General features: G+C 34.2%; 1 protein-coding gene across 6 annotated transcripts; it reads right to left on the reverse strand.

Annotated features, from left to right (window-relative positions):
- Window positions 1-6034: 6034 nt before the first annotated feature.
- Window positions 6035-110620, reverse strand: UBE2E3 (ubiquitin conjugating enzyme E2 E3). Of its 6 annotated transcripts, XM_051986106.1 has the most exons (7): window positions 109818-109902; window positions 109296-109327; window positions 107810-108028; window positions 105816-105866; window positions 10616-10748; window positions 7921-8068; window positions 6035-6676 (listed from the first exon to the last, which is right to left on the reverse strand). In XM_051986106.1, the coding sequence occupies exons 3-7, from the start codon at window positions 108001-108003 to the stop codon at window positions 6579-6581; spliced, it is 624 nt and encodes a 207-aa protein (XP_051842066.1). In that variant the 5' UTR covers window positions 108004-108028; window positions 109296-109327; window positions 109818-109902; the 3' UTR covers window positions 6035-6578. The 6 variants fall into 6 exon arrangements, with proteins under 6 accessions (XP_051842066.1, XP_051842069.1, XP_051842068.1 ...); XM_051986109.1 differs by lacking the exons at window positions 109296-109327; window positions 109818-109902 and adding an exon at window positions 110598-110620; XM_051986108.1 differs by lacking the exons at window positions 109296-109327; window positions 109818-109902 and adding an exon at window positions 110316-110421.
- Window positions 110621-144179: the final 33559 nt, after the last annotated feature.

Here is a 144179-nt window from a genome sequence, read left to right on the forward strand (position 1 = left end):
CTGATTTGACTTAAAATTTTGCAAGTTTTATTAATAAACTTAATATATTGTTATCACATATGCATACACACACACACACACACACACACACACACACACACACACACACATACACACAAAATACTTGCGGAGTTCTAAGTGCCAAATTACGAGTCTAAAGTTCTGCATTACAATCCTAGCTCTTCTTCATAAATAATACCTCTGAGACTTAATTTATTTCTGCTGACCTCAGTTTCCTCAAATGTCAAATGAGAATAAGAGGGTATTGGTAATTCTAGTCCATTCTGGGTCTTTTCCAGCTCTTGTAGTGCCAATATGTGAATGTCATTTCTAAGACACTTACATATAATTTCTAAGGTGAGACAAAACACTGAAATACCAAAATCCTGCAAAAGATTGTACTAAATTGCCCACTTGCCACTGAGTTATTTTGGTTTGAACAGAAGGCTCTCAATTTTAGCACTGCCAAATGTTCCCAGGCACAGAAGCAATACACCATCTGTCCTGAAGTGGGAAGTATATCAATTCACAAAATACTTGGTGATCCTAAACAAGTATCTTAAACAACCCCAATTCTCTGTTGTTTGAAAATCTAACATGGTCATTTACAAAATTAAATGGATCACAACTTTGAAAAACTAGAAACATTCATGACTGGAAAGCCTTGACTTATATTCTTGTCTCATTAGTCACTACCACTACTTCTCTGAGAAAATATTCACTAGTGATGGATTGGTCAGATGTCCTCAAAAATCCTACAGAAATAAGAGCTCTTGTAGGAACCAATAACAGATACCCAAATACAATGTTGTCAGGAAAGATCTTAAGTGAATTTTTTGTCACTGGGAGTATTCAAGCAGAAAGGACTGTATGATCACTCATAAGAGCATTGTAGAAGGAATTCATCATGAAATAAATGTCTTCTAAGCCCCTTTCCAACTCTGAACTGCTTTGAAAAGAGTATTGAATTGTTAGCTCATTCATTTATTTGCCAAATACTTCATCACCATGTGCAAGGTGAGCATGTAGAAGGAATTCATCATGAAATAAATGTTTTCTAAGCCCCTTTCCAACTCTGAACTGCTCTGAAAAGAGTATTGAATTGTTATTTCATTCATTTATTTGCCAAACACTTCATCACTATGTGCAAGGTATGATGCTCTAGGACTGTAGGGAAATAAAAAATGAGTAAGAAATAGCCTGTTCTCAAGAAGTTTATAATCTACCAAAGCAGATAAAACTACACATAAATGACTAATACAATATAGAAAATGACCAGAATTGTAGCTGTTTGTTAATAAAAGTTATAAGGAAAGTCCTTCAGGGAAAATTGAGATATACCTTAGTAGAATTTGAAATACCACAAATTAAACAATTGAGGTGACTCAGGTGATTGCATTAGTTTTCACAGCTAAGTTTAAGACCACTTTTACCACTAGAAGAATTAGGAAGGTAGCCATCTATATTTCTCTAAACATTCATTTACGAACATCAAAGCAATTCAAACAATATAGTTATTGATTTTTGTTTCTAGCTGTTACAAAAAATAAAATCAAGGTTCTGTATCTAGGACTAATAACTGAATTATGAGGCCAATTTAATTGTACTGATTTATTATATAATGTAAATCAAATTAGAACATATGTATATTGCCTTTCAGTGCTTGACTGCAATCGTTTTTAATAGTCCTAGAAATGCAGTAAATTTGCCAAAATTACACCAATGATAGTTGCAATCAACGTAGTTTGAAATATGTAACTTAATTTAAAAAAATTAAGATTCATCCTCCTTAATTTCAGAGTCTAACACTGCACTACACTAGTATTTTAATTAAACTAGTAGCCTTCATATCAGGAATACAACCCTGTGGTAGCCTAGAAGACTTTTGCTGTCAAACTAAAGTGTAACACAATCATACCTATAATAATCCCTATATTACCATTAGTTTTCCAGAGTATGCCCATTAAGGAAATGATGGAAGCTCTAATAAGCATAGGTAATAAAACAAGAGAATTGTGTATAATATGGCTGCATGATTCCCTTCTTTTCTATTAAGAATGGCTATGCCTGTTTGTAACTTTAAAGATTCCAACATGTTTTTGCTTGCAAAATCACATCAGGAGGCTCTTCCAGGACTGCCAATACAAAACTAGTAAATCAGTCACTCATTCCAAAATGATTTTGAAAGAAATACTAGCTACTCAGCATTTGCATCCTATTAGTTGTTGGGAGGGAAAGGGTAAACTTGGAACAATGAAGGAGGCCATATAAGTGGGTAAAGGATTTACATAATAAAAGGGAGATAAACTGCTTTAAAAATCTGCAGGATTCATTCCAGATTCCTCTCACCCATGACAATAATGTCATGAATTTATTTTTTACTTTGAGAAAACGAATTAACAAAATATCCAGTAATTTGTTTAGACATTAAGTAAATGGATTTGTTTACATAATCAATGCAACTATAAAAGCACTGTTAATTGAAAAATGATAATGCATGGTATAATTATCAAAGAATTATCATGTAATTTATTTTTTAATTTGCATTGGTGTAAAAAAAAATCAATTCATGATGTTCCAGGTCATGTCATTAAAATTCTGTCCAGGGACACAACATAAGTATAGATTAAGTAAGTCTGTATCACATGCCAGCAGCATAATAATTTAGTCAGAAATCTGTTAACAGTAGGACTCATAGTCAAAATTTGTTGTTACGGGTAGTTATTTTACATTATGATAAACAAGTCAAACATTGACAAAATTAAAATATTAACTCAAGGCCCTATAAATACTTTTAATAACAGAAAATAAATAAAACTTTAAAGTTTCTTATTATAAAGGATAACATATTTACATCTTATTGTAAATGTTAAACTAACATTTAACACACTGATGTATTCGGTAAATATCAGTGATGATATAACACCAGAATATCCTGAAAATTCTATGAAAGAAAATGGTGTTTTTGTTATTGAATATCTTAGTCCACAATACAAAATCTGTGGATGGATATTTAGCAGTTGGATAAACAAATCAGTGTCATTTTTCAAATATTTATAACAATCTTTACTCACACCAACATTAATTACCATATAAATTCCATTAAAAGGCACAAAGTTAAAAAAGATAAAAAATTATGGAAATTTATAGCTACATGAGAAATCCACTGAGCTCTCAAATAATTTGCCAAATTAAAAAAACATTTTTTAAAACCTGATACCTGATAATCATGATGTATTTTTATGTAGTTTTCTGATTTTCATTGGAGAAAAGTAAAGCTTCTTCATAGTCACAAGAAATAAGTGAGCTTATAATTTTTTTTAAAGTTTCTTTTTGAGACATTAAAATAGAACATTAAAACAAAATGGATTTATTAAAAGAAAAGCTAATATATTATAAATAAAGTTTACAGAGAAAAGAGACATATTAGGAAGAAAATTTCAAAGAGCATGTTGGATAAAAATTAGTTGATGATGCTATAAAAACGAATATATAGTACTAATTATACCTTTTGCTTAATCCAACCTTAAGTGATGCTTATTAACTGAACAACTTTATGCAGAGCTATTTGATGTCTGATACCTCTTTCAAAATTTTACTAAAATGGAAATCTTATAAGCATGTAATATAGTAATAACATGATTTCACTCACGTTTTGCTTTCCTTATTAACTAAGGAAATCACAGAATGTTAAGAATTAGAAGCAGCTTACAGACTGACCATTCAATATTCATTTTACAGAGGAAGAAACTGAGGAAGAAAGTGATTAAATTATTTGCCTAAAGTTAGTAGTGGTTTAACCAGGATTAGAATCTAAATCTTTCCTGCTACGCCAAGCCACCATTTTAAGGGGACACTGTAGACATGAGTGCAGATTCTTCTGTGGTATCGTAGGAACTCATCATGCTATGAGGGATTCTTGACAACTTATAAAAACATCTTTCAAATCTGTGTTTTTAGTTAGTGTGGGTAAAATTTACATGATGATAAAACATGATCCAGTTTATCTCTGCCTATATCTGCTAAACGCTGATTTGGGGGAGGGGGAAGAGGGGGGAGGTTGCAGCATATCCAAGGAAGAATCTGAAATTTTAAAAAACTGAAGTAGTTAATCGATTAAGTACCTATGTGCTATTTGTAATCTTATTTTGAAATCATTCCTTTCTCACTGAGGGGGACTAAATCCATTATGCTTAATGAGGCTTTAAGAAAAAAATATCAAAAATCTTTCTAACCTCAAACTTACCTTTATGTCCCATTTTAGCTTGGAAAGTTGCATATGCCAAAAGCATACATCAAATCATGCAATTTTCTATTTCCATACTTCCTGGGAAGTAGGCACATGGATGCCAGTAGTACAGTAGAAAGCAGGAATAGTTAAACATCTAATACAGTTTGGGGAGTGGGGAAAAAACCAAGTTTTTTTGCTCAAAGTGGCAAGACCTCAAAAGTATATATTTACCCTGAAAACTACCTACACTTAAGGATTTTCAGAACTAACTTTTAGTATACAAGTACAACACAAATGTATTTCTTTTTTAACCCATTTCCTTTAGTAGAGGGTTTCCATGAAAGTTAGCACAAAAGTATAATTTTATCTTTACACATATTCCTCTCTCAGACTTTTCTATTTTAACAATTATTTTACAAGTACAATCAGAGGCACTCTTAGTGCCAGTGCACACAACTAAGAAGCAATTGTTTTCTGACCTTGCATCAATTTTCCCATTTAGAGTTACATAATATGAACTTTATTTATATCAGAGATTTCTAATCTGGAGGTTGTATTTAGAAATTAGAAGAGACCTTTATAAAATTATTCTGGGATTCCAACTATATTATCATATAATAATACCTCAAAAGTTATCCCAGTAACAAAAAAAGAACTTTCTTAATTCTAATTTTCAATCATGAAACTTGGATGAAAAATAAAAGATCCCTGTTTACTAATAAACATAACCACAGGATGGGTAGGACTGTGCCATTTAAGTACTGATGTGGATTTATTTTTTTAAAAGCAGTACTATTATATGCTTCTCCACACTAAGTCTTCAAATCCATTCCATCTTAATGACTAGTCATTTTGGGGGGCTTAATTTTGTCATAGGATGTATTTCTTCTGAAATTAATATTAATAATGTGAATAAATGCACTGCACGAAAATTGGAGTTCAGCAGCAGAATTGAAATTAAAAGGAAGAAAAAGACCCATTCACAACAAACTATATTATTTACCTGAATTGACCAAGCCTGGACAGACATCAACCCAGAAGCAAAAAAATCCAAAAGGCAACAAGTTATAGTGTAAAGAGCTCTGGGTTAGGACTTAGAATAAATAAGAAATACTGAATTCTAGTGCTGGCTCTGCTACTAACTACTTGTTACAACCTAAGGAAGTCACTTAGAACTTTTAGAACCTCAGTTTCCTCATCTATAAAATGGTTGGACTTGATCATAGGTTTCTGCCACATAGTGATTTCATTGAGAAGCCTACATCATCCCAAGTGAGCCCTGAATAAGATTAAGATATAATTGGAAAATTTTAACTAAATTGAATAAAAATACAATAAAATCATCAAAAATGTTAATTTGTGGTTTTCTAAGTCAATCTGCAGCCCATAGGGGTCCATATGTACAACTGAGTGGTCTGCTTTTCTATTTTGAGCTTGATACCACTGGATGAAATGATCCCTAATATCCCTTCCAGCTCTGAAATAACGTAATTTATATTACAAGTAACCTGAGTTATCTAAAATGTTTCATTTTTTTTATCCTTGCATTAGGGCTTTTTATATGGTTCAGGAGTGTCCAAAGAATCTCCAATAATTATAATTTAAGGTCATTATAACTCAGGGGAGCAAGTTTATATTTTCAATTAGGTTTGCTAAAAATTAAATATTTAGGGTTCTGTAATTAGCACTTAATAGTGTGCCCAGCATTTTTATCTTATCCATAAATATACCAGATATATCTACTGTTGATATATAAATCCCTTCAAACATTAACTTAGAACAGTACGACAAGGAAACTACACCTCCGGGAACATGTTTATTGTGTTCGAGATGATACATTAGGTGCTCGCTCTCTGAGCTACAAAGGGTAAAAGGAAATCCTTTCATTACAAACTGACAAAGGTAAAAGGTAAAACATTTTCCACAACAGCATGTACCACATAATTGGAAATAGATCTGGGTTTAATACAAATGACATAATTTCTAGTCATCTACAAACTACTTTAATAACTTCATACAGATTATGAATTAGGCTAAAATGCACTATAATATTTGGTAGACTTCAGGAACAGTATCCTTAGTACATCACAAAATACATTTTGATATCCCAAAGAAGCAAGACTTGCAAGTAGGCATTTTAAACATAACTAATCTACAGCTACAAAGTTCTACTCGTGATAGCATTTACCTTTTTGGGCAGTCTCCCAGTCTTCAAAGGATAAAAGCAGAGAGTAGAATCAGTATAACATATACACAGAAGTCCGTATTGTAAAGGCTATAAAGATTTGCTGCACAGTGTAAAGAGGCCTCCTGCTTCTTCACACTGTGCCAAAAAAAAAAACGCCATTTATGTTGCATATCTCTTGGTCCACTGTCTGGCTATCCTGTCATGTTCTGCTCTGTTGGTCAAATACTGAGTGGCTATGCTTCCAACCAGAGGATCAGCTGTAAAAAGGGAAGAAAAAAAGATTAGAAAATTTATCATCAGGTCTTTAGTGACCAGTATATCATTTTCTCACAGAAAAGGTTATATTTTGCTACAGCTACTTGACAGAATGGCAAGACTTTTTTTCCCCCTAAGACTTACATGTAAAAAAAATAGTTGAAATTGCCATAACATTGGCTGATTACTCCCCATAATCCATCCTACCCTCTGCAAGAAAGGGGAAAAAACCAACCAACCAAACCAAACCAAAACAACAACAAAACAAAACAAAATAAAAACAAACAAAAACCCTCATTAAAGGTTTCAGGGAGGAGGTATCATCAACATGTCTTTTTTTGTTTCTTAAAAGACTAATGCTCTGATATATATTATTAATAATTATGAGGACAGTAAACATTATTTTGTTATTGGACTTCATATTCACCTTCTAAAATAAATGATTATCAGGCATTTCTATCCTCTGAGATGACATTTATTTTTTGCAATTTTGTTTCAAGGGCCCTACATGGAACATAAGGTTATGTCCTACAATTCATTAGGTTACCAATTTCAATCAGCTTTGACAATTATGATGCAACAAATTAAATGGCAATTAGCTCAGCTGAAACAAATGGCAATTAGCTCAGCTGAAACAAAAACAGAGATAACTATGTTTAAAAAATAACAACCAGGTGTGACAGTCAAGTACATTTATGTATGGATAAACTTTCAATCTTAACAGTGTTATCCAGAAACTCTTGATATAATGTGGTCTGTATTGGAATAACCAAATCATAGATTTTAGAGCATCAAAGGGCCTTACCTTAGAAATTGTTTAGTCCAATTACCTTGCTAGCAGCAATTATTTGTATGTGCTGATGCAGAATAATGTACAATTGACTACTTCTATCAAGAAAGAAATAAGAAACTTCTCCATTCATCTATAAATTGTTAACTTAAAAGACATGAGGCTAGGAGAAAAGAGACACTATTTTAGCCCTCTCAAAAGACAGGAGAATGACAGGCAAGAAGACCAAGAGAAAGGGGAAAGAAGAACATTCCAGGATATCAATGGAATTGATTTTTTTAAAAATGCTGGCAAACTAATAAATGAAATAAAGATGAAATTTATACTAATGTCTTCTCATTATTTCTTCTGTTCACCAGCAGCTACTTACTTTTCATTCCACATTTAAGATGACTAGGGAAAGACACAGTTTGGTTGTTTGACAGTATTACTTTATGGTTGTTAGGATTCACTTACCAGGATTGCAATCTGTCAAGAGGGAACAAATAGACAGCAAAACCTTTGAAATAGTCAGAGCAGGGCTCCAGTTGTCTTTAAGGATATCCAGACAGATGACTCCCTGACTGTTGATGTTGCAGTGATAAATTCTGGTACGGAAAGTAACCTAAAGGTAGTTAACAGTGAAAATGGAATTAAAATTCATCCTTTATAACGGAAATCTCAAACGTAGCTTGTTAGCAATAATAAAGAAAAGCAGTATCACAAAGATTTCACAGAGATGTCTACAAACAGGAGAAAATTCACCTGGAGATTCCCTTCTTGATATGAAGCAATTGGTCTACATTGTACTAGAAACACAGTTTATTGAGTAAATTTAGTCATAATCTAAGTTGCCCCTTGTAGGGAACATTGAAATAAATAACAGAGAAAGAGGCAGAGAATTGAAACAATTTTTGTAAAGAAATACTTGTTTAATGTGTCTATCCCTAACTTCCTCTTAAACTTCCTCATTTTATATGAAGATCATAATGAAGAGTACTAGAAAGGCAAAAAAATTTCCTTAATTAACAGAACCTGTCTTACCTAAGAAATCTATTGTTAGGTTAAGTCTTTCAGTAGTAAAAAAACACCATCAACTACGTCAATTCTTCCCACAATGAAGAAACTACCATGGTGGGGTTAGGAGGAATGACTCCAGAAATGGCCACTTCTGCCTACTCCTCCACTTCCACTTCTACTTCCCCATCTACATTCTCTCAGATGGCTCCCTCCCATATTAGACTGGAGAGACAGTGAAGAGTAAAGGCAGCTGCAAAAATGGGACAAAGGCAGTCTCTATAAGATGAAGTGGTATCCTTTAAAAATAAAGATGAGGAAAGTGAGCGGGAGGTTGCAGAGAATATGGATTGCCCATGTGCAGAATATGAAAAGTCAACTACACATAATGACATAAAAGGAAATAATCATTAATCTTGGTTTAAATAAGGCATTGATATATCTGATAATTTATCAATCATTCTAGTAACCAATATTCATTTAATAACTATTGACGAATGTTCTCCAGACATCCAAATGACTCAATGGTTAGAATGTTGAACGTGGAGTTAGGGAAAACCTCAGATATAGATCACTATTTATCTTAATCCACCAGAGAAGGAAATAATAGTAAACCAGTCTAATACTTTTAGCAAGAAAAACCAATGGAAAATATGCTCTATGGAATCATAAAGAGCTGGACATAACTGAATTACTAAACAACAAAAGTGTTTCTGAATGATATTCACATTATTTTTGAGGAAATTTCAATACCTTGCTTGAACCGAAATACGTATGGGAAATTCAGCAATGGAGAAAAATGATGTTATCAAATATACAATACAGGAGGAACAGGAGAGTAGCAAGAATTACATTAAGCTTTCATCTGTCAGATCAAACTGTTAGAAACACTCATTTAAAATAATGAGGAATTTTACCAAGAGGATTACAGTGACTTAGTAAAAGTTTGAGGGGGAAAAAAATGACTGTTCTCTAAACAACCAAAAAAAGAGAGCCCTTAATAAAAAGTAATAATTAGTGCTGATAAGTGTAGTAAAACCAATATAAAATGCACAAAGGAAAGGACTAAAGAATTTAGAATTGGAAAGGTCCTCAGAGATTATCTTGTCCAATTTCCTCATTTCACAGATAGGGAAAATGAAGCCCAGTTACTAGCTTGTTACTAGCTACTAGCTACTAGCTTGTCAAAAATTATATTGGGTAATATCAGTCAGCATTCTTTCTGCTATCTCACACTGCTACCCTTATAGTCCCTTGATGTGGTACTTTAATTTTTTTTTTGGGGGGGGAGGGTGAAATATAAAGCATTTTTCAAATTCTGAATGCAAGAGTCATTCCTTTCAACAAGGTATTTTTCTTTCTCACTTGTAGGATTTTGTTTAGCAAGAAACTGTTTATTGATCTTTTAACATCAATAACTCAGTTTCTACTTGAAGAAACTGAACATGTAGAAATAAATGTCAATAATCCAGTATGCTCATAGGCTTATTTTCTTAAGGCCTGGCCTTTTTTATACAGTATAGTACATTTATATTGTACTAGTTTTGAAGGCTAATAGGCAGAAGAATGAAAGCAGTTACCATTTTGGGCTTTCAGTCAATTAGAGATTTTATCCTTGGTAAGACTAGGCTTATTCTCTAAGGTTCAATCTACTCTACTCCTGATTTTATAGACAACAAGGAAGCATAGTAGCTTTTTCCATGAAAATATTTTGCTTAAATAAGATGGAAAACATGCTTATTACTCCACAAACATATTTGTTCTGACTTTTCTCATATGTGCTCTTTCTATTAGATTATAAAAATTTTGAAGGCAGGTACCATGTCTCATTTATCTTTGTATCTTTCTTAGCATCAGGCAGAATGACTTGATCCTAGTTTGCTAGATGGATGAATAATGAATGAAGAATGTAGTTCTGAGGAATAAATATATGATTTGAGTGGTTTGCCAACCCCTTTGTTTCTGTAAATCATGTCTGCTTCTTTCCTTCAATCCATTTTTAAGCTCAATACATGTTAGCTGCCTGACTTCCTCAATTTCTATATTGCTCCCTTAAAATATCATTATATAAAACTCAAAATAATCAAATTATTCCATCTATGCTATTTTGAAATAATTTTAAAGAGAAGTGGGCAAATACTAAAAAGAGGCTTACCTTTGGTGGTTTAAATGGATAATCTGATGAAAATGTGATATCCAGAAAAAACACACCACCTTCATATACAGAACCTGGTGGTCCAAGTATAGTTGATCTCCATTCATAAATGTTATCACCTTTAGGCCCAGCACTATCAAGAGAGGAAAAAAAAAATGTACATCAGTAAACAGTATTTTAAAAGTACTCACACATTTTGGGTAAATTGGCATTTTGGAGGGTTAAAAAAGCCTAGATTACTTTAAAGGAAATAAATTTGTTATCCTCTGATGCCTGTTTTTCTCAACAAATATATTTCTGTTCACAATGAATGTAACTCAGTACACACAAAATCCAATCATATTTTTATATTGTTCACGATGCTTTATAGATGAATACAGATTGCTAAAGAATGCTGGAGTTAATATAACTGATACTATTGACTGATATATCACCCACGTTTTCCTAGGGATCTTTAAATCACTCATTATTTTGACTTTCTGAGCATAGCTGCATATATGTGCATTCAGGACTTTATCTTTGTAATCACAGATAACTTAAAAGCTGAAGAGATTTTAGAGACAAACTTGTCCAACTTTTTCTTCTCTTTCAGAAACAGGAAAACTGAGGTCGAGAAAGGTAAAGCAATTTATCTAAGTTTTAAATATATATGTTTGTATGTATGCATGTATACATGTATAGTGCTAAACACACAAACACATACACACATGATTTTAAAATAAGTGATATAAATAGTGATAGGATAAAGTCATATTAATAACTACTGTCCCAAAGGCAAAATATCTGAAAAAACTAGATCAATGTTAAAAATCACTTGGATAGGTCTTGACTGATTTTTAATAAAAAATGTAAAATGTAAATTATATGTAGTAGATTTATGGGGGAAAGGTGATGCTAATATTAAAATGAAATGAGCAAAGAAGGGTGCTGAATACTTTATGCTCATGAATGAGTAACTGAATATAGGCCAGCTGGAATTGTAAATATTTAAGAAAAAAAGTTTTGTTTTTTTAATTTCAATGTTTACAATAACTACTACCAACTGCAAATTCTTAGCCAACTAGCACCATTAAATGTTAGGTAGTAATTCTGCATAAGTTAAGCTTTCCAGATAACTGAAACTTACCCATTTAAGGTTCAAGATTTTTTTTTTTAAATCAAATCAAAAAAACATACACTTCTATGACTTATTAAAAAGAGTAGTATGAACACAAATTACTTTTTTTTTCCCCTTTGAAAGTCTTCATAATGAACCCTAATGAATTTTTAAGCATTAAATTTATTGGAAGCAGCATTGATGAAATGGAAAGACTAATTTTTCTCATCAGAAGGCCTGGGTTTAAATCACAAGTCACTTAGTAGCTACAATTACAACATTCTGTGGCTCTATATAATTGCTTGCTATAGTTGGTATTGCTAACTTGATTGATTTTATAAAACTGTATGGTTAAGGACCCAATTGTTGCTTCACCTTTCTTACAAAGTATTGCCTACAAGCTTTATCATTTTTGTTCACGTTTGAGTTCACAGTTGTGTTTGAATCATGAAAGTTGCCAGAAGGAAAGTGGCTTGTTACAGAGTACAGCAAGCTGTTGACAAGCCTAAGTTCTGCCAGGACTACTTTAATGAACGAATACCCCACATACGGATACACATACACACACACCCCTACAATTTTTAAAAAATAATTTGCTCTCTTGGGCAATTAAACAAGTTTTCTTCAAGCTTGACTGAAATATTAATTTACTTGTTATACATTCTTCAATGACAATGAAAAAACAAACTATATTAATTCAGAACATACAATAATATACATATATTATTTTTTAAAACTTCAAGGATCTCTAGTACATCTCTCTTTTCTCTATGTAAAGTGTTATGCCTAGGATCTAACCTGTAATAAATAAGACTGGGATTTGAACTCGGATATGAATGAAATCCAGCAGAGCCTCCTATATACCACAATAGTGGAATGAACCCACTTTGCTTACACAAATATCAACAGAGGCTAATGGCAACAGCAGGAAAAAAATCAATGAGAAAAATTCATTAATTAGCATCCTCATATTTTCATTATCTGAAATCAAGTTATTTTGTGAATAGAATCACTATTCTTTTATTTCTTTCCTACTCTCTGCCAAATGTGTTATGCATCAGTCTTGAAAGATTTTTTGTTATTTAGTTCTTAAACTCCTCTTAAATTGCTCTTAAATTTCATTCATATTTTCTACACTGATGTAACTAATAATAAATAAATAAACCATATGAGATAGGTAAATAAAGTTCAAAAACAATGACAAATTTGAACTTGGGAATTTTCAGTGAACAGCTGCTCCTACTGTTAAACAGTGACATTATTTGAAACCCTAACAATAGCACAATGACTAGTATCTTAGTGTAATCCATTTTCTCATTGCTTGAAAACTGATTGGGTATAATTACTCTTTGCCAAGGACCATAAACACTATTCACTTCTAACAGAGGCAACCATGGCAAAGAAATTTTAAACATTAAATTTATTGGAAGCAGTAGTGATGAAATGGAAAAGACTAGTTTTTCTAATCAGAAAGTCTGGGTTTAAAACACAAGTCACTTACTAGCTATGGTTATAATATGGGTTGGTTTGATGACCAAATGAGATTAGAGCTACAAAATATTCTGTACACCACCAAGCTACGTAAAAACTAGTTATTATTATTATTATTATTAATTTTTTCTACCTTCAAGACACTTCATTTTCCTACCTTTAGACTTTCTATCTTAACAATTTTTTGGTCTGATGTTGAGCCAAAAACAATTTATCATTGGCAATTTTATTTTATTCCCCATGAAAAATAAACTGATTTTTAAAAATGTGTAAATACACCTAATATGCTATGCATGGTCTTCTGAACTGATGTAGCCACTGAGCAAAGCATTTTGGAACTCTGCTCAGTTCACTAAACTTCATAACCATTTACCCAGGATTCCACTACTAACCACATACTCCAAAATTACCAATGAGATAGACATAAAACATATCAGTTCCTTTGTACCAGCAAAACAACTGGACACACAGGGGAATGCCCATATATTAGGAAATAGCTAAACATTATATTATATGAATGTTATAAAATATTATTATGCTATAAAAATGATGGAATAGATGATTTTGATGAAATGGACCTCACTATAATCTAAATGAACTGATAACAATCAACGCAAGTACAATCAAGAGAACCACTGGTATATAGTAACAACATTAAAAAACTCCCAAACTCTGAAAAGCCTTGAAAACTCTGATCAGTACAGATACCAGAGGATCAAAGATATCCTGAAAAAAGGTAATAGGACTCAATGAAGAATGAAAAGTGCATTTTTGGACACAATCAATGAAAAAAATCTTCTTTTGTTTGACTTGTTTTTGTTTAGCTGGGGATGAGGAAAAGGAAAAAAAAAAGAAAATGAAAATTCTTGTTAATTAAAATTTAAAAGAGTTGGATTGAATTTTAGCAGAAGAATGAATAAGAAAATCTTTAAATCAATAAATTCTCTCATATAATTCTTATTGATAAACGTCAGTGAATATTACCATCTTCCTACTATATACAGGTAAATTTTGCAAACAAAAAGACATTACCATACTTAATTTCATTCCACAAGGACAGTAAAAGCTTAGTAACAGGAATAAACATCTTACATTGACATAAATTCTTAGGTCTTACATACCTTAGTTAGAATTTAATTTTAAACAGAATTAATTTTAAAGATCAGCAATCATTGAAATAAAGAACACTTTCTCTTTCTAATATCCCAGTATGATCCCTATTCAATCTGGATTATTCATTTTTCTCCTCCTACTTATTGAAGATCAGTTATCCTCCCAAAACACCTAATTAAGTATTTTCTATATCCTTTCTTTTTCTGAAATCAAATTTTCAAATATTCCAAACTCTAGTCCCTTGTTACAGCCCCTTCTTCTAATTCATAAAGAATATATTATAGACAAGTAAATGTTTCTAAAATAAAGAAAAATCAGAGTTTTTGAAATAACCAGTCAATTTACAACTAAAAATTAAGTATATCACAAAAGTATATTTATAAGTCAAGTTCCTGCCCCCAACAGCAACAGTCTGCCCCCAAATCATGAATATGACGAAAGAACTATAAACATTTACTCAACTATGAATGGAAAGAAGGAAAGTAGGAATGGAGAAACAAAGAAAGAATGAGCTAAGAACATGAAAACTGGCCAAGACAGAATGGGATGGAGATTCTTTTGAACTTCTAGAGGAGTTAGAGGTGCTGCCCTAATATTTAAGGAAATGAAACTGTGGTATGGTTTGGAAATTAGAAAAACTGGGTTCTATATTTCCTTCTTTACTATTAACTTGAGCAAGTCCTTTCTTTTAGGGGCTTCAGATTTTGATTTAAATAAAAAAAAATGATAGACTGGACTTCCAATTACAACTCTTTAGAAATTTCTTTAAAATGGCTTGCCATCCAGCTGAATTAAAGTCAAGTGGAGTTGGCAGAGGGGAGGAAAAGAGGAAGAAAGAGAGGAGAGCAGTTGAGAGACAAAGAGGGACAAAGAAAGAAGACAGAAAAATACTCCCAGAGATGATACTAATAAAAAGAAGGAAGGAAGGAAGGAAGGAAGGAAGGAAGGAAGGAAGGAAGGAAGGAAGGAAGGAAGGAAGGAAGGAAGGAAGGAAGGAAGGAAGGAAGGAAGGAGAAAGGAAGGAGGGAGAAAGGAAGGAGGAGAAAGGAAGGAGGGAGAAAGGAAGGAAGGAAGGAAGAAAAGGAAGGAAGGAGAAAGGAAGGAAGGAAGGAAGAAGGAAGGAAGGAAGGAAGAAAGGAAGGAAGGAGGAAGGAAGGAAGGAAGGAAGGAAGGAAAGAAGGAAGGAAGGAAGGAAGGAAGGAAGGAAGCAGAAAGTCCTAAGGAACGTATATAAATTAGACATTTTTATGTCGGGGAAAGTTACAACAATCGTCATCTTTTTGTGCTTAATGAATCCTCCCTATTCTTTAAAGAAGCTTCCAACTCTTGTTCCCTTCACTAAGACTAGGTTTTTTCCATGTCTAATAATAAATAGAATCCTAGGCGGTATACTGAGTATAAACGGAAGGAAAGAAAAAAGGAGGGAGGGAGGGAAGGAGGGAAAGAAGAAAAACGGAGAGGGGAGGGGAAGGGAGAGAGACACAGAAACAGAGAGAGACAAAGAATATATGGAATACATTAGTACACATTTAAAACTAGAAGGGATTTGAAAAGTCATTCTGGCCACTTGGGATACAGAGAGTTGAAGTGCTTGCCCCAAATCCCAGAAACAGTAAGTAGTAGAAATGGGAATTAGACTAGGGTACACTGGTACCATGTTTGGCCCTCTTTCCTCTATACTACCATACACTTGTCCCCTTGTTGTCCTTTCTACTACTATTTCCAAACTCTCTTTCCACGACCACTTTTGAAGAAATGGTTCCTTAAATTTACAACAAGCAATACTAAGAAGTCCAGATTATTTGTTGCTTTGTACTTGGCTAGAATTTCTCTGCTATTTCCATACTCCCTACCTGGAAGGTTAGAAAAGGTGAGAAACTATCTTACCCCCCCCCCAAATATATACATATATGATTTTGCCTTTGCCAAAACTACAAAGAAACCCTTCAGTGACCCAGAAGACAAGAGCACTAATTAAAATAAATATAGTGAGTAGATAGTCTCTATTAAAAATGATTTTTATTCACATTAATAATACATTTTCAGCAGTGACAATGACAGAGTAGCAAAAAATAAAAAAATTAATTTTTTAAAAATATTAAAAAAATATTATTTTTTACAATTGAAATTTACCTGTAAACAAGCCACTGGAGAAGATAACCAAAAAGAGATAACCAAAAATTATTTTACAACTCATAATGCTTAACTGGGTAAAAATTAAACATAGGTCCACAATGCACAATGTCTTCTCTCTTATCATCCTGGGTTACTGACACCTCCTCAAGGAAGAGAATTGTTGAGAGGGAGAAAGGAGTGTGAAAGGAACCGTTTGTAAGTGAAAAAAAAAAAAAAAATGGATGCTTGAGCTTGAGATAGATATATCTTATTCTGATTCAGTTTAAGATCTCTGCATTTCAAACCATTAACTTTTTGACAAGTTTATCAGTATGGGCACTCTTTAGGGAATTGAAATAAATGTCATATTCATTTTTTTCACATAACTAAACAAGCTACAAAAACAGAATTAGTCTCATGTTTAAAAAATTCAAGCAAATTAAAAAATGTCGTAATTTAGGCACCTAAAAACTTCCCACAAAAACAGCTAAAATAAGCAACTTTGGTCAGCACTGATAGAACATTATCAAGACCAACTATATGAAATAGTAAAAATTCTGCTGTATTTGATTTCTCTAAAAATTGCTACTTATATATCTCTTACTAGTAATTAAAATTCACTTTATCATAAAGGTAACACGACTACAATTTTTAATGTAAATGCTTTAAAATTTTAAAAGTTAAGAAAACCTACTCCAATAAGAATGATTTTTTTTAAATTGGTTATTGCAACATCATCAACACTGTGTCTCAGATTCTCTAGAAATAGTTACCATGTAATTTCTTTTTAAGCCTAGCAAGGAGATTATGCTACTTCCTGGGCGCCAGTTAAACAGTTAGGAAATTATTACTATGGCAAGAAACTGGAAACTGAATAGATGCCCATAAATTGGAGAATGGCTCAATAAATTACGGTTATGAGAATGGCTCAATAAATTATGGTTATGGAATATTATTGTTCTGTAAGAAACAACCAGCAGGATGATTTCAGAGAGGTCTAGAGAGACTTACATGAACTGAAGCTGTGAGAAGTGAGCAGAACCAGGAGATCATTATACACACCAACAAGACTATACAATATCAATTCTGATGGACATGGCTCTCTTCAACAATGAGATGATTCAAACCAGTTCCACTTACTCAGTGAGAAAGAGAACCAGCTACACCCATAGAGGACCATGAGAACTAAGTGTGGACCACAACATAGCATGCTCACTCTTTCTGTTATTGTTTGCTTGAATTGTTTTCTTACTCAGTTTTTTTTTTTTCCAACTTGATCCAATTTTTCTTGTGTAACAAAATAACCATAAATATGTATATTGGATTTAACATATATTTTAACATATTTAACATGTATTGGACTACCTGCCGTGTAGGGGAGGGGGTGGGAGGAAAGAAAGGATAATTTGGAACAGAAGGTTTTGCAAGGGAAAAATTGAAAAATTACCCATGCATATGTTTTGTAAATAAAAAGCTTTAATTAAAAAAAAAAAAAAAGAGTAACTACTAGTATCTCTTTTTGATTAGCAATGGACAAAATGTCTGAATATTCCCACAAAGAGAGCAAAGGTGTTTTTTATTTATTTATTTTTTTTTTTGGTGGGGGGAGTTGTTTTGTTTTGTTTTTAATATGAAAACTTCATTTACAACAAACTTATTTTTCAAAAAACATTTTACTTCCTCAACTCAAAAGAAAATTTTAAAGTTTCATATCAAAACTTTTTTTTTTTTCCCTGAGGCAACTGGGGTTAAGTGACTTGCCCAAAATCTGTTAAGGAAGGTATAAGTGTCTGAGGCTACATTTAAAAGGTCTTCCTGACTTCAAGGATGGTGCGCTAACCATTGCACCACTTAGCTGCCTCAAAACATATTTTTCTATTAATCTGAAAAGGGATTATCCATGAAAGACCAAAGATCAAGAAATATAAAGAAGCAAAGCAGTATTATTAACTGTGATTTCATTGGTGAAGATAATCCCCAAGATGGAAACCACACCAATGCCCATCCTATTAACAATTTACCAGCAAATTAACTGAGGTTAAGTGATATATTAGGTTCACAATCAAATGATGCCATTCTGCCCTTTTGCAATTTGTTTTTAATATTGCACAAACTATATTGCTAACAAAATACTAACAGATTCCCTGGGGGAAAAAAAATCTTGTTTGATGTCATTCAGAAGTCCTATCACTTGTTGTACAAAATCTTCTAATTTTTATATAAAATGCTTAGTGGTCTTCTGTGATTTAATAGTTATTTTACAGATCATTGTTTCAAGAGACATGTAGACTGACTAATTCATATAGTTAAATGTCTATTTAAATTTTTTCCCTATCTAAATATGCATTATTTTTAATGCATCCTCGATCCAGGAATCGGTCTTTAAAATAATTACTATATAACTTGTGTTTTGTCTATCTTAAGGCATGTTATGACATTTGCTGAAATGTAGCTACGACTACTGTACAAATTCATAAGAAAGTAACACAGTTAGAGAGCAAATGCTTAATTGCAAACTGCAGTTTTGTAAATACAGGTGGAAAATATTTGTAATAACATTATCTGACATGATAAACAGGATCAAGTTCAAAAATACTCACAATTCTTTTGAGTTTTAACATTCAAAGCTGTAGGCACAATTCAATCAGACTGTTTTTAAGACTGAAGTTGCAGTGTCTTGTTACTTATGGGTACATCCATATACAGTACTAAAACTAAAATACTTAACTACAACTTAAATACAGTCTTTACAAAAATCTGTCTCAACAAATAAAGATTTATCTTTCATAAGAGTAATGGAGGTACTCCCTTAACTTAGCTTTTACTCACAGATGTTTATCCTGGTCTGCAATTCTCTTCCCTAGTACAGCAGGGGATGCTTGCTGGATTGGCAAGGTGGGAAGGATGCATTCAGAAATGCAGGTGGTGAAAACCAAAAGATACTAATAAAAATTGACTCAAATATTTAAAGGGAGAAAAAAAGGGCACAAGTGGTAGTGCTGAATGGGATAAACATAGGGAAGACCTCTCATGGGAATGTGGCCTTGAACTATGACTTGAGATTTTGCAAAAAAAAAAAAACAAGTTGAGCTACAGCTAAAAAGGTGCAGGTATTCGATTGTCTTTGATGAACACTTCTGTTTCTCCCCCACCTCTTAATTAGCATTTCAGTACTTTTAAAGGTGAAGATGAAGGTTTAGGGAATTCAGGTAACAGAATTCTCTCATGCAAGAACATCTGCTTGTACAGCAGTTCTCTAGGGAAATTTGAATTAAGAGTTTATTATTTATTCTTTTGTTTCTGGATTACCCCAAACAATGAAAGAAAAGGTGGAAGAGAGGGGAAGGGCTTTTGCATTTAGGATCTATTTAACCTTGTATTTTGCAGTTTGTGCTTTGTACTCCTCTACTGACACCTTGTCTGTTGGAAGTTGCCCTTTCTTTAGAGATTGTAATAAATCTTTTTTTTGCCCCCCCCTTTTTAAAAACCTCGAGTGTCTTTGATTTTAATTTGTGTAGGAGTCACTGTCCCACATAGGGCTTTTTGTTGTTGTTGCTGTTAAGAATTAGTAACATTATAACTCAACTATGTAATGAATAAATATGCCATACCAGCTAAATGAGCTTTGAAGAGATAATAGATTTATAGCTGGAAGGAACCTCTGAAGATAAGCAGAACAATCCTCTTATTTTAATATACTAGAAGTTAAATCATATTTCATAACAGTATTTCTATATGGAAAATGTGCTGAGTGTTAATTTGCCAACTTAAAAAACAAACAAACAAACAAAAAACTTCGGAATACAAACTATTTGTTTGCATTAAAAATCTATAAATCCTTTGGAATTTTTTTCAATTCATTCTATATATTAAAGTACAATTTATGCAAAAACTGCAATTTATGCAAAAACTAATGCAATGTTGATTGTGTTTTTTACAACTAAATTTTTGCCATTTTAGGAAGTTCACTTAACTCTCTTCTAGATAGGTTCTTTGAGGTTCTAGAACCCCTGGATATTGCTTTTCAGGCTTCAAGACTATAACCTCTGGTACAATCAATATTAGAGTAGAATGCAAAGGCATACTAGAAATATGTACATTCTCTTTAGGGAGCTCCTCATAGAACAGAGAAACTAACATTTGAATCCTAACAAGAAATTAAAATTATTATTATAAATCAGGAGAATGAGGAAAGAGAATTATATACATCCTAAACTATTATTTAATGGCCAAAAGGATTTTCTCACTTAACTGTTATTAACAGTCCTACAAGAAAATAAGCAAGGGAGCACATACACATCCACTACAAAGTGAGCTCCTTGCGGGGAGGGAGAAGAGAGAGAGGCTGCCTTTGAATTCCCAGCACCAACTACATAATAAAGGCTTTTAAAAATGCTTGCAGATAGACTCAGAAGCCATAGCTAGCCTGTGAGGAAAAAAAAAGATTTAAGACCAGATTTCAAGTCTAGCTATGTGACCAATCACTTAACCTTCTCTCAATTTCCAGGCACCTCCCTAGCCACAGTAAACCAAAAAGCAAACTGAAGAGTAAATCTGCACTGGGAAGAGATTTCAACAAAATCTCCAACACAGACCAAAAGAAAAACCAAATTGTTTTAAGATATCATTCACCAAAGAAGGAATAATATGCATTTCCCTAGGTTTAAGGTAGTCTTTCAAAATAAGAAATAATTGAGACAATAAATCAATTAACTGGTGGACCTACCCCCAGTATTAATTGCTACTATATATCTTCCATACTATACACATCACAGGCTCCTCAAATGATTTTTCCTATAATTTGAAAACTAAGAAGTAGAAGGTAGAAAAACTTATTAGGACTCAATAAAAAAATTCTGGTTATATCCAGCATGGACATCCAACTTTTTAGGAAAAATGAATGAATGAAAAAGTATTTATCAAGAAGTTAGTTTGTGTCAGAAGAACTATAATACCTTGATTTATATACATGGAACGTTTCTGGAAAGTGTATAAAATGAATTTTTCAATGTGATTCATTTTAAATGCCTTAATAGGATTGAAAAAAATAAAGAATTCTTTTGCAAAATGTACAAATAACTAATAATGCTATATATATTCAGATATTCATATCCTGGACTTTTTCCCCCCTAGGGGAAAAGAGAAGGGGTAGGTATACTTCTAGCAAATTCCCTCAACACATGCACACCATTTCTTTAAATAGATTTTCAAAAAGCAAATACCTACAGTGAAAACTTGACTGTTTGACATTTAATTTGGTTTCTAATTCCTTAAGTGAAAAAGGGATGAAGGAAAAAGGGATTCCCCTTTTCCCCTCTTTCCTATCCCTTCTATAAGAAGTCTCTTGCTGGATCGCAATTTAACATTTTATTCCACTATGACATTATCAGACCCTATAAGATAAATATTAAAGATGCTTATTTTACAGATGGAAAATATTATAGTCAGCAAATAAAGATATTATTAAGCACCTATTATGTGCTGAGCAATAGGTTAAGTGATACACATACAAAAAAGGCAAAAAGTGAAATTCCCATTTTCACACAATTAGTAGTAAAGGCCCCCCCCCCCAAAAAAGGAATCTAAACTCAAATATTCCTGACTCTGAGTTAAACACTAGGCTCCCAAAGTGTTTATTGGATTTAATTAATTAATTGGGAAATTCTGTGGCACATGATAGAAAAGAAAATTCTCTTGCTGCTGACAGGTCAAGAATTAATGAGTGTTTTTAGGAACTCTAGAATAGGACCAGGACATTTACTTTGGTTAATCTTGTTTCCCTGCTATTCTTCCATCATGGTTAAGTTACATTTTTGTTTAAAATTCAAAAGATACTCAATACATGGATTTAAAATTCTTTTTTGACAGAGTCACTAAATTGGTTAACCAGGGAATTGTCATAAAAATATTTAAACACACTCCAGCCAAGATGGCAGAGAGGAGGAGCACAGCTGTATAAGCCCTGCGTTTTTCTCTCACTATCCATTTCATTACAAGCCTCTGAATTGATGCTTGACTGAAAAAAAACCCACAAATAGTTACCAAGAGAAGCCATCCTTGAGATTCGCCAAGAAAGGTCTGTTTTTGCGCAAGGGCTGGGACAGTTTTGGATCGGGCGCAGGGTGCGGGGCAGGCAGCTGAGAGCATGGCAAGCAGCTCACAGCTGAGCAGACTGGAGAGGGGCCAGGGTGTGATCGCAGCCATCTCTGCGGGGAGAGCTTTGCTACAGGACTGGATACTTTGCCCTGGCAGCAAGCCAGCAGCCCAGCAGAGAAGCTAAAAACACCAGGGGTGAAGAATACAACCCCAAACAGCTGGAGTCTCTCAGGACCTGGCTGCCCCCCCTTTTTCCCCCCCCCCACAGTGACTCAGCACGCTCTGGGATCTCAGAGCGCAGGCGCATACAGTCCTGCTAGTGCCTCACTGCTGCCCCCCCCCTCCCGCAGTCTGCAGAGGAAGCTCGGTAACACCACCCAGCCCCTCCCCCCAAAAAGGAGACTCCAATTAGGGATGATTTCTTTTTTTTCTTTTTGCTAGTTTGTCTTTAATTCTTTGACATAATGAGCAAAAAACTGAAGAGGACTTTAACCCTTGATAGCTTCTATAAAGATAGAGAGCAGACTCCAAATCCTGAGGAGACTAAAAACAGACTTTCTCCAGGTGAATCCCCAAAGGAGGAGATCATCTGTTCCTCAGCACAGATGAACCACATAGAAGTAATTTAAAAGTCTCTCACAAGGGAGCTAGAAGAAAAATGGGAAAAGGAGAGGGAGGCTTGGCAAGAGAGTCTGGAGAAGTCATCCCACTCATTTAAAGAGAGAGTGGATAAAGAAATAAAATCCTTGAAATATAGGATTAGTGAACTGGAAACAGAAAACAGCTCTCTAAAAAACAAAATTGGCGAAATGGAAAAAAATTCCACATACCAAAAGAACTCAATGGGACAATTAGAAAAAGATTTTAAAAGAGTGAGTGAAGAAAACACTTCATTAAAAATCAGAATTGAACAACTGGAATTGAATGACTCGAGGAGACAAGAAGAATCAGTCAAGCAAATCCAAAAAAATCAAACAATGGAAAAGAATGTGAAATACCTTCTGGGGAAGACAACAGACCTGGAAAACAGATCCAGGAGAGACAATCTGAGAATCATTGGACTTCCAGAAAAACATGATGAAAAAAAGAGCCTGGACACTATTTTCCAGGAAATTATCAAAGAGAACTGCCCAGAAGTCATAGGAACAGAGGAAAAAATAAACATTGAAAGGATTCATCGATCACCCACTGAAAGGGATCCTAAAATCAAAACACCAAGAAATATAGTGGCCAAATGCCAGAATCCTCAGACGAAGGAAAAAATACTGCAAGCGGCTAGAAAAACCCAATTCAAGTATCAAGGAGCCACAATAAGGATCACCCAGAATCTGGCAGCATCCACATTAAAGAATCGAAGGGCCTGGAATATGATATTTCAAAAGGCTAAGGAACTTGGTATGCAACCAAAAATAACTTACCCAGCGAGAATGAGCATCTTTTTCCAAGGAAGAAGATGGACATTCAATGAAGTAAGCGAATTTCACCTATTTTTGATGAAAAAGCCAGAACTTAACAAAAAATTTGATCTACAAATATAGAACTCAAGAGAAATCTAAAAAGGTAAAGATTAATCTTGGGAACTATATTTTGACTATATAGATGTATAAAGAATACATGTATATCTTGTTCTAGAAAGTAGATGTGGAAAGGACATTGTACCAGAAAAAGGGTAAAGTGGGGGTACTACATCTCATGAAGAGGCAAAGGAAACCTATTATATCTGAGAGAAAGAATGGAGGGGGATGAATATAGTGGGTATCTTACTGCCTTCAGAATTGGCTTTAAGAGAAAAATTTCAGACATATTCAATTTATGGTGAAACTTCTCCCACCTCATTGAAAAGTGAGAAGGGAAAAGTGAAAAGGGAAGGAATAAGCTAAGTGGAAGGGAATACGGAAACTGGGAGAGAAAGGGGTAAGATAGGAGGAGGAACTCTAAGGCGGGGGGAGGGATACTGAAAAGGAAGAGCTGTGAGAAGCAAGTGGTGCTCACAAGCTTAATACTGGGAAGGGGGGAAAGGGGAAAGAAGGGAGAAAAGCATAAACCGGGGTTAACAAGATGGCAAGTAATATAGAATTGGTCATTCTAACCATAAATGTGAATGGGGTAAACTCCCCCATAAAGAGGAAGCGGTTAGCAGAATGGATTAAAAGCCAGAATCCTACAATATGTTGTTTACAGGAAACACACCTGAAGCAGGGAGATACATGCAGGTTAAAGGTAAAAGGGTTGGAGCAAAATCTACTATGCTTCAGGTGAAGTCAAAAAAGCAAGGGTAGCCATCCTGATCTCAGATCAAGCTAAAGCAAAAATTGATCTAATTAAAAGAGATAAGGAAGGGCACTATATCTTGCTAAAGGGTAGCATGGATAATGAAGCAATATCACTATTAAACATATACACGCCAAGTGGTGTAGCATCTAATTTCTTAAAAGAAAAATTAAGAGAGCTGCAAGAAGAAATAGACAGCAAAACTATAATAGTGGGAGATCTCAACCTTGCACTCTCAGAATTAGATAAATCAAACCACAAAATAAATAAGAAAGAAGTCAAAGAGGTAAATAGAATACTAGAAAAGTTAGATATGATAGATCTCTGGAGAAAACAAAATGGAGACAGAAAGGAGTACACTTTCTTTTCAGCAGTTCATGGAACCTATACAAAAACTGACCATATATTAGGACATAAAAACCTCAAACTCAAATGCAGTAAGGCAGAAATAGTAAATGCATCCTTTTCAGACCACGATGCAATGAAAATTACATTCAACAAAAAGCCAGGGGGAAGTAGACCAAAAAATAATTGAAACTAAATAATCTCATACTAAAGAATGATTGGGTGAAACAGCAAATCATAGACATAATTAATAATTTCACCCAAGAAAACGATAATAATGAGACATCATACCAAAATGTATGGAATACAGCCAAAGTGGTAATAAGGGGAAATTTCATATCTCCAGAGGCCTATTTGCATAAAATAGAGAAAGAGAAGGTCAATGAATTGGGCTTGCAACGAAAAATGCTAGAAAAGGAACAAATTAAAAACCCCCAGTCAAATACTAAACTTGAAATTCTAAAAATAAAAGGAGAGATCAATAAAATTGAAAGTAAAAAAACTATTGAATTAATTAATAAAACTAAGAGTTGGTTCTATGAAAAAACCAACAAGATAGACAAACCCTTAGTAAATCTGATTAAAAAAAGGAACAAGGAAAATCAAATTGTTAGTCTTAAAAATGAAAAGGGAGAACTCGCCACTAACGAAGAGGAAATTAGAGCAATAATTAGGAGTTACTTTGCCCAACTTTATGCCAATAAATTTGACAACTTAAATGAAATAGAAGAATACCTCCAAAAATATAGCTTGTCCAAACTAACAGAGGAAGAAGTAAATATCCTAAACAGTCCCATCTCAGAAAAAGAAATAGAACAAACTATCAATCAACTCCCTAAGAAAAAATTCCCAGGACCAGATGGATTTACATGTGAATTCTACCAAACATTTAAAGAACAATTAACTCCAATGCTAAATAAACTATTTGAAAAAAGAGGGATTGAAGGAGTCCTACCAAACTCCTTTTAAGACACAGACATGGTACTGATACCTAAACCAGGTAGGTTGAAAACAGAAAAAGAAAATTATAGACCAATCTCCCTAATGAATATTGATGCTAAAATCTTAAATAAAATATTAGTAAAAAGATTACAGAAAATCACCCCCAGGATAATACACTATGACCAAGTAGGATTTAACCAGGAATGCAGGGCTGGTTCAATATTAGGAAAACTATTAGCATAATTGACTATATCAATAACCAAACAAACAAAAACCATATGATCATCTCAATAGATGCAGAAAAAGCATTTGATAAAATTCAACATCCATTCCTAATAAAAACACTTGAGAGCATAGGAATAAATGGACTTTTCCTTAAAATAGTCAGGAGCATCTATTTAAAACCATCAGTAAGCATCATATGCAATGGGGAAAAACTGGAATCTTTCCCAGTAAGATCTGGAGTGAAGCAAGGTTGCCCACTATCACTATTATTATTCAATATCGTATTAGAAACACTAGCCTCTGCAATAAGAGTCGAGAAAGATATTAAAGGAATTAGAGTAGGCAATGAGGAAACCAAACTATCACTCTTTGCAGATGATATGATGATATACCTAGAGAACCCCAGAGATTCTACTAAAAAGCTATTAGAAATAATTCATAATTTTAGCAAAGTAGCTGGATAAAAAATAAATCCCCATAAATCCTCAGCATTTTTATACATCACCAACAAAATCCAACAGCAAGAGATACAAAGAGAAATTCCATTCAGAATAATTGTTGATAGCATAAAATATTTGGGAATGTATCTACCAAAGGAAAGTCAGGAATTATATGGGCAAAATTACAAAAAAGTTTCCACACAAATAAAGTCAGATTTAAATAGTTGGAAAAATATTAAGTGCTCTTGAATAGGCCGAGCGAATATAATAAAGATGGCAATACTCCCTAAACTAATCTATTTATTTAATGCTATACCAATCAGACTTCCAAGAAAATATTTTAATGATCTAGAAAAAAATAACAACAAAATTCATATGGAACAATAAAAAATCGAGAATCTCAAGGGAATTAATGAAAAAAAAATCAAATGAAGGTGGCCTAGCTGTACCTGATCTAAAATTATATTATAAAGCAGCAGTCACCAAAACCATTTGGTATTGGCTAAGAAATAGATTAGTTGATCAGTGGAAAAGGTTAGGTTCACAAGACAGAATAGTCAACTATAGCTATCTAGTGTTTGACAAACCCAAAGATCCTAACTTTTGGGATAAGAATTCATTATTTGATAAAAACTGCTGGGATAACTGAAAATTAGTATGGCAGAAATTAGGCATGGACCCACACTTAACACCATATACCAAGATAAGATCAAAATGAGTCCATGACCTAGGCATAAAGAACGAGATTATAAATAAATTAGAGGAACATAGGATAGTTTATCTCTCAGACTTGTGGAGGAGAAAGAAATTTGTTACCAAAGATGAACTAGAGACTATTACCGATCACAAAATAGAAACTTTTGATTATATCAAATTAAAAAGCCTTTGTACAAACAAAACAAATGCAAACAAGATTAGAAGGGAAGCAACAAACTGGGAAAACATCTTCACAGTTAAAGGTTCTGATAAAGGTCTCATTTCCAAAATATATAGAGAACTGACTCAAATTTATAAGAAATCAAGCCATTCTCTAATTGATAAATGGTCAAAGGATATGAACAGACAATTTTCAGATGATGAAATTGAAACTATTACCACTCATATGAAAGAGTGTTCCAAATCATTATTGATCAGAGAAATGCAAATTAAGACAACTCTGAGATACCACTACACACCTGTCAGATTGGTTAAGATGACAGGAAAAAATAATGATGAATGTTGGAGGGGATGCGGGAAAACGGGGACACTGATGCATTGTTGGTGGAACTGTGAACGAATCCAACCATTCTGGAGAGCAATCTGGAATTATGCCCAAAAAGTTATCAAATTGTGCATACCCTTTGATCCAGCAGTGTTTCTATTGGGCTTATATCCCAAAGAAATACTAAAGAAGGGAAAGGGACCTGTATGTGCCAAAATGTTTGCGGCAGCCCTGTTTGTAGTGGCTAGAAACTGGAAATTGAATGGATGACCATCAATTGGAGAATGGCTAGGTAAATTGTGGTATATGAATGTTATGGAATATTATTGTTCTGTAAGAAATGACCAGCAGGATGAATACAGAGAGGCTTGGAGAGACTTACATGAACTGATGCTAAGTGAAATGAGCAGAACCAGGAGATCACTTTACACTTCGACAACGATATTGTATGAGGATGTGTTCTGATGGAAGTGGATTTCTTTGACAAAGACTCAGTTTCAATTGATAAATGATGGACAGAAGCAGCTACACCCAAAGAAAGAACACTGGGAAATGAATGTGAACTATTTGCATTTTTGTTTTTCTTTCCAAGTTGTTTTTACCTTCTGAATCCATTTCTCCCTGTGCAACAAGAGAACTGTTCGGTTCTGCAAACATATATTGTATCTAGGATATACTGCAACATATCCAACATATATAGGATTGGTTGCCATTTAGGGGAGGGGGTGGAGGGAGGGAGGGGAACAATCGCAACAGAAGCGAGTGCAAGGGATAATGTTGTAAAAAAATTACCCTGGCATAGATTCTGTCAATATAAAGTTATTATAAAATAAAATAAAATATTTAAAAATAAATAAATAAAAATAAAAATATTTAAACACGGATTTCAGCAAGGTTTCTGACAAAACATCTCTTGATATCATTGTGAACAAGATGGAGATACAAGAGTTAGATGGCAGTAAAGATATATGCATTAAGAAATGGTTGAATGCCTCCGAAGAGCAGTCACTAATGGATTTATGTCAAATTTGGAGGGAATATGGCCTTATTTTTGTATAACTTACTTAGATGAAGAAACAGAGGGCATGTTCTTACCTTAACAGATGATAAAACTGAAATGAATATCTAATTCAAGTATCAAATTCAGCACAACTACCTTGTACAGGCAAAACCAAATTAAAATGTAATTGTTTAACAAAATAATAAAAATAAAGTAAAACTTAGATAATGGCAATTTGTGTTTTTCTGCACCAATATAGACAGAAATCTGTTTCTATTTCAGCCTGACTCCAGGGAGCTAATCTGTTTTATAAAAGAATCAATATTCTTTGATCCAGCTGTGTTTGATCCAAACAGTCAAGTTCTTTGATTGGGACCCTGTATGTGCAAAAATGTTTGTGGCAGCCCTGTTTGCAGTGGCTAGAAACTGGAAATTGAATGGATGCCCACCAATTGGAGAATGGCTGAATAAATTGTGGTATATGAATGTTATGGAATATTACTGTTCTGTAAGAAAGGACCAGTAGGATATCAGAGAGGCCTGAAGAGACTTACATGATGGTAAGTGAAATGAGCAGAACCAGGAGATTATTGTACACTTCAACAACAATATTATATGAGGATCAATTCTGATAGAAGTGGATGTCTTCAACAATGAGATGATCCAAATCAGTTTCAATTCAGTTCAGTAATGAAAAGAATCAGCTACACCCAGAAAGAGAACTATGGGAAATGAGTGTGGACCATAACATAGCATTTCTGGTCTGTTATTATTTGCTTGCATTTTTGTTTTCTTTCTCAGGTTTTTTTTTTAACCTTCTTTCTAGATCTGATCTTTCCTGAGCAGCAAGGTTACTGTATAAGTATGTATACATATATTGTATTTAACATATACATTAACATATTTGACATGTATTGGACTATCTGCTATCTAGGTGAGGGGGTAGGGGGAAGGAGGGGAAAAGTTGGAACAGAAGGTTTTGCAAGGGTCAATGTTGAAAAACTACCCATGCATGTTTTGTAAATAAAAAGCTATAATAAAATAAATAAAAGAATCAAGATTCTAAAAGTAAATTTATACCTTTGTTCTCCCCCCAAAAAAAAAAATCACTACATGAAGGACTTCCATAAACTCCTTGGTCATTGGCCATCTGACATCCAAAATAAACCCCTACCTCCCTCTCTACACACAAAGATACATACATACCTAAATGCTACTGTCTTTTGCTCTCTTGTTGCTCTATATTTCAAGCCCTTCTCAATCTATCAGGCTCTTCAGCATTCCAAGGTGTCAATGAGGCAAATGGGAAAACTCATTGTACTAATTATACGATTAGGCTTACTGTATTAAAGTGTAAAACTGTATGAGGAATTTGGACTCTTCCCTCCTATTTCAAGGTACCTTCTGGAGCCTATAATACTCATTTTATCTTCCTGGTATAAATTTTATTAACGTTTGTAACCAAAAAGGGTTATCCTACATTCTCTCACTCACTCACATGCACAAGAACTCATAGAAATATTTTTATGTGTGTGCACAGCTCTGACATGGAAATAAGTCAAAATTTCAAACAAACACAAACAAAATAAAACGCACAGCTTTATAGACTCCTGATTTACTCAAATTCTCGCATTTTTAAATAAAGAAACTGGCCCTAAGGGATGAACTAGCTTAATTATCCTTAATACCAAAGGATACCAAAATAGCCAAGTGGCAGATGATGGATTCATTCCCAAATTCTCCTAGTCCAAATTCAGCTCTTTCCACATAATCAAGATTACTGGACACACTACATAATAAATTTATAACTATGATATTATCATTTTACATAGACTTCCAATCAATTGCTACGGCTTTCATACAACTTCTTATAAAGGCTTAGCACAGAGCTAGACACTTGGTAACTTGTTGACTGACAAGCCAACATGCATTTGTTATAATACTTATGTATCACAGGCACATTGATCTTGCACATTAATACTTCTGTTTTCTAGTATGGCCAAGAGGAATGTCATCATAGAATCACAGAACTATAGATTTACATCACTAACTGAATGATAAATGAGTTTCCTCTGTCACAAAATGGAACAGCAATCCCAACTCTAAAATCCTCTATGTCTGCTGAGTGAAATATACACTTTACTTAGAAAGCTATGATTAAAAAATTCTTCAATTTATATAATATTAACCTACCTCTTTAGATCAATGATTTTAAAAATAAAGATTTGAAATGGAAAACCACTGGTGAGGGAGGAGCTGGAAATCAGCACCCAGTGGGATGAGGAAAGACAGGAAGTGACACACCATATTACTGAGGGATTGGTATTCTTATTCTTATTTTATATTGATTGCTTCTGAGACTAACTGATTTGCTGGCTCTGTAAGGAAGCAGAACTGGGCTAAGAATGGCAATCTTCTGCCTTACCATCCAATGCTCTTCCGAACAGCTCCCTTCTAAAGAGGATTATGACTTAGAACAGATAACAAGTAAAGGCATTAGCTAGAGGTGTGAGTGTTTGACAAAACCTTATTTGGATTCCCACTAATGGGAATCCTTGTTCCAGACAGTTACCATAGAGACAAGCAAGGTGAATAGGCAGGTTGTTACAACCACCTTTTCTGACACCTTCAAGTCCTTTCTAAGCATCAGTGTTGAGTTATATTGATCATCTATGAAAAATTTTCAGTTCTAAGGCTTAAACTATTGTGCTCCTTATGTGGATAAATAAAGGGCTCAAGCTCAAGTACAGTCTGTTTGACACTCTTTATGAGCCCTAAATCTACTTTAAAAAGAAAAGAAGCCAGCTGAAATCTCTGAAGCATGACTTTTTTTCTACAGAGAAAAGGAAATATGCTGAAGTTTCAGCAGGGAGAGGGAGAGTTACTACCTTAAAAACACATCCAAGCTCTTTACTTTCCTATGGCAAAAAGAAGGTATTTGTTTTACTACCTGGTTCAAATCTTTCTATTCAATTTTGTAATATAAAAGTAAAGAAGAGGAATTGAATGAAGCAAGACTGTTATAATTACTATTTTGAGATGGTCCTTTCCAAATCATATACAATGATTCTACCATTCTAGATCATATCACTTGAGAAAATTTTTTTTTAATTTTTATTTAATAATTACTTTATATTGACACTCGTTTCTGTTCCGATTTTTTTTTCCCTCCCTCCCTCCACCCCCTCCCCTAGATGGCAAGCAGTCCTTTATATGTTGGATATGTTGCAGTATATCCTAGATACAATATATGTTTGCAGAACCGAACAGTTCTCTTGTTGCATAGGGAGAATTGGATTCAGAAGGTATAAATAACCCGGGAAGAAAAACAAAAATGCAGATAGTTCACATTCGTTTCCCAGTGTTCTTTCTTTGGGTGTAGCTGCTTTTGTCCGTCATTTATCAATTGAAACTCAGGTCTCTTTGTCAAAGAAATCCACTTCCATCAAAATATGTCCTCATACAATATCGTTGTCGAAGTGTATAATGATCTCCTGGTTCTGCTCATTTCACTTAGCATCAGTTCATGTAAGTCTCGCCAGTCCTCTCTGTATTCATCCTGCTGGTCATTTCTTACAGAACAATAATATTCCATAACATTCATATACCACAATTTACCTAGCCATTCTCCAATTGATGGGCATCCATTCATTTTCCAGTTTCTAGCCACTACAAACAGGGCTGCTACAAACATTTTGGCACATACAGGTCCCTTTCCCTTCTTTAGTATTTCTTTGGGATATAAGCCCAATAGAAACACTGCTGGATCAAAGGGTATGTACAATTTGATAATTTTTGGGGCATAATTCCAGATTGCTCTCCAGAATGGTTGGATTCGTTCACAACTCCACCAACAATGCATTAGTGTCCCAGTACTTGAGAAAATTTTCAAGAAAAATCTTTAGTCTAAAAAGGAACTCTCTAACATATTTCCAAAAGAAATTTCTGAAAATCACTGAAAATTTAAAAATTGGGATATTTTAGAAAATATTTTAAAGCTAAATATCTCAATTTTTAAATTTTCACTGATTTTCAGAAATGTTTTGTTGGTAAGTTCATAAAAACAAAGTTATGAATATTAATGCAAAATAATTCAATACTTTAAGGATCTATCTTTACTACTGTTAAAATTTTTATTTATCAACCCATCTAAAAGTTAATAGTAAACTCTCGAAGAGTGATCAGATGATCAAAAAATGTCTCAATGGACTTACATGAACTGATGCTGAGTGAAATGAGCAGAACCAGGAGATCATTATATACCTCAACAATGATACTGTTTGAGGATGTATTCTGATGGAAGTGGACCTCTTCGATAAAGAGAGCCTTAATTGATCAAAGATGGACAGAAGCAGCTACACCCAGAGAAAGAACACTGGAAATGAATATAAACTGCTTGCATTTATGTTTTTCCTCCCGGGTTATTTATACCTTCTGAATCCAATTCTCCCTGTGCAACAAGAAAACTGTTTGGTTCTGCACACATATATTGTATCTAGGATATACTGCAACCCATTCAACATGTAAAGGACTCTTGCCATCTCGGGGAAGGGGTGGAGGGAGGAAGGGGTAAAATCGGAACAGAAATGAATGCAAGGGATAATGCTGTAAAAATTACCCTGGCATGCATTCTATCAATAAAAAATTATTTTAAAAAAAATGCCTCAATGGTCATGTAGTATCAGAGACTCAAATATGAACTCAGCTCTTCCACATACTGAATCCAGTGCTTTATTCAATATTTCATTGTTCCTCTAGAGATCTAATGATAAGTGCATTAAGTTTGTACTCTGAAAAGTATGCTTAAGCACACTGCACTTCTTAAATGGCTTTTAAAAATCTAAAATGAGTTCTATTCAAAGTAAAAAGTTTCATATTCTAATGATCAGAAAAGGCAATATTTGTACCACTGAATTTCTGGACATTTTCTCCACTTCACAGATGGAAAGGAAAATCTGAAAATATCTTTTTTTTTTTTCATCTAAAAAAAAGGTGAAATTAAATTCACATTAAAAATGTCGATTCCTGTTCAAAGGAAGTGAATGATTAATTTACAGAAACATATGCAATCACCTTTACTATACTTTTCTACCATGCAACCTCAAAAGCTCACTCCTAACAATGGACTAGTTCTCACACTAGAAGTATCCTCATACCACATGGCCTCACCTTTTGAATAACTGATTCCTTCCAAAACCTCCTATTTAGGGAAACTCAAGTTTCTATTCATCTCCAAACAGCACTTCCTATTAATCTCTACAAGACTTTCTATCTCTAGCATCCTTTCTCTCTTCTCTACTCCCCACTTTTTTTTAAGGCTCTTTTAAATGTAATCTCTCCCTATTAGAATATGAACTCCTCACAAAGGCTTAGCAGAGAGCTAGACACTTAATAATTTGGTGAGAGTAAATGCTTGATTGATAAGCCAACATGCGTTTGTTATGAGTATTTATTATATTGTGTATCACTGGTGCATTGACTTTACACATTAATTCTTCAGTTTTCTAGAAAGAGGTCCAAGAGGAAGGTCGTCATAGAATCACAGGAGTACAGATTTAGAGGGGAATGGAACTACAAAGGTTAACTCCTGAAACTTTCAAATAAATAAAAAGATCATCCAAGGTCAGAAATCAGGTGAGTGGAGGGCCAGAAATTAAATCCATATCCCAGTACCTGTTCTAATTTGTGAATTTTCTTGAAACTGGAGGCATACTTGCCCCTTTAAGCACCAACTTTTTTGTGAAAATATTTAACAAGTTTAATCCTTCTAAATATACCATACATTTTTCTGTGATCCAAAAAAGTAATAAGAAATATGATTTTGATAATTATGTTGGACCATAGCACGGGAATGTCCTTAGAAATTGCCAAGGTGCATAGAGCTGTTTTTCCCCTATGCTAATAAATCTAGGCTGCTGTATTTTCAAATTTTTATCTATCTTTAAATTAAAAAAAAAAAAGTTTTTTGAATTTCTCCCTGTTAGTAGGCACGACTGATTTCTAATAACTCCCTGATTCATCCTCTAATGTATGCTTTTAATTATAAGGAATGAGGAAACTAGATAACTAAGTTTGTTAGACTAGCCAAAGGGTAATAAAATGAGGGTGGACTTGAAGGGGTCTCCTTCAATAAAATCTAAGATGAGCTTTGGTACTGAGACCAGAAGTTTCTCTTTCTATTTCTCAGGTCTTTATAACTTATTCTTATAAGTTATAGAACTTATATAACTTATAATTAAGCTCTGAGAGAAAGATAATGAAAGAGCAGGAAGAGATCTGTGTACTAGGATATGCTTATTTGGGAATACAGCATTTAGAGGAATGCCTATATTTTTATATTTCCTATTAGTTGCTTTGTTTGGTTTCATTTCCATAAAATATCATGCCTGTGCAGGGGAACCTTATGACACAGTCCCCTTTTCATTTTCCTTTTGAGTATTATTTTAGATCATAAGCTCTTTGAGAGCAGGGACTGTATTATCCGGCTCACAGTGTTTAATAAATATTTAGTGACTACCAATAACCCTGTGATGATATATAACATAACAAAAATAATAATTAGCATGCACACAGTACCTTAGAAGTTACAATGTACTTTACCAAAAATAGCTCATTTTATCTTCACAATAACTCCTGGGAGATTAAGTGCTATTATTACCCCCATTTTACAGATGAGGAAACTGAGGCAGTCAGATATTCAATGGCTTGCCTGGGGTTACAGAGCTAATAAATTATGAAGTCACATTTGAACTCACTCATCTCTTCCTGATTCCAGGTCCAAGGTTCTATCCCTTGCACTTCATCTTAAATAAAAATAAGAATAACTTTTACAATAAACAGCTATTGTTTCACTGTTAATATAGCAGCAATCTGGAATCCAGGAAATTTGGGCCAGAGCAGTATTTGGCAAAGCCCATGGGAAATAGCATTAAAATTCACAAGTAGCTAACAATTTAAAAAAAAAATACTTTACACCGACAAATTCTGATTTATTTTTCTTTTAAACAGTTAAGTATTATCCTATTCTAACTATGTAATATATGCAGAGTTATCTTATTTCCTGTTTTACTTGTTAAAGGATCTACGGATCTACCCCTTTATATTCTAAATGAGGAAAAGAAGGCAAGAGACCATAGGGTCCACAGTCTCTTGAAAGGCTGTTAGAAGAAACTAAGCTCCAAAGTCCATTTCTAAATATATTAGAACTAGATATACACATTTTAAAGGAACAAATTTATATATGTTGATTAAGTTCTCATCGTAGCCTGGAGAAATCAATGTGTCAAAAGAGACAAGAGTGGCAAAGAGGATTCCAGCTTGTAGCTTTTCTGGGAGATCTGGGATCTGGGAGAGACTCCAGAAGTTAGTGTGGGAGGTGGGGTTGATTGGAGGGCTAAGAATGAGGTTTCTGGGGCCAGGGTGAAGAAACTGTAGGAGGTGGGGCACCCAGACAAACTATCAAGTCAGTTTCCCCTTAACTCCCTTTCTTTTCTCCTTGTGCCCCAGGGATTAAACTTGCTGGCCTACAACTGCACTTTTAGTCCCTGTAGAGTATGACCAGGGTTTTCCTCCTACTTGGCCCACTACAGAACAGAATACTGTATAGCCTCTCACTGCTTTGGTCCTTGAACCAATTACCCTGCTCTTTTGAATTTTCTAAGGCATGTTCATTCATTTAAGGGCTATAATATCACACTCTCTAACTAGCCCCTGAACTTATACACACTCTCCCTCTTCCCCCCTTCCTTCCTCTCTCTCTATATATATACATACACACATATGCATACACACACACACACTCACACACACACACACACACACACATATACACTTCAGCAATTGTTTCCCCTCCCCCATATAACTCATTTCTTTCATTTATACATAGCTATATGGATAGCTGAGGTCCCCTTTCCCTATATTAGCATCCTAGTGTATTTGAGAAGTTTTTTCTCACAAAAACAAACATTCTGCTTTCTCCAGAATCTAGGCTAACATTCATATGTAGAATCCAAAAGGAAAGCTCTAAGACCCTTCATCAAAGAACCTTTGTCCCCTCACACCAAAGAGTATCCTGAGGCCATTTTCCGGATAATAGCCAAACAATAACTTAAGAGTTAGAATTCCCAGGGGATACTTAGGCCTATACTAATGATTATTCTGCACACCAATGTAATTTTAATTGCTTTCCACTTTTATTTTTGTTCTTTCCCCCTAAAAATGCAAGAAAATACCACTCAATTGATTTGAAAATCAGAACTTCATTAAAAAAAAGTGCACACCCAAGACCCCAGAAAAGTATTTTGTGATCTCTTCGTGAACAGACCATAATGTAGGCATAGAGATGAGAATGAGAATAAGAAGTCTAATATACATAAATGTGTGTATATATGTATACACACATCATAATAATATATTAATATATAATACAATAATATATTAATAATAGTATAATATTAATATATTTTAAATCCCATTTATGGCCAATTAAAATCTTAAGGACCCCCAAATACAAATTTATGAGTAGAAACATCAAATACCTTGCTTCTCACCCCATACTCTCCCCACCTTGTTACAGAACCCTAGACACAATTCCAAGGTGGGATTTTGTATATAAAAAGGGAACCCAGGATGTCATCTTTGGAACTACTGCTCTAATTTTTCTTCCCCTCTTCCCCAAACTCAGGGTGATCTAACTAAAACCTGGAGGTTTATACAATTTCTCCATCCTCACTACTAGCAGTAAAAAACATATATATGTATACACACACACACACACACACACACACACACACACACACATATTTATTAAGTAAACATTTACTAAGGTGCTACATGCTAAACATTAATAATACAAAGTCAAAAATGAAATTAAATACAATAATACAATAGAGAAAACAATACATATACAAAATAAATATAAGTTAATTTTGGAGGTGAGTTGAGTCACCAGCTAAGTAAAGGCCCCAAGTAGAGGTTAGTCAATAGTATTGAGAATTAAGAACTTACAACATATCAGACACTACGTTAAGCAGAATTATCTGGGGAGGAGGGGGGGAGGGGGGAAGCAAAACAGAAGCTCACAAACCTACTGGAGGGATCAGGGTGAAGAGAGAAAATATGCATACAAATAAGCTAAAGATACAAGGAAATAACAAGAAGATGGACACTAGAATTAAGAATGACTGGGAAAGACTTCTTGTAAAAGCAGACTTCTATGGTGTCTTAAAAGAACCCATAAAGCACAAGAGGAGAAAGAAACAAGAGGAAGTCACTGGAGTTTATTGAGGGGAAAGGAAGATGTGTGTGACATAATTGGATCTAAACTTTAGGGAAAAAAAAAATTAGTTACTGGCTGAATAGAGAATGGATCGGATTGGGAAGAGATGGCGGCAGGCAGCTCCAACCAGCAGGTTATAGTAGTCACTGCAGCATGAGAGCCTGTATCTATGTGAGATATTGCAAAGTTGAAATGGACAAACCCTGACAGCAAGGATGATGGGGGGGGGGGGGGGGGAAGATGCAGTAAGGAATCCAGGATCACTTCTAAATTCTGAGCCTGAGGGATTGCTTCCCTCTACAAAAGGTCAAATAGAAGGGAAAAAGGACTTATGGGGAAAGATAATATCACTTAGGTAATTTTTGGAGGGAAGACTGGAAGAGGAAGAGAGGCTTTTCCATTAGCCTCCGTGAGAGATGATAGAGGTTTTAATTTGGGTGGCAGTTTAGTAGATTTAATGAAGGGTGGCAAAAGAAAAAGTGAAGAATCAAGATTGAGAAGCTTGAGTAGTTGAGGATGGTGGTGAGGAATATCAGCAATACAGTTCTATTTTGTACTTTTTTTTTGAGCCACCTATTTTGAAATACCCAAGTTAAAATGTACTATCGGCAGGTGTGGATGCCTGTTTAGAAGGGAGATGATGGAATGTTATGTGTGGGGAGATGGCAGGGTATTATGTGTTTGGTTAGATCACAGAATTTGTAGGGGAGTTCAAGTAATATCCAATGAGTCTGAATATACAGATCAGAGCCTGGTTGTTAAGAATGTAAAAGTTAAGCAGAGGAAGAAAGACTTCAATTTTTAGGCTCTTCTGAAATCTTCTGAATAGAAGCATGGTCAGATTTGTTCTTAAGGTAAAATACTTTTGGCTTCAGTGTACGGGGATAGGGAAAGACTTAAAGAAGGGAAATCAATTAAGAGATTGTTGCAACAACAGAGGCCAGAAGTAGTCCAGAAAAGAGAATGTAGTTTAAAAAACATGGTGAAGATAGGAGCAACAAGATTTGGTAGCTTTTTAGAAAAAGAATGATGAGGTTTCTGAAGGAGAGATTGGTCAATTGTGTCAAATGCCTATAGAGAGATAAAGAAGCATGAGGAATAACTTTATTAGCTTACATTTTGTTCCTGGGTTCTTTTCTTTTCCTAAAATACACACTGCTTTATCATTTTAAAAAAATCATAATTTGTAGATGCATTTGCTACTAAATATAGGAATATGAATAGGAGAGAATGATCCTTTACATTTTAAGGGAAAAAAAATCCTAAGTCAGGAATCATACTGATTTAAATACTTTATAATTATAGCTTTATTGTTAAGCTTATGTCACTGCCTTTACTGAATTCATATTTCTTCACCTTGTGGTGCTTATCACTTAGCGCAAAGCCCTACAGATAGTAAGTGCCTAATATTGATGCTGTATAAATTTTTATGTATATTTTTTAAAATATCCCCTTTTAGAATGACAGTTTCTTTCCAAGAGGGACTGTTTTATTCTTCCTATTTGCAAACCCCACTAACTAGTACAGCGTGGGAGCATAGAGTATGAGTTAAATCTATACTTGTTGATTAAATAACAAATGAACATTGCATTTATTGTATTATAACAGGAGGAATCCAACAATGAGTTTTAAAAGACTACTTCACACCCTTTGCCCTCTTCAACACCTTATATGAGGTTTTTTCACTTATGACCTAGCTGGGAAAATAAGTTGTATTCAAGTACTAATGAATAGGCACATAAAGGATAGAAAAAAGATACATGTGCATTTAAGAGGAAAATAAAACAAACCACAACTATGAAACATTGTTGTGAAATTTTTGCCTCCACAGCAACAGTCACTCTTAGGGACACTTCAGACACTGCCATGGAACTAAAATAAGAATTAAGATGGAAGACAACTCAGTAAAAGTCAAATACCTAGAGGCTAGAAGTTGTTGTTAGTGCCTAACTCTTCCTGAGACTATTTAGAGTTTCCTTGGCATAGATACTGGAATGGTTTTGTCATTTCCTTCTCCAACTCATTTTACAGATGAGGAAACTAAGGTAAAGAAGGTGAAGAAACTTGCTTAGGTTACAGTTAGAAAGTACCTGAGGTTAAATTTCAGTAAAGTTTAGAAGACCTATTCAGATTCAACTCCTTCCTATAAAAGCTAGTAAAGAAGAGATCATAGAACCAGTCTGGAAAGACAACTATTATTAGCATCAAGTACATGTACAATAGAGTCCATCAGGCACAGGAATGAATCAATAAATTCTTATTTATCTTTTCATTGGTACTATAGGACTTGCAGTCCTAACTACCTAGATTTAAATAGATCACTTGCTGAAAAAGTAGGTAGGAAAGAAATTAAGAACTTGGAACACACACACAAAAATTAACTGAAAGTCTTCAATATCCTTTAAAATGGTTAAGATATGTGGTAAGGTGATTACTCTATGAGCAAAGCAGAATTGCAGTAGCTCAAAAAAAATGGGAGATGCACAAATTTAGAGACATCTGCCTTCCAACTATTCATATAGACTTATTTTTGTCCAATTTGTGGTAGAGTTTTCTAAACTCATAATGGTCTAATCACTCAGTCAAACACGATGTCATTTTGGTCCTCCTGGAGTATCATGGGCAGTAATCAACCAAAGCATGAGGGAGTCAATCAGTGACTGAATGAAACTGATTAATGTAACTATAATATTCAAACCTTTACTTAAATGCATACTGTATCTTAGCATTGTACTAAGCCCGACTACAAAGACAAAAAAAAAAAAAAGCAATCCCTATTAAAAGAAACATCTCAGAAAACCAGATTTAAAAGAGTATATATAAGTATAGTTATTATTGGATAATAGCTTTAATATTATGTGATCTGTTCTCCTGGATATTTAACTTAGTAATTAGTGTCATTGATTTAGAAATGGTATGTCTCTTCTTTATAAATATTATTTCAAACTCATATTATCATGGTACATGTGGCTTCAGAGAATTCATGAAATCACAAAATCTCAAAGTCAAAGACCTCAACAGGAATTTCTTAACAATTTAAATATCTTAGGTGGATCTCATTCAGCCTCTATCTGAAGACTGACAATGTAAATTTGATTCTTCTAAAACAGTCCAATTCTGGATGGATCAATGAAAGGCAAAGCTTTCTTTAATTTCATCTTCAAGGGGTTGGCTGCTCCAGACACAGGCTGCTCCAAAACCTCCATCACTCTCTTGGTGGACTTAGCAAAATTTCTAGTCAGAGGAAAGACCAACAAACTAATATTCAATGAATTCCTTGAGGAGGATACAAAAAAGCCTAAAGTATGATTTCAGATATCAAGAAGTCTGCAATTGTCTGAGACATTAAGTTAAAACTGGAATTAAATTCTAGAAAACTTTATAAACAATAAGATTCATATTTTATTTTCAAAAATAAAAGTTTGTGGTGGTCACAAGTGACAAGCAACATCAAAATAATTTTTCAAAACACCTGTTTTTTCCCTAAAAGTTAACTTTTTTTCAATTTATAAATTTTGTTTTTAAATTTAAGTTTCAAATGCATCTCCTCCTCCTTCCTTACCAAACAAGCCATCCCTAGGAACAATAAAAATTAAGTTTTTTTGTTTTTTTTTAAAGATCACTCAGCAAAACCAAAACAATCTCCACAAATCTGATAGAATCCATCTAGACTCTTTCTCTCATTAGATTGCAAATTTCTTAAGAATGGGAGGCTATTTTTGTCTTCCTCTGTATCCCCAATTCTTAGCACAGTGTCTGACACATAGGAGGAGCTTGAGGGATAGTTTTTGGCCTAATCCCCATCATTGAAGTAAAGCAAAGGAAGTGAATTCCCTCACCTCTGTTCCAGGTCCAAACTTGATGACACTGTACATAGTGTTGGCTTTGAATCAGGAGGACCCAGATTTGACACTCACTTCAGATGTTCTAGCTTGAGTAAGCCACTTAACCTCTGAAGTTTCTTCATTTATAAAATAGTGATAAAAATAGCACTACCATCCACCTCTCAGGGAGATTATGAGGAAAAAGTAAATAGTAAAAGTAGCATTATATACAAGCTAGCTATTATAATTATGCAACATTTAGTTTCCTTTTTGTTCATTTTCTTTATACTGTGGTCAGTGTGTAAACCTTTCCAAGAATCCATGAATTCTTCATGTGTAGTTTAAGGCACAATAACATTAATACAAATATAAACCACAAAACACAATTTAGTTTACTATCCCCTAATCAATGGGCACACCTATTTGGCTTCAAATTCTTTACTGCCATCAAAAATGTTGCTATGACTATTTTGGAATACATGGACCTTCCTTCTATCCTTAATTCCTTGTAAATACGTGCTGGTTAGTGAGATCTTTAGATCAAAAACGGAATTATAGTCACATTGCAGTATTAATTCTTAATAGTTTTCCAGAACAAATGAACCAAATGAAGGTTACACAACCAGTGCATTAGTGTATCTGTCTTCACACAATCCTTCTATTATTGACTACTTCTGCATCTTTTTCATTTTTTGGCAATTTCCTAGCTTGAAAAGAAATCTTATTGTCATTAGGAACCCCTTCTCAGATTAATATAGGTAGCAATTATTAGTAATTTGTCTTCAGGATTTCCCCAAGTCTTTATTTTAAATCTGGAGGGTTCGAGAAAACTATGATTGTCCTGAAGCAATTCTTTTTATTAAAGCAGTGATTTTTGAAATGTTTTAATTCTTCAAGAACCCTTTAAAAAAAGCATCCCTCAACAAAATATATTTTGTACTCACTTTAATATTCAACAAATTCATTTTGCCAGAATTTACCAAATTTCTACTATGTAAAATCAATATGCTAATAATAATAAGCACAAGGAGACAGAGATGACTAAGACATGATACCTGCCCTTAAGTCTTTTTATATTGGTTTAGGAATTGACAAATATATGCAAAACAGCAATAAAACAAATCGGAATATGATACATGAATAAAGCTCCAAATGGAAAAAGCTTCATGCAGGAGATGGTGAATGAGTCAGGCCTTGAAGGAGAAAGATTTCAAGTGTGGGAGAGAAGTCCAGGAATGTGTGATACAGAGACTGGAAAGAGCAAGAAAAGTTCAAGGTCCAATATGACTGAGCCATGGAATGTATGAAGGCAAGTAATATGAGACAAACCTAGAAAAGGAGGTTGACCAGATAGTGAAGGGCTTTTAATGCCAGACTGAGAAGGCTGGGGAATGGAAAGGGGGAGAAACATTTATATACCACCTATTATGTGTCAGGCATCATGCTAAGGACTTTAAAAATACCTCATTTGAACTTCACAAAGGTATTTATTATCCTCATTTTACAGGTGAGGAATATGAGGCTTACAAGACTGGTCCAGCATTACACAACTATTACATGTGAGGTCAAATTGGAACTCCAGGCTCACCAATGAACCACCGATAGCTTACAGAGCAAGTGAGAAGTCCTTAACAGATTTTTTTTTTTTGAGCAGGGAAAATTAGAAGACAGATATGTCACAGTGATGTATAGGATGATGAAATGGAGAAAGACAAGATGGGTATCAGGGAGACTGAGAGGAAGCTAGTCCAACAGCATTTGAACTAATGAGGTAACACTGGGTAAAGAGAATGGAGGAAAGAAATAAATGAATGGACTCCTTACTAGGTAGAAATGTCAGGATTCAAATAAGCACTGAAGAAGATTGAAGGAAAAAACAGAAGTTATTTTTTTAAGGATACTATGATGCTTATTTAAACACTTTTTCTTCATATTCCATACCAACTATTTTAGACCTATAATGGAAATATTCTCTTAAAGGCTTTTATGAGTTCATTTAAATATAAAAACAAAACAAAACCCACAAACAACTCTAATCCTAAAAAATAGTGCATTTGTGGGCAGTTTGTTACCATCAATATTGTAAATTACCAAGCCTTCACAACTAATATTCCTTCCAATTGAGAACAAAAATCATAATTATCCAAACATAATCTTAAAACATTGTTAATCCCACCAAACCCATTCTTTTCATTGATACTTTGAATTCTCTTAAATTATTTATTGGGCATAAGTAGCTTCTCTACAAGCAAAAATACTGAAGAATAGATAGCATCAATTTTAAACATACAAATGACAAGATGAAATTGTTCAAAACGGATTAGGAATGAACCTAAAATCTGGCAAATGTCAAGATTTGCAAGTTAATTTTAGCATTAGGCAAAAGGTATTTTGATTGTTAAACTTTCAGAATACAGAAATCATAAATAAGTATGCTCACTGATTCACTGAGTAGGAAACAGTCACAGACCTAAAGGGTTTAAGGTACTGTTATTAATATTACAAAATGCTAAACTGTTATTAGGTATGTCTCCATAATTCAATAACCCTCCCACTTTACTTTGGCAAGATCTAACATTTATTGTGATATAAACTGAATAAATAAGGTGGTAACGTTTTTTGTGGTGATCTTTTCTCCTATAAAGTTATATTACCCCCTCCCCTCATCCTCTCAGATAAAGATTTCTCCTAACCCTTCAATGAGGAAGCAGAACATATTCTCCAGAAATTCCTTCTCCCCAATTTTCCATCTCAAAACATCATGATTCACCATTTTCTCTTTCTTAATATCTGAAGAGATAGTTACCTTCCCTTCTTGAACCTATGCAATCTAGTTTCCAACCTCAGTTAAAATGACTTTAGCCAAAGTTATCTATTTAATTACCAAATCTGATTACTAATCAGATTTGCTACTTCTTCCTCTTCTTCCTCATCAGCTTGAGTTGAACGATCATCTCTATACCCAACACTCCTGTATTTGTATATCAAAGCCTGGTCTGTCAGTCTCCCAAGATAAAGTAGCACAGTAAGTATTCATGTGCTAGACACTGTGCTAATCACCGAGGATACCAATGCAAGCAAGCAAAACTGACCTTGTCCTTAAAGAACTTATATTCTAATAGGAAAATCCAAAACAAACTGGGGATAGAGGAAAAGTATCAATAGTGTGACTTGGCTGCGAAGTGATATGGAAGCCTAGATCCAAGCAAAACAAAAGCTCAGCAATCACAACCTAAGTTACAACCTAAATCCAAGATGAAAATTCAAGGTCCTGGTCATATATATTACCAACTGCCTACTGAGACATCTCAGATTTGATGAATGAATTATAAAGCATTTAAATGCTATGTGCCACACACTATGGATACAAATGGAATATAAAACAACCTAGACTATTTAGAAGCTAGAAAATCTCTGTACTTCAAGAGCTCACATTTTTAAAAGAGAAAAGAGAATTCCTCAGCAGAATCTAAAAGGTACTAAAGATCTAGTGGCAGATCTAGGAATTTGAAGGGATTATGAAAATTGAATGTTGCTTTTTCTCCCATATGGAAGCGGAGGGATGGCAGGGAGATTGCAATGTTCCAAAGGTTTTTCAAACTCAGCATACTCAAAACAGAACTCATTCTCTTTTCCCTAATACACCACAACTAAATCTCTTCTCAATTTCTCTGTTCAAAGGTCATCATCTTTCTAGTCATGCAGTCTTGATTTTCTACTATTCCTCAATCCACATAGAAAATCAGCTGCCAAATCTTGTCAATTGTACCTCCAAACTCCATTCAGTTAAAAATAGGTCAGAGTCTCATCACTTCTCTCACCTTCTTATTCCCAGCCCTGAACTCTCCACTTCTCACCTTCTTAATTTCAGCCCTAAACTCTCCCCTTTCTAATCTACCATCTTCTACACATATTCCTAAAGAACAGGTCTAACATTACTTCTTGCTCAAACATCTTCAGTGGCTCACCATTACCAACACTCTCTGTATTTAGCAAACAATCCTTTACAAATTAAAAAAAAAAGTTTAAAAAGGCAACACTAACCAATATGTTACAACCATGTATATCAAAAACCTTGGCTGTGCATCAAGGGTTTTTGGAATCACATTGAACCTTTAACACTATCTGTGTGACTCTGGGCAAAATTATTTAATTCATCTGGCACTCAATGTCTTCCACTATAAATGAATTAAGGAGACTGGATTAAATACCTCTGAGCTCTTGATTTCTGACACTTAATTAGCTATATAATCTTTCAAAGGTTGCTTAACCTCAGTTTGTCTGTTTCCTCAACCACAAAATAGGGTCAAGAGCATCTACTTTCCAGGATTGTTAAGAAAACCAAGTAAGATAATTTTTGTAAAACATTTAACAGCGCCTGGCATAGGGAGGTAGGCACTTCTTAATTTAAAAAATAATAATGCTTCTTGCTATGAGCAACAGAGTCAAATAGTGTATGTAAAGTTTCATAACTATCTTTCTCCATCTCTGAAAGTAAAGGAAAAAGGTACATATTTGCATTTTTCCCCCTCCAGGTATAAACCTGGTCAATATAGTAACAATACTGCCCACTGCTGCTCCAAGAACCCCATTATTCTACTACTGCCTTCATTCCCACAGCCATAGTTTTCCAAAGAGGATATATGTGTATGTGTAAACCCTTCCTCCTGGATCCATAAAATCCCCATCTGTGTAACAGCGGTCTGTTTCTACAATCCAGTTTTCATTCTTTCTTTCCTTACAGTCTTCTTTTTAAAGACTAAACTTAAAGATATACAGTGCAGGTGTTTGAACAGTCTTGTCTTTATCACAGGGATGTTAGTCGCTTTAATTAACAACTCATTGCTACTTTAGTTCATCTGGGGTATTAGGCCATAATCACACATTTATTTTCAAAGAGGTGGTACTGTATAGATAATTTCATAGGCCAAGTTTCATCTCATTACAAGTCATACTAGGCTCCTCGAGGAGTGAAATTCATTTTAGAAAAGAGCTCTGTAACCTATAAAGCTTTCCTTTTTTTACATTTGTCCCATATTATACTCAGTTTTTATATCACTGGGCCCAGAATTTGGTACTTATAGGTACTTCCAACTTCACTTTTTTTTTTTTTTTTTTTTTTTTTTGGAGATTTGAGATATAAATTGACTAAATAGTATGGAGACTAGGGGGTTAAAATAGCTAAAGACTAAGGGTGACAGAAGTATGGGCAAAAAGTTTCTCATAGTTACAAAGTATAAAGTATAATAATACATCTGGGAGATGGGAATCCAGGGAGAAGGATCTTTTATTTCTTCCTATATCCTTGCAGGCAGGGTATATACTTATGCCTCAAAGACTGATTGATGATTGGCTGAAAGAAAAAATAAGGGGAAAGGTAATCAGAATTATACCTACCATAAGAGAAAAAGCTCCATAGCATCTTGACAATGAGGCCCCTTGCTGGAGTTAACTGTGGCCCAGAGACAGGGGCAGGAGCTATACAGCTACATTTTAATAACTAAACAACAGGACTAAAGATTAAGTAGCATTTGGGGAACACAGTTAAAAGATGGGTTTAACAAATGTCTATTTTCATGCTTAAGAGGGTAGTGGAAATAACATGTTCAAGCACGGCTATTCCTCACAGCCTCTGGCTTGAGATATGTAGGCTGAGCAAAATAGTTAAATTATTACAGATTTCCTCTAGTTTAGATCATCTTGCAACTCTGGAGGTCATAAGAGAGGAAATAGTGTGGGAACAAAAATATTAACTGTATAGGATGGTGGGCCTGCCAGGTAGCACCAAGTTCATATATGGGTCAAATCATATAATTTATCTTCCTCAGTTTCTTCAAATCTAAAATGGAGATCATAATAGCTGTTAAGATCAAATAAGATAATATTTGTTAAATGATTAGAACAATATCTGGCACATAATTTATTTCATCCTCCTTTCCCTACTAATAAGTTGAAAGTTGGTGGAGAGTAACATGAAATAAAGTGGATACACAGAGATAGCATTATTTATAATGAACAAGTCTATCACTTACCTAACCATGTGGACAAGAAAATACACTTGGTATCTTCTGACTATGCTAAGTTTTTACATACACTCACATACAAGTTTAGGTCAAGGTTTTTGTAAATGTAAATGGGTATGAGTAATTAATTCTTTAAAGGTCCTCATCATAGGCCTTTTACTCCTGGCATACTTCTGAATTAGTTAAAATAGAACAGGGACAGACTCTTTGATAAGTATCCATTTCATAAATGAGGTGCTAGATATAGTTTAGATTAGGATAAATAAATGACTTCTAAATACTCCTTGTACAATCTGCCTCTTTCTGATCTTCTGTATCTTCTGATCACCTGTAACTTCCTAACTATCAAGCTCTATGGCCTTTGCTCACCCCTTATTCCCCTCAATCTCTGTAAAGACGTTACTGACCATTCTCCTCCTATGTCTCCCAAGGTTCTTTTTCTGTTTCATTCAATACCTCTTCTTTTTTCACTTCAAAATACTAGTCATTCCCTGTGGTTTTGTGTTTAGCTCTCTTTATGATCTTTCCCCTGGAAATCTCATCTGTTCCCATCTTCAAATATTACAGAGATGCAAACAAATCACTTATATTTCTAATCCTGGCTTTGCTCCCAAGCTACATGTCTACTGAACATTTCTACCTATATTTTTACACTGTATCACCAATACAACATGTCTAAAATATAAGTCATTATCATCCTTAAGAATCAGGACTTTTTATTGGCCTCCCTATTTCTATTAATGATACTACCATTTTCTAAGTGCCTCAGACTAACACACTTGAGAGTTACCTTTGACTCTCCTTCCTAACTTCCTAAATCCAGTCAATATTTTTAAAACAATTCTTCTTTCATAACTTCTCTTCCAACCTTCCCCTTTCACCCTCATAGCCACTGGGCCCTATTAATATCCAAAGTACTTCTGACCATGATTGAATTCATTGAGAATTTAGTCTCTCCAATTTAATCTTCTTGAATTTTCACTGGGTCATTCCCCAGCTTAAAATAATTAGTTTACTAAATAAAGACCAAATCCTGCACAAAAAAAAAAAAAAAAAAAAAAAAAAGGCGAAAGAAAGGGGTAAGGCCACAGGGAGGAAAGAGTGGGAGGTAGGAATCTCTCATTGATTTCTCTTCAGTATTAGAACTGTATTAACATGTTCACGTCCCCCACCTCCCATATACCTTGACTTTTCCATATCCATAGCTTCATTTAGCTCTTTTTTCTACAACATAACTATATTCCACCTCTTCCTACCCAATGTGCTACGTAATTGTGAATGACATATTCCTAAGGATCTTTATTTCAAAGACCATTTTCCCAACAGCATTTCCTCATTATCTTGGGTGAAAATGGTCTTTCCTTTCTCTGAACTTCTTATGGAGAAGTCATGATAACATACTATATTAACTTGTAGTGCAGTTTTGTGTACAAGCCGTTTCTTCACTCGATCAAAAAGTACTTATATACTAGGCACTGGAGATACAAAGATAAAAATCAATCAGTCCATAAGGATGTATTAAGTACCTAGTATATGTCAGACACCAAAGAAAGGCAAAAGACAGTCCTTACACAGTCTAATACACATTTTCCACTCTTCAAAGATGACATTCCATTGGAGAAGACAATTTGCACATGAGAACACAAAATAAATGCAAGGTAATTTTTGAAGGGATGTGTGCTTGTGTGAAGGGTAAGACTGGGCACAGTAAACTATTTAGCTGAATTTCAAAGGAAACGAGAAGTTCCAAAAATGAAGAAGAAGTGGATGTATATTCTAGGCAAGGGAAATAGATAGCTAGGGCAAAGGCATGAATATGGAAGAACAGAGTATGGGTGTGAGAAACAACCAGAAAATCAATTTGGCTCCACCATAAAGTTCAAGTAAAGGATAATATACAACAAGGCTGGAAGGATAATGTTGGAATCTTTACAAACTGCTAACTCATTAGAGTTGATAGATTATTGATCTGATCTTACAAGAAGATGTTTTGGGTCAGAACCTGAAACAAGGTACTAAGTAGAACTAATTAATACAATGCTTGTGTTCACACCTTTACTCATTGGAGTTCACAAGTATGGGAGATTCACAAAGTAAACTTTGTAACTTTGTGAATTTACACCTCCCTTGAAGCTCTTAGGGCCAGAGAGCACCATGGGAGAAACCCATAATCTCCTTCTCTCTCTCTCTCTCTCTCTCTCTCTCTCTCTCTCTCTCTCTCTCTCTCTCTCTCTCTCTCTCCTTCTCTCTCTCTCTCTCTCTCTCTCTCTCTCTCTCTCTCTCTCTCTCTCTCTTTCTCTCTCTTTCTCTCTCTCTCTCTCTCTCTCTCTCACATCCCACAATTCCTCTTTCTCAAATAAATAGAGCTTCAAAGGGGCCAGTCAGGAGAGTTTTCAGAGGAAGAATCTACTAGTCGAGAGTTCGGTGGAAGATTGAGAAGGCTCTCTCAGAGGCACAACCAGATTCATCTTCATCTCACACTACTGTGGTGGCTGGGCTCCTGCACTTCCCCCACTGAGACCAAGCTGGTCTGAAAGACTCCCCAGAAAGCTAGCAGAGCCCCAAGTGAAGGAGACAAGAGATCCATTCCATCTTTGTGCTGGCTGGGTTGAAGAAAGCAGAGGCAGAGGCTGAAGGACAAAACCTTTGGATTTGGAGACATTCGGAGGGAGCTCTTGGAACCAAGCAGAGAGATAGGCCTCTAAGAATCTAGCTATCTGGGCCCAAGGAAAGAGACAAGACTTGGAAGGAGAAATAAACATTTGTATTTTTACCAGCTGGCTGCATTTGGGGTAATTATTGATCTGAACTGAAACTAAGGCTGCCTCCAGAAAACCTCCCCCAGAAACCTGCTCTTTCTCCAAGAGAGAACCATCTTATATTATTAGTATAAAGAAGAACAAGAACTCTACATTTTGGCTCCCTGAACGTGGGGCTGACAGGCCCCTCAGTGGATTTCAGTGGAAAAGCCTCTGATCCTGATTTCAGTTTATTTTAAAAGAAGAAGATCACTGCAGGATAAAATTAGGACAAGGTTATGAAGGGTTTTAAATGGTCATTGGAGTTTACTGATTTAGGTAATAATATGACCTAAGCATAAAGAAAATCATACTGGCTGATATTGGAGGATGAATTAGATAGAATTAGAGAGGAGAGGAGACTCAAAACAAATTAAGGGATTTGACTAGATAACTAGATAAATTTTCCAAATTTGCCATAGGAGTACATACCACAAAAATGGCTAAAAACTCTTGAACTAGAATATTTTCACCAGCTTTCTTTTATCTCTGCCAATTTTAATCTTTCACCCAATAAACAATCAAGTTTTGTGGCTATCCTTAGATAAATACTGCCTCTTACAACAAACTATTTTTGCATGAGTAAGTTGTCATCATATTATCCTTTAATTAAGGCTCAACTAACTGCTTTCCCATTGATTTGAGAAAACCTAAGACATAAAACCTAGGCGTCATCATCTCACTCTTCCTCCACATCAAATCTTCTGCCAACTCCTATTGATTTTACTTTTTAAAAATTTCTCCTATGTACCTCATCTCTCTGCTCTAAAAGTGACTCTGCCCTAGTATGTGCTAACCATCAAAGAAAGGCAAGAGATAGTCCTTATGCAATCTAATACACATTTGCCATTCTTCAAAAGACTATATATTCTATTGAGAAAGACAATCTGTACATGAGCATATGCAAAATAAATGCAAGGTGATTTCTGAAGAGATGTGTACTTGTGTGAAGAAGTGGGCATGATTATACACAGTAAACTTTTTTAGTTGAGCTTTGAAGGAAACTAGAGGTTCTAAAAAATGAAGAGGAGTTGGATGTATATTCCGAGCAAGGGGAATAAATAGCCTTCATCAACACTTATCTAGACTCCTGCAAAAATCTTCTGGTTAGTCTGATGCCACAAGTCTCTCTCCATTTCAGTCCATTCTACACCACTCAGCTGCCAAATTTATCCATCCATTTAGACCCCCAGGTTTCTCTCTGGATCTTATTTTGATATATCAGTGTTATATCATTAACTTTCTAATATTACGTATAGTGGTGTTTATAACAATTAAGTTACATATATTGTTGTGTATTTTGAACAATCATTCTCCAACCCCATCCTTGAATTTTTTCAAAATTCTCTGGTGGGTGTAAAACCATCGATTTGATTTATTCACATTCTGCTAATTTGGCTTAGAATTGATTCAATATTTTTCAGTCAGTTTATTTCAGATACTCTACAAAGTACTCAAGAAGAAAATTAGAATGGAGAGCAAAAGGCTTCATGCTAACTTGCATTAGCTTGTCCAAGCTTATATTGAAGTATTTAGGGAAAACTGTCTAATTAGTAGCTGAACAAACACTTGTTCTCTGGATTATTGCCACTAAAAATTATAGTAAGTAAATGACATATTTGTTTCATGATTGATGCAGAATATATACAGTGACTAGGTAAACAAAAGAACAAAATAGCTAGTCAACTAAAAAGATTAATGTTCTATGAGTCTAAGCTAAGATAACATATACCAATAATTATTCTTCAAATGTTGAGTTAAAGAATAACACACACTGTATTTTTATGGAACATTAAGAATATTGTAGAAAATAACTAGTACAGTACATACTGTAAGAAGCATGATAAAAGATTCAATACAATTTTGGTTTAATGAGCAGCATTCTTTTACTGGATAAAAGCAACATGCTTACTTACTGATGTAACTCTTCCACTAAGACACATCACTCCCAAAAAAAATCTACTTAGAAAAATAAGCAAGTTGGCAGTTCTGTCAAGAAGGTATCCAAAGCCAAGTATCTTAGCAAAATGGAGTGGTTTTTCAAATATCAGTTAGATAAGTTATGTAATTAAAACCTTAATTTCTATTTACCAATTCACATAAGTTATCTATTTTACAGTGTAAAATAGATTGATGTTATGAAAAACAAAATGCAACATTTCATTTAGTGTTGTCATTCCAGAAAACACAACATATTAAATAATGTATTTTCACATCACCTATCAAAGTAGTAGAGGCTCATCATTATGTCCTGATTAATTGTCTCAACTGAAACATTTAAAAATATATGCTACTCAGCTTCATACAAAAAGGTGATAAGCAGAAGTACAGATTGAAGCATAAATTACACACATATGTGCATGAATGTACACATACACAAACACAGGATATGGCCAATATGGGGATTTGTTTTATTTTACTTGGCTATACAGGTTTGCAATTTTTTCTTTCCTTTACCTTCTTTAGAGGAATGAGATAAGAAAAGAAATTGCAAATCTGAAAATAAAATGGAATTTTTTCCCTTAAAAATAGAAAAGACCCTGCCTGATTCTAGAATTAAGTCTGAATCATTGTATATATTCTGCATTTATGAAGTTTTTTCTGATCCAATCCCCATTCAATTGTAATGCCTTCTCTGTTAATCATTCCCCAATTTATCTTGTCAGCTCATTTTACAGATGAGGAAATTGAGGCAAAGGGGATAAATGATTTGATGAGGGTTACACAGCTATTTAAAGTGTCAGATTTGAACTTACAAGGAAGAGTCTTTCGTGACTCCAGGTTTGGCATTCTTTTCACTGTATGGCACAGATGCTGTATTTCCTAGCGCATAGAAAATGCTTAGTTTAATGCCTGCTGATCTGAACAAACCTTTTTTAATCAGGAAAAAAGGATGTAAAGTGAAAAATTACATAAATGTGCATACACAGACACAGACATACAATCTAAGCTACATTCAGGATCTGCAGCTCTTTCCTGCTTTAATGTTCACCAACTGTACAATCATCCTCTTTGACCAATTAAAAGCTTTTTACAGCTACATAAGAATTTGGAGAGGTAGCTCTTCACTGAAGTGGAAATTTTTAAAATGGACATTTTAAAAGGAAGAGATCAACAATAAGTTAGCATTTTATGACTTCTGCCATTCATAAAGAGCTCAACCGATAAAAATAGAAGTGAGATCACTTCAACCAGAAGATGGCATGCTTGTCCAGTCAAAAAAATGAAAGAAAACAAAAAATTATTCTTCACAGCTCCCTCTACTACTTGACGTTTCAAATGACCTTACGCAGACTTCTCAATGGAATACAAATAATATATATGATAGCACTGTAGCAGCAGTTTTTCCTCCCTCCTTTATATCCTCTTAGCAATGGCTCCCAACCCTGGCAAAGAGCATTGCTAAGAGATGGCATGAGGAAGAGGAAAGAGCTCTCAATTTGGACCAGAGACCTAGATTCAAATCAAAACTCAACAACTAAAAAGACTCTGGAAAACAGTCTCTCAAAGTATTAGTTTCCTTATCCACAAAAATAAGGGTAATCATATACTATCACAAAGCTGCAAGAAAAGCACTATGTAATTATTAAGATATAACATAACTACTACAAAATAGTACTTAAAATTCTGGCATTTCAAAAATATCTTCTTTCACTCATATTTTGTTCTCAAAGCTTTTTGAAGTTCAAAAAACGATAATCGTTTAGTATACACTAAAAAGAATAAATTTAAGGGCATGGCAGGATTTTATTTGTTATTTATATAATTCATTGAACTAGAGCCTAAATATTCTTCCATCCTCCATAACATAGAATTGCAGATAAAGCAAATCTTTAATTCCTCCCACCAAAAAAAAAAAAAAAAAAAAATTTGCTGGGGAGTCTTACCAAGTTGGAAGTTCCACAACATGGATTCTAAGGCCATCATAGTGAAACTCTAGCATATTTATAAAACAATTCAACAAAATGATCACTTTAAATCTTTCACAAAGGGAAAAAAAAGACTCAGAAATGATATTTTCCCTTAAGGAAAAGAATTGCAATGTTGGTATATTCCAAAATTGTAAAGCCTAAAGCTACACTGGACATTTTTGATACCTTGACGGTTACTTTGTTTAAATAAAAATATTACTGACTCTTAAATACAAAGTACAGAAAACACAGAAACAAACTGTTTTTCTGATGAAAGCTTTTTTTAAAGTAGCCTCAAGTCAAATCATCACTCCTGAAAGACAAAAAGAGGATATACATAATTTGCAAACAAATGTCTGTAAATCTGTAATTAAAAGAATTAAGTCAGAAAAAAATCCTATAATCATTTTTAACGAAAATGTACCTCAATTTATACATCTATGGAGGCTCTCCCAAGTACTTCTCTCCTGGAATAACTTTCCCATGGGGAACTAAACTTCAAAAATAAGTTGATGGTGACTATCAAGACTGGTGCTTGTCCCAACCCACTATCAGTATATAAAATACAAAAATATTTCCTGTCATTAAGAAATGTTTACAATTTGAAAATGTTTTTACTAAACACAATCTAATAACCATTGAGAGGAACATTTTGCCATTCTCAATACATCTTTGAAACCATAAAATAAATTAGAATGTACACTATATAAAACTAGATAAGTGTCTTAGTTATAAGTTAGTGTCTTAAAAGATGTTAAAATATGCTGGCTTTTCAGAGTGATGTGGAACAATACAATATATAAAAGTATCTTTAGTTAAAATAGTGTTCAATAGTCCTAACATCTAATTGGAATGTCTTCTAGAGACAAGACTGAAGGATTATTAAAATCAGCATTCCTGAATTAGAGCAGAATAAAGTGATAATTGTGAAATCTACTAATTCTTAAAAACTTTGTTTATTTTCTTTGCACATGGTAATAATGATCATGTTACCTTAAAGAATTTCCCCTCAATCTTCTTAGATAATTTCATAGATTAGGAAAAGTTTCTTTTATCACAGGGGTTCCCCCAAGACAAGCTTCCTAAAATTCTGAGGGACATACTGAAATACTCCTTTGGAAAAGAAGTCAGAAGAGAGAATGACCTTTTTGGGAGGGTTTATTATTTGGTTTTGCAGTAGCAAAGTTTCCTATTTCAGGAAATCATCCTTTAACAAGAATTAGCATTTCCAATTTAGGCATTAATTTCATTGCTGAGAGAAGGCAGGGTTACTTCTAGTAGTCCCTTTTGGTAACGTACAATATAATTCATTTTTTTAAAAGCTGCTTTTTAAAGAAAATTCTCCTTTGAATTGGCCACAGTCTAATCAAGTCTATCTAGGACAATTCCAAGTATCTGACCTTCTCTGGGTCTACCTGATTGACTTTCTTGTCTTTGTCTCTGTCTCTTCCTATTAAGTAGGTAGTTTCTTCTATCCAAGTTATTTTATGAAAATGGCTCTAGTTCTGAGGAGATGGCCCAAATACAGTGGTTGCAAATCAGTCTAGGCTAATGAGAGCAGGCATATTGACCTACAGTATTAATAGGGCTCCTTTTTTTCCCTTTGTGGGGGAAGGGGGAGAGAGGAAATAAATTCTTTGAGCTAATGCAGGAATAATACTCTTTTAAAGATAGGAAAACAACTGATCAGAAAGATGAAGAGTAGGACACCAGGAAAATGAGCAAGTCAATATGACCAAAAAATTAAATTTGGTTTGAGTATTCTCATCAGCAAATCCCAAGAGTGCAACCTGTGAAGAGTGACGAACTAGTAAGCTCTAAGTTATAGATAATAAAAAGAGGAAAGAATTAGCCTAAGACAACATTCTGCTTGTCCAATTAGACATTTTCCCTAACATTCTCTCCAAATAAAGATCTTGAAAAATCAGGAAGGAATTTTTTTGGAGGGAGGGAGGAAGAGGAGTGTAGGTATCAAATCTGGGGAATGGGATTACAAGTAATGGTTCAGAGAGACTAAAACTCGATGGAAATTAATGCATTGAAGGAAAGAAGCAAATTTTGGCTTTGGGATATTGAAGAAAAACTTTAAAAGAGGTAGTAAGAGTAATAAATGTCTTTCTACATTCTTGCTTTCACAAAAAAAGAGCTATTATAAACAAACTAAAAAGAGGATGAAAAATTCTCTATATATCTCCTATCCCACTATCAAGAACTTATAAATAATAATAATAATAAAACTCAACTTTCAAAGTTGTTTTAAAGTTATATGTTTTTGCATTTAGGAATTTCTGGCAAAATCTTTCCATTTAATAGGCCAAATATTCTCCCACAAGAGCACCTTCAAATTTTAATAGGAGTTTTGGTTCCCATTAACCATTCCTCTCACTTCAAATGAAACATTCAGTTTACCACAAAGCAGTAACTAAATTCCACATAGAAAATCAAGGAAGGGTTTTTGTAACAGATTTTGCTATATGGTGGGGAGAGAGGGAAAGAATCCACATAGCATTTTACCATTTTAATTTGAATTCAATTTTATTTCTCTCAAATTCTATTAAATGTTTTAAAATTCTTTATAGAATATATATATAAATGTACTTATTACAAAAATAAAGTATTAATTAAAATGTACATGTTACAAAAGGAAACAATTCAAAAAAGATCTAACTTCAGAGTTTTTATTGGGCCTTGAATAAAGTTTTAAATAAAGATATTAAGAATTATATTTGCAAACCAAGATGAGGATGAGAAAAACTCATAATACTATGTCCAGAGTCTATGTTTATTGGTTATTTTCACTGACAACTCCTCCTTTATCTCACTTTGATTTGTTGTTCAGTTGTTTCAGGAACTCTTCATGATCCTATTTGGAGTTTTCTTGGCAAATATATTGAAGTGGTTTGCCATTTTCTTCTGCAACTCATTTTACAGATGGAGAAACTGAGGTAAAGACAGTTAAGTGACTTGCCCAGTATCATCACCCAGATAGTAAATGTTTGAGGCCATATTTGAACTCAGGTCTTCCTGACTCCAGGTCTGGTATTCTATCTACTATACCACTTATCAGCATTGGTTATTCTAATTACCAATTAAATAATTGGACCTTTAGATATTATTTTTGATTAATTAGGAAACTTCCAATCAACCAATTTCCTGAAAGTAACATTCACTGCATCTAATAAATTTTTTCTTTTAAATTTTAGATCAGTCATGTTTGCATGAATTATATAACTCTATTTAGCAGTATTTCAAAATACTTAATTCAAAGCTCTGTCAGATGTCAAATTACTAAAAGTTTACTACACATACAAGCAATATCATTCATATATCTTTTAGGAAAAAATCATAATCCCAACTAAAACTAACATTTCGCACAAGTACTCTAAAACTAGATGGTGCTATCTGAAAATTAAACAAATTGTGACTGGACAAAAGAAGATTTAAAGGCACTATAAGAGTCATTGTCCAGAGTCACACTACTAGACATACAAATATGCCAAGTTCGGATAGCCAGCTTCACTTAGTTTTAGTTTGTTGAAGGTACTGCTGGTTCAATAGATAAGCCTTTTTTCTTGGCACCACTCTCCCAAAAAAACCTACAACCCTCCACTACCTTTCCCTTTTTGAATTAGTTTTGCTGTCATTAATAATGGTTGAAATAATCAATGTCTTAAGGCAATATCAGTCACAAACTCAAATACAAAAGAGACACTAAACCAAACATAAGGATCCCCACAGGCTACATATTGACTTAGAAACCATATATTAACATGATCATATTAGCATGCTAATATCTAGATTTTGTTGTATTTTTATTTATTTTGTTAAATATTTCTCAATTACATTTTAGCCTGATTCATATCTGGGAGTGCTGACTCATTACCTGTCTTGAGATAAAAGTTTGGACATGAGAAACAAGTGAACTAGCTGTGTGAATAAATCAATTAATACCACAATGCTCATTTCATACAAGTTTCATTAAGATCAAATGATATATAACATACAGCATTCTGAAAATTTTGGGCTGTACACTGGAAAGGGTCAAAATATACAAGCATCTTGGACCTTGCTTCATTGCTTTTGGATAGAAGGATTATGCAGAACAGAGAATGAGTGGTGATTTTTATAATTTCTTCAAAGAATTACTATAGAATTTAGAGATAGGGCACTGAACCTGTAGTCAGAAAGACAAGATCAAATCCAACACAGATTCTTAATAGCTTTGTGATCTTGGAGAATTTACTTAACTACTTTGTTTTCTCATTGAAAATGAGGATAATAATATTACTTACATCCTAGTGTTGTTATTAAGGATCCAATGAGATAATATTTGTAAAACTCTTTTAAAACTAAAAGTACTATGTAAAAGCCAGTTATTATTATTCAAACTTTATTGATTATAAGACTCCCTCTTTACACACAAAAATTACTCTGAATTTATAAAAATTAAACTTTCAGCAGTAATAAGCATCTTAAAATATTTAACCCAATCTTCCAAGAGCTGACTCACTAAATTTTTCTTGCTGCCTAAAATTAAATCCAATGAAAACATTTCAGCTCATTTTTGACACACTTGATCCTCAATTAAAATTCTTTTTTCCTTTTCTTAGAGTCAGTTTATTCTTATTTGTGTGAAGAAAAAGCTGAAACTCCTTTGGTGCTATTTAAATTAAATCTTAGCATCATTTTTTTGACGATACTGTTCAAGGCAATATCATTCATATACCTTTTAGGAAAAACCATAATCCCAGGTAAAACTAACACTTTGCAAAAGCACCTTCTTCTGATCTTCTGAAAATTACCTGAATATCAATTTTATCAGTCCTGGGAGACTTATCACTTACTTTTTGAAATCATAAATAAAACTTACATATAAGAATTGATCCAAAAAAAAAAAAAAAAGCTAAGAAGTCAAATTCTGTTTCTTATCTAATGAAATCCAATAAAATCTCACTAAAATGATTTATTATTGCTCATAAATTTAGGGTTGTTTCAGCCAGATTATTAATAGGCAATAATGTGATTCAAATACAGCTTTAATTTAGTATAATGACCTCATATTTCAACTATCCCAATGACAAGTTCAATAACACAGGACAGCAGCAACTTAAATCGTGAACAAAAAGACATGTCATTTTAACAAGTGGGATTTGTAGTTAAAGGTTTAAGAGACCATCTCTTTGAAAAGGTTTGCATTCAACTGCAGCAGCTTTCATAAGAAAATTCATAAAAATTCCACCATGTGTTGGTTATAAAACCAAATTCATATATTAAGACACTTAGATCACTTCTCAAAAGAAAAAAAAAAACTTACTAATGATATTTAAGTGATATTTACCACAAAATCGATCATAATACTAAAAAACATTTCAGGAAAAACAAAAACTACAAGATGATTTTTAAAGAGGTAGGGTAGCTCTGGTTTTCCATAATCAAGGAACCTTATGGAAATCAGGATGAGTTCTGAGAAAATATCTGAAGGATTTTAATTCCAATTGGCTTGGGATAGTGCTAGATATGTAGGGGCACTCTCCAGAGTAGTCCTGAAAGGCACTTAACCAATCTGACCAACTGAAGCTACAGAACACTACAGGTAAATGCCTGCATTAGCCTTGAGAAGAACCTATCTTCTAGGCTATAGAAAGAGAATATTATTCATTTCATGCCATGTGTCATTGATTTTCTCTTACTGGACTGATTAAACTTAAGAAACAATCGATTTTCCCTAGATCCTCCCCAACCAGCTACTACACCCCATCTCTCTTCTCTCTGACATCATAATACAATGTTCTAAAGAAGTTTTCTATAATAAATACCTTCATTTCCTCAATACTTTTTATGACTACAATTCCTAGAAATTTAGTTCTGTCCCCAGAACACTGATACTTGCTGTCTTATGGGTAATCACTATCCTCACTAGTACCACCATTGGGTTATATGTTCTGGACACTGAGTTCCAAAAACCGAGGTCCAAATTCCTATACTGGAAGCTACTAATTATGTGATCACACTCAAACCTTAACCTTCAAGCCTCAGTTCCATCATTTGCAAAATGGTAGAACCATCCCAGAAATTCCTATTTTATATGGTTACTATGAGGTTCAAGTGAGATGACATATGTAAAATATTTCATAAAACTGAAAATACTATATAAATATCAATTATACTTCAAGTGAAGAATATGAAAGACAAAATCAAAATCACTCTTATTCCTAAGAAGTTGAGCCCAATGCAGTAAGTGATCAGCAAATGTTTTCTCTGTCTTGAAGAAAGGTGAAAAATCTGAAATGAGGAAGTATACTTCAGAGGATAGATTTTATGTTGAGTTCAAAAACATCTGCCACTACAGCCTAGCTAAGATACAGAGTGAATAAAGGGGAAACAGTACGAAATAAATGTCTGCAAAAAAATAGACCAGAGTCGTCAGTCTGTGAAGGTCCGTGAATTTGATGTCAAGATGGGGAGTTTGTATTTTATCTAATAAGTCTTAAGGAGCTACTCTAAAGAATTTTGATCGGGATTATTAATACAAATGATTATTACATAAGGTCTTTTCTTCTGGCAATCATACAGAGAACTGACTAGAGAAGGAAGGAACAGTCAAATTAGGTAGGAAGAGATAAAGGTAGTTGTGAGAGTGGAAAGGAGTGGATTTGAATTACTGAAGCACATGTATGATGTGGTTGTTTAGAATTGACAAGACATGGCAGCTGACTAGATATAAGGATGAAGTAGAGATAAGAGTATTGTATAACACTAGGAGCAATGATACCTCCACAAAAATGGAGAAGCTTGAAGCAGGGGAAAGATAAGCACAGAGTTCCCATGACTTGAAAGACCAGCTCTATGCAAATGACTTCCAAAAAAATATTAATTCTGGACTCAGGGTCTAGCTCTACAGCAGCGTACGGAATAATTCAAGCAGGATACCTCAGCAGCACCTTAAACTCAACATGTCCAAAAATGAACTCACTATAAAAAACTATACACTGCTGCCCTTCTTAAAACAAAACAGTCTTTGTGAGTGGTCCAAAGCTGTCCTTGGTCACCCAGATAAAAAATCCTGGCTCAGAAGTCAGAGATGTCTCTGATATCTGACAAAAGATACCATCATGGCAAAAGCAAAGGCAGAGTAGCAATACCCAAATGAATCAATAATTGTTGTCATATAAATCTCTTATGGGATATTACCTTATTCCCTGAAATGCTTTTTCTTTCTGTCTGTAGCAGTACCATTTATTATACTTTCTACATCTGAAACCTTGGTATTTGATTTTTTTTTTCTTCCACTACCTAACCTCTCCCATTAAGTCACCAAGTCTTGTAGATTTATTTCTATGATACATCTTACATTAGCCCCCTCCTCTTTAGTTCTACTGCCACCTTCCTATATCATAGGCAGCCCCTACTGCACTACTGAAAAAGGCTCCTACCTCTATCTTCACAGAATTTCCAAAACAATCATTTCTGACATTTAAGGCAGAACATAGTTTGGTGCCATATTCACTTTGTAGTCTCATCTCATCTTGCTTTCCCCTTTATACACTTCCTGCTTCAGGCAAACTGGACTTGACTTTGCTTTTTGAACATGTCCCATGTTTCTGACTCATATTTGTGACATATACCCTGTACTGGGAATGTATTCCTTTTTACTTATCACCTTTTGATTTCACTATCGATTTCCTATTCATCCTTTAAAGTTCAATCTGAATGTCACTTATTTGATGAAGTCTTCTGTGATCTCCTTTTTTGCTTCAACCCCCCTTCAGGCCTCACATAAAACTTTTGCTTTGTATCCCCCTCTTCAGATATTTCTAATAATTTGATTTGTTACAACTAGCCATGTTATATCTTGTTCCTAACTAAATTGTAAGCTTCATGAAGGTTAAAGACTATGATTTATCTAAACTTTCCATTTCCTACGGTGGAATGCACATAGCAAATACTTAAATACTAATCAAAATTGTTGCTCTCATATTCATTTTATTAATAGGATTTTAATTGAGAATTCTATATCTACTAACAACTGTTTATAGATTATTAATATTAAATGCAACTCCTTTTAGAACCTACATTATCTAATTTGCATATACTACCAGATCAGAAAGAAATTAAAAGGTTTATTTTATTTTTATCAAAAGCTGAGATTGCATTTCTCATTTCTTACATACGGTTTCACATTTGTAAAACGTTTAAACAAATCACTGTCACAAAACTAAATTTCATAGATTGATTCATCTCTATAGCAGAATATGACTATCATTTGGTCTTTATAATATCATCATATATATTACACAGTCAATATTACATTGAAAAAGCTACAGTAAAATTTCAATACAATTTATATTCTTACAATTTTTTTTAGTTAGAATAGCACTAAATGGCCAGAGAAGACACTAAATGATGTTTTTTGTCTTTGGATATGATAACATGAAACATGAAAAAAAGAAAAACATATAATGCCTCAGTTCCTAGGATTCCCTCTCAGCTCCTACAGTGGCAGTGAACAAAAAAAAGAAAATAGAAGATACCAAGATTCACACTAATTTTGATGCTTTTAAATCAGTATGATTTAGTAGAAAGAACCCTAGATTTAAATTCAGGAAAGCTAAGTTAAAATCCCAATTGCTCTCGGCTGGTCACTTTTCCAGGTCTCAGTTCTCTCATCTGGAAAATGATGAGGTTAGCCCATCTCTCCCAACTCTAAAACCTATGAAATAAGTTAAGTCCATGAAAAGCTTTATTTTTTTTTTCCTCCATACAATTTACAGCAAGTCCTGTCCATACAGAAAAACTAATATGCAAATAATTATCCATTTTTTAAAAGTCAATCTTAATTAACATAAGAGAAAATACCTTATCAATGAGTAAAGTCCACAAAGCTATCTTCTGATTACTATAGGAATGTATCTTTAAAACACTTGAAATATATAAAATCATATATCTACTAATTTCACATTCAACAGTTTCTGATGATCAGCATTGTGAATTATTCATATATCTTGGGAAAGATCCAGTCTTTCCAACTGAGATATGTTCACTAAATTGAACTGGTACATGTTTATGGATCAATAAACCTTTTCCTAACCATTATCTCTGTAGCAGAATATAAGCTCTTTGGGAACAGGGGCACTCATTTTCATCTTCGTAATCCTTGCCTGTGCAGTACCTTGTACATGGTAAGAACTGAAAAATCAAATTGACAACCGTTGCTGTTCTTTCTCAGAAACTAACTACTTCTTCTAACTTTCAACTTTCTGATCTAGTTATAGTTTAATATGGGGCATACAACAATAGTGTCCCATCATAGATCACCCTTTCTATTATCTACCTTCTCTGAAAAAAAACTCATAGATTCTCCTCCCTCCATCCCCCAATAGCTAGACTGCTGTCTGAAGAATATATAATGCAGAAGAGGGGAACTTCTTCAAAATCTTTTGAAGACAGAAGTCAAGTGATATTGGCTAGCTATCTTAAGACCACAGAAATAACAAGACTTCTATTTATTAAAGCATTAAAATAAGACACCCTCAAGACAATTTCACTTTTTGTATTTGAGAGGATAAAGAAAAATGAAAAGGACATTTAAGTCCCTAACTATGGCAAGGCTTCTATGTCAAACAATACTTACACTTGACTTTCTGGTCTTTTGGCAGCTTTGCCTATCAGATATATTCTAAAACAAATAAATTTAAGGAAAAGGAGAAATTAAGCTCCAATTTCACATACTTAGCCTTTTTAATTTCCATACAATACAAATACTAAAGGATGGTAAAGAAAGCCAAACATCATGCAGCTTCTATTGATGGCTGTTGCTAAGAGAATTTGGTATGAAAATTTCCAGTAATATGAGCAATTGGAATCCAGATGAAAACCTCTTTTCACCAGGTGGTCAAATGAAAATGCAGTATGAAAGGATTTTCAAGAAAATTATACATAAATTGTGGAAATATATATAGAAGAATTACATGTTTAACATTTTTCAAGAGTGAATGTTGAAAACTATGCACGTTTTGAAAAAAAAAAAAGCTTTAAAAAAGAAAAAGAAAATTATACCAGCTAATGTATAATTTAATAAAAGCCACTGAAGGGAGTAGTGATAACTAAGGAAGGAGAGGCCTAGATAAGAACAACCATGCTGCTAGAGATGGCTCCTTTATCCCAGTAGACTCCGAGCTAATTCGCCATCCCCTGGAGCAAATTCCCGGTCAGCACATAGGACCAAAGTACCAACCATTTAAATGAATAATGCAGAGATTTAATGATATAACTATGTATACATAGGAAAAAGAAGAGGAAAAGGAAAGATAGATGATGTCTCCTGTTTGCATTTCATTCTATTCACTCTAAAACAACCAATTTCCCATATTAAAAAGTAAGTTACATGTACCTGTTAAAATTTAGAATAGATTCTTGTCCAGCTCATGTCCTCTAACATCAAGTTAATCAGGGCTATGTCCTGAACCATCTTTCCTTTTCGCTACATATTATTTAACTTGGTGACTCATCAAGATGCATGGATTTCATTATCATACCTGTTGATGATTCTCAGATCTACTTTTGCCTCCCCAACTTGTCTGCTGACCCCCAGTCTTCATACCTCCAATTGTCTTTCAGACATCTCAAAGTGAATGTCCGGAAGACATCTGAAAGTCACCAAGTCCAATATGAAACTTATTAGCTTTTGTCCTAAACCTTGGACCCCACCCTACCACTTCCTACCTCCACCTTCCCTATTACTGTGGTGAGCAAACAATGCCATCTTCCCAGGTCCCTCAGGCTCATAATCTAAGTGTCATCCTCAATTCCTCAAGACCTGTTGATTTCACCTTTGCAACATCTGTGGAATATTCTCCCTTCTCTCCTTTGATCTACTGCAGATCCTCTTCACCTCAAGCCTAGACTACTGCAGTATCCTGCTGGTGGACCTCCCTGCTTCTTTCTCTAATCCACCTTCCACTCCGTTACTATATGATTTTTTTAAAAATGTAGGTCCAATTATGTTCTCTATTCAATAAACTACAAGTCCTTCATAACCTCACTGCTTCCTATATTTCCAATCTTCTTATACCTTAATCCTTTGTCCCATAATCTTAAATCCACTGATAATTACTTCCTGACTATTCCATGAACAAGACATTCCATCTGCTGACTCAAAAATTTTCTCTGGCTATCTTGAAGCCTCATCATCTTCCACAGGAAGCCTTATCCAACCAAGCTTAATTCAAAAGTCCCTGCCCTCTGTCAATTATTTCCTAAACATAGCTTGTTTGTGCACATTTGTTTCCTCCCCCCATTAGATTGTGGTCTCCCTGAAGGCAAAGACTATATTTTGCCCCTTTTTTGTAACTTAGATTATAACTTAGTGCCTGGAACACAGGGTGTGAGTATGGAATCAGTAACTTCAGGAAGACATCTTTCTGAGTTCAATTCTGGATTCAGGTATTTACTAGTTATGTGATCCTACATAGATCATTTACCCATTTGCCTCAATTTCTTCATGTATAAAATTAATGGGAAGAGGAAAAGGGAAACTAGTCTAGTATCTCTGCCAAGAAATCTCCAAATGGAGTACCGAAGAAATCAGACACAATTGAAAAATGACTGAATAACAACAAATGCCTGTATTCAGCAGAATAAGTTATATCTCAGTATTAACAGAATATCATTCTTATATTTATTAAATTCCAAAATTTTAATACTCCTACCTTGTAGTGTCAGTTTTCAATATTTATATTGATTTATATTTACATTGACTTCCTATTTGATTCTCACAATCAGTCAGTAAAGACAACAAGAAGAGTACTATTATGTCTAAATAGATAGGCAAGATAGCACTGTGGATACATCTCTGGATTTAAGTCACCTTTGACAATGACTATTTTTAGGTTATAATTAAATAACTGCTATCCCCTCATCTAGAAAATGGAATTAATAATATCTGTACTATCTACAGAATAAGTCTTATAAATGAAATGCTTTAAAACTTTAAAAAGTGCCATAGTCATCAAATATCCTCAAATAATAAAAATGAAAATAAAAATAAAAATAAAAAATAAAAATAAAAATCCACAGTGCTATCTTGTGGATATATCTCTGGATTTAAGTCACCTCTGACAATTACTATTTTTAGGTTATAATTAAGTAACTGCTGTCCCCTCATCTAGAAAATGGAATTAATAATATCTGTACTATCTACAGAATAGGTCTTATAAGTGAAATGCTTTAAAACTTTAAAAAGTGCCATAGTCATCAAATATCCTCAAATAATAAAAATGTCATTTCCTCTCTTTGGCTTAAATACTCACTTTATTTTTTTAAAATGGGAGATTATGCATATTCAAATCTTCTGGTTATTTAAGCCACCAAAAATAAGAATAAGAATCTTTAGATTAATTGCTAAATTACAGACAGATTTCCCTTTGATTTCTTCAGATTATGACTATTTCAGTGAAATCAAATGAGTAGTTAAACCAGAAGTTCAACATTTAAGTCGCAATCTTGTCATGAATTCTGACTTTGTTACTATGCTTCAGGGAGGGGAAAAAAGATTTTAATAATGTCTTTTAATTATTTATTTTTTTTAACATCACCAGAATTTCCTCAGTATCCGTCCTCTCCCAGAAACATTTCATATAACTAATAGTACTATTAAGACAAAGGTGGGGGAGGGAAAATAGAAAGGGAGGAGAAGAAATCATCATAATGGATCAATATATTGATAAAGTCTGAAAAATGTACACTATATAACGCTAGTGGATATATATCCCAGTCTTATCTTTTTATATCTCATTTGAATTAGGCTTCTATATAATTATATGATGGTCACTTTTGATTTTTTTTTTTGGTGGTTCTGTTTACATTGCTGTCATAATAATAAATATTGTTTTATTGGCTCTGCTCACTTCACTTTGCATCAGTTCATGTAGGTCTTTCCATGTTTTTCTTTATTCATCATATCTACCTGTTTTGTAGTACAATAATATGCCACTCATGACACTAGTCTAATCATTCCCCAATTAATGAGCATCTACTACTTTGTTTCCAAGTCTTTCCTAATTATCATGTTAGAAATATTTTGGTAAACATAGGAACCTTCTTCCTTTCAATGGTTTTCTTAGAGTATAAAGCTAGTAATGGCATGTCTAAGTATGGCCATTTTGTTGTTTATTTGCTCATTCTAAATTGCTTTCTAAAATGATTGTATACATTATCAGCTCCAACCAAGAATGAATTAGTGTCTAATCTTTCCACAACCCCACCAATGCTGACTATTCCTATTGTCAACTTTGGTATTTTACAAGACATTAAGTTTTTAATAAATAAATAGCAAGCAGAAACAATTGCTTAATTCACTTGGCTAGAGCAGCAAAATTCTTTTAGTATGTTCCTTTAAGGTAAAAATTTTGAGTGTGAATCCCTGAAGTGCTTATTTACTTTTTTATAAATTATACATGCACTACTATGCTAAATTATGTGCATTATAAAACAAATATAAATAAAAAATATTCTAAAAGAATAAGAGAAATAATACATTTAAGCTCAGAGCTTACTAACTAGATCCACATTTTAGAAATATCATTTTGGTTATCCTATAGAGGATAGATTAAGAAAGCTTAAAACAGAAAGACAAACAGGAGGCTAATGAAAAAAAAAATACAACTGAAAAGAGGTTTTTGGGAACTAGGGCAAAGACTGTCTAAGTGGATAGCAAGGGGTCATATGTGCACAGAGTTTGAAATGTAGAAATTTCAAGATTTGACAAATGATTAGATCACATACCCCTTAAAGTCAGATCTCAGTTTCCACTTTGGAAACCACTAGGCTATACTAAAAAGCCAGACAATTCATTTGACAGAGCAGTTAGACTTAATGTCTTTCAGACAGTAAGCACTTATTTGCCAGCATTAACCAACAAGCATTTATTAAACACATACAATATGCCAAAAACTGTGCTAAGAGTGGTGATACAAACACAAAATGAAGCCACTTTTGGGGGGAAAAAAAAGGCAGAAAAACAGAAATAGATTTAAAACCTCTTTATTCCATGTCTACATATTTGACCCTGGCCAACTATGTACAAGAATATTATTGGTTAAAAGGTATCAGAAGACATCAAAGTATGCAGACTTTATATAACTGCTGCATCTTTGTTTTTTTTTTTGTTTTTTTGTTTTTTTGTTTTTTTGTTAAATACAACCTCTACTAGTAACAAATCATTTGTAAAACAAAACCAGTTAATTACAAAAAACAGCATATAACCACCATCCCTAAGAAAAACTAATTCATAATGATTTGGATGGAAAAGTCCCAAACTTTGTTCTAACTTCAAATTATTAAAAAATTGCTTAATTCTAAAATATATTATTTCTAAGGGGAAAAAAATCCCACTTAATTAACCTGCTATTTATCCATAAGAAAACCACAATCTTAAATGACCTCCATAAAAAGATAATAGATTCCACTCCAATGTAACACATGCAAGTCCACAAGGGCTGGCATATTGCTTTAGCAATGATCTCACACACATTTCTTCCCCAGTAAAACCACCTTTCCAGAAATAAGTACGGCTTTTCAGATATAGCAGGCTATAAAACAGTTCAAGAGGTCTCCAATAACCCTTTCATTAGTTTCAGATGCAAACGCATTCAAAATATTGAAACATATCCAAATAAATTCTTATGAGACAGGAAGGGTAAAAATTCCCCTTTCTTTCCCATCCTCCACACTTCTCTGAATCAAAAAATTTAGTAAATATTTTAAACTGCATTGTCGACTACTACTATATCTTTGGATTTTAAATCCACCCTATGGAAAATCATGACATTTTTATTGGACTTTAGAGTTTTCTAATTCTTATCAAAGCATGCTAGTTTGTTTTGTTTTGTTTTTTTATTTTTATTTTTTTTTAATATTTCACACTGAGAGTTTAACCTTCCTTTTACTTACACATCTGGGCCTCTTTCAGAACCTTTGTAATTTACACACTGTCCTTTTGACCACATTCTCAATTGACCTCTCTCAGAGTCAAAGGATGTTCAATACATCTGGCAAGCAGATGGATAGGGGGTGTGCTGATACTACAAAATCAAGGGCCAAGATGACAGCAATCCAAGTTCTAATATATTACTAGTAATTTAACAGTAAGCTTCCCTCGATTCTTGCCTAAAAATAAGAAAATCACACACACACACAAACACACACACACTCTCTCTCTCTCTCCCTCTCCTTCTCCCCCCCTCCCTCCTTCCTTCTCTCTCTCTCTCTCTCTCTTTCTCTCTCTCTCTCTCTCTCTCTCTCTCTCTCTCTCTCACTTCTCATCTCCCTAACTGAAGATGCACTCATTCATTTTCTTTCCCTTTGTCCCTTACCTCTACCCACCACTGGATCTATATACATATTTTGTTGCTAGAATTACCATTCACACCTCAATTTCTGAGAGGTTCTCAACTGCTATTATTCCTTCAAATTCAGGGTACAAAACAAAAGAGAAAGCACATTATAAATTTCAAAGTTTTTATAAATGCCAGCCATAAGTTACTGCTACAGATAACATCCATGAAGGAGTAAAATACACTGTTACTTTATCCACAATTTATGCTCAACTTTTCAAACTCAACATGTTATGTAAATGTAAATGAGTATCTCGAAGTCAGTGACTGCCTTGCACTTCTCTGAGGTGTTTTCCTTTGATTCACTATTGATCACTGATGCACACTATTTGGATATGCTGCAGCAATTTGTTTTATCCCAATTATAAATTTGAAGGCCCAGTTCATCTTCTATCAAGACACAGTTTTGCCTCTTTATAGAATGGAAAAGGCAGCATTTTTGGACCTCACTTTTTTTGAGAAATAAATCAAACTTTTTGATTAGTATTGGTCCAATACTTTAAAACTTTCTTTTGGGGGGAGAGGAGGGGAAAAAGGACAGTGCTGGAAATTAGTATAGGAATAGACAGATTAATAAACTTCTACCAAGGCACATTAGAAGCTGAACTGCCATTAAGTTTTAGAGTTGCCTGGGGTACAAAGAAATTAAGCCTCTTACTCAAAGTCACTTATTATGTGTCCAAATCTGACCTTGAAGGCATTTTTCCCAGACGAGTTCAGCTCTTTGTTTATTCACTTAGATACCTAGCCTCTCTTTACAATGTTACTTATTCTTCCATTTAGTGTTAGACCTATGCAGAAGATGCCTTAAGAAAAAATAAAAATACAGAACAAAACAAAATTCTCCCCACATAAAAAGGCCAAAAATGTCATATCTTTTTTCATACTCCTAACTTCTTAACTTGTTAAGTAAATGGCTACTGAAAAATGGCATGCACCATAAATTTAAGCTGTTTTTGTGACCAATAGCAACTGGGAAGTATGTAAACAAATGCTTTAACTACATACTCTAAGATGAGCCCAGTGGTACAAAGTATTAAGGAAAAATTATTAAATTTTCAATGTAAGCATTTACACCAGAGATTGGCAAATGCTACCAAAACAGTTTGATTTCTCATTTTGTTATCCATCTAGACTCAAGAAAATGTTAATAAATGCAGATTAAAATTAAATTGTATAGTGTCTACATTTCAAAGGACTGGTTGTCAAACATTTACCATCTCATCACTCACTGCAAAAACTATTTAGATAAGAGTAAAAGAAACAGGACAGACAGGATCTGCGCATAGGAAAATGAGCATAATAATTATGAGGTAAGAACATCATCAGATATTTCATTCTCCAAGTGGCCAAGGATAGAGACATAATCTCAATACAAGACGGAAAATAGAGAGGCAAGCAAAAGAAGTTGAGAGAATTAGTAATTCCCTGCCTTACCCTGCCCCAGCATTTTTCTTCTACTCCAAAGTAAATACAGTATAAGAACTGCTTTTCTTTGGTAGGAATAGCAGCATTCCCATTTCTGAAGATTGACGAGTTAATTGCTTCTCCCTCTTCTTGCACACCTCAACCCCATTTAACCCCACAATTCAAATCCAGAATGGGACGTTTAAAAAAAAAGAAAATCCTATTCTAAAACCCTTCCCCACCCTCCAAACTCTAGACTACACCAGTCACCTCAGCCTAAAGTTTGAGTTGAATAATCCTCCAAAATCATTACAGCATTTTACAAAAGCACTAAACAGACAGAAGTAGGCATCTAGCCAGAAAAGTATTTTGAATTTAAATAGAATTTAAATTTTAAATGTTTTCAAACAAAAAGAGGACTCAGGTAGGACTAAAGTAAATACTATACAAAGCTAAAGATCAAGTGATCTTTTTTATAAGAGGGAAAGTTAAAAATCAGATTTTAAGAGAATAATTAAACCCTTCAGTTCACACAGAGGGAGATAATAAGGACTAGAGGAGATCAAAGGGCTAGCTTGTGAGTAGAAAGAGACTAGAATTGTTTCCCTCCCTCAAGAAAGCATCTATCATTTTTTTTTAAATGTGCAGATGAAAAATAATGTAAGATTCAGTACTTTTGTTATAAATTTGTTAAATTTTATGCATATTTTCTTTTTTAAAAATTACAGATGATAGTCATAGATGTAGAAGCTACCTAATCTAACCTCATTTTACAAACGAAGAAACTGAGGGAGACTAAGTGACTTGCCTACAAGCACACAGGCAGAAAGCAGATCAGAAAATGAAGGCTAATCTTCATGCCAGTGAATCACAATGTGTATATCAGAAGTTCAGTTTCTTATGCAAGTTTCTTTTTGGGTCTGTGCAAACTGAAATATTTATATTCATTAATAACTAAGTTCACCAAAAAAAAAAAAAAAAAAAAAAAAAAAAGAAAAGAAAAGAAAGAAAGAAAGAAAGAAAAAATAAAGAAAAAAAAGCATCTACTAACTGCCACTATGCGCCACACACTGTGGATACAAAATCAACAAAATAAAGTCAACAAAAATGAAAGATTCCCTGTCTTCAGGAAGCTTACATTTAATTGAGGAAAACATATGTATAAACATTTATGAAATATATAAATGATATTATGAAGAAGGTGTCAAAAAGGCCCCATGTAGAAGATTTGTCTAAACCTCAGTTTCCTCCTCTGTAAATTGAGAGGAATGGACTAAATATGAATAATAACAATAATAATAAACATTATATAATGTTTACTAAGTACTTTACAATTTTTATCTCATTTGATCTTCATGACAGCTCTGTAAAGTAGGTGATATTATTATCATTCCCATTTTAAAAATGAAGAAAGTAAGTTTAAGTGACTTGCCTAGTAAGTGTTTGAAGCTGAATTTGAAATAGATCACTCTGAATCCAGGTTTTGCAGAAATCTATTCACTGTGCTTTCTATATAATCCCAGTGGTTCCATCAGTTCTTCCTGTTACCAAAAATTCTCAAACAGGGAAAAAAGATTGGAGGCAATAATCACGTAAATATTTTCTTCTCCATTCCATTCATCCCCTTTTCCCCCACTCCTCCCACCCCCTTGATTTCTAGCCTATGGGGACAAGAGCAACCCTGTTGCAAGCACTACTTATAGAGTATGCTGCCTGATGATTACAACAGAGAATTGTGGAAACAGCTCTAGTCGAACAACAGTCACTCATCTCATTTAATATGAAAGTTGCATCACCCCATTGAGTGAAGATTCATTGAAGTGGGATTCACTGAAATGGGGAACAGATGGGAGAAGCTCTGCTCTGCCGGGTTTTGTACACATTTTGTGACAACTGGCTTCTGCTTGTGTGTGATACAGCAGCCCAGGTGGTATTATCTGGGCACTCAGGTGAATGAAGAGAAGAATTTTTTCCCCTTTGTTCTAAACAAAACACCTCAAAAATCCCATATCAAGCCTGCAAACTTGTTTTCAGAGCCTTTCATTCTGCCTCAAAAGGATCAGTATCAAGGTTAAAAAAAAAAAAAAAGTCTTCTCTCTCCTTTTAAAATTCTTATAACCCTATTAATTTCATTCAGGTAAACTACACATTTTCAGAATTCATCATTGATGTCTGATGAAAAGTAACTTGATACAGTGGATGAAAAAATGGCCATGGAGACCCTGGGCAAATTAATTTAACTCTCAGTAATCAAGCCATTTAAGTTGTAAAAAAGGTGAGAACCTCCATGGGTTAAAAATTGTTTCTTATACCAACAAAATTATAGGTTCGGTGTCTATTCTCTCCTTCTGACTGAAAACCTATCACAAAATGACTCTTGATGGTAGTCATCTATTACTGTGGTTCAGCGAATAGCAAGTCAGCCTGTTAATATGGAAGAACTAAGTTCAAATAAGCCTCTACGAAGTACTACCTGTGTGTTGTAAGTTACAATCTCTTACTGCAAAACCCTCAATTGTCTTTTTGCACTGTTCCCCTTCCCCCACCCCCCCCCACCCCCACCCCCACCCCCCGGGAGTTCACTACTCTGATGAAATCAGTCTTGAACAATAAATAAATGAATAAAAACACCACTACTACCAAGAAAACTGATTACTTAAGAAATGTACCTTTATTGCAAAACTACAATGATAAGGAAAAAAATACTACTCTAGGAGGGCTAAGTCATCTAAGGATCCCAAATAATTCTTCACATTCCTATGGTGCTTTCAGGTTTACAAAATTCTTTTCCACACAACAATACTGTGAAGAACCAAGTTTAAATATAATCATTTTTTACAGGTGAGCAAACTAAGTTTCAAAAGTGAAGAAAATTTCCAAAGAGAGTTAGTGTCACAACCAGCCTCAAAGCCAGAACTCAACAAATGTCTCCTGGACATCTCTACTTTTTCTACATTACCAGATATTAATAGTCATTAAAATCAGTACTCTGTCATACTATAATAAAAATTAATTCAGGAAAAAAATGCTAAATGTATAGGCAGAGGATTTGAATCCGAATCCCAGTTTTTCCAATTGGCCAAAATTACTTAACCTTCTAATGATACAATGAACTAAAGGCAATCCTTCAGAAACAATAATTTAGGAAGAAGTCCAAAGGGGTGAGGGTAAGAAGTCATAAAAATTTTAAAGAATTCAGATTCTGATTGATCAAAAGACATAGGAGTTAAGAAAAAGCAGGGGAGGAGGGTATCATTCCAGGAAATAATAGCAATTATCTTTATTTCTCTCCTTCTATTCCTCCTCTTCTTTCTCCCTCCTCCCTCTTCTCCTTCTCTCTTCTTTTTCTCTTATTTCCTTCCCTCCCTCCTGCCCTCTCTCTCACTTCATACTAGCTGCCTTTTGGATATCTAAACTGGATGTCATGGTGGCGTCTCCAATTCAGTATGTCTAAAATAGAGAACTCATTTTTCCCCATTACACCTGTTCCCAAATGTCCCATTAATATTGAGTACAATACAATCCTCCCAGTCACCCCAGTTCACAAATGTCAATGTCATTACACTCATCACTGTCTTTTGCAAAATCTTGTTTTAAATTTGTTTCTATCATCACACATCTCTCATGTACATTCCCTTTCATTTCCCCCACTCATGCAGAAACCCACATCATCTCTCTGCTGGACTATTACAAAGAACATTCTAAGTGGTCTCTTCGACTCAACTCTCCCTATTCCAACCCAACTCCCACTTACTGCTAAACAGAGGTCGAGCCATGCTACGCTCACCCTTCCTTCCAATTAAGCTCCTTCAGTTACCGATGGTCTCTAAGTTCAAATACAAAGTTTGTTGCTTAGTATTTAAATTCTTTATAACCCAATCCCTTTCTACACTCTAATATCTTTCATGAACTCTATGATCCAGTTGCATGGCTGTTCCTCACACCTAGAATGATCTTCTCCCACCTCACACAGCCAAATGTCACTTCTTCAGAAGGATCAGGAAAAGCATAATCAGAATTTTCTTTCCCTCTAAAATATCCTCTCTTTTAAGACAGGAATAAGTATTTTCTTTGCATCCCAAAGTTTAGCACAGTGTCTGGAACACAGAAATTACTTAATAAATACTTCCTAATTGAATGGGAGAAGGGAAAGAGGAGAGAGAGAAAGAGAGGAAAAATCGTTCAAGTTATTGAAGAACACAAGTAATTGCGCTCTCACCAAAAGAGACCTCAGACTATCTAGTGTTAACCCTTCATTTTACAGACGAATAAATTAATCCATAAATATTTATTAAGCCTACTATGTGCCAGGTAGATAAGAAAGAATGACTTTGCCCAAACTCAGAATTAAGGCAGGCTAAAAATAGCATGCATGTATAATGCTTTACAAAGATCTTCACATGTATCATCTCAACTCATTACCAATCTTTTGAAGATGATAGTTCAGTAGTTTATAAATGAAGAAAATTAAATTCCAAAAAGGTAAATGGATGACTAAAATGTGGCTAGGCCAGGACTTGAACCTGAGTCTTTTGTTCCCAAAAGAGAAATTTCCATCATTATATATTGCCTCATCCTAAATTAGTTTATTTGATGCACCCACAAATTGACCGGATTTAAGCTCCAGCATCTTTTTAGTCGGTGAACCCAGAAGACAGACAATCCTCAACCAATTATATACAGACCACTACAAAGCTCCAACAACTTTATTATTGTTGTTTCTAAGGTTACTATCCATCAATACTGACTGAAATGATAGCATCTGTCCCATTTTTTTACAATTCTCTTCAAAATTTAAATACCTGTTATTTCTTATGAACTTCAGAAACATCTCTCTTCCTACTTATCATGTTTTAGACATTTCCTAATCCACAGAGATTGAAAGTTGGGGGATAAGGTTAGCCCTAACTCCTTCTTTCATAATTCCCACTCTCAATTTTTCTGGCAACTCCAAACCTATATTTATTACTACTGTAAGTTTTAAGTATCTCTCTATTGTTCCTTCCTAGATTCTAGGGTATAATTTATTTTAGTCTCTGAGATTTTCCTCCCTCCATTCCCCTTTCCCATAAAAATCCTATATTTTGCTCTGCTTGGGATTTAAATTTAATGCAAAACTTAAAATACTGAATTGCAACAGCATTAATGTTAACTGTCAGACTATCCTCACATTCTCCCCCAATAAATTCTGAATTTACAAGCAACCTTTAAAAACAATTACCAAAGTAATTACCAAGTCATCAATTCTATTTAAAAGGTACACACAAAAGCTAAATGATACAAAGCCATGCACACTGTGAGGCCCCCACACCCTTAAAATATAAGTTAATGAGATTGCACATAAGGGTCACACTATTTGGTTGGTATGCCATAAATGTTTTGATAGTGTGGCAGTTTCCAGTTCCACTGGGCCTCCTTAGCTATGTATCTATCCCCCATGTGCATGACACTCTTAGGACTCTGTCCTAGGTTCTCTCTTAATAAGTACAGAAATACATATATTGAATAAGCATTTTAACAATTCTCATTATCAGCTCTAAGTATATTCTGATTAAAAACACTGCCCATGATAACATTTCACTTTTATGCTAATATGTAATGCCATCTAGTGACTAAAGAAAGATTTAATGTATTAATCTATTACCTAGCTCTCAAATAAATAAACACACATTATTGCTCATATATTAAATTCATATGAAAAGACAAATCTTCCACACGATGCTGCTGAATAATAAAACATAATTACTTTGTGAACATTACATATAAAATAGGTTTACATTTATACAGTCCTTAATAGTTTATGAAGTGTTTTTCCTTACAATGGTTCTATGAGGTAAGTAGTGGAAGTATTTTTATTCCCATTTTACACATGAGGAAACTTGGATTCAGATTAAAGTGACCTGCCAAATTCCCTAAACTAAGGGAAAACTAGGCCACTAATCACTAAATTTGCTATTCTTTAACTATGTTTCATTGAGTACTTATCTATAATTGTCATACAAATCACTTAAATTCATCTGCACTAAAAAAAAAAAAAAGTCTGATCTCATTTAAAAAAAGGTTATTAAACTTTTAAGACATGGCAAATAACTCACAAATCTCTTAAGTACAGTTACAACCATAACTTTTATAAATGACAGCTGGGAAATAACTAACTGGCAAATCATTCTAAGACAACTGCATGTGAAAATAAAAGTATATTTACATTAAAAATAAAATAAAAGAATATTTACATAAGCTTGAATTAAAATGTGTGCTGGCCATTTCCATTAGATTTGCCAAAACACTGCACTGGTAAAAGGAACCCCCATCAATTTGTCATCAGAGAAAAGACTGTAAAAAGCTCTTTGTAAAAGGAGTCAATAACAATTTTTCCCCATCAGTTGAACAAACCTGGAGTTGAAGCCCTGTAAGCCAAATTGACATCTCCATGCAGGAGGTTTAAAAACAATACATAGAAAATATATTTTTCTATCATTTACTTGGTCAATAAACAATTCAAGAACAAGATATATTCAAAAATTTTAGATATCATCTTGATTCTAGGTTCTTAAAAATAGGGATGTATAAACTTAAAAAAAAATGTTTTGTTAACTATTTGAATATAATTGGTTTCAACATGCCAAAAAAATTCATCAAACCCCAGGCTTCACCAGTGAAGTAGAGGTTTGGGTAGATTCTACCACGCTGAAAAGTTTCTTTGTAATACGCCTTTCTTATGAAGCCCAATCTAACTAACTACAGGGAAACATCATCCTGCAAAATCATACTTGAAATTCATACCTCCTCTGCACTTTGCTGCCCAAGACCCCTTCTTTCTTCTGATTTAGAGAGCTCTTCCTGTATCTTCCATTTAAAGGGTGCCCCAGAGCAGTCATATGAGCATTTCCCAACTGGCAATGTGTACTTCATGATTCCCTGCCCATCCCCCCACGCAAAGGGTCTCAAAACAGTCCTATGGCATCTGTAGTCATAGATAAGATCCTCTCAGTATTCCCCTTAGATAAATCAGGTAACATTTCACTCAATCAATTACTGTAGTCGAAGCAGAGGTAACTGATATATTGTGAGTTTTTCGAGGACAAGGACTTAGGACTTATCTTCTGCCTTTCTTTGTACCCTCAGTCCTTAGCATAGTTACTGACACATAGTAGGATCTAAAAAATTTTATTAAGTGACTTGACAATAAGAATGAGCACCTGGTGATAATTGAGGGATGACTATAGAAACCCATGAAATAAAAAATTAAAAACCAAATAAAAATCAAGAATCCATAAAACAAAAAGATCAGATCACTGGAATAAATGTTTTTTCCTTCATTGCTTGCTTTTTCCCTAAAAACCATTAAAGAAGAAAAAGAAATAACATGATTCTTTCATTCATTTTTAATTTGAGCCAAGGGTCTATTTTATATCTATCTTTGCATCTCTGGAGCCTAAAATAATGCCTTCCATATGACTGGCACTTAATAAATGTTTAATTCACTTCAAAAATAGTTATTATTAAAAACAATAATAGAACAAAATGTTATCATATTATATATCTCAACGCATAATATAATCTCAGTAGCTAAATTAAGTCTCAATCACCCTCTGCAAGCATTTTATATATATGGAAAAGTAGAAGTGCTCAAGCCTTAAATCAAGTAACCATCATAAGAGCTAATAATAAGTACTTTCTTTTTCTTTTTCTTTTTTTTTTTTAAAGGTTATAGGATATAAAGAGAAGTAGAGAAGATATATTTAAAATCCTTCACAATCTTGCTCCAATCGACCTTTTCAGGCTTTTTAAAAACACTATGCCTCTTTACATACCCTACATTTCAGTCAAACCATCATCCTGATGATTCTGTTGAGATAGGACTAACAAATTAACTTCTGAAGTTTTCCATGTCTGGCCTCAACATTCTCTTTTCCCCCTTCTAATTATGTGTATGAGGATATGGTTTTCCTTCCTAAAAATTGTTTTTTCTTTTAACTGTGAGTATATCATTCTGTACTTTGAGGAGTATTTGTAATTAAAATTATTTTCAATAGTATGTGTGTGTATATATACACATTTTTGTACATAACTATATTAATACGTAATTATTTGGATTTCTGTGTATGAGCAGTTTATTTTATTTCCACCATGTAATTTAAGTAGCAATCCAAAAGAAAAAAGCCCTTTGTGTATTAGTATTTCCCTCTCATTTGCAAGAGTAACTTCTGGTGCTTGCTAGCTGTCATTTAAATATTGACTGTCCCTTGGTTTTTTTGCATTTACTTTTATAATCCAAGACCTCCATCTCTTTTCTTACTGACTTCACAGATAAAGTATCCACCTAGACCCCAAACAGTCCCATGGCACCTGTAGTCATAGATAAGATCCTCCCAGTATTCTCCCTTAGGTAAATCAGGTACCATTTCACTCAGCCAGTTACTATACTCAAAGAAACCAAAGATTACATATGGAAGCAGAGGTAAGTGATATACTTTGGAATCACCATTTTGGAAACTCTGAAAGAAATACATCTCTAGCATTATCAGAGATGTGTTTTTACTGCTATACAGAAAAAAGAAAATTGGGAAGCTATTTAAGAATTTGTCATACCACCACCCTAATTTGGAAGACTGCAGTACCCTGCTTTGATCTCCAGTCTTCTTGTTGTCTTGACTATATAAACTATCCTTTAATAAATCTGTTTCTGGACACACAAGTCCGGTGTCAAAGTTTCTTTTTCCCCTTCCCAGGGTTGCCACAGGAGTTACTACATAGTCATTCACTAGAAGAGGCATTTGTTGTACAATGATTGAAGGAACTAAAATGAGTACTAGAAACTGAGTCTCACTCTCATTTTTAAATTTCTCCAGCTCAAGGAAGTTCCATTCCAAATGCTATAGGGAGAGGCACCATATTACCTACATACAAGATTTCAACTCCCATCTCTGCACAGGCTGCATTCTCCCTTGTGACAGGAATGTTCCCAATAGAGAACATTTTCTTAGGATAATCCCTATCTAGCTTCCTTCAAGACTCGGCTTTCATACCTTCTGTAAGACTGCTATCTGGATGTCCCAAGTGATTGGTGTTCTCTTCACTCCCCTCTCCTAAAAAATTTGTACATACTTTATAGTTACATATCTATGTTCCTTGCTTCCCTTTCACCCACACACATCCCAGTGCCCAATCTAAGTTTCTAGAGGATAAGACTAATTTTTTATTTGCGTACTGCAGCCATTTTAAAATGAATAAATGGCTCTGTCACTGGCTTCACTATGTAACAACATTGAAAATTTGACCCCCTTAGGCCTGAATTTGTAAAATTAAGTAACTCAGTTCATGATGTCACTTCTCAATATTTTGATGACTTGGCAACAACTAAGAATGAGTTGATGAACCCATTAATTGATAATTTGATGAACCCAGTAACAATTTAAAGAAGGCTCATTATTTCCAAAGTATTTGTTTTCAGAGCACACTACTACATTTCACAAAAAGATTCAAAACTTGGGCATAAACCTAGTAAAGACAGGTTGAAATACTACTTTGTACATGGAGGTAAAGTAAAGGCCAAAGAGGAAAAATAATTTAATGAAGATGGATGGCAAGAGAGGTATATACAGGTTATAAAAATCATACCTCTTTTTGCCAAAAAGCATTTTTCCCCTAAGCTATGCACACACCAGCCAAATGATGTTTTAATAATTAAAGGTTGATAGCTTGAAACACTTTGTTTAACTACATCTAGGGAAAACTTTATGCATTTAGCTACTGTGGTTTGGGGAAACCAATAGAAAATTAAAAAAAAAAAAAAACTTATAGGAAGTCACTACAGAATTATCAAGATCCAGCATGCATACTACAAATGTTGACTCCTACCAAGAAAACTTTCTTCTCTGGTTGATGCTGTGGGAAACACCTGCTTTACTTTTTCTAGTAGTTGTGGAGTCTGAAGAGAAACTAAAAGTAACTACCAGAGAATCCAGACTAAATCAGAAGTACTTAGGGAAGGATCCATTATTCAATAGACAGAACCAGCTTTGTAGAAAAAGTAGAAAAATAAAAGTTGCCCCTAAAAAAAAACCTAGCCAGGAGAGAAACCAAAAACCTATACACTAGAGAAGAACAAATGTCTATGAGCATACATACAGTTTATTGATAATCTTACTTATTACTAGTTTTGGATATTTTTTCCCTTCTGCCTAAAGAGATCAGATGGAAGTTTAAATGCTAGGAAGAACTACAATATATAACATACTGTATTTGTAATTTTCAAATATCTCCCTTTTAAAGTTGAAATAATTCTTTGGAAGACTTAATCCAGTAGTTTTTTTTTTTTTCTTTTTTTAAAGTCCAGCAGATTCTGACTTCTATTGAAAAGAAAGAGGGAGAGAAGGGGACAGAAGAGAGGAAAAATACTGATATATCTACAATTTGACCACTCCTAACTAATCTTGTGTCAGATACTTTGTAAATATCCACCAAAGAATAAAACACTTAAAAAAAAAATAAGTATAATCTGAAAAAAATAAGCCAAGGAATAATTTTAATGATGAGCATTAACATGCATTAAGAGGTTAGCTGCTTTAAAAGTGATTTTAAACTTCTGAAAAGGCTCGATGAGAAGGCAGTGTGACACAATAACATAGCCTGGCCAACTTGTAGTCAGATATACCCAAGGCATAAACTGCCCCTCTTGCTTGCCCTTAGTACTTTGGGGTCACAGATAAATTACTTAATCTCTGAGATTATGAATGAAACGTGATTGTTGTATAAATAATTAATTCAAAATAACAAGAAACCCACCAATTTTCTTGTCCAAGGATGAATTAGAGAGAAAGAGGAAACCCATTCAATGTCTATTTCAGTTTCAGGAGAATGAGGACTTTATCTTGGATAAATAAAGAGGGAAAGGGGAGATAATCTGGGAAAACAAAGACTGAAAAAGAACAAAATCCAAGTCTATAAATTCTGAAAGATATGAACAGGCTAAATGCTGTCTTATTTATTAAATCTAACCTATTTAGTAGATACTTTAAAAAGAAATTTTACAGTAAACATGATATTCTATTCTTTTTATGAGTATTCATGAATTTATGGAATTCATACCAGAGAGGTGACATAGGCACAATAACATTTTTTAATATTTTACAGTAAAAAAAAATTTTTTTTTAAGTTTAAATTCATGGATAATCATATCCCAGGAGATCTCAGTACTAATCACTTATCAAAGAATATTTGGAGGTACTTCCCTGGATCTGGCAGAAGTCAAGAAAAACAAGCATAAAAGAGAATACAGAATAAGCTAAATAGAATTTGACACAATGTGTTAATCCTGGATTCAAGCTTCCTTGAGACAATAAAGTTTCAATCAATAAAACTAAAACTCATCTTAGTGAATTATTTAAAAGTATATTTAATGAACTATACCAAGCTAACTGAATGGGAACATTCCAGGTGTATTTAAAAAAAAAAAAAATGTAAATGCAGAACTTAAGACTGAAAAGGGGGCGGAAAAAAGAGAGAGAAATATCTCCTTTAACAGATCTATTAACAGGAAAGATAAACTTTTAGTTTAGATCGGAAGTATTTTGAAGTATTTCAAAATCATTTTCTTAGTAAGATTTGATAGTCTGCTTTAAAATATGACATATAAACACTGGCCTTCAATTATATAATTGGCAAAAGGCCAAGAAGAGATAGATCATGACTGTCACTTGCTACAGAATATATAGATGGTTATTTTGGCAGGCAAAACTGAATTCAATAACAATGGTATGTGTTTTGTTTTGTTTTTTTGTTTGTTTTTTTTTTTTTTTCCTTAAGCACCAGAAAGAATTTTTAGCACTGAAAGCTTGAAAGAGGCCTAAAGCACCAAGTTGAGTTTGGAACCAATTGTTTAATTTACTTAATTTAATGCTAGCATTACACTGTTTCCCTTCAAAGAAATTCTGTCCCATGGCAGTTGATTAAATCTAATCAATTAAAATTTGGAAAGAAAGATTCAAAGACAGTACTTTAATTAATATAAACATGGCCTACCTTGGAATCAGGAAGAACTGGTTCTAGTTCTGCTTGACATATATTAGCCTGGACTACAACTTCACAGGGTTGTTGTGAGAATCAAATAATGTTGTGAACTGGAGTGTCCCCTGGTCAATGTGTTCAATCCAAGCTCATTATCTTTTCCCCAAAAACTTTCCTTTCTTCCTAAACTTCCCTATTTCAACAGAAGGAACCATTCTCCCAGTCTCTCAAGCTCATAATTTGGGAGGCTTCTTGAACTCCTCATTGTTATAACCCAGATTCAATCAGTTGCAAAGGTCTATTGTTTCAAACTTTATAAAATCTCTCACATACATTCCCTTTTCTCTTCTGATAACTCCAACCTCCCTGATAGAGGCAATCATCACCTCACACCTGGACTGATGCAATAGCCTGCTGATTGATCTCCCTGCCTCTAATCTCTGTCCTCTCCAGTCCATTCTCCACTCGGCTGTCAAATTGCCTTCTTAAAGCACAGACTGACTACATCAGTCCCCTAATTCAATAAACTCCAGTGACTATTACTTACCTCCAGGATCAAATGCAAAATCCTGTTTGGCTTTTAAAGCCCTTCATAACTTAAGACCTTACGACTTTTCCAGTTTTCTTACATCTTATCTCTCTTTCCAAGTGCAGTGAGCCAGTGCCACAGGCCCCCTCACATATATTATTACATCCATCTCCAAGCATTTTTTAATGACTATGCTCCAGGCTTCAAAAACTCCCTGCCTCCTAGCTTCCCAGCTTCCTTCAAGCCTCAGCTGAAAAATCTACCCTCGTGTAAGGAGGTTTTTCTAGCTCTTAATGCTAGTGCCTTCTCTCTGAGACTATCCAAGTTCCTATATACATATATACCTATATATGTGTATGTATATATATCTCCCCTAATTGTACACAGATGTTTGCATTAGGGGGTGGGCTCCAAAGAGGGGCTTTTGCCTTTCTTTGCAACGTCTGCATTTTGCATAGTGCCTAGCAAATAGCAGATTACTACACACCTGCAGGGCATGAGATAACACATGCAAAAATGCTTTAACAGTATGTTAATGTTATTTATCATTGGTTATAATACTAGCAATATGACCAAGGACAAGTCTTGACCTCTCAGTGCCTTGGGCCAAAATCTGTTCATTAATTAATTAAAGAATGGTTGCTCTACATTTGAAAAGTGCATTTTAACCTCCTACTAAGGAATCAGGGGTCTGGACCTTATAAAAATAAAATATCTTTTTAAAAAGTTTAATTAGGTCATTCAAGTTTGTTAAAACATTATCATCCTATTTCATTAAATGAAACAAACTGTATTTTTAAATTGAAGACCTCAGTGTAAAATATTAGAAACTTATGATGTTCTCAAAGAGAAAAAAAAAATTTTAATTCAAGCTTTCTATTTTGGCATAGTGGAAAAGGGAGCTGATTTGGAGTCAAAGAATCTGGGTTCAAATCTGATTCAGCTACTGATTACCTTGTAACTTAAGAAATATAATTTCAGTTATTTGGTCTTCATTTTCCTCATGTGTAAAATGAGGAGATTAAAATGCCATTTCTGCAGCACAGGATTTTTTGCACTTCCAAGATTTTGCTCTCATTACAACTGTCAAGTACAAAAGCAAACACTCTTGTGGTTAGGTCATTTTCCCACCATGTGGAAGCCTTTGCAATCCCAATTTGGGTTTTCTTGGCAAAGATAATAGAGTGGTTCACTTCCAGCTCATTTTTACAGATGAGGAACTGAAGAAAACAGAATTAAGTGACTTGCTCAGGGCCACACATTTAGTAAGTTTCTGAGGCCAGATTTGAACTTGGGAAGATGATTCTTCCTGATTCCAGGCCTGGCACTCTATCCACTGCGTCACCTAGTACTCAACAATTAATTTTTATGTATGAGTAAGAAATATTTGGCACAATTTGCCACAAATCTGCAACTGAAAATAAATGACTATGGAAAAGTGTAATATTAGAAATAATCTTGAAAAAATATTGATCAACTCATGCTAGTAAATGTGAAGAAAAAACAATTTTTATAAATCTTTATAATGGTCAAATTTGATACTTGAAAATAACACTAATTATATGGCATTAGTAAACAATTCTGGTACAAGAAAAATAGCAAATAAACACACCTAGAGGATACTGAATAAAATACTGTGGTAATTCATACCACATTTACATCTAAAACAATGATGCAATTCCTTCTGAAATTAAGTTACTGAAAAGAGCTCAGTTTGATGCAAATTATTCATGAAGCATACCTAGAAATGTATGTTAAGGACATGATTGTAAGATTACAATAGATTCCAGTACAATCCAATGGATTATAATCAAGAATATTACCTCCTCAACTGTACATACACTCTTTGATCCAGTAGTGCCACCATTGGGTCAATATCTCAAAGAAATCATAAAAGAGAGAAAAGGACCTGTATGTACATAAATGTTTGTAACAGTTCATTTTCTAGTGGCAAAAAATTGGAAAATGAGTGGATACTATCAATTGAAGAATGGATCAATAAGTTATGATATATGATGATAATGAAATATTATTGTTCTATAAGAAATGATGAACAGGCTAATTTTAGGAAAGCCTGGAAAGATTTACATGAACTTATACTGAGTAAAGCATCAACAGGAACAGCAGGCCTTTAAATAAACATTGTACATAGCAATATCAAGATTGTATGATGATCAACTATGATAGACTTGGTTCTTCTCAGCAATTCAGTAATCCAAGACAATTCCAATAAATTTTGGATGGAATATGTCATCCACATCCAAAGAGAGAACTATGGAGATTGAATACAGATTGAAGCATCCCATTTTCACTTTTTTTTTTTTTTTACTCATGGCTTTTTTCCCTTTAGTTCTGATTTTTCTCTCCCAACATGATTTCTATGTAAATATGTTTTTTTTAAAGTATGTTCAAAAATAACAAAAAATACATTTAAAAAGCCAAACAGACAAAAAAAAGGAATATTACTTCTCTTTATTTAACTAAAACAATTTCACTAAATAATTTTGATACAGTTGGTAAGAAGCAGTCAAAGGGAATAGGTAGCTAGTTTGGCTTTAAAGCCAAGATGACCATTTCTCTCACCTACTAGTTGTATAACCGGGCTAATTACAACCTCTCAATGCTCAAGGAACATGAATTTCCTCATCAGAGAGGTTCTGTACCAGTGAAATCACTAATCAAGTCATCTATCACCCTCATACAAGTAAATATATAATCTTTAAAGGTTTTATCTAAATCTAAAAGAAAATCTATTGGCTCATTACTAAAATATTGAAGATATTTTATTTTGAAAATGAGATTCAGAAAGTTATTACTTTTGGGAAACAAATACTCAAGTACACTTCCTGTTACAAGAAAAGTTAGTGATATAAAAAAAAAGATATCCTCTCCCTTCTCTAGGGATATAGTCTAGCTATAGAAATCTGCAAATCCTATATGGTATCAAGCTATAGGCAAAGAAGAATTTATTCATAATAAAGATTTATGAATAAAGAGGGATTTTTTTTCCTTACACAAAATGTGTCTACAGCTGCCCATGATTCATTTTTCTTTTAATTCTTCTGATTAAAAAATATGAAGAGTACTTCTAATGTCATAGTACCCCACTTTCAGATAAAAAGCTCTCTTTAACACATTTCTCAAGCCTCACAGATCCTGACAGGTTTCCAATTGAGAACTAGTAATCTGCCTTTTAACAGGGAGGGTGTGCCTCAGCTAACTGCCTATCAACAGACTGCAAGCAATAACATAAGAATTTTAGGGGAGGGGGAGAAAGTCTTAGAGATATTAGAAGCAGCTTTACCCATGCATAAATGGACTGGCAAGAAACAACATAAACATTCACAACTTTTCAATCTAGAATCCAAAAGTTTTTTTTATTAAATGTCTCTTGTTCTAAAGCTAGGCCCAATATCTTTCTGTAGTGCATAAAAAGCATTTTTGTGAATTTTTAAAGTGCTATACTTGATATTTGCTACATCAGTTTGCTTTTCCCAATCATTACACCAATAGCAGATAATTAAATTAGCTTATAGAGTAATAAATAAAAGAAAAGAGAAAGGGGAGTTGCTAACACAAGTGTTGATGATATCACAATAAAGGCATCCAGAGCTACACACGTTCTCATCTTGCTAAAATAGAAACTCATTGAAAGATTTGGAGACCATAACTTAGGCCAAGCATGAAGTCAAGTTAATCCCTAGAATTACAGTACCCATAGAGCCTTGGGTTGCAAGGCCATCTGTGCCTCCTGTGAATACCACCACTGCTCTGCCAGTTGGGCTTTTATGACAACTTTATTGAAAGGCCTGCTGTTCCTGTTGTTTGGACACCTGTGTCTCCCCAGCTGGAACAGCTGTAAAAAGTATAGTATACTTGTAAACTTTAACCTATTAGAGATCAAGGAGGCACAAATCTTAGTAATATTTTGGGTACTAAAATGAAACTAAAGCAAGGTTATATGAACAGATTTCAAGAGGTCAGTGAACCTGGATGAAGAGGGGAAATTGCATTTTTATTTCCATGTGATTGCGTTCTTTTATTTTTAAATCCCCAAATTTTTGTGATTTAATAATATTATCCATAAAAAATTCTACCATACTCTCCAAAGGATCCATGATTTAAAAAAAAGAAGAAGAAAAAGAAAAAAAGGTTAAGAGCCTCTGCACTAAAAGACCTATGATGACTTTTTGAGCAGTAGTAAATATAAGCATTATTACCAAAATACTCTTTTCTAAACCAGAATATAGATTACTTTTTAAAACTTCCTCTCCTAGAAAGCTGCAAGGTAATAGATTTGACAGACTGAATTTCTTCCAGATAAGTCTTTCTAATCATCAACCTCTGGCAGTTATTATAATCAATCTAATCACAGATAACTCAGTTAAAGACTAATCTATTTCAGCCAAATCACAATCTCTCTTCAAGACCTCAACAGTGCCTTATGAATCAGTATTCTCACCTTCAGTTTCAAGAGCCCTCATCAGGCCACTCCAGACTTAACCCACTTCATTTCCTCTACTCCCCTTTCTTGCTTCATTCCAACACACTCAGGCAAACCCACTTATCCACAGTTCCTTCATCCCACTACTTTCCAGGGCAACTAATTTCCTCTTCCAACCCACAGACACAAGCACATCAACCTCAAACCTCTCCAATCTCCTTAAACCTCATCAAATTTTTGTTTTCTCTGCAATTCAAAAACTTGTTGAAATGGCACCTTCTACAGCAGTTTCTCAACTTCCAGTTAGCAGTACAGTGATTTATTCCTGGCCCCACTTTTTCTAATTAATTAATACATCTCACCTCTTCACACTCCCCCACCCTAATTTACAGGAACTGTACTAATGTATATAGAATCAGAGGATTAAGAGCTAAGGAGAACCACCTTAAAGACCATCTAGTTCACAGAATGAAACATTCTGCTCTGAATCTAGAAGGCAGTCAGCAAATTTGGGAAATTATAATTTTGTTCCTCAGCTTTCAAAGAAATTAAAGGAAAAAAAAGAGGGACATTGTGCCTTAGGATATTAGTTTCCAATATCAGTCCAAGTTCAAAAACAAGCCTACTTAGAGTATTTCTTATTTCTCCAATTTACTATAATAAATTATGAAAGTAGACTAGAGGAATGAAAAACACTTTTATTATTTCTGTTAAAACTTTACTAGGAACAAAACTATTACATTACCAAGGTAATTCACTTTACTGAAGATAAAACTGAGGCAGAGAGAGACTGCTATGCCATTTGTCCAAGGTTACACTGACAGAACCAGGACTAGAAGCCAGGTTTCCCAACTCCCAGTATTGTGCTGCTGATAATAATAATGATGATGATGATGGTGGTAGTGGTGGTGGTAGTATGCGGATAGTAACAACAACAACATTAACTTTAATATGTGCCAAGTACTTTACTAAAAAAATAAAAATAAATTTAAAAATTATACATATTGTATGTTTTCTGATCATATATAGTTTTCAAAAGAAGAAATACAAATTTATCAACAGGCATATTTTTTCAAAAGCTCCAAATCATTAGTGAGGAGAGAAATTCAAATTAAAATAATTGTAGTTTTACCATGTATCCACAAGCAAACTGGCCTCTATTACCAAAAAAAAGGAGTTAATGTTGGAAGAACTATGAGAAGCTGGGCATATTAATAGATTATTAGTCAAATTATGAGATGTTCAGGAAAACAATTTGGAATAAAGTGAGAAAAATTATCAAGTTATTTACACCCTTTGATGTACCCACACTTTATTGGTGTCTTCCAAATCCCATTTAAAGTTTTTCTGGCAAAGATACTGGACTGGTTTACCATTTCCTTCTGCTCATTTTACAGATAAGAAAACTGAGGCATAAAGGATGAATGAAGCACCTTGCCCAAGGTCACACAACTAATAATGTCTGAGGCCAGATAAGCACTTTTCTGATTCTGAGCTCCTTGCTCTATCTACTACACCACTTAGCTAGCCAGCACTGAATTCTAAATGGCTTAAATCAACTCATTTTTATTAAGCACTTATTCCATGGCAGGTCTGTGCTAAGCACTAGGATCACAAGGACAAGAGCTGAAATTCTACTATAGGCTATAATTAATGACAAGTAGGTAAGGAATTCAGAAAAACCTGTAAAGACTTACATGAACTGATGCTTAGTGAAGTGAGCAGAACCAGGAGAACATTGTACACAGGAACAGCAACATTGTACGATGATCAACTATGGTGGACTTAGCTCTTCTCAGCAATACAATGATCTACAACAATTTCAAAAGACTTGTGATGGAAAATATCATCCACAATCAGAGAAAGAACTATGGAGTCTGAGTGCAGATCAAAACATACTATTTTCCTTTTTTTTCTTTGGTTTTTTTTTCCCTTTTGTTCTGATTCTTCTTTCACAAGACTAATATGGAAATACGTTTAACATGATTGTACGTGTATAGCCTATATGAGATTGCTTTCTGTCTTAGGAAAGAGGGAGATAAATTTGAAACTCAAAATCTTACAAAAATGAATACTGAAAATTATCTTTACATATCATTGAAAAAATACTATTAAGTGCAAAAAGATTAAAATTTTAAATTAAAAAAAGAGTCTGGATTTTAATGGTAGTAGGCATGTTCCTCTGAGTATATGCATATGATATGAAGTGTGAAAGACAAATGTGGGAACTTGCAAATGGGGGAGTGGGGGGGGGGGGGGAAGGGGGGATACTTCATCTGTACCAGTGGGATTAAATTGAAACAGAAATGTGAGCCAATAACCCATACATAAGAATTATTGCAGGCTACATACTGTCTTAGTTTTAAAATGAAATGTTATTTTTTATTGTATCTTTACAGTATTGTGTTAAATATTTCCCAATAGCAGTGTCTGACACCTCTGATCTGGAAAATTAGTACTTTAACTTAATCTGGATTGAAAACAAGGATACCCCGAGAGGTGGAGGAGATAATGAGGAAGTACCTTCGAAGGCAGAGGAGGTAGCTAGTAACAAGATACAAGTATGAGGATAAATGACACATATACTAAATAGCCAGTATGGCTATATCTCAGAGTGAATCAAGGGAAGCAATCTTTCCCATCTTCCAGTAGACTGGGTGGGGGATAAATTGTAAAGAGTTCCAAATACCAAATAATTTTATTTATTTATTTAATTATGTTTTATTTTAGTGGTAATGGTGAACAAAGTTTATTAAGGAAGGAAAGGAACATGATCAGATCTGCACTTCCAGAAAAATCACAAAATTCACTGATCTATACCCCAACATAGAAGATAGGACTGGAATAGGGAGAGGCTTGAGGTAAAAAGACTTAACGCGGAAATATTGCAGCAGCCCAAGCCTAAAATGGAGGGGAGGCAGTGGAAGAACAGAGCAGGGAGCATTTGCAAGAAGTGTTGTAAAGCTAGAAATAATAAACCTTTTCTAGCTGCATGATTAATATGTTCTGGCTATGTATTGACATTTGCACTCAAATATGTCCTTGATGATGTTTATCAGTAAATTATTCATTTCAGGGTTTGGGTTGCTATGGCCAAAGAATTCTGTCAAGTAGCCAGCCTATCAACCAATGTCCCATCCATTCCCACCCCCAGTTTTACTTAAGCTCAGAAGCAAAGTATTCGTAGTCTGCATCAAAGGCTGCTGGTATATTTAATGAAGATATTAAACCTGGCAAAAGGCCCTGAATACAAAAGGGTGCATGTTACTTAACACAACTCTTGGTGGGCTAAAAATGCCCCTCCACCTCCACCTCCTCAACAAGAGCAGTTATTTTATAAACTATTAGGTTAAAAATAAAACTCTAGTACAGCCTGCCACTCTACCCATAAGTGATGTACATTAGCTAGTCCAGAAATAAAAGTCTTAATTTATGTTAAGACCACCCCAACACAGCAACAAAGAAAATCATCAGCATTCTTTCCCAATTTAAATTTTCATTTCCATTATTTTCGGTCCTTTCTTCGAATTACTTGTTTGCCTTTATCACAGTATGCCTATATATAAAAATAACATTATAATATTATATGTTTTTGATCATCTATAGTTTTCAAAAGAAGAAACAAAAATTATCAACAGGCATTTTTATATATGCCTAGATATAAAAATAAACATGTCTGATTTTTCTACTAGTCATTAATTTTAATTGCCATTACTTATAATAAAAGATCTAGAGTAAAGAGCACTTTTCTATAGTCAGGGGATCAATATTGTCTGTCTATAAGAGTTGTTACCTATGGGAATATAATTCACATAATATAGAAAGCCCTTCATAATTTAGATTCCCTCCCCCCAAAAATGTAATTTTTTTCCTCTGATGATTTCATTTTATCAAAATGCAAATCCTGTAGGAACCCTACATAAAATTAACTGCCATTTATACAGGATGTCCCCAAAATCTTAAGGCTGCTCTGAGATTTTCAGATCAAGAGTGAAAGACATCACATTTGAGGGGAAATTACACAACAAAGAACACAAATGACATTGATCCCCACAATATCCCAGAAAAATAGGTATTACAGACATAATTATACTCGTTTTAATAAAGAAGCTAAGGCTCAGTCAGAAAGGTTAACTTGGCCCTAATCCCCTTACCTATTAAATATAAGGAATAGGATTTCAACAAGTTTTTCTGACTCCATGACTTCATATGTAATAAATGTTAAAGAAGTATAAAGATAAGGGAAACCATTCCAATCTGTGGTGGTCAGAAAAAGGAATCTGAACAAAAACCGTGAAGAATTGGTAGGGGGTGAAGGCCTAGAAGAGAAGAGGGAGGAAAAGATCTGAACAAAATCATAGAAACAGCAAAGCACACAAGGTGTTTTCGAGGTACAGTGCCTGGGCCAGTTTGGCTGGAACAAATGATTCTTATACACTGGGAAAATGTGAGATAAGGCTAGAAATACAGATGGGGCCAGAGGGAAGAAAGAAATACTTGATGAAGAGTCCTCAGAGTTCTCTGAAGCAGAAAATGTCAAGATCAAAGTTATATTTTGGGGAAGATTATTTCGGCAACATTGATAAAAATCACAGATCTAGACCAAAAGGAAATTTGGCAGCATTGTAAGGGGAAAACTGGCACTGGGACAAACCAGAAGTGGGAAGACCAATAAGAGGACTATTTTAATAGCCTAAGTTGTAAGGTAAAGAACCAGATTGACTTTGCAATGCACTACAATGAATGAATTGGAGGAGGGGGTGTGACAATGGGCTCCCCCCCCCTTTTCTCCATCTCCTCTTCTTTGGAGGTAGCCATATAAAATAAAAAAACAAAAAACAAACAGTTAAAACAGGTTACCTAAGGGATAAGTGATGTTATTTAGAAAGAAACCATTATGAATACTGATAATTAAGATGGAAAATAATTTTTTTCACAGATCTTTGCTGCCTTTCCTCTAGACAAGAATTTTATGATTTTAAGCATTAACAATATAATCTCCTTCACTAAATTCAATCTTACTGTGCTAACTGCAACCCCAACAATTTCCAACTCTGATTTTTTTGAAAAGTAAAAGACATAGTGAAACCTGAATATTACAGCATGATTTGATGACTCTCCCCAAAACAGGAAAGAAGCTAAACCTATAACTTGGCAATTGAAATGCTGGCCAATCATGTTTGAATAAGTTGCAAATGAGAATGGATTGAGGAAGGAAGGAAAGTAGGAAGGGAGAGAAAGAGAGAGAGGAAGGAAGGGAAGGAGGTAGGGAAAGAGGAAAGGAAGGAGGGAAGGAGAAAAGGAAGGAAGGAAAGAAGGAAGGAAGGAAGGAAGGAAGGAAGGAAGGAAGGAAGGAAGGAAGGAAGGAAGGAAGGAAGGAAGGAAGGAAGGAAGAAGGAAGGAAGGAAGGACAGCAACAGACTTGGGAAAGGGAAGGAAGAGAGAGGAGACAAACTATATCAATCAGGAAATAATAAAGTAAAGAAAAGAATAGAGACAAGATAAACATTAGGGAGAGAAAACCAGAAGTCCACCTTATAAATGAATAGTAATAGAGATGATTCTAAAGTAAATTGAAAAGCTACAAAATTTTAATGTAAAGAAGTCAACTTCCTAACTCACAAGCATGTCAAAAGATGGCCCTTATAAGTAAAACTTCCTAATAGAAGTAGAAAATCCAGATTATGAGAAAGCAAAACTACTAGACATAATAACTACAGAGCAAAAACTGGAAACAGTAGTTGTAGAAGACAGTTCATCTAGAGATAAAGTCAAGAGTATACTGGATTATTAAAGTGAAGATATAGAAATAAATTAATAAAGTACAATTAATTATTAAATTTAAGATAATTTTAACACTTCTTTCAGTTATCTAGGAAGAGGTTAAAGATAAAGACAACAGAATAAACACTTCAAAACCTGATGTTGGTAGCTTACATGAAAAAATCTTACATAGAGATGTTTTTGTTTATAGGTAAAAACCACTAATGAAATAAATCAAATGAATCAAAACAAAAGCACGTGCCTCCACATATATACATATTTTTAATTTCCTATAGGGTTCCAGAATTTAAAAGGGTATGAAAAATAAAAACCATAAGTTGGGGAAGTAAATATAAGTTATGTATACACAAAATTGTGTAAGAAGCAAAATCTCTCCATTTTGGGTATGTATGATATGATATTTTATACCCCTACAGGATTCTAACATTAATAAAATGTATTTCCAGGTTTCTTGTTGCAATCCTGGAAAAAAATTATTTTCATGCAGAATTATGACTAGTATTGTATATGCTATTAGACACAGACAAAGGTCTATATTAGACTGAGATATATGACTACTATACTGTCAAAACATCTATGCTTTGTTTTTGTCGCAAATTAATTATATTTGAACAAGAGATCTTAATTTTCACTTTGATTTGTATATTAACTTTAACATAAAACAGTGGAATTGTTCAGTGATAAAATCTGATGAACAATAACCCTGACAAAAGATGAAGAAACATGTTAGATGAATATGATAGCTGTAAATAGAAGCATCAGAAAGTGCTTACTTTTCATGCAAGGTCTAGAGGCAATAGTAAATTTAAAAGATGTAGTAGCTGCCAAATGTAACATTTTACTTTTTATGCATCTATTTTCCTAGGGCAAAAACATTTACATTTGAAAGTCTCCTAAGGTTTAGAGTTAGAATGAACCTTAGTAGTCTAGTTCAGGATGTTAAGTTAAGTGAAGCAGCTATGGGCCATGAGCCTGGAATCAGGAAGACCTAAATTCAAATTCAGCCTCAGACAATTACTGGCTCTGTGACCCTGGGCTAGTGACTTAACCTCTGTTAGTGTCAGTTTCTCTAATTGCAAAATGGGAAAAATAATAGCATATGAGGATACAAAGAATCATTTGTAAAAATGCTTAGCCCAGTCCCTGGCAAGTAGTAGGTTATAAATGCTTCCTTCTTCTCCTTTCTCCTAACTTAAGATCATATTATTAAGTAGTATGATTAAGTAATAAAGCTTGTATCATAAGTGAAATCTTTGGTCTCCAGATCCAACCTTTTCACTGCACATATATCTAGGCAGAGAGATAAAAATCATTTTAGATTGGGAAAAAGATTATTTGGCATACAAATTTCCTAGCAGATCAAGGCTTGTGAAATGTATTGCGGGGCATAAGGGATGAGTAAAACTAACCTCCCTTTAAAAAAAATGACCATCGATCAGAATATCCTATAATTTTAGGGACCTCAATGGCTGTTTGTACAGCTTGCAAGGCCTCCCCTAAACAATTCGGTTCATAGCCAAATTTCTCACAATTGTGATCCCATACTAAATTACAAGAGGTCAGTACATTAAAAGATGTAACAAATGAGACAATGATCCTCAAAAATAAATGTGAAGTGTAAAAAAAATCACAAAAAGCTCAAGTTCTACAGGGCCTTCCATTTCTTAAAAGTAAATAAATGGAGGAAGCTTTTGAAAGCAATAGAAAGCAGTTTTTCTCCATCTCTTACACACACACACACACACACACACACACACACACACACACCCTTTTGAGATCTTTTCTCTTGGATTCCTGAAATAGATGGATTTCCCTGACCTACTGTAATTTAATGTGTAAGATAATCCATTTATGAAGGGCCTAGAAGATTTGTAAAATTAACTACAATTACCATCCTAGAACAAAATGATGTTTCTAAAAAGTTAGGGATGTTAGAAGTAAAGATAGGATCAAGAAGATGATTTATAAGTAAAGGAAAACAAAAAATAAAAACATTCATGTTTCTCTGGACCTTTTATTCAGACCAAATGATGTGGAGTTATGATCCTAAAAAGTAATTTTGGACAAGAGATATCTTTATTTTCCCCCAGACAAAGTTAAACAGGATGATAAAGTATATTTGCTCTGGGACAGTGAAAGAACAAAGAAACTTCAGAATGGTATTATTGGTACTTCTGGCCTGAAATACTTCCAAAACACAGAAGCAGACAAAATCTCAGAAAATGAACTGAGCATCACAATCCAATCCAAAGTTTTACTACTAACCATAAAATTAAAACTCTAATCCTATATAAAGGGCCAAGTCAAAACAAGACCAGGATTAAAATAATTTCACAAACAAATTATATCCACGAAGTTACTCTGCTTCAGGATATAAATGCTCACTGTCATCAGAGGTATCACCATCATGACACAAGTAAATATTAAAAGGAACAACTTATGAGTGTTCACCTCTTTCTATAAAGTTATGGATTGTCAGCATATATAATTTTAATGCTTTTCATTTTTTTCTCTTCAAAGCTCTGTTTTGGTCAGACACAAGAGATGAAGGACATCAATACCACTATTCTTGTAAATTGTAAATTGTAAATCACCAATCTAAAAACACATCATCACATTACCCTGATAGTTCATGTTGAAGTATATTAGGAGAGTGTTTTGCTAAGTGAACCAATAAGCTAATGGACTAAATGTGCTAAAGGATCAAATGCACTAAAGGAAACAACTTACCTACATTAAAATAATAATAACTCACTTATATAGACCTTAGAAAACTCTCATATCAACATTTTAGAGACAGATAAGTAGATAAGAGTAGAAGAGTAAATGTGTATTTCAAGGCATAATCTTTAAAAACTCCAGAAAATCCCAGATGATTAAGTAGTTTTTCCTAAAACACATTCTTAATCTCTAGGAGTTTCCCATTCTCAAAGCAATTTACAACTTCAAAACACCCCAGGGAGAAAAGTAAAGATAGATAAAATTTTGTTAGATATTATTTGCTGAAGATATCACTGTTGTGTCTAATGAATTGAAAGCACCAAAGTTCTCAATACCACTCCAAAATACTCCCCCAAATAAAAGACAACAGTAGAGCAGAATATCTGGCCTGCAAGAATCATTAGGTTAACTGAGATTCTTTCTTGAATATACCAGACAAGTGTGGTCACCCAGTTCTGGGGTGAAAGACTTCAGGAGCCTTGCTGTAATCTGCATTCTCCTTTTCAAAATTGTTTTCTACAATCCAAAGCAAACTTTATTTCTACTAATATTTTTTAAAGTACTTCATCTGTACTTATAATGGCTGCATTACTTGTGGTCTCTGTCTTACCTCACAAATTCAAAACCGTATTTGCATACTATTTTCAGCTTTTAAAAGTACTTTTACATGTCATTTCATTTGAAATCCACAACCACTCTAAAAGATAGATAAGTTATATATGTGATTGAAAACTTGACAGAAAGGTCTACAGAAGAACAGTCAGACCTTGGTGTACTCAGTCAAGTACTTTACTGCCAAAAGGGAGTCCCCAAATAATGCATACCAAGTTAGGGGAAAGTCAGCCTCAAAATGTTAAGTATTACATTTCTTGGTAACCAATATCACTCACAAATTTATCCAAGTAAACTTTTCACATATTTTAAATATCACCTCGAGAAATGAGCTCCCCTAAGTTTATTTCTAACTATGGTAATCACCATTTCTTTTATTGGTATCAAACTTAATCAACTCTCAAGATTTGCTCCCCTACCACAAGGCCCATTCCCCCCCAATACCTTAGTATTGTTAGGGATCGAATCTGATGTTTACCAAATACACTACAATCACAATGTTAAAGATTTCACTCAGGCTTTCCCAATCTGTCTTCCTCTGTAGAGTCTAGAGCAATTAAAAGAAGCTAACACTCTACCAAGGGGGACCTCTCCAATGCTCTAATAACCTCCCTACGAGATCACCTAACATTTACCTGGTATAGATTTAGCCTTCCTTCATGTCCCCAGTTTACGATCATGTCTCAAACAAGATAAGTCCAGGATGTTTTTCGGGGTAATGGACTGAAAGTTCTTGAAAAGTGGAGATGGGGAGGGAGTGAAGAAAGAGGACCCAAATGAACCACCTTTTGCTTTTCTACTGCCAATACTACAACTTCAGTCAAGAAAGAATTGAATTCCAACCCTTCCAATGTTATTTAGGAGTCCTATGACTATAAATTACTTGAGTTACTATCTCACCAGGGCATAGCAAGGCTCTGGTAAGATTATGTATGTGCATTAAAGCATTATGTAAATGTCAATGTTATTATTTCCTTTGTCTTGCAAACCAACTTGGCATATGGCCAAGTAAGACTTACCCTGTAGCTCAGATGAAAAGCTAGGTTAACCTTCTGTATATTTTAGAGGGCCCCTTTTCCCAAGTTAGAAGTCATCAGTTAATATAAATAAGTATACATATATTGGATTTAACGTATATTTTAACATATTTAACATGTATTGGACTACCTGCCATCTAGGAGAGGGAGTGGGGGAAGGAGTGAAACATCTGGAACAGAAAGTTTTGCAACGGTCAATGACAAATTACTCATACATATGTTCTGTAAATAAAAAGCTTAAAAAAAGTCATCAGCTAATTTGGGGGAGCTATATTAGGCTTTATTAAATCCTACAAATATCCTTTGATTTTATTAATAAATCAAAAATACTTTGAAACACAGACAGAAATTGGCCTGGCATGGATTCTGTCAATAAAAAGTTATAATTATTAAAAAAAAAAAAAAAAAAGAAAGAAAGAAAGAAAGAAAGGAAGGAAGGAAGGAAGGAAGAAAGAAAAGAAACAGACAGAATGGGTTTCATCCATAAAGACCAAAGCCCTGTGCTTGATCATGAAAGAACATTTTTTCAACTATTTGAACTTAGTGTTCTAAAGCACATCCAAGAGAAAATAACAACATGCATTTGACCCCAAGATGTTACTAGTGATTTAAAAAAAAAAAAAAAACCTACTCAAGTCTGGCATTTAATGGAAAATTATAATAGACCTCAAAAAAAATTATGAACTCAAAAGAGAAAAATGAAATATCTAAAATTCCATCAAAGGGGGAAAAAAGGATTATTTTTGTGGTTTTGTGGTCAAATTATCAAAATAGTTAACATACAATTTTAAGCTAATAGCATGATACCAAAAAAAGATAATTTTTAAATAAAAAAACAACTATTCAGTCATGAAGAGTTGGGCTTAGGGAAAAAAAAAAGTACAATAAAGCAACAAAATACAGTATTCCACTATTAGTTAACCATCAATGATAAACTATATCACTCTAAAAATGGTCACATTAATTTAGCAGTGACAAACTTCAACAGCTACATGGGACAACTTTACTATATGAAATGAAACATACATATCTCAGATAACAACAAATGTTCTCTGGTGGGCAAGGATAAAGAGAAATACAAGTCCCTTCTGAAAAAAAAAAAAAAAAAAACAAGGGAACATATTCTCTGTTGGTAATTAGCCACAGAGATGTTAAACATAAAAAAGTTAGATTAAAAAAAAAAAACTTAAAATCTCAACAAGTAGTATCTAGCATAGTTTAAAGGTAAAAGAATCAAGCCAGTTCCTTCCAGATTTTAATGAATTTCAAAAACATAATAAAAATCTCAAGTATTTTTTACAACTTTTCTCATTTGTATTCAGTTTTTGGTAGTAAAACAATACTAATGCCTACTGTTATCCTCACACATTTAGTAAATCAAAGTTTTAAAGCTTAATTTTATGATCATCACTTTCTTATTTGTAAGAATAAAGAAGTTTAATTTTACTTGTCAATGTCTACCAGATAGGTAAAATTCTCTTCTATTATATTTTTGGTATTTTAGTGAATATTTATGGCTCAGAGAACCTGAGAAGTGAAGACTTCTACAAATGAATAAGTAATTACTGAATAAAAGCAATATGTTCAGTATGATTATGAAGGGAAAAAATGCCATATAATAAAGGATTTCAACAAAGCATGCAACAAGTACAATCTCACTCTCTTGCATATCGTTTCTTTGTCTATGGCAGTCTGATGAACTGAATATTCAGAGAAATGGAATTATTTGGATCTGAAAATATATTATTTCATGTTAATCATATACTATTAAAACTCTCCAAGAAAGGGACAAAATAGTATATTGTGAAAAAGGTACAAGAGTTGAATCAGAGAGCCTGGGTTGCAATTCTAGCTCTACTACATGGCCTCAGCTTCCTCATTTACAAAAGTAAGTTAGCCTGCACAATTCATAAGTAAGTCTGATGAACCTACCACCAAGTTGTCAATGAAAGTAATTCTTGCTATTATATCTTCAAAGTGCACTCTTAAATGTATTGGTGAGCTCATCAAAAAATTCTCTTTAACCAAATTTATATCCCATTTTGAAAAAATAAAAACTAACCTGTGACTTTCAGCAAATGAATTAACTTCTCAAAATCTTAAATTTTCTCAAGAGTAAAATAAGGAATTGCATTAGATGATCACAAAGTTGCCTATCAGGCAATCAACAAACATTAAAACCCTAGCCTCAGACACTTATTAGCTGTGTGACCCTGGGCAAGTCACAACTTTATTTGCCTCAGTTTTCTCAAGAAATGACAAACCCCTCGAATATCTTTGCTAAGAAAACCCCAAATGATCGGACATAACTGACGGACTGAACAATAATAATGTATGGGGGACCTGTAACTGAGATTCCCCAATTCAATGAAAGACCACACAACTTGAATCTGGCTCTAAGTCATGTAACAATAATCATGTGAATAAATACATTAGGAACTAATAGGGTGAGGGAGGGGTAACAAAGAAAAATAAATCAACCAGTCTAACTAAACTGTACAGTATTGCAGAAGAGGAGGAAAAAAGGAAAGAAAATTATACACAATAACCAAAAAGGCACTTTCTTTCAAATCCCAGATAGAAGCCCCTTTTCAGAGGGTTAATCCTGAATCACTGAGAAACAGCTGACAATAACTAAGGTCCGGTAGTCAAAACAGGTAGCAGATGAATGTAATGTGAAATGAAATCAATCTCTTACTAATAGGCAGGGGGAACCAGTCAAAGATTAGCAAGCCCATTAGAGCTTTAGTTGTTCCTTAATCAGAAGAACCAAGGCCATTTCCAAATCATATATTACAGAAACTGTTTTCAGAAATTTTAAGTAAAGTCATACTTAACACTATAATCAGATGCTGTGAATTAGCCATGCTGTTTTGATGTCAAGAACTACTTATAAGTATCCACATTCAAACATAGTTTGATTTTGTACAGATTTTATTATGTCAAAAGTTTCACTGTCATATATTAAGAAACACCATTTCAAATTATCTGGTATGTTATAAGACTCCCAGGCTTGGGGTACACTTTAATCCACCTTTTCCCAGAGTCTGGCCCTGTGATTTCAATGATAGGGAACTCCTTCAATCAATGTAGACTAGCACCGTGCTCAGCAACTTATTGTCTTTAGTGTTCTGGCCCACTGAGAGGTTATGTGATTTACTCAGGGTCACATAGCCAGTACATGACAGACATAATCTGAATCCCTATCTTCTCGACTCTGGCATCAAGGTCCCACACTAATTCAAGGTTATTTGCCAGAGCTCAGAAGTGTCTCTTCTAAAAACGGAATATTCTAAATATACTGTAAATACTCAAGGTAAAGTATGGTCTTATCATCATCAAGAAGGCAAAACTGGATTCATTCTTGGCACTTATCAAGTACCTGACAAATGACATTTCTCTGCCACAAATATCATTATTTTTGTACGAAAACAATGACAAATATAAGAAGTTAATATCATATTTGGACATTCACAGGTTAGACTTTCTAAAATAGTCATCAATGTGTTTGTCATGAATGAAAGTGCATTATAACAAACTTGGACAATATAATATAACCTTATCTAAAAAATGATAGAATCATTACTGTCAAGAATACACATAAATTCTCTTTCAGCTCCTAGATACATTAGGATATTTATACTATTGGTTCAAATGTGATACATATATTAGAAAGTCTCACTGACAGTAATTATTAAAATATTACATATTGAGTTATGGCAATTTTGGTCTTTTTTCATTATTCAATAACTTTAATTATGAAACAAATATTTGGAAGATGGAAACTTTTTACCATATCTTCCTATCACTCAGGAAAATGAAAATAATTCAAAATATCACTGTTAATTCAATAGTAAATCTCTTGTAGAATGACACTAATGAAGACATTACATAAAAGTTGTATTAACTCAATTAAAAAACTTGTTAACTATCAGGAAAGTAAGAAAATCTTTTGGAGGATTTCACTGTTCAGCTTTTTTTTTTTTTTTTTATTCTATATAATTGTTTTCTTTGATTCAAATTTTCATTTTTTGGGGGGGAGAAACTTATGTAAACTCTTAAGACACAAACAACATAATACAATGCCTAGAGAGGCTTGTCTTAAAGTCAGGAAGAATTGGGTTCAATTTCTGCTTGGCATACAATGGGTATAAGACCATGCTAAATCCTAATTCATCCATAACCATGAGAAAATTTACTAAGCCTATAAGTTACAAGTCTGCATCACTGGTTAAAGTTCCCATACCCAAGTTTTCCAAATTGATGAAATCACAAGCCTGGACAAAAACAAATGACACTTCACTAGCAGCACACCTTTGGATTAACTCAACACACCAAAATGTGACACAGAGGAAGGCGCTTTTAAAAGGTCACTGAGCACAAATCTCTTATTTTAAAAAGAGAGACACTGACTCAGAAAGATTAAGTTTCTTGCCCACACAGGTAGTAAACAGCAAATCCAAAATTTAACTGCATATCCAGTTCTCTCCATTGCATCAGGGTATCCATCCATTAGATGCAACAAGGTCAGACAAAGAAAATCTGCTAGAGCCCCCAAATCTCCTTTAAAAAAGGAATATTCCAACTAAATCACCAAACATCTGAGTCTACTAATGGGAACCGAGGTAATCTTTCAAAAAATTATGGATTAACACTCAAATTCTACAAATAAGAGTTTCTGCACTAAAAGTCCAAGAATTTGATGTATAACATTCATATGTTAAATGCTATCTTAAAAAAGTGTTCTCTTCCCCAAATGGTCACATTCTAAAAGTGATGACCACATGGACATATGTATGCTCTTTCAATTCTCCTTCCCCAAACATAGTTAGAAACCTAAAAACCATCAAGTGATCAATATGGTCAGTCTATGAATCCATTGTCCATACTGATTGAAAGCAGTTTATAATCCTTTCACACCTGATGATCGGTGAGTAGCTAAGTTTCTGTGGCCAAAAAAAAGTCATCACCCATTAACACTTTCCAGTAATGAGCCTTTCTAAACTTGGCCCTCTGACAAAAGATACAGACCAATGTCTGGCCCATGATCAAAAGCTTTCCAGTTAAAAAAAGACCTACTAGAATTTTACTTCTATTGACAAAACTTTCAAAAACCCAGGATTATACCACTATGCTTCAGTAAGACATCTAAGTAGGAAAAGTGTACTGAGAGTACAAACTCAAATATATAAATGTGCAATATAGTTGTATTTGTTATTACTTTATTTCAAATACAACTATATTGCACATTTATATATTTGAGATTTGCACATTAAATGAATGGAGAGAAAAAACATGGAAATAGTTCATAGTTTGCATTATTAAACATAAGCTAGAGGTTATAAAGTGAAAGAGTTTAGGAAATCTGTTCTTTGTCACAAGCACAAGCATATTAGTTCACTTCACCATTTTACTAATCTAATAATTAAACATGAAGTAGTAATTTCATTGTCTTGAATGAGCCTTGATGTTTAGAAAGAGACAGTGAAAACATCAATGAACTATGCTCCAGCTCTCTAAAATAACTTTCAATGGACTTTTGGACATATTTCTGGATTTACTGAGTTGAATATATTTAACTATTTTAACACCCAACTATTCCTAAAGGGCACATTCCACATTTAGGTCACTCTTATACAAAGAAAACATACAAATCAATTCATACCATTAGCAGATGGTAACAATTTTTTTTTGGAGATTTCAGATTTTCCCTGTCATATCAAAATCCTTAAGTAGTTTGAATTAACACATCTAGATTTTTTTTTCCTTAGCAAAACAGAGGGAAAAAACAAAATCTAGAAATTATAACTCCTCTAACAACTCACCTATAGACACTACGGACTATTGGTTAAGAAAGTCAAAACCGTGGCTACAATTTGTCCTATAAAACATTTTAAATTCTGACATAAGGCTACCTATTCAAATTGAGCCTGTGTACACTTTATAGGGGGGGGGGGGGGGGGACAAAACCTTTTCTTTTCAATTCACCTGAAATATAAAGCTTATATGCTGAAAAAAGATAATTCATACAAAATCACCACCACATAAGCTGGGAATCAGATCACAACGATCTTAAGATGCAGTTAATACATAAAACACAAAAGTAATTGTATTGTTATAAAGAGTATGATTCACAGATACCACAAAAGGATTTCATCTTTAATATTATAAATCTTTAGATACAGCAAAGATACATCTAAAAACATCAATATATCATGAATATCAAAACTAAAAATTTCTCCCCAGGAACCCATTTTCCTTAAATACAAATATTAGATCCTGAATACTTAGAGTAGAACATTATTTCTAAAGTTTGATCTCTAGAAATAAGTTACATTCTAAATACTAAATGTAATACTCTGAAAGTAAGAGCAGAGAAATGGAAAATATTATTACTCAATTTTATTTTTTCAAGCTTATTCTTTCAAACTTATTCTGCTAATTTACTTCAATTTAGTTTTCTTAGGTTGCATTAAAAGTGATTCTTTTCATTATACTCATTTACTTTTAATCCATATATTTAAATCCTCTAGTTCACCAAGAAAATATTCCTAGATCATTCTAACTAGATCATTAAGATATTATATTAAAAGCTCAAGTAATGACTAAACTCATTATTTTAGCACATAAAATGTGTCCTTCAAGCACACTTCCCTGATTAAATCAAATAGAATAGTGATAATCTATATTCTACATATTTCTAACTTTATAGTTATAGTTTCTGCTCTTATGTCAGTGACATTAAGATTTCACAAAAGCAGGAAACTTTCAAGCTTAGAAATTTGTTTAAAGTTTTCACAACATACTTTTGAATTTGATACACTCAACAACATAAATACCACAATAAAAAATAGTACCATTCAAAGTAATCTCTCTTAAAAGATGCAAAATCAATGTATTCACAAATCAATACTTGCATGACATTTCATCAAACTTTTTTCTCTCGGTTATTTAATTTGTCTTAGAATAATCCACCTGTAAAAGCCAAAAAGAAATGGGCCTGCCTGTTTTGTTCAGCAAACATTAGAAACAGTTATTAATTTCTCCAGATTGTCCCTAATTTAAAAAATAAACAAACAAAAATATTTGTTACATACCTGCAGTTCGGAGGTGGATCAAGGGTTATTTCAGCTAGCTCTTTCTGAATTCTGTTGGTGAAATGAGAACAGACACAAAGCATTGGAGATAGTCTATAGAATAATCAGGGAATTACACTGCCCTCTACCAACATGCAGTTAAATGCAAGACTGGCTTTGCCTTCAGTAATGCTAACATGGCTGCTTCCTCTTTGTTCTCAGAGGCATAACCCAAATCCCCTAACAGAAACTTTGCAGCTTTTTTCTTTCTTACTACTATAAATAAATAGATGTGGACACCTGATTTAGGTAGCAATCTTCCACTAGCACTGAATAAAGTGAATAAAATCCATTTTAGAACACTTTTTACTTAAGAGATTCTCTTTTCAAGCTTATATGCAAATGAGACAAGAAGGGAGGAGGGAATGCACTAGAATATTTGACAATGACTTTAAACGAGTTTTACTGAGGCAGAATTAACAAGCTACAGCAGGGAGCACACAAATAGTTTTGACAATATTTTATCTGTTTCTTTGAACCTAAAAACAGTTACAAATCAATTGCTGAAAATTTACAAACATATTCACAAGAACACTTTGAAGGATTTTTACTTTTAGCATTTGAGTGATTCTCTTTCCCACATCCTAAGTACAGCACTCAAACTGAAAAGTGTATTTTAAGATTACAAACTAAGCATGTATAGTAGCTTCCGTCAACTTCAGAAACTTGACTTTTGCTTTTCATCTTTGTCTTTCAAAAATTTTGGAAACTTTGATGATTTTAAACTTGTTCAATAAGTTCTCTGACAACAGGCTACAACAAAATGAATCATTTATGTCAACATTTTACCATTTCAAGTACTGCACACGTTTAATGATAATTAAGGTAACTTAGAGAAAAGGTGAATTGGTATAAAACTATATAGACAACATCCCTGAAGCTCAGTTAAACTGATCAAGTTAAATAATTTTTCTTCCATTTTCTACATACTTTCACAAAAATTTTAAAAAGCATTGCCTACCAATAACTTTAATGTAGCTTAATGATATGACTAATCTTCGGAGAAAAGGAATAACTGGATTAATGACTTTCTTCTCCAACTTTACCACCAACATTAATGGATTTCCATTGGGAGAATGTTTTTCATGTCCATCAAAATGTTTATAAATCAGCAGAAAAATAAACGCTTTCCCCCTCATCCAACATAAGAAAATATGATTTTTTTTCCTACTACTGATCCACATGAATGTAGACAGTCAAGTGTGTACCTACAACTTTCCTACTGAACAGGTAATAGGGTAATTTAACTTTTGAAATAAAACAGTGACTTCTTAACTGGAAAACCTATTTCCCACTTTATTTGCTCTTGCATAACAAAATGCAGGCTGACTCTACTTAAATGCAAAAAAGAAATATGGAGCATTCTAAAGCCTCTCTTTTTCAAAGTAATAGGTGATGATTAATTTAGCTATAATGATGCCCATTTTTTTTTATCATGTTACAGTTTTTTAGAACAAACTAATACATTTTATCTGCCATTAGAATCAGAGTTCCAAGAATTCTAAGATTACCTGAATTTCAAGATTTCCAAAACTTAAAACTCTTTAAGTTGCTGACCTGTCTCTCTGTTAATACATTAGTTGAGAAGGCAAAGTGGGAAAAGCAATCTCAAAGCACCACCTACTTTGAGAATATGTAGTTTTCCTTCATGAACTTTTTAGTAAAATAACAGTAATGGTAAAGTATGTGACAATACATACTACATAAATAGACAATACAGTCTACATAAAGACTCTTTTATTCATGTCAACGAATTAGTGAAGTTTGCTTTAAAGCACAATTTTTTAAAGGCATCTCATCTTATATACAATTTAGGGAATGACAACTTTTCATTTAACCAAAAAAAGTTTGTAACAAGATTTTGGTTTCTATCTGGAGATAATATAACAAGTCCTAATTCACTTAAAATACAGTTTATGAACTGTGCTTAAAAAATAACTTCTCATAGGTATTACCTTTTAGCACTAGTGGATAACTTAGCAGTGGTTTTGCTAGAGAGTTTGGTGTTTTTCTTCTGCTGTGTGGCAGACGGTTTTCTTTCTTCTTGTTCCTCAGGTTCTGGTGCTGCTGGGTCCCTCTGATCTGCATCTGAACTACCACTGCTGGTACTTGGACTTTCATCATCTGACCTTTGCCTATCACTGGACATCTTGGTCAAATTATTTCTCTGAAAACTTTTAAGAGAAAAGAAAAAAAGGAGTTAAACCTTAAGAAGAAATTCCATATCATTCCTTTCTGCAAAATGTTTCTTAAAATCTTATTTTTAAATGAAAAGACTTGAAAAGTGTCTGTACACTTATCTCATTATTACTGCAAGGATACACTGGGAAGTGATGTATATACCAGAATCCAATATTTAAAGATTTACAGAACTCAACTTGGAAAACCCACTCACAATTTTTTTCGTCCCTTGGACAATCTATCAATTGTCTACTTTCTCAGAAGGCACGAAACAGATTTGCCAGGGAACTTAGGCAATGAACATTAATAACATATGACACACTGTAAATAACAGACCTCGCTGAAAAATGTTAAAAAGTCACTAATAACGTCTAAATATTTACACATTTACGTTGGTCAGAGCTACCAAATTCCCTCTCTGAAGGAAAAACATGTCCTGTTAATCACCCATATGCTTCCTAAACGTGGCAACAACCCCTTTCTCTTTGCATTTAAGCCTTTAAGCACTATACCTCCCCCCTCCTCCCCAAGGGAAAAAAAAAAAAAAAGGGGGGGGACTAATAAGCAGCCTCCTTCGTTTACACGGCCAACAGCAAAGATTCATTTGGCCACCACAGGGCTGCTCCATAGTGAAAAGCAAAATTCAAACTGCACCTTCTGCAAAGCTCCCAATGCCACCGTTCCTTGCTCAGTTTTTATATTACAGACCGACATTTTGGCCAAAAAAAAAAAAAAAAAAAGGGAACAAAGCCCCCACACACACCCCTCAAAAGAACTCTGAACAGAATTTGCAAAAGAGAAAAAAAGAAAAGCTTTAGATAGGAAATTGCAGCAGCAACAGTGGCGGCGGTGGAAATGCAGCTTTGCAGCCCCCTTTGTGGGGAGGGACAGGGAGAGGGTTTGTTATGGTAGGAGGCAGCGCTCCAATATCAGCATGGTGTGTGCACCAAGTGATGCGTGAAGTCAGTCCTGGCTCCTCGGGCTCCCGGAGACCGACAGGGCGAGCGCTGAAAACAAGAACAAAGCTCCCTCTGCCCCCCCTCCCCCCCTCCTACCCCCACCAACCAACCCCAGCTCGCCCCGGCGGCGGCGGCGGCGGCGGCGGCTGCTGCTGCTGCTGCCGCCGCCGCTGCTGCCGCTGCCGCTGCTGCTGCTGCTCCTGCTCCTGCCGCCGCCGCTGCTGCTTCTGCCGCCGCTGCTGCTGCAAACCTACCCCCCCCATCTCTTGCCCCCCCCAAAAAAAAACCCTTCCAGCTTTACCTTTACCGCCGTCCTGTCCCGCTTACACGCAGCTAAGATGTGGGGGAGGGAGAGAGAAAAAAAAAAAAAAAACCCTTCCTTAAGGAAATGGAAGCAGCCGGGAGGGGGGAAGGGGGGGCAGGAAAAAAAAGAAGCAGAGGAGGCTCTGGCCGGGGAGTGTGGAACATTGAAAGTCGGAGGGGGTTGTGTAGTGCGGCGCTCTGGCCGGAGGGTGGCGCCGCCCAGCGCCTTTGCAAAAAAAAAAAAAAAAAAAAAAAAAGAAAAGAAAACGGGGGTGGGGGTGGATGGAGGGGTTGGGGGGTGGGGGGGGAAGGGAGGAGGAGGCGCCGCTGCTGTGAGAGGGCGCGAGCTCCCCGGGAGCCCAGGTGGAACGGGGGAGATCCGAGAGTTCTACGGCCTCCCCTGTCCCCGATCGCCTCCCGATCGGTGCAGTCAGCAAGTTCCCTGCGAGCTGGGAGGGAAGGGGAGGGGTGCGCGAGGGAAGGGGAGGGGGAGGAGGAGGCGGCGCGCGTGCTCGCTTGCCTGGCTGTGGGGCGCGCGCTGGCGGCCCGGACTGGCTCTTTTCCGTCGTTCGCTCGCGCTCTCTTTCCCTCCCTCCCTCTTACCTTCCCTCCCTCCCTTTCTCCCTCTTTCTCTCTCCTTCTTTCCTTCCCTCCCTCCTTCTTTCTTTCTCTCTCTCTCTCTCGCGCGCGCGCGTTCTCTCTCTCTCTCGCTCGCTCTCTCTCTCTTGCTCTCGCTCTCCCCCCCCCCCCACTCCCGCTTCCCTTCACCCGGGGGGCGCACGCGTCCGCCCGCCTGGGCCGGCCAAGGACAAAGAGTGCGCCGCCCGCCGGGGACAGGGGCAGACTGGCCCGAAGGAATGCGCCGGGCTGGCCAGCAAGCCAACCAGCCCCGGGGAGGGCGGGGGCACCAGCCCGAGGGGCCAGAGAGCCGATTTTGCAGCAGGGTGGTTTCCGGCCTGCACCACACAACTCTCCCTATCCCACCACCCTTCCCTGAACTACCCATTGGGCTACCCACCCCTAGGGTCTGCGCGGGGGAGGAGGAGAGATCTCGCCGTCTGATGCACCTCGGCAGTGCCAGCAGGGAGGGTCACCCCCAAAGGTTCTCCTCCCCTTGCCTGGCACCCTTCCCCCAGTGCAGGAGGCGGCGGTAGTGGCTCTGGATACTAAAGGGTTGGATGTTGGGGGAGGGTGAATCCTCAGGGCCCAGGATCTCGGCCCAGCCACCCCAGACCCTTAGTTGCTGTCAGAAGCCACCCCGCCGCCTCCCTCTTGCCCGAGAAGATTGATTGATATTTACTGAAGGGTCCAGGGATTGTGGAAGAGCCATCTTCTCTTCCCTGCAATCCGAGTGGGAGGGGATGAAGGGGGTGGGGGACTGGGAAGGAGGGTCCTGGAAACTGGAGTCAAGAAAAGATTTAAGGGAGGTTGGTGACCTCGGCGCCTTTTCTGCCCTTCCCCTTAACATCGTTCCCCAACGGGATGGGGTTCCGGATGCCTTGGAAACTTAAAAGGGGGAATAAAAATTTTAAATGTCCCGCTCACGCTTGAAAGGGGCGCGACCATAAGCACATTTTCTGCAGCGCGATTCTGACATGCAAGTAAGACCCCAGCCCTGGACAGATGCACCTTGCTAGCAGCTTTGTTTAGATTGATTTTCCAAACTCAAAATAAAGTCTTTTCCTTCTCTCCCCTCCATCCCTTAACTAGTTTTGATTAACCGTTCATTGTAGGTCTCCTGGCAGTCAGCCCCAAGTCCAATCACAAGGTGGTCAGAAATACAAAAACTTCCTGTTTACAGCCCAAACCTGCTCCTGCTACTGAGCAGCCCCGATTGCAGTGATGGAGCCTGAGAGGAATTTGTGGATTCCACTCATACAGATGTTGGCAAAAGAAAAAGAGAGGAGAGATCAGAGTACTAGAAATATGGGAAGTTCAAAGGAAAGAACATCAAAAAGGAAAACGAGTCCCCCCCACTGGGCTGATTTTATTTTCTCTCCAAATAGAAAGGTTTTGTGAGAGGTTGTCCCCAAGTAGATCTGATCAGTAAATAACATTCATCTTGTGTCAAGGACACAAATTGGAGGGGGTGGGGGGACGGGGGAGATGATATTTCTGGGAAAATAGACTTTGACCCTACCTAGGAGTTTGGACTTCGTTCTGTCAGGATCAGGGAGCCATGGAAGGTTTTTGTGCAGGGGAGCTGAGTGATAGTGTGTTTTATTTAGCAAGAGGAATGGGGAAGGGATTGGGAAAAAGACCACTGGCAAGGAGACCAGTTAGGAGTTATCTAGCTGTGAATTGTTAAAGCCCTGGAGTTAGGTGGTAATAGTCAAAATGGAAAAATAGAAAGTTGTGAAGAAAGAATCAATAGGACATGGTGACTGGTTATAGGAAAAGAGTGAAAGATGATTCAATTGTGCTTTGGAGATGGAGATAGAAATAGGGCAGTCAAGTAAAGGACTTGGTTTGAGGGGAAAAGATAAATTCAAAAAATTTAAAGCACAGAGAAGATTAGAGGTCTTGCAAGACCATAATTTGGATCTATCAAGATTTGCTTAGGCCCAAACAATTTTGCCATTTTCTGTACTAGCTCTATGACCTTAGACAAGTTATTTAACTTGTGAATCTTAGTTTTCTCCTCTATCTGTGAATTTTTTAAAAATATGTATGTAGTTTAAATCAATGATTCCTGTTCTGTTTAATAGAGCTATTGTGGGAATTAAATTAGTTTACTAATTCTTGTTGTCCTTCATTCTAGAAGATATCCTTGACTTCAAGGAGGTGATTCCCAGATATATTAGTGAACTGAATTTGAATTGGGGCAGGGCAGTGCCAAATCACCAGCTTCACTTTCTTCTCCAGAATCATTTGGGCCCATTTGTAACATAGAGATTAGGACAACTGGAGATGGCCCTGGATGCAGTGGGGAGGTGGTGGCCTTTTTAAACTAGGATCCTTTTTATAAAGATGTCAGTTTGACTGAGGCAACACCTAATCAGTGAAGAAAGCTAGGTAAAAAATGAGACAGAGAAGAATCTCTTTTACCTAGTCCAAAAAAAAAAAAAAAAGATAATATGAAAATAAGAAAATGCTTCATAAATTCTAAAGGCACATAACTCCCTATAAGGTGGTGGTCTGATTATTATCCCTCACTTTACAGAGTCGGACCTAGAGCCAGTGATAAAGTGAAAAGAATAGTAAACCATTAAGTTAGGTAACCCAAATTCTAGCCCTTGTTCTCTCTCTGCCACTAAGTAAAGGCAAATGACAAGCAATTCATTCTTTCAGAGTCCCAACTCTTTGATCTGTAAAATCAAGGACTTAGACTAACACATTTAAAGTCACTTCCAGTTCAAAATCTATGATTCAGTTTTAAATCTTGTGTTAAATCTGGAACTTTCTCGTCTTCTGTTAGAATGTAAACTTGTAAACTGCTTGAAGGCAGGAACTTTTATGATTATCTTTGAAGCTCTCTTTATCAATGAATTCACATCCACAGACTCAATCCCTAACCTAAATAGGACAGGCACTTAATAAGTGAATGTCTATTGTTATACTTTTTGTTTCTACTATCATTCCTTTTTCAAGAAATATCCCCTGCTATATCTATAGTATATATCCCTAACCAGACTGTTAACTCCAGGAGAGCAATTATCTCATACCAGATATCCCCAAGAAGGGTTAGTATAGTGCTCAATAAATGTTGATTGATATCTTTTGTTGTTTTAATCTGTTTTCTTTCTTTTCAGGTGTTCCCTCAAGCTCTCTCAGTGTTCCTTCTACTCTGCTTGACCTTTTTCTTTTTTTTTCTTTCTCTTTTATCCTTTTTTTTTGCTTCATTTCTCCCTTTTTTCTTCCCTCCCTCCCTTCCTTCTTTCCTTTTTTCCCTTCTTTCTTCCTTCCTGTTTAGTTTTTGGAAGCAATATAATGCAATGTAGATAGTACTAGACTAGAAATTAGGTTACTGAATTCTGGTTAGTAGCAGAGTTCTTAGACAAGAAACTTCATTTTTCTGGGTCTCAATTTTCTTATTTGCAGAATAAAAACATTGAATAACTAACTAAAGTCCTTGTCAGTTCCAAAATTCTGTGATACAGATATCAATTTACCTATGATCATCTTTTTTTATACCATCAGGGCTTTACCAATAAAATGTGAAAATAGAGCATTTTCATCCATCAATAGAATTAGACTGGTTCACCAGGAAGGCATTTTGTTGTGGTTGTTTTGCTTCAGTTTTAAAAAAAGGAAAAACTCATGTTTATCCATTTTTACCTGAAGTAGTAGGCAGCTCATTTCTGCTTTTCTCCAAAACTGGAAACTTAAAAGACGTTTTCTGGAGAAACAATTTCTCTCCTTTTTTTTTTTTTTTTCAAATAGTTTTGAAAAAAAGTTTATGAAGTTGATACAGTCTCTTAATTCCTTCCTTCCAAGTCCTGGGATCCCTTCTGTCTTAGAGGATTTTGATACAAATTGAAAAAGTTTCTTTTTTCTTAAACCAGTAATGCTAATAAGCACTGTTAACTGAAATTGTTGGAGGTATAGTTCCAGATTAAACATTTTAATACACAATTTTGATCATATCACTGCCAACTGAATAGTCTCTTCTTGGCATTTAAAATCTTCCATAATCTGGCACTAACCTACCCCTCCAAGTTTGTCTCACATTAATTTTTCACATATTTCCCCTCCAACTTAAAGTGATTATTTTCCATTTCCTGAAAACATATTCTGTTCTTTTCATCTGTGCTGTTGTTTACGATATTTCCTAATATCAGTCAGAATGGTGAAGAACCTATAAAATTCATGTCATGAAGAACAATTAAAGGAATTGGGGATATTTAGTCTAGAAAACAAAATGCTCATCCTTTTTTCCCCCTTCGCTAACTTAGTTGAGTACTGGTAGATTAAAATGTGTACCCTAGATAGAACATTTGTTTGAGTAGTAAAGATCTGCATTTTCCACATCAAAAAGGCACACAGTTGCATTCTTATTCAGTTGCTGGCCCTCCCAGAATCCTTCATTTGAGGTCAGGAAAAACATCGTTAACAAAAGGACAAAATCTCTAAAGTATGGCACCTAGAGCTTTTCACAAACACACAGGAAAAGTGAGATTTTTACCAACCAAATAACTTTGCACACATACATTTTGTACATTAACTTTTTCTTCTATATTCATTCAAATATTTGTCTAATTTTTTGTGAATAGAAAATTTAATTTTCAATTATAATATTCTTTTTAATTATAGCTTTTTATATACAAAACATATACATGGGTAATTTTTCAACATTGGCCTTTGCAAAAACTTCTGTTTCAACTTTTCCCCTCCTTCCCTCCACCCCCTCCCCTAGATGGCTGGTAGTCCCATACATGTTAAATATGCTAAAGTATAACACATTTGTCTAAATTGAGGCAACCCAATAAGAAATAAATAATAGGTGTGCATCCAAGGTTTTGAATTAATTTGATTTGCATTCAGAAAGATTGTAGACCAAAAATCATTAAAGAAAAAGAAAGAAATTGAATTAATATAAGATGAGTTGGAGAGTTTTTTCATGGCTAAAAAACTAGATGATAGAAAACAAAGGTTAAAAATAAATAGGTTTTTGTTAGACAAATGTTAAAAGTGCTTCCTTCAGGCCCCACTAGGAAGTCTTTTTTAACCTTTTCATATAAGGTTCTAGAAGAGAGCATATAGAGTAAAATTTCAAAGTACAAATTATATTAGTCCTTCCAGGTAGCAAAATCCCAGGTGGCCTGGGATAAAGTAAAGAGGTCATCAACTTATGCAAGCCAAAGGAGAAATGGCAAATGAGCTTCATCTTGGGTAAATGTATACAGAAAAATAAATCTAACCTGCATTTAAGTTAACCTTGGGGTTAGGTAATCTACCCTTAAATTCAGAAGAATTGGATTCGACTTCTGACTCAAACATTAACTATAATTGTATAACTTGGGACAACTCAACTAATCTGAGCCATTTTTCTTATACAGGTACTTCATAAGATTGTTGTCTCAATGTAAAATTTGTGAGTTTTTGAAATATATACATAATATTTTAAAAGTGTTATATAAATGTAAACTTTATTTGTAAAAAGTAATTATGATTTAGAAAAAGGTTCTGAAAAGTCATAAGTGAGCTCTATGCAATTTGTTGCATGGGACCAATAAGTTAAGGCCCAGAACCCCAGCTCTGGATTTACATGGACTGGGTTGGGTCTTGGTTTTCTCTTGGGCTCATTTCCCTACAAACTTTTCCTAGGACTATAAGAATATGGTTCCTGCCTAGATCTCTACTGAGAAATTAAAGGGTCATTAGCTCCCATGCCAGGACTCAGGTTAATAATACTTTGAATGTAGGATAGACTGCATTCTATGGAATGTAAAGTCATTAAAAACTCTCCTTTCCTTTCAGACTCTAAATTGTCCTACAGACTGTCGTTATTTCTTTGAGTGGGATCTTCCTTGGAAAAAAAGAAAAGTTATTTTGTAGCCTTTAAATTCAAACACTTTCCAAACACTTTCACCTTTCTCACTACTTTGTAGTTTCCCTATATAAAGTTCTGTTTCCACCCACCTCCAGCATGAAGAGTTATTAGAATGCTATTGTCATCCCCATTTTCCAAATGAGTAAACTGAGACACAGAATGGTTAAATGATTTGCTCAATGTTTCAAATGTAATGTTTGAGACAAGATTCAAACTCGGGTCTTCCTAATTCCAAGTCCCATACTCTATCTCCTCTGCCACTAGCTGCTTCTGAGATACAGGTGGAAAGAGAGTTAAGAAAGGTGGGGAGAGCAGGTTATGGAGGGCTTTGAATATCAAACAGAATTTTTTTACCCTTCCTTCCATTGAGCCCTTCCCCCACCAATACACACACCTTCAAACTTAGAGAATTAATCTGTTTGGGGTCTACCCTTCAGTGGCTCCATATCACCTGTAAGATCAAATAAAAAATCTTTAAAATCCTTCATAACCTGGATCTCACCCTAACCTTACTCACTTTCCCCTCCTCTTCTTTCTCTGTCCCTGTCTTTTTTCATCTCTGTTTCTCTGTCTCCCTCTCTCTCCACTTCTCTGGGCAAGTCCCTTAATCATTGTGTCTCAGTTTCCACATTTGAAAAATGGGAGATCATAGTAGTGTTTACCTCCTAGAGTTTCTGTAAATTAATATGTAAAGTGTTTTGTAAATCTTATGGACTATATGAATGCTAGCTTTTATTATTCTTTATTCTCCTTATTAAAGGACATGTAAAAAGGTGCGGTTCAGCAGCCCACCTAATACTGACTCAATTCTACCTCCAAGTATTAATGGGACATTGACATCTTAAAATAGTCTCTTTTCAGTTCTGGAATTCATCACATCAGTAAATAGCTAAGATTCTATAGGACAACAACACTTAAACTGCATTGCTGCAGATAAGGAAACTGAAACCTTATAAGATATTGATATACCCATTACACCTAGTGATTCATATACTTAACCAGAGGAAGACCAAGATAAGAATCCAGTTTGCACATCCCCTGATTTCCATGGCCTTGTTCTTTTCATTACACTACAATGCCTCCTAGTCCTTTATATTCCTTATAGATTTCAGATTACACTATTGTCAAAAAGAGTAAAAAATGCTGAGTATCATCAGAAAATTCTGGGAAACAAAAGAGGGAAAACATGCTCATTCTTGCATGAAAATATAGTGCATTCTTACCTGGAATACTCCAAGCATTTCAGTAGCTCCAACTTAAGATAAACTTAAATAAGGTTAACTAAAATGATCTAGGTGTAGATGGATTTGGGGTAAGTATAGACTGAAATATTTAGAACTCTCCAATATACTTTGTTCACCAAGCCTTCCTAATGCTCCTGCCAGCATCAGCCCCTTGAAACCTGAAGAAAGTAGTTTTGTCAAATTTGAACTCAGGTCTTTCTGATTCCTGGCCTATTTCTCTTATCTACTGTGCTACCTAGCTGCCCATAAGAAAGAACATCTTAGACCAGAACAAAATTGTATCAGTCCAATATGCTTTGATAGCAACTGGCTCAAAGATGTTATAGAAGAGCAGATTAGCTATCCTCTAAGACTCATTCTTTTAAGTATATTATTTTGTCATTGTAGATATTTTCTCCACTCTGTCAGATTATCATCTGTCTATGACTTAGTAAATAGTTTTAAAACTTGCTATGCCTGAAAAAATGTCACTGATAATGAGTTTCTTTGAAATGAGATTGTAAATCTTTCTAAGTGCTCTAGGAGGTATAGTACTGCTGGGGTTATAGGGTGCAGTCAGGCTCTCCCTATATCAGGTCACCAAAATGATGAAGTTTAGCCCCCAAATGATGAAGTTTGGGAGTGATGCCCAAAATAGTGGTTACTGGTGACTGTCACAGGTCACCTCAAAAGAATTTGTAGGCTTAGATATCTTCCAAATCAAGGGGCAAAGATTTTATTATGCTGCAAATGAGGCAAAGTTCATGGAGAAGTTAGCAAGCAAAGGAATTTTAAAGCAGTTAACAAGGGGAAAGACAAGTTCCCTAGTGGAACTTAAAATTAACTGGGAGGAAGGGGAAGATGCCAATTGACTGGTGCGTTAAATTCTTAGAGAAGTTTAGCAAGGATCTACAGTATAAGCACATCTTTATAGGGAAAACAACCTTGATGGTTTGACATCATAACTTGGTTTTCTAGTTGGATATAATAAAAGGTGGGATTTCTAGAAACCTCCATCTGGGGTGGTACTGTAATCAAAAGTCCATTTGAACAAAAAGTCCACTTAAGGTTGAGAAAATCCCATCTGTGTCCTTTCCTGTCTGCCTCAGGGGGTATTATAATTGTATTAGTATTCCTGGTTTTCTCTGCTAAAGCCTACTCTGATGCCCAGGACCTCATCAGTACCATAGGAAGATGAAGGTAAAAATAGATATATTAAGTGTGTAAGCAAAATCCCAGGTGATAAACTTATAACATCTATATACCTAAGTGAACTAGATGGGGTTAGAATCCTGACTTTGCTCATCTTATTGAGTTAATGTCATAGAAAGATCCATTGCTAAAGACCTACTCCAGTGCCTCACTGTATTCTGAAGGTAATCCTTTGCCAAGGTAGTACTTAACCAAATTTGAAAACCTTGGAATATAAGATCCAAGGATGGAGTCTAAATTTGTTGTCCAAAGACCAATCTCATTTCAAAGAAACTCATTATCAGTGACCATTTTTTCAGGCATAGCAAGTCTTAAAACTATTTACTAAGTCATAGACAGATGATAGTCTGACAAGAGTGGAGAAAATATCTACAATGACAAATAATATACCTTAAAGAATGAGTCTTAGAGGGTAGCTAATCTGCTCTTCTATAACATCTTTGAGCCAGTTGTTATCAAAGCATATTGGACTGATACAATTTTGTTCTGGTCTAAGATGTTCTTTCTTATGGGCAGCTAGATAGCACAGTAGATAGAGAAATAGGCCAGGAATCAGAAAGACCTGAGTTCAAATTTGACCTCAGATATAGTAGATATGTCACTTGGGTCTGTCTCAGATGCTTCAATAGATAATATAGCATCTATCTTCCGGGTTTTAAGGGTCAAATGAAGTAATGTTTGTAAAGTGCACAATGCTTGGCATATAGTAGGTGTTTAATAAATGCTTTTTTCCTTCCCAGTGTTTCTTGTTTATTCTAAAAGTACTGATTTAAGAGAACAGACACTTCTTCCTATGGTTATTTTTAAAAGTCTACATTAAAAATAATCATGTTATAAATTGGTAAAGTCAAATGAAAGAGAAAGTTAGGGTTAAGAACCCTAGAGGAAGGAAGATTAGGTAGGCAAGAAAAATACTATATACAATTCACACAGCTGTCCTCAGACATTAATTACTACAGCTCCCCACCTTGGTATAAAAAAAGCATCAAGATATTCTTCTGATGCTAGCAATTGGTGGAGTAGTCATTTTAGGAAACGATTCTGGTAGTCTGTGACAAAATGTAAAATAGAGTTTAAGTGTGCAGAAAATGAAGAGTTGGTGTTCACATATATGTATGTATATAAATATTGTTTTACTTTCTTTAAATATACTTTTATACACTGTGGGAAAGAAAGGTATGTGGTAAAGGGTATGAGAGAATAGATTGTGTTATGAGTGACTAGATATGAGTTAGTACAAACTGGGCAATTTGAGATTACATTTTGGGCCATTGGAGGTGATTCCTGAAGTATTTCAGGTTGGCCACTGGGACTTACCTATTTCTAGATACTGAAAATTTCAGTGTAGGGCACCAGATTACCAACCTACAACATCCAGACTCCCTAGTTGTGTCTTGTCAGAAAAAGAAAGGTGGAGTAAGACAAACTCAACCAGAACCCAGAATACTAGCTATCATGTTATTATAAATGCCAATCAATAAATCTTGTCAGAAAATGCTAATTTGGGCAGCTAAGTAGAGTAAAGGATAAAGCACTGACCTTGGTGTCAGGAAATTGTTAAGTCAGTTAGTTATTCAGTTGTGTCCAATTCTTTATTACCCCACTTAGAAATTTCTTGGCAAAAAACTGCAGTAACTTGCCATTTCCTTCTCCAGCTCATTTTACAGATGAGAAAACTTAGGCAGTATTAAGTGACTTGCCCAAGGTCACACAGTTATATGGGGCTGTATTTGAGTTAGGTCCTCTTGACTCCATGATTAGTTTTCTATCTATTGCACTATCTAGCTCCCTGGACATGAGACCAAATGGTGACAAAGAATTAACTGAAAATAACTCAACAACAATCAATCAATAAAATGCTAGCCATCAACAGGCTAAGTCAACTGGTAGCTGATTCTCATTTTCAGTGAAAGCAAATCCTTTGAGGCTACCTGATCTAAAATTAGCCAAAGTCAATCAACTGAAAACCCCAAAGTACCAGACAGATGGAGTTCATAAGTACTAACTGAAAAGAAAACAGCTACAATATATAATGGTTTCAATTTTATCAAAGTAAGGGTAGGAGAAAGGAGCACTGTGTAAAAGTTCCTTTCAGAAAGACTTGCTTTCCCTTTTTCCTCCTTGAACATTAAATAATTCTTACTTTCTTGTCTGCTCCCACTCGTGGGCAACTCCTTATCCTTTTCTGATTCTGCTACTATGAATAATCTCTTAGCCTGAATAATCAGCATTAAAGTAATGTTACCAAGAAAGTATATCTTTCGTTAGCGTTCTCCACTCCTCTTTCCCCAAGTTAACAACCTTATCTCTTTCCCCCACTCCAAGGATGGAAGGTTGTAGGTCCATCCTGTTCTCAGCCCCAGTTCCAAGGTCATTTTAAGGAAGTTTTAAACATTGGGACAATAACTATTGTATGACCAAGGACCAAATGAAATCTGGCCATAGCTTTCAGGAGGTGAGATCGGCTTTTCTAGTAAAACCCTGAGTGGGATTGCAGTTACTGCATTTCTTACAAGGGATTGGGGGACTTCTGAGTCAGAGTAGAGTATTCTCAAATTTGACAGCTGGAACAGGAGGACTTTCTGCTGAGATCTGCCCCAGAAATAGAGGACATTAAAAGTTATACTCTGGAATCAGCAAGTACTGTCTCCAGATTAAATTTTTGGCATGAGCCTTTATACCTTGGAAATCTGCAAGTGCTACAAACTTAAGAAAAGGATAGGGGAAAATGCTAGTAACACAGATTCAAAATAAGAATGAGTCCTAGGGCTCTGGAGAACCTATTGTTATGCATTTTCCAGCATACAATTTCCATACTTTCTCTAGATGTCTAGTGCAAAAGTTCATACCAGCATATGGGCATAGCAATTTTTGCTCCTCACTTTATTGTTCTCCAACCCTTTCTCTTATATACAGAATTAATTTCAAAAGTTCTTCCTCAAAATGTCATCATTTTAAGTCCCAGTACCTTGTCCTTGTCAACCCAAACAGGGATCTGCTTTAAAGCCTTTAGGGTGATATTAGTTCTTTTTATCAAGTGTGTGTATAATAAAATATAGGTTATATATCAGTCTATCAGATCAAGTTCATGCTAGTGATACAGAAATTTTCAGAGAATATGAACACCATTTTTGTCTTACTAAGAAGAGAGGCAGCCTAATACAGTGGATAGAGAACAGCCTCCAATATAAAACAACCTGACTTCGCATTCCTTTTCTGAAATATCCTGACTATGACCTGGGCTCACAGGTCACTCATTCTCACAATGTTCTAGACAACTTTCTAAGGCTTTAGGTCTCCAAGAAAGAGCCAGATCAAGTTAATAGAGGTAATTTTCTAAGTGGGATACTGTATCAATGAAATAACAGGACCATTACCTATCATTAGCACTGGACATTTGCCAGCCATGTCAGTTAACCTTTCAGCCTCATTTTCCCATTTAAAAAATGGGGATAAAAACTTATCTCCCAGAGTTGTTGTGAGAATCAAATAAGATAACACATATAAGACCCTTCACAAATCTTAAAGTGATTTATATACATACACTATATAAATATTATGAAAAACATTAATTACATTTTGGTTTTGAGTTCTTTTCAGTAGTTTGACTTTATGACTGTATTTGGGGTTTTCTTGGAAGAGATACTGAAATGGCAAACCATTTCCTTCTCAATTTCTCATCCTACATTTTACAGATGAGGAAACTGAGGAAAAGGGTAAACTAACTTGCCTAGAGTAAAACAACTAATAAGTATGTTAGGCCATACTCAGAGAGAAGAGAATTCTAGACTCCTGGCTCAGCACTCTATCCATTATGCCACCTAGCTGCCTAATTAAATACATAGTTGCTATTAAATAAATTAAATTGAAATATTGTGTTTTCTTCTTAGAAGCTTATGATGTAAAAGGGGAAAAGTTAACAAATTAGAGTATGCTATTTTATCAGTGTTCACATTTTTTCACTTTGTTTTTCCTCTAATCATTTTTTCCCTGTTTAATGAAGTGAGATGAATCCCAAAGGACTCTTGCTTCTGATATCCCGCACCCAATAGCATGAAAATATATTCTCCTCCTCTTGGCCCCTTAGAATCTTTTAATTTCCTTAGGTACCATAGGTTAGTGCACATTATGAGATACCTTTATTTCTCCCCACCCTTCTACCTCACCTTACTTCCTTTTTAACTTCATTTTAGATGTAGTCTTCTCTTATTAGAATGAACAGAACATCTTTTTGCTTGGATATTTTCCCTAGGCTTTTAGCACAGTGCCTAGTGCATAGTGAGCATTCACAAATGCTTCTTAACTTGGTTGTTGTGTACTCTAGTTTGTATGCCACAGTATATATAAGTTTCTTGAGCACAAGGACTTTGGGGTTTGTTTTTTCTTTTGTTTTCTATCACCTAGTAGCATCATTTTTCACATAACTGAAATAAGTGTTGAATTAAATTAGGGATCAAATATGGGGTAATGGAATACTGAACTTGCAGTCAGGAAGATTTAGATTTCAGATTCTATCTCTGGGATTAAGTAATCACAGACAAGTCACTTAGCTAGAATTTATATAGTTCTTTAAGGTTTCCAAAACACTTACAGATATTTTATAGATAGATACATACATACATACATATATATATATATATGAAATTCTCACAACAAACTTGACAGTGGGAGAGAGGTATTGTAATTATTGTGCCCATTTTACAGATAAGGAGGTTAAGTGACCTGCACCTCGTGCAGCTAGTACATGTCTGAGGCTCACTTTCTTCACCTGTAGAGTTAGAATACTAGTATTTGTCCTTACTTCAGAAAGTAATGAGGATCAAATGAGATGTTATATATAAAGTTCTTGAAAGCTACCTAGGTAATTATTTGCTATTATTTTTAACTAAGAAGAAAGAAGTTTCACTTTCTTTATAAGAGTTATAGGTCTCTGACTTTGAGGAATAAGTCAGTGTTGAGTAAAGCATGGGCTGCTCATATGTGAAATAATAATAATAATTATAGTGTAAAAGAGCTAACAATAATATAACTCTTTAAAGAGTTATAGTGTTTGTAAATATTCTCTTATTTGATTCTCATCACAATCCTGTAAAGTGGTGTTTTGAATATTCTAATTTTCAAGATAAAGAAATTGAAAGGTTCAGACACTTGCCTAGGAAGTTTTTAGAAGAAATAAAAGCTATCTATAATCATGTGAAAAAAACGCTCTAAATCAGTATTGAAAACAATTCTGAGATATAACCTTTCACATTAGCTAATATGACAGAAAAGGAAATGACAAATGTTGGAGTTGTTGAAAAATTGATGAACTGTTAGTGGAGTGGTGATCTAGTTCAACCATTTTAGAGAGTGCTTTGAAACTATGCCCAAAAGCTATAAAATGTCCCCTTCCAACTAGCAACGCCACCACTAGATCTATATTACAAAGAGAGTAAAGAAAAAGGATAAGAACCTCTATGCACAAAAATATTGGGAACAACTTTTTTGTAGTGGAAAAGAATTGGAAATTGAGAGGATGCTTATTAATTGGGAATGAATGACAGAACAAATTGTTATATATGACTGCGATGGAATACCATAAGAAATGAGAACTGGATGGTTTTAGTAAAACATGAGAAGACATATATATATACATATATATATGTATATATATATACATATATATATGTATATATATATGTCTTCTCATGTTTTATATATATATATACACATATATATATATATACACAAAATTAAGTAAACATAACTAGGAGAACACTATAAATAGTAACAACAATATTGTAGTATCATGATCATCTGACCACTGTAAAGACAATGCAGTAATCCAAGATAATTTTGAAGGACTTATAATGAAAAATTCTACCTACTTCCAAAGAGAGAACTGATAAAATCAGAATATAGAATAAACATATTTTTTCACTTTCTTTATTATTCTTTGCTACATAGCTAATATTGAAACATTTTACATGATTTCACATGTTTAATTGATATCACATTTCTTGCTTACTTAATGGGTATGAGGAGGTGAGAGAAAGGAGAGAACCAAGAACTTAAAATTTAAAAAAAGACATTAAAAATAAACATATTGGGTTATGTTTTGTTTTGTTATTATAAAAAGACTCTTGTTCAGAAACACATAGTAAGTGTTCTGAGGTAATACTTGAATTCAGTTTTTCCTGACTCCACATCCATCTTAGATGCCATATTCTTCTAAGAAGAGGGACTACTAGCTTAGTAGGAAAAAACAGTAGTTGAAAGGAGTAGGAAGCAATCTGACTACATGGTAAAAATCAATCCTTTTGTTTCAGACCTGAAAATACCCACAATCCTTAACTTTATGAGTTAAGATAAATCAACTTACTTGTAGGACCTCTTCATTCATAAGTTAAATGCCCAAACAGGGAACTATCAACACTAATTCTAATTGAAACTAGTGGTGATTGGGCTCAAATTGCCTGAGGTTAGCGGAAAAGACTCTGAAAGTAGATGAGGATTCAAAATGTATGCTAACACAAACCTCCCAATCAGCTGAAGGGAAAAAGAGTTTGGTAGAAAGCAAGAGCTGGCCAGCTCTGAGGAATTCTGATTCCAGTGGAAGAGTTGGGAGACTGAAATACAATATTTTCATGTTTGATGTGGGCCAGATATTACCTTAGAGGAAGTGAAGAAGTGGGTAGAGGAAGGAGGAGGTGGAAAATGTTGCACAGCATCCCTATATTTCTAACTCATCTCCTCATGCTTTTCCCCCTCTCTTTTTCTGTTATCGAGCTTACATGGTTATAATATGAACTGAATGTATTGGAAAATTATTTGTTATATTTATTGAAACAAACTTTTGTTCCCTTACCTACATTTTAAAAGAAGAATGAGTGAAAAGGCCTTTATTGTGTTTACATTGTGTGCTGTGTGCTAAACCCTGGGGAGACAAATACAAAAGCTAAAGAAAAGCACTCAGCATTTAACCTGGTACTTAGTAGGTGTTAAATCAATGTTTGTGGACTTAACTAAGATAATACCTGTCCTTAAAGAGCCTATATTCTAAAATGGAAAAATTACCTAAAGGAGGGTGGTAGCCCAAGCAAGGGATATTTTGGTTTTAAAAATTATAAGTATGATGAATGGAACCATAGGAATGTCTCTTGATATTTCTTTCTAGAAGCAATAGCAAAATTTATTTGATTATGCTTCCAGCCCTGGAAAGGAGGGCTCTTCTAAAATGATATGTGTGGGAGTGAAATGAAAAAGGAGACACTCATCAAACTTTAAAAGAGGGAAAGAAACACAAGATGAAAGTTTTAGAGGAAAAAGAGTTGTTATCCAAGATGCGGCCTCTGATACATTTAATATAGTGCATTCTAAACTTTATAAAAACCTGCTTTCTTAAATTAGTCAATTGATTTTTACTTAATGATGGCCCTTAATTTTATTTTTTTGTGAATCAGTATCCTTTAAAAGGCACTTCTACCCAATGGTGCTATAAAGTAATAGTGTGTAAATTTGAATCTTGAAAATACTACTAAAATATTTTAGAGAGAGTTAATAAATTCCTGTATGAAAATCCTTTGTTAACAATTACTGCCTTATAAAATATTGGAAATTGAGGAGATGCCTATCAATTGGGGAAAAAGTTGTGGTATATAAATGCAATGGAATATTATATATTATATGTTGAATAACAAATGTTGAACAGGCAGATTTCGGAAAAAAATAGCAAGACTTGCGCAAACTGAGATGAAGCAGGAAAATATTGTATACAGTATCAACAACCTTGTGTGGTGATCAACTATGAATAACTCAGTTCTTCTCAACCACACTGTGATCCAAGATAAGTACAAGGCACTCACAAAGGAAAATGCTATCCATATCCAGATAAAGGACTGATGGACTCTGATTGCAGAACAAAGCATAGTTTTTTCCCTTTATTTTTTCTTGTTTTTTTTTTCCTCTTTTTGTCTGTTTCTTTCAGAACTGTGACTAATATGGAATATCTTTTATAGGATAGCACATGTATAAACTGTATCTTTGGAAGAGGAGAGGGATAAAAGAGAGTGCGAAAATACTGGAACTCAGCATCTTGTAAAAATGAATGCTAATTTTTTTGATATGTAATTGAGGGAAAAAAATAAAATATTATTTTTTAAATTGCCTTAAATTTTTTAAAACATTTAGAAGTAATACTTTTTTTGAGGAAATGAGGTAGTACAGTAGTTAAGTCAAAAAAAAAAATTATTAAACACTTAATATGGACCAAGCATTGGGTAAGTATAGAATATACAAATACAAATGGAAAAGACAGACAACTCTAATCCTCAAGAAACTTAATTATTACTTTTCCTGCGAAATAGTTTCTATTTATTTATTTTCCTTTTTAATGGTATTTTATTTTTTCCAATTACATATAAGAGCAATTTTAGCATTCATTTTAAAATAAAATTTTGAGTTCTGAATTTTCTCCTATCTCTTCTCCCATTATCTTCTCCTTCCTAAGACCATAAACAATTTGATATAGATTATATGAGTGCAATCATATAAAATCTATTTCCATGTTAGTCATATTGTGAAAAAAAGAAATAGTTTGCTATTTAGCAAATTTTTGCTTTGCAAAAGGAAAAAAATGAAAAAAAAAAAAAAAGAACATGAAAATCCAATGCTTTCAATTGCATTCAGACTTCACCAATTCTTTCTCTGGATGTGAATAGCATTATACATCATGAGTCCTTTGGAATTGATGTGGGTAATTATATTGCTGAGAAGAGCTAAGTCAGTCATAACTGGTCAACAAACCAAAGTTCCTGTAACTCTATATAGTGTTTAAGGAGCTATTTTCTAACGGGGAGGACAATAATATTATATAGGAATATACAAGATAAATTTGAAGTAGATGGAAAGTAACCCTAGAAGGTTTGGTACTAATTTCTGGAAGAAAACCAGATGACTCTAGAGTTGAATCTTAAAGTCAACTGGGATTCTGAAGTTGGAGGTTGGGAAATGAAGTATCCCATGTGTTAAAAACAGCAAGAAGGACAATATATTTGAATTGTAATAGTTGGAGTGGAATAGAATGTAAGAAGATTAGAAAGGCAAATGGGGTTTGGGATTAAGAAGAGTTTTAAATGCCAAGTTATCTCCCTACTCCAATCTAGCTTTTACTCAGCTGCTAAAATGATTCTTCTAAAACTAGGTCTGACTGCGTTAACTCCCTGCCATCCTCTACTCAACAAACTCCATTGGCTCCCAATTGCCTCTAGAATCAAATATAGAATTTGTTGTGGGAATCATCATTTAAGTAATTATGTATGGTATGATGCTAGATTCTGGGGATGAAGATGAAAAATAGCTTTGCTCTAAAGGAATTTAAATTCATAGGTTAGTAGTCTAAAAGCTTAGGAGGGAGTGAGAGGGAAGGTCACAAAATGCACAAAAAAATAAATAAACAGATATGTAAAAATTGAGGAGAGAGAACATTTTAATTTTTTTTAATAAGAGAAAATCATCACAAAAAAATGGCACTTAAATGGAGATTCAGGGAAAACAAGGATACTCTAAGAGAATGATATGGAGGTAGTACATCTGAGCATGTAGAATGGCTTGTGATAATACAACAAAGGTATAGAATATAGAATTGGGGGGATAGTTAGAAAGCAGTCCAATTTGGTTGGAAAGTAGTGTGTGAAGGGGAATATTATGACACAAGTCTGAAAGGGTAGATGAGAATTTGATTGTAGAGGAGGACCTTAAGTTCTAGACCAAGGAAATCTTATTCTACCCTATGGGGTACTACTCAAGAATTTTTTTAACAGAAGAATGATATGGTCATATTTGTATATTGGAAATTTAGCCAATTAAGAGATTCTAATGGTTATAATGCAGGTAAAAGGTGATTTAGAGCCAGCCTGAACTAGAAAGATATTTGGATAAGTGGGAAAAAAGTATAGATAAGCAAATTTTAGACATATGATTAATTAAATTTTGATTGGATATTGGGGGAATTATAGAGAAGAAAAGTAATGGGAGACCTTGAGGTTGCAAACTAGGGTGTTGGAGGATGGAAGTATCATCCACAGAAATGAAAGATTGGAGTAGGGCAAGGTAAGGGGGAAATACTTTTATTATGGTTCTGTTGAGTTTGAGATGCCTAAAAAACATATAGAAGTAGATTTTTGAAAGGCAATTAATAAGGAGAAATAGGTTTAGGAGAGAGTTTAAGGTTGGATAGCATTTGGAATTATCTGTGCAGAGATAATATATGAATTTGTAAGAGCCAAAGACATTGCTAAGATAGTGTTTCAAGAGAACAGGACTCATATCAGAAATGTGGGAAACATCCATGATGTTGTGGCAGCATAGGTGATAGATGAAGACTCAGAAGAAGAGTTTTTGAAAGATTATTCAAATAGGTAGAAATCCTAGGAGGGCACAGTATTACAATGTTACACTTAGAGAATGGAAAGAGGGTATGCTTAGACAACTGTATTAAAAATGCCCTACGAGACAAATTACATAGAAGGTAAAGATACTAGAAAACTATTTTCAAAGGCAGTCTGGGACCAATTCCTAACACCTGAGCCAATCTGCTTAGTATAAACAGTAAATAGATTGATTTGAGCCCATTTCTAATTAGTACAAATCAAAATGAAATAAAAACAAGGAAATTTAAAAATAAGCAACCCTCTTTGTATAGGTAAGCCTAAAACATGTAAAATAATATTTGTTAGTGTTGTTTGTTATTAGTCCTTCATCCTCTAAGAGTCCCTATGACTTCATAAAGATGATATATTAACTTAAATCTAATCAAATTGGATTTAAGTGAGGCAGAGCTGTGCAAAGTCCTCAGCTTCACTCTCTCATCCAGAGTCATCAGAGTTCTGTGGCAAGACATAGGTGAAGATGATCCTGGATATAGTGGGAGATCATGTCCTTTTTAAACTAAGGTTTTTTCCAGTTCTCAGTTTGTCTGTGCTCGTTAGTGTAAAGACTTTAAAGAATAAAGAATAAAAATCAAACATGCAGCATGTTTCAAAAATAATAAACAACACCTATTATATTATAAATATTATAAATAAACAGGAATGAAAAGATCAGTAAATCTGAATGTGACAGGTCAGGAAGGAATACATTCCTAGGAACTTTGATGTCCAGACTCAATACCTATTCTTTGATGTTTCTGTTAAGAGTTCAATATAAAAAATGTTTAAATCTGTTTTTAAAAGTTTTAGGGGGAAACCATGAGATGATATTCAGGTTTTTTAGTATTTTCTTGAAGCAAGCATTTCAGAAACTTGCCCTTGTAACAGATGTTTATTTAAATGAATATTCTTCATTAATCTGAAATCTCAATGATGATACTTCTCTCATAAGAGGTTATGCTTTCCTCTTATATATTGTTTTTTATTGCTCTGCCAATTCTCTGTTTCAAAGATATGATATTAAAGAGGTATATAAAGTATTAACGTATAATGACACAGAGTCTAAACATGAGGTTAGAAAAAACTAATCAGAAACAGCAGGAACACTAGATTTAGCTAGTGTTATAGATAAAACTAGATATAACATAATAAAATAAACCTAAAAGAACTAGATATAACATAATAAAAGCGTTAGAGATATAGATAGAACTAGATAAAAAATAATAATTCTTCTTGAGAGTATTTTAGTAGGTATTCATCAACTAATTGTGTATTTTATTTTCAGTGACCTCATTATCACATCACTTGGGTTTTGAAAATATTTATTTAAGAAAGAACATTTTTAAAGAAGTGTGCTGACCAAGCTAGAGGACTCAGGGTAAAGAATCAAAGGATCATTGATTTGGAACTGAAGGAATCTTAGAATCTAGTCCATCCTCTTCATTTAACAGATGAGGTTACATGACTTATGGAATGGTTTAAGTGATTTGCCTAAGGATACAGAGGCAGTAAATGGATGATCTAGGATTTGTATGTTGGTTCTCTTATTTGCTGTACCATGCTGCCCTGATGTGGGAACGGCTTCTACTCCTAATCATTTAGTTTACCAAATCTTGCTCTCTTCCACATCTATTTTTCACAGGAAATACAATAGTATCAGAAGTAGATAGCCTGTTGCAGTTATCTCTTACATAAGTTCATGCTCTCTGGATTGCCATGGCCTACCTAAAATTACTTTGGCTGTGTAGAAAGTTATTTTGGCAGTAGTGTTATCAGTAGATCTGATTGTCTTTGAAGCAACTTGGCGAGAATTACTGTCCAATATCATAAGTTATAAATTCATCTTTAGAACAAAAGTAGACACATTGCCCACACTAAATTTATTTCCAAGCAGTAGAATCACTGAAATTGTTTCTGGTATGGTAACACCAAATGTACTTTGTTACAGAACTCCAGAAGCAAGCAAGATAATATTATGAGTGTTGCTACAATGGGATAGTAATCTAATTACAGGTCATGCTCCATAATGAGTCAGGAGAATTATCACATAACAACGTAGCCAAGTCTCAATTTTGTATAGTACTGGGGTGGGGATGAGGGACAAGGCAGAAATAACATATACATTGGAATCTGTAGCTAATCCAAAAATCTCAGTGTTAAGCCATTTGTTTCAGAATCCATCAAACTCACTGCTTTGAATTTTTCCCATTCTCTCTTCCTACTCACCCTCTGGTAAGGATGCCAAAAGGCAGCAAAATAAGGGTACAGTAGGAAGGAGGAAAAAAAAATATTTATATATATGTATTGATATACCTTTTTAAACACTTGATATTTCAAACATCATTTTAGTTGCATTTATTGAATGGTGATACATGAACTCCCAATCACAATTTCATTTTAACACAGATTACTTTTGATTGGTTGGAATTTTTAAAAAGATAATTTTAAACAATTTTGCTTTGAATTTGATAATCAAAAAAGATTTAGTATAGTTTTTCAGCAAGCTATAACACACAAAGTTAAGATGTAGCTATTATTCAAAATTATTATTATTATTCAACTTTCAAATGGCAGTAGTTTGGGGAAATGTCGTTGGACAGGAGAGTTTAGACATTTTGAACCTTACAGAAGAAAAAGTTTCAGATAGATATTTTGAAATGTTTCTGAGTTTTTATTTATTTATTTTTGTAAATAAGCATTATCATTTAGATTGTTCCAGAAGCTAGTAAATTCTTCTTCAAGTTTAATTTAACTTTAATTAGTGTCTTCCAGTTTGTTATGTATGTTTTTATATAATTGTTAGTACACGCATTTTGGTAACAAACAGTATCAACATGAAATCATATTTCATTTGGATAATGAATGGTACTTTAGGCAGGTTTTAAAATAAAGTGTACTTGGTAATGGCATAACATATGCTATTATACTTTCAAAATTAATAGATATACTAATTTATATTAACTTTTGGTGGTTAAAGATGGTAATCTTAGAGACAAAGAAGGATTTGGAGTTATTTCAGTAATATTATTTAATCTGCATATTATTGATGCAAGAATCCACAAAGTCCCTTGTAATTTTTATATGAATAGGACTATGGCACATGTAAATGCAAAAGGGCAAGAAAGCCAAATATCTCAAATTAAAGCTTCATTTTTTAAAAGTGTAGTAAACAAGTGAATATTTGAAGAATTTTTTTGGTTCATGACTATTTGAAAAAAATTCATTTCTTCCTCATTAAAACCACAAATCTTAATTCTGAAAGCAAAGCCTTACTTAAAGGATAGGAATTATTCCAGTTTCAATCATCATTTAAGTGACCTTAAGTACAGACATTTCTCCACAAGTGGTAACATTATTGGTACAGTTATCTTTAGAGGAGGAATTATCCCTTACAATATACATGTCTCATGTTCAGCTATACTTCTCATTGTGTTGTTCTAAAACTTCCTGCCTTGAGGCACTGAAGGTTATTGCTATTCTCCCCAAAGATGACTGTTTGACACCATAATTCATTGACAGTGACACTAGATGATAGTCATAATCCACTCCCTCTTTTAGGATTAGACCACTCTCTATAGCTTGTCAATTAGAGAAGTCATTTTACCTTATTTACAGAGTTGAGAGTATACACTGGTGCATTTTATGACTTGCAATAATGTGCTTTGCATTAAAAGGGGTTAGAATAAGCTAAGAGAGCAGTAATTCCCAAGCCTTTCTGAGTTATAACATGCTATTATTTCTTGTAAGACTTTTTGACGCCTTTCTTGTCTGCCATTCTTTGAATCCCACTCACATATGTCAAATGTAATGGGAGATTGAAGAAGTGAATTGCAAGGACTAATTCCTAAAATGAAGAATCCAATAATACTGATAATACATCTGTGTTCTCTTTAATGTTGGGATACAAATCATAATCCCATGTGATTTTTTGACATGTCCTGGAAAGCTTACCACAGAGAGCCCACCCAACTCACTGCGGGGCTTCTTCACATTCTTTGGGCATTGTGAGAATAGCAGTGGAGCATATGGGGCTGTCAACTCAATTCAGCCAACATTTATTGAGCGATTACTATGTACAATGCAATGTGTTAGAAGCTGTGTATTCAAAGATAAAGACCAAACAATCCATCTCTGAGCTTAAATTGAATTTGTATACACAAGAAGATAAAAATACAGTACTCATTTTTATTTTGTTTTGAATAGAGAATATAGAGACTATAGAGAGCTTCCCAGAGAGGAAGCTCTCAGAGAGGAAGATTGGCATCTGTTCTACAAATTATAATCTTAGAACTTTGCTTGAGGGCTGAGAAACTGAGAGATTGAATAACTTGGCCAGGGTTTTATAGTGTATTAAGTGGAACTAGAACCCAGGCTTTCCTTACCACTTCACATATGTACTAATATAATGCAAAGAAATTTCAAGAGAAATAGAGGAAGGGAATGCTTAGAATTTAGAAATGCCTCAATGTAAGCGAGAGCACCTGAACCATGCCTAGAAGAAATCTTACTCTAAGAATTAGAGTAAGAACAGTTTATATTCTGGACATGAGCAGCCATGTGTACAAAAACATAAAAGATATAAATGGGGAATAATTACCAGTTAAACTCTAATCGAGAGTTTTTGAAGAAGAAGAATATGAAGTAAAAATGAAATTGTAGGTGGGAATCAGTCTGAGGCCTGGGCTTTAAAAAATGCCAGGCTAAAGGATTTGTAATTTATCTTAGAGACCATAGAAAACAATTGAAGATTTTTGAGAGGAGAATAGAGACAGTGACATGATCAGTTCTGTTATTAGGAATATCAATTTGGTGACTGGGTAAAGAATGACCAGGAAAGGGGAGGGAATAGAACTAAAGAGAACAATTAGAAAGCTATTGCCAAAATCCATTCAAGAAGTGATGAAGAGGGCAGGTAGGTGGTGTAGTGAATAAAGCATTAGTCCTGTAGTCAGTAGGACCTGAGTTCAAATCTGGTTTCAGACACTTAACACTAATTGTCACTGGGCAAGTCACTTAATCCCAATTGCCTTAGCAAAAAAAAAAAAAAAAAAAAGAAAGGTGATGGCCTGAACTATGGTGGTAGCTATATGAGTAGAGAGAAGAGGATAGATGTAAAACCTTTTGGAGTTAGAATAAACAAAACTTTGTAACTGATCAGCAGAGAGATCAAGATTACATTTATTACTGTGCATACCCTTTGATTCAGCAGTGTTACTACTGGGCTTATGTCCCAAGGAGATTTTAAAGAAGGGAAAGGGACCTGTATATGCAAGAATGTAGTGGCAGCCCTCTTTGTAGTGTCTAGAAACTGAAAACTGAGTGGATGCCCATCAGTTGGAGAATGGTGGAATAAATTGTGGTATATGAACATTATGGAATATTATTGTTCTGTAAGAAATGATTTCAGAAAGCCCTGAAGAGACTTACATGAACTGATGCTGAGTAAAATGAGCAGGACCAGGAGATCATTATATACTTCAACAACAATACTACATGATGATCAATTCTGATGGATATGGCCCTCTATAACAATGAGATGAACCAAATCAGTTTCAATAGAGCAGTAATGAATTGAACCAGCTACACCCAGCTATATCTGGAGATGACTATGAACCACTACCTAGAATTCCCAATCCTTCTATTTTTGCCCTCCTGCATTTTTGATTTCCTTCACAGGCTAATTGTACACTATTTCAAAGTCTGATTCTTTTTGTACAGCACAATAATTGTTTGGACATGTATACTAATGTTGTATTTAAATTATACATTAACATATTTAACATGTATTGGTCAACCTGTCATTTGGGGGAAGGAGTCGGGGGAAGAAGGGGAAAAATTGGAACAAAAGGTTTGGCAATTGTCAATGCTGTAAAATTATCCATGCATACAACTTGTAAATAAAAAGCTATAATAATAATAAAAAAGATTACATTTATATGTTTGATAGTCACATACAAAGAAATGATCCTTGAACCCATGGGGCTGAAATAGCCAATGGAGAATTATCTCCATGGGGTTTCCAATTATCCCTCATTTTTGCCACATAACTAATCTATCTTTCTTTTTTTAATTTTATATTTCTTTAATGATATCCTTTACTTTACTTACCCCATGTAATTCCTTGTTCATAATTTATTATTACCTCATCATGCCTATTTTGCTTCTCTTCATTGCCCTTTATGTGATTTGCAACTTCACTTTTTCAAAAATTGTAATGTTCCATGACTAAAAATCATACACCACCAGAAGAATATTGTTGTTAAAAGAGATGATGGACCTTTGTTTCAGAGAAAGAATTATACCTTGTTTTCTCTATATTCAATTCTGAGCTTACCTAAAGGTTTTTTTTTTTTGCAATATCTGTCTAAGATATGCCATACATACACACATAATACAGATATTATCTGTGTATAATACAGATCTATCTATCTATCTATATACATATAGGTATGTTTTATATTCATGGTGGGTGTACTGATTCTAGATTTGCGTTGACTAACTTATTCTGGACCATCGTAAAGCCTCCCAAATGAAACCAGCATCGCTCAAAAGAATTTGACCACAATAGCAAAGATATAAAATGAATTTTACAAGTTGTTCTTTCAACATCATTGTCTAGATAATAAGCATTCTTTGTCCACTAAGTTTTTCTTGTAGTCAAATTTTTTTTTATTGTAGTAAGTTCATTTATTTCTAATACATATTGCTTTGTGAATCACATTAGGAGAGAAAAATCAGAGCAAAAAGAAAAAACCATGGGAGAAATTAAAAAAAAAAAAAACAGAAAAAAGTGAACATAGTATGTGTTGATTTACATTCATTCTCCTTAGTTCTTTTTTTTTTTTTTTTTTGGATACAGATGGCATTTTCTGTCCAAACTCAATTTGGGATTGCTTTGAATCATTGAACTACTGAGAAGAACCAAGCCATTCATAGCTGATCATTACACATTCTTGCTGCTGTTGTGTACAATGTAGTCCTGGTTCTGCTTGTTTTGCTCAGCATCAATTCATATAATTCTTTCCAGGCTTTTCTATAATCAGCTAGTTCATCATCTTTTATAGAACAATAATATTCCATTACTTTTACGAGAACAACACATCTTCCTGTTTTGTGCCTTGATTGATGCTGAGAATAAATGTCATCAATCAGATCATCTCATTACCTCTTTCAAATAATGTTATATAACTTTTATATATTCATCAAAGGTACCTTTTTAAGGAAAAATTTTGAAGTTGAGTTTTACTCTATTAAATCAAATGCTTATTTTAAAAATTAGTTAACAAACAATAGGCATCATGGGATTTTATGTACTTTATATTTTTTAGTACATAATACTACTATTTTTATAGTACTAAAATAATACATTTTTAGTACATATTTTTTCAGTCCATTTCTGATGGCAAAGGTTTGTTCTGCTCTGGAGCATCATATGCAAAAAGCCTATCCTCTTCCAACTATTATATGGATGGGGAAATTGGCTTGAGTATTGGTAATTAGTGATGTTTTCTTTCAGTAACTCTTTAATAATGCCAGAGATTGTTTTTTTTAACCCTTGATATCTTATCTTCTTTCAGATACCTTGGGGATTGATATCCTAGTGTCCTCAAATGTTTCACCTCCAGTACAGACCTCCTCTGTGCATTCCTGGGCTGAGCCCAACTGCTTTTGTCAAACTTGGTTTTCTTCATTGTCATGCCTGTTTCCTAAGAAGCTACTGCTGTGGACTCTGCTCTGAACTGGGTATGCTCCTTAAGGAAGATGAAGACAGCTGTTTTAAATTTCAAAATTTATTTGTTCTTCTGAGAATTCTTAGATACTCTTTTAAGAAAGATGAATAAATCCTTAGTTGGGAATAATCCTCCTAGAGGACAAAGAACAGATCTGTAACAATTCACTCTGTACTGTGCTTATCACTGCACTAACGACAGACAGCCCCACATGACCTTAAATGCTTTTGATGATAAAGATGTTAGTCTGTCACTTTTGCAGAATGTTCTCCAAAGAATGTTCTCTTTTCCTCTCTTTAAAACAAACAAAACATGTTACCTTTGAGTTTTACATCTCATCTTTCAAGTTGTGGTACAAAACAAAACAAACAAACAAACAAAAAACTAAATTGTTAGTACAGAGCAACATTAGGGCCATTAGAAGATTCCCTAACAGTTTGACTTTCCAGCAGCTTATTCCTGACACAGATATGATTTAAGAGAACTCTGTAGATGTGACTAGAGTGCTTGCTAGATTTGGAGTGAGAAATATTTCAGTTAAAATTCTGTCTGACACTTGATAGCCATGTGTTCCTGGGCAAGTCACTTGCCTCAGGTTCAGTGCCTTCTATAAAATGGCAATGACAATAGCATCTATCCCACAGAGTTGTTAAAAAGATAAAGTGAAATATAAATTCTAGCTATTGTTATTATTGAATAGATTTTTCCAACAGTGTGAAGAGTTGTTTTGGAAGAAGTCCAGGAGAGCAAAATCCTGAGGGATGACATTTAATCCATTATTTCTAGAGAGCACTAAATGACACCTTAATGAAAGAGTTAATATTCTTCAAAAGCACCAAACTCATTATCGGGACCGATTTGGGTACTAGGGGCATGTGAGTCAGTAAATGTTAGTTGATAATATAGGGGTTAAATACCTAACTATATGCCATAGTGGATTTTTTTAATATTCTAAAAATTATAATCAATTTCCCCTTTTTTTTTACATCATAGATTATTTCCTTTTAAATGTTAAGAGTTTTATTTGAAATTTTTAACAATGTTTGGAATACCATGAGACAGAATACATTTACATGAAATAAACATTATAAGGAAATGTTTCTTGAAACACCCATTGAAACACTATTAGTGTTGGTGTTCTTTGTCTATCGATACTGATCACAGTCCCTCTACAATTTTGTAGAGTCTTCATGAGAAACTGTGACCAAAAATATTCATCCTTGGTTGATGAGTTAGGCTGATCCTAGAGCCATTTGTGTGGGCCTTGAGTGGTGGTCCATACCCAAATACAATAATAACTTCTATCCCATATATGATCACAATCATGTAACGTCTCTTTTGAAGTTATATTTGTGATTCTATTCTTTGTTCTTTTCTAAAGTGTATAGATAACATTTTGATCTGGCATATGTAAACCTATTAATAGGTATGTAAAAATCTAAAACCCACATTTAGGTTAAATTTTCATACTACATTTATTTCTAAATTTTTTTTTTATCCTGGTCCCCACTGAGCATCCTATGTAACACAGAAAAAACAAAGAAAATAAATGACCACATCTGCATCAATCCACTTCAGGGATCCCCCTCGCTTCTTTACCGAAAATAAAGAACAGATTTTTATCCTTTGTTCTCTGAAATACATATGTGTGTGTATACACATATATTTACATATCTTGTAATTAATAAGAATCTGGGTTCATTTTAAAACTTTTATTTATTAAAAAAAACTTTTATTTATATCATTGCAATTATTGAGTATATTGTTTTCCTAGTTCTGTTTATTTTCAGTGAATCAATCGGTAAGCATTTATTAAGTAACTAGTGTATACCAGACACTGTGCTAGGCACCTAAAATATGAAGTTCTGTTTTCATGTAGTTTATATTCTTTGTTTCAGTTTTTCCATCTTTATCTAAATACCTCATTTGTCATTTCTAATGGTAGGAATGATTTGTTTTGTCATTCTTCAAATGTTGAAGATCCCCTTCATTGTAGAATGTGTTTTTTTTGGCTACCTTGAAAGAACTGCTATAAATATGTTGGTTTACATATAAGTTTTACATTTTTTTTAGTTAGTTGACTTGCTTTTCAATTTTCTTGTTTTTCTTGAATTATTCATTCTTTTTTATTTTTTATTTTTAAAATTATTATAGCTTTTAATTTATAAGATATATGTATAGGTAATTTTTTAGCATTGACAGTTGCAAATCCTTTTGTTCCAACTTTTTCCCTCCTTCCTCCCTACCTCTTCCCCCATATGGCAGGTAGATTAATACATGTTTAATATGTTAAAGTATAAGTTAAATAATAATAATAATATATATATATATACACATACATACACACACACACACACACACACACACACACATATATATATACATGTCCAAACAGTTATTTTGCTGTATAAAAAGAATCAGACTCTGAAATAGCGTACAATTAGCCTGTGAAGGAAATCAAAAATGCAGGCGGACAAAAATAGAGGGATTAGGAATTCTATGTAGTGGTTCATAGTCATCTCCCAGAGTTCTTTTGCTGGGTATAGCTGGTTCAGTTCATTACTGCTCTGTTGGAACTGATTTGGTTCATCTCATTGTTGAAGATGGCCACATCCATCAGAATTGATCATCATATAGTATTGTTGTTGAAGTATAAAATGATCTTCAGGCTCTGCTCATTTCACTCAGTATCAGTTCCTATAAATCTCTCCAGGTCTTTCTGAAATCAGTCTGCTGGTCATTTCTTACAGACTAATAATATTCCATAATATTCATATACCACAATTTATTCCGCCATTCTCCAGTTGATTCCACTCAGTTTCCAGTTTCTGGCCACTACAAAGAGGGCTGCCATGAACATTCTTGCACGTGCTGGTCCTTTTCCCTTCTTTAAAATATCTTTGGGACATAAGCTCAGTAGTAACACTGCTGGGTCAAAGGGTATGCACAGTTTGATAGCTTTTTGAGTATAATTCCAAATTGCTCTCCAGAATAGCTGGATATAGTCACAATTCCACCAACAATATATCAGGGTCCCAGTTTTCTCACATCCCCTCCAGCATTCTGCATTATCTTTCCCTGTCATTCTAGCCAATCTGACAGGTGTTTAGTGGTATCTCAGAGTTGTCTTAATTTGCATTTCTCTGATTAATAATGACTTGGAGCATCTTTTCATATGGTTAGAAATAGTTTCAATTTCTTCGTCTGAGAATTGTCTGTTCACATCCTTTGATTTTTATCAATTGGAGAATGACTTGATTTCTTATAAATTAGAGTCAATTCTCTCTATATTTTGGAAATGAGGCCTTTATCAGAATCTTTGACTGTAAAAATGTTTTCCCAGTTTATTGCTTCCCTTCTAATCTTGTCTGCATTAGTTTTGTTTGTATAAAACAAGTTTTACATTTTTAATCTCCTTGGGGTATATTTCTAGAGCAGTTTAAGTAATGTTTTACATGAATTTACAATTCTTTTCACTCCCTGTTATCTCTGTGTGGACATATGTATGATGCAACAAAGATTTACATTCCTGAAAAGTCTACAAAATGAATCTAATGTGTATTGAATTGTGTTATCCCATTATATTATACTAATAATACTCATTAGAATATAAGTTCCCTGTTTTGACTTTCTTTGTATTCTCAAGAATTTGCAGTTTCTGGCACAGAGCAAGTGCTTAATATTTGTTGAATTCAAAGAATCATGATTTTGGTTTAGTGGATATTCTACTGAGACAGATCCTAGCTCCTCTAAAATTACATGGTTTTCCAGAATTGCCATGATAGAAAAATTCATTAAATAGCTTTTCTGTGAAAAAGTCTTCAAATAAATTAAGTTAAAAATTTGGGAGAGAGAAAAAACTTGTTTTCCTCTACTATGTTGGACACAGGTATTTTAGCTGTATCATCCATTCAATAGTTTTGTCTCAGATTCATAGGATTCAGAACTGGAGACAACTTTAGAGACTGCCTTGTCCAGCTTTGTCATTCTGTAGATGAGGAAGTTTAATGTAAGTTAAGTGACTTAGTCAATGTCACACAGTTAATAATTACTTGGATTTGAATGAAGTTCCAAACCTAGGTCCCCCAACTTCTCTGGTCCTGTTTAGTTCTTTTTAAAATTCTAGTCTGCTTTTAAATTTGGGACGTCTCAATAAAGTTATTTCTTTCTCCTCTTTTTTTTTGCCCTCTTTCCATTCTTTTTTCTTCTACTTTCTACCTTATTTTCCCTTCCTCTGCCCTTTCCTCCTTCCTCTCTCTCCCTTTTTCCTCAACCTTTTTCCTTCCATTCCTTTCCCCTTCCCTTTTCAACCTGTCCTATTTTAAAGAAACAAACCAAAAACAGACAACAGCCCTACATCAAAGATTCTTAAATAAGGGTCTGTGAACTGGGAAAAAAAAATGATAGCTACATTTCAGTAGAATTAATCTCTTTTGTAATCCTATATACTTTATTTTACACATTTAAAAGTTTTATTCAGAGAAGAATATCGTAGACTTCACCAGACTTTTAAAGTCTCTATGACACAAATAGTTAAGAATTTCTGTTCTGCCCCAAATGTAAAAGCTAACTCTGGTTGCTGTGAACTTGAATGAATTGAGATGGGGGCTGGAACAAAGAGACTTCTCTGAACACTTTAAAAATAACAGATTTTAAAATGTAAATTTTAGCTAATTTCCTTTGGCAAATAGTATATACACAAGCTTGAGGAAAGATAAGAAGAAAAGTGCAAAAACAAACAGAAAAAATGTTATAAATGATGACATTGTGTTTATAATTAATCACAAAAGATGAATTAGCTTTCCCTTATTAGTATCCAGTTACATTGGTTTGCTTATTCTTTTGACACTCTTGATTGTGTATAGTTTGATTTTGTTGCTCTTTTAACTTTATCCATATGGCCTTAGTAAATGTACAAGGTGAAAATAAACAGATTTTGTTTGTTTATTTGTAAGGGAAGGCTGGCTAATAAGGGGTTGGTCTTGGGGCAGATAGAAGGACCTAATAAACTTACTTCTAGAAGTATGTGATATTGCAGACCTTATGAGTTTCTAAAGGTCAAAATAACTAGTTTGTCCAAAGGTGTAGATTCCTCCACTCTGAGGGGCAACCTACTTAACTCTTCCCAGCAGGCCATCAAATCTAGACCATAGTAATGAGAGTGTTGCATCCTACTAGGATGCACTAGGAAATAGCTCATTTTGGCAGCAAATTAATTTCCTAAGCACACTGAATTCTAGCTAATTAGTCAGTCACAAATCCTACTTCCCCCCAAAAATTGCCAAATAGGAAAGATCAAATAGCTAGATGGAGAAGTGAGTAGAGGGGATGTCCTAAGATCAGAAAGAACTAAGTTAGCCTCACACACTAGCTGTTTGACTCTGGGAAAATAAATCACTTAACTTTTGTTGGATTCAGTTTATTCATTTATAAAATGGGAATAATAATAGAATAGTAATTATGAGGATCAAGTGAAAAAACAATCATAAAACATTATGTAAATGTTAACTCTTATTAGCCATATTTCCTATGCAGTGGCAAGTTGGGCCCCTTCCTTGAAGAAGGCTTATCAATATCCAAGTGGGTTTTCTGTACATGCCCCTTTAGCTAAGAGCCCTTTGGCTAAATTCCCTTTAGCCAGATTCTGATTATATTTCCCTTTATTTATTTATTTATTTTGCCCTGCTTTAATACTTACAAATATTCCCACATATTTTTGAATTCTTTATTTTCATTGTTGTTACAATATTATTGCATTTCATTAATGTGTTACTTTTTATTCAGCCATTCTTAAGTTAATGTCTCCTTAGTTTGTTTCCATTTTTTTTTGCTATTAGAAAGAGTATTATAAGGAATGTTTTCTGTACAGATAGGATTTTTCTTCTACTTAATAATTTCTTTTAGCTATAGACTCACTGATGTAATGAGATTACAACTCATTACATAATCCATACTGTGCAAATGATCTTATTAAAAGTATATAGTTACACAAATTATAATTGACAAAACATGATTTATTTTCTAGTTTACAGAAATCAGGATAATTTATATTTAGTAGAGGATATCTGTGGTTTTATGTTAAAACTATATACAAATTTAAATTATATACATAATTTTAAAAATATAAATTAGTTACATTAAAACTATAAACATTAATGTGTCATTAGATATGAAAATATAATCTTAAACTGTTTACTCATATCTAAAAATGTATTCATATTTATGTTTTGTAAAGCACCTTTGCTCTACAATTTCTAAATTATTTTAAGTTATCTTAATTTATCAAGAGAATGCTTTATTTTTATGTTATAGGTTTGGCTAGTGATTTTTAGAAAGATATTTATTAGATAATATAATGAAAAACAGTCTGTTATAGTAGAGAGAAGAACAGCTGTAAGGCCATGGGAAAGTGGACTAATTTCTTTGTGTCCAATACATTCTGTAAGACTATATATTAAAGAAGAATTGCTAATCTTTATCAATTGAGTTACCTACAGTGTTAAAAACACAGTCTCTTCCCACCAGTTTGGTTAAATTTAATTTCTTCAGTGTAGACAATTAGACTGATTCATTCAATAACAAATGGGATATGCACACACATACAGATATACATGCATATACAATTGTGGTGTTCTCTTCTTTTGTATAATATATGATGGTTCTCTGTGGGCAGGTTTCTTGGGGAAATTTTCTGGAGGCAGCCTTAGCTTCAGTTCCTAGTAGTAATCACTTCAAATACAGCCAGCTGATAAAATCCAACCATTTATTTTCTCCTTCCAAGTCTTGTCTCTTTCCTTGGGCCTGGTTAGCTTTCTTAGAGGCCTCTCTCCCTCCTTGGTTCCAAGAGCTCCTGCAGCTTGTCTTTTAACTCTCCCAGCTTCTGCCTCTAGCTCAACTCAGACTCGTGGCTTCTCAATCTCCAACTGATGCTCCCCTCTCAATCTTTTCAACTGAACTCTCTTGACTGAGCTCAGCTGTTTTTATGCTCTTTTAGAGGTGTAAACTCAAAGGTTAACTCCTCCTCCAAGAGTGGGATTATGGGAGGTGTGAATTCACAAAGTTACAAAGTTAACTTTGTGTATCTCCCCTACTTGTGAACTCCAATGTATGAGCCAATGTGTGAACTCTCAAAGATGTTAACTTAAGCATTGTTTCTATCAATACTAGTGACTTAACACCTTGTAAGGATTTGCTCTAATGCGTGAACCAATAAGCATTGTATCAATTCCATTGAGTTAACACTAGGGTTCTAACATACAATATATGCAAATTATATATTATATTGCACATATAATATAGTATGAGCATATTACATGCTATAACATTATGTTATACATAGAATTGATAAAATATTATAGATAAAAAGATGGTGCTGATGAGGATAACTAATCACTTGTAGTTATGCTAAGATGATATTACATTTATGGTGAAATCACATTCTCCTCCTACCATCTAAATACATGTATATATATGTCAGTACATACACATATTTCTCAGAAGATATATATTTAACTTCTATATGCATGTATACATATATGAATGCATGATTTCATCATATATGTAATATCATTTTAGCACAATAATAACTGACTAGTTATCATCAACAGTACTACAATTATATTAATGTAATGGAAAAAGACTTCCAATTATTGCTAAATATTTGTAGATATCCTACACAAACTTTACTTGCACTTTCATAAATATATTGGACCATCACTTATTACCTAGCTCAAATGTATATTTGCTATTTTTAGAAAAATCTTTTTTGTAGCTCCATAAAGTTTCACCAGGACAGACTCTAATTGTTTTCCCCTAGAG

The sequence above is a fragment of the Antechinus flavipes genome, chromosome 3 (genome assembly GCF_016432865.1).
Source record: "Antechinus flavipes isolate AdamAnt ecotype Samford, QLD, Australia chromosome 3, AdamAnt_v2, whole genome shotgun sequence".
In the NCBI taxonomy this organism is placed as follows: Eukaryota; Metazoa; Chordata; class Mammalia; order Dasyuromorphia; family Dasyuridae; genus Antechinus; species Antechinus flavipes.

Excerpts from the sequence above, each read along its gene's own strand:
- UBE2E3 (XM_051986109.1), bottom strand. The coding sequence starts at position 108,003 with ATGTCCAGTGATAGGCAAAGGTCAGATGATGAAAGTCCAAGTACCAGC. Across the intron at positions 10,749-105,815 it reads GATCCACCTCCGAACTGCAG|TGCTGGGCCTAAAGGTGATA; the intron begins GTATGTAACAAA and ends CTCTCTTGATAG. Across the intron at positions 8,069-10,615 it reads ATCCATTTAAACCACCAAAG|GTTACTTTCCGTACCAGAAT; the intron begins GTAAGCCTCTTT and ends AACTACCTTTAG.